Source organism: Pleuronectes platessa, chromosome 15 (assembly GCF_947347685.1).
Source record: "Pleuronectes platessa chromosome 15, fPlePla1.1, whole genome shotgun sequence".
NCBI lineage: Eukaryota > Metazoa > Chordata > Actinopteri > Pleuronectiformes > Pleuronectidae > Pleuronectes > Pleuronectes platessa.
This window is the reverse complement of record NC_070640.1, coordinates 19732355-19859914: the sequence shown is the minus strand read 5'-3', so window position 1 is coordinate 19859914 and position 127560 is coordinate 19732355. Positions and strand designations below refer to the sequence as shown.

Below are 127560 nucleotides of genomic sequence, written 5' to 3'. Positions count from 1 at the left end.
GAAAGACTTAACTTGTTCAAGAAAACCTTATCCATCACTACCCCTTGCCTTTACTGTCGGAATCTTTATCAGACAGTGTGTAAAAATCCCTCAGATAATAATAAGGTGCATCGGATCTCGGATGTAGTTGCTGAGTCTGCGTCTCTGCTTTCTGTGCTGTTGTTGTCACAAATTCACCTTCTTATTAATATTTTCAGTTTGTCTGTTAAGTTCTGTTTACTAATTCTATTCTCTTTCCAGGACTCTGCCACTCCCCTCCTGCTCTGCACCTTCCTCATTCCTCTGATCCCTTCACCGGCTCCACCCACAGACGCACCTGTCTTCACTTCCCTCATTAGTCTCCCCTCTATATCTGCATGCCTGTTCCCCTTGTCCTCTGCCAGATCATTTAGTGTGTTCGTGCCTAATCTTTCCAGCGTTACTTTCCTGATTCCCTTACTGCCGGACCTCCTTCGTGACCTGCCTGCCTTTGCCTTGGACTCCTCTTCTGCCTGCCCCTTGTCGGTTTTGTTTGCTTTGGACTGATTTCCTGGCTCCTGACCCCTGCTCTGTCTTCACTGGATTATCTCTGGCCTGCTCCCTCTTGGATTTGTGTTGCATCGAACTGACTGCCTGGTATCTGACCCCTGCTTCGTTCAATAAACCAAGAACTCTGCTAATTCCTTCTCTGCCTCATTGTCGTAGCTTTTGGGTTCACGCCTGCCATTCTGCGAGCCCTGACAGTTGTGTTGCAGGTATGGCCTGCACCTTTAAGGAAAGTTTCTAGTGTGTGACGTAGTGCACCAGGGTATTGTGGGAAAATACGCTAAACGTGTGTTTGTAAGGAGAAGTGACGGAGCTCCTAGAGGTGATGCGAGTGTTGCTCCTGCTGTATATCCGAGAGATAAAGTGGCCGCATTCCAAGAAACATCTCCTCCTCCTCCACGGAGCGGTCCAGACGGCTGGTTACCGGCCAGACAGCGAGCCAAGATAACCAGTGACAGGGGCGGCTCCTGGTACAGGCGACATAGGAGACTGATTTATCATGACGTGACACATCCAATCTTAAACAATACATTAACGTCACACCATCATCCTCTAACCCCGGGACGCACCGGAGGTAGAAGCGCTGTGAAAAGCGCTCCGCCTCCTTTCCTCGCCCATGTTAAATACTTTGGCTGTTCGCACCGGCAGCGTAGTGCCGGGAAGAACCAGGAAGCGCCGCAGCCACACACACAAGCACATAATCTCCTGTGGAGGGGTGGCGGCTACAGGCTTGCGTAGGTCAGTCACCTGTGAAGACCAGCATCATTTACCCCTGAACCAGCGCGGAGAAATTATGATGAAATGTAATATAACATTTTGTAAAAACATATTGCCAGCTTGAAAATAGGAATGAGTGGGAGTCAAACCCGGGTTGCTGTTGTTAGAGACCAAACGCTTTACCGACTAGTCCACTTCAGCTGATGGTTTCCACCCCGGAACTAAGACAAATTATCGTGTGTGTGTGTCGCTGTCATTTTATTCTGCTTTTGATAAACACTTATTTTTTGAGAGAAGATTCCAGATTCATTCACTATATGGCTCAACAGAGTGGTTTATCTCTGATCCATGAAGCTTCCTTCTACCAAGTTGTGTGGTACGGAGCCGAGACACTGGCCAGAGAAGAAAACACTTGGAATACGTTGCTTGTTTGGTCTGCATGTGTGTGCCATGGGTGATGGGTAACGTAGTGCGAAGTCTAGTTAGTTGGTTTTGGTTAGGCTAAATCGCGGACATTTTAAGGGCACTGAGCAACGACATGATGAAAGCATTCGATTTAGACAGCGTCTCTCCTGAGGAGAAAGTATTGAAATGTCCCGAGGGTCAGTGAACAGGTAGGGGTGGGGCACATGACAGTCTAGGCCAATGGCTGTAGGGTTTTGTGGGATGCCAGGCTCTCATTGGCTGATGAGTTGGCGTATCAAGGGTGAATGAGGAAGGGGAGTGAAGAATACAGTGGTGGATGATGATAGGAGTGTACGAACAAGTGTGTCGTGTTCGCTGGACTTTAATAAAGTTACACATAAAGAGAGAAGTTTCCTGTCGTCTATACGCGAGGACGCTACAATATGAACGTGTTCACCGTTCAAATTCATTATTTGTCATTGAGCTGCGTTCAGTTCATCGTTCTCATAAAAGTGAACGTGTTCTATGAGTGCGTTCTTTTGCGTTCGTTCATGCACAACACTGGAACTGCACACTCAAAACTAAGCTTGCAAAGTGCTGTGAAGACACAGGTCTCACATGGACAAAGGTCCTGCCTCTGGTGCTGATGTAAATGTGGGTGAGAAAATGAACTAGGTCTAATCTTTCACCTTATAAGATTCTCTTTGCATTGTTGTCCTCTCCACGTCCGTCCACAGATTTGTGTGATTTCCTCCTACACCTTCCATTTTTGTTTTTTATATGCTTGCTCAGTTACAGGAATTTACACTTTTCTTTGCATAAAAACAGCAGCAGTTACCTGTTGTGTCTTCATCGCTATGCATCGTTTGTTCTAGAACGTCTCTATGGTGGATGTGACCCTGTACGTACGCAGTGGGTGGGGTGAAGACTCGTCAATATGATCATATTTTTAAATGATAAAAAGGGAGGAATGTAATGGAAAATTTCACTGATCAATGTCTTACTGCTGTTTTGACTGTTTTCTGTGCACTTAGATCATTGGTTCCCAAACTGGGGTACATGTACCCCCAGGGGTACGCAAAGTGGTTCAGGGGGTACGCAGGGGAAATATTTGATTTAGGTTTTGCATAGCTCAACATCTTTTGTTTCCTATCGCACGTGCTGCGCGGGGTACGTAGCTGGAGATTGAATGTCTGAAGGGGTATGCGACTGTAAAAAGTTTGGGATCCACTGACTTAGATGATACAACATCAATGTCTTCCACCTCCTGTTGACCTTTATTTGTGCAACTGTGTGCTGGATTTGATTCCTCTTTTTGGAACAGTGATGCCAGTCAGCAGAATTATCCTGTCTGCTTTCTGTTTTGTTTCCTGTTTATCACATTGTATGAAAACCTTCCTTTTTAACTTCTCGTGGTTGCACTCTGAGCCATGTTGCTGGCTGTGTAACCTTCTTCAGAGCTAAAAATTAAAACTCTAAGGCAACTCCAGTCTGGGAAACTCATTATTTCGAATCTCATGATAAATGTCCACGACACTACATTAGCTACATTAGCTGCATAGCTACATTAGCTACATCATCTCCAAACTTTCACTGAATACACTGTACAGAGGGACGTGGACTGTTAAACGATCAATATCGATAATAAATGCAGATAAAAAGTTACTAATATTACGGATATGCCAGGATCTGTTTCTGATCCTGGGAAAAACATCAGTTGAAATTTGATTAGAATAGAAAAAAACTTTCGGAATTAACACAAGGTCTGTACAAAGCATTTAGACTGTTTTCTTACATTTAACGTTTGTCAAATAAAATAATTCAGTGATAAATGTATACTCCACTAAACAAATATGATATAATAAAGAGATTTTAAAACTCCTGTCACAAAACCGTGAAATCTCATTTCACGGTTTTGTGACCGCAATCGAACCGATTAAAAAAAGACATGATTGTCAAATGATATTGAAACATAAATGATCAAGATCTAATAAATCAAAAGGAAATAAAACTGTTACACAATACAACCTGAAATATTGATAAATCAGTTGACAGCTTATATACTCAATCTTTTTTTGAGGATTTTTTCGAAACAAATCAAATGAATTTAAAAGTGGACATTTATATTGTTTTAAATCAAATTTTACCCTTGTATAGTCCCCTATTCACAAATCAGTTTGTCTCATATACTTTAACAAGGTGAGACATCCTCTGTTCTAAACCCTCAACAAGAGCAAAACTACTAAAAAAAATATCAATCAAGTTCATCAACACAGGAAAAATTATTGAGAAATGAAAATAGAGATTACATTATCAGGTGTTAATAAAATATTTCTTCTTGAAAATGGATCAAATAAACTGATAAAATGAAAACTATTCAGCTAAAGACAAAAATATTGACGGCACGGCAGGGTATAATACTCTTTATTGATATTTATCTGCTCTATACCTTTCATCGGAGCAGATTTGAACAGAACTGTGTTAGGTCAGCGGTTGTTAACAGTCATGTTTTCATGTGTTGCTCTGGACAAGATAAATCAATCATTTATTTTCTAGTAAAAAAAAACACATTTATTCAAGTCCTCTTAAAACAGGAATCATGTTTGTCCTCCCGTTTATACTGACGATGACGTTTCCTCATGAAGAGACTTTGGTTGTTCTGTGTAAAACAAATATCATTTTCTACTGACAAATTATTTCTTTGTGTAACTGAAACTTAAAACAAAATGTGTTTTCCTGAAAATCTGAAAGATCCGAGTGTATTAATCTGCTCAGAGGCCACATGGTAAAATTCTTCTTTATCCAAGCATCAACACGAGGAACAATCAAAACATGTGTTGATACAAATTATGAGCTGATCCTATAAAACTGTGACAAAGTCAAAGATAAAAACCCATAAACAACAAATACAAAACAACGCAGATATAAAAATAACTGTGGACAGAAAAGTCAAACTCAAGTCGTCAGTGTGACATTACTCCACAGGAAAGCCACGGCACTCGGATCACGCCTGAAGGGGGCGGTCACCATCACTGTCGAGACTTTGATCAACAAAATCATCTTTAAATATAAGTGTGTGGATGCTCAGGCACAGGTAGCAGCGAATCATCACCGAGCAGCACAGCTTCAATTCAAAACCTCAGTTGGACTTTAAATATGTGAACGTCGTCCTCGACGTCACTGGGCGACCCGTGCACTCTGAAACGGTAAATGCAAATGTACTCCTGGTTGTCCAAGTTGGACAAAACCTCCACCTCGATGATCTGGAATAATGATATGAACGCAGTAAAGTCACAGATAAAGTTTGGTTTCATCAGCGTATTGACCCACCCTCATCACAATGATACTTTCAACAGCCGCAAAAAGTAAAAGATAAAAAAAGAAGTTAAACTCAGTAATCACACATAGCCAAGGTTGCGTTCACTCTATTGTGTTGTTTCAAGAGGTTCTCATTTCAAATCAGTTCACAACGTTTATCGCTGACTAAACTAAATCAAACATCAGTCGTCAATCAGAGTGAAAAACATCCACCGCTTGTTTCTGTAAAAACAAAAGCAGAACAGTGCGATGCACCTTCTATCCAACAGGGGGATAAAACAACGTTTTTGAAAACCGAGGCAGAAAATATGTCAGACACGTCAATGAAATAAATTCCTCACGTTCTTTACTTCATTTGTTATTTTCCTCTTTGATTTGACCTGATGTTTTATGATAAAAATGAATCTAGCGTTAAAAGAGGCAGCTTCTGATTTGTTTCTTGTGTTTGTCTGTTGAAATGTTTCTGGAGAGTTGTGCACGTGATGACGTGCGCTGACACCTGAGCTTTGAACACGCTGAAGCAGAGACAGTATTAAAGTGCTGAAGCACTTAGATCTTATTTTTGTACCAGGAAGAAGAAGAAAGATCCAGACACTTATTCTACCTTTGTTTTGATCAGTTATTCACTCATGAATTTGAATCAGTGAGAATCTGTGACGACAGTTTTCATATGAAATGAAACTTATTGATAAATTTCACGATTCAAAATCTTCCTCAAATAAAGATTCTGACGAAATAGAGTCTTGTCTGTTTAATTTCACAATTTTTACGTTTAGTACGATCAGTGATGGATACTGACGTCATTTACAGTCTGAAACTGTGCAGGAGGGATCGTAGAGTGTATGGAGACCCTGTGAGACACATGAGACACATGAAGACACATGAGACACATGAAGACACATGGAGACACATGAAGACACATGGAGACAGATGAAGAAGCATGGAGACACATGAAGACACATGGAGACAGATGAAGAAGCATGGAGACACATGATGACACATGGAGACTCTCACACCGTGGTGAGGTCTGTCTTGTCTTGGGTTTTTGTCTCGTAACTTCCTGTTTTATTTTGAAATCCTAACTCTCCTCTCGTTTCAGGTCACTTGCCCTTCCTCATGTGTCACTGATTCCGGATTGTTTCCACCTGTTCCCTTCACCCTCATGTGCTTATAGTCTGCGTCTCCCCTTTGTCTTGTGCCGAAGTGTTTCGTTCTTGTTCGTGCACCTAAGCCCTTGTCCACAGCCATAGTCGTGTTTTGCCTTGAGCTTTGCTACACCACGTAAGTTGTTTTCTGTATCCTCTTTGAGAGGGATTTTTCGTTTGTTAAAGTTTTTCTAGTTTAGCTTCGTTTTGTGTTCTTTGGTAATCTGTTCTTCTTCCTCCCTTTGGGAGCGATTTAAGTTTAGTGAGTTCTAGTTAGTTTGATTGGCCTCCTGTTTAGGTGAGCCTTTTCTTTTGTCCTTTTTTCATAGCTTGGTTTTTCCTCCCTCGGGAGCGCTTTTGTTTTATTACTCGAGCCTTTTGTTTATCATCCTTCGGGAGCGATTTATGTTTATAAACCTTCTTTTCCTAGTGCTTATTTTGAATCTTTTAGGGAGTTTTCTTCACCGGTTTATTTTTTGCCAGGTCCTAGAAATATTTACTAAGTGTTTCATAGCCAAGTAAGTTGTCACTCATCATAGAGGATCTGAACACAATAAAGTGTGTGCTGTACGTGAAATCCTCTGCATCTGAGTCCTCATTCTAGTCCAGGCCTGACAGAGACACATGGATACACATGAAGACACATGACTAAGACATATGACGACACATGAAAAGATACATGATACAAAGAAATCAGGTCACATCAGATTTTTTTGCGTCTAATTTATTGAGGACATACAGCAGGCGATGATTGACATCAGGGTTCAAACGTGTGATTTGACTTTGACTGATGAAAGCGACAGATGTTGAGACAGATCCACATCTGGTCTGCTGCTGCTCCTGGAAAGTTACTTAATGCACAGGACGGACCTTCATGACAATGGACTTCACAGAGTAGTCATGGGTGGTTTTCCAAGAGTACCAGATAACTCCAGTAGCAAAGGGAGTCTTCTCCTGCCCCCAGCGATAAACCCCATTAGGGTTTGCATGGTGACATGTGTTGTACCAGAAACCTCCCATGAAGTTTGAGGCACAGTTCTCAGGCCACATGTCCTGGTCTCTGTCAAAGGTGGAGAACTTCATGCCATTGTGTGAGATCATGGAGTCTCCTACAGAGACACAGAGAAGACACAGAGAAGACAGTGTTATAGACTGAAAATATCTGTAATCAACGAGGGATTTGTCTGAAGGAGACATGTCTCTGTCTGTTGGTTCGATGCCGTCTCTCAGGAGGAGTATCCATAGAAAACAATTTAAATAGTTCTCTTTTGACTCAACAAAAGAACAAAACTGAAAAACATTTTTATTTTCCAGAATGAAAGAAGATTAATGATAAATGTTTTTCTCACACACATTTACCTGCTCCTTTATCTGTGAAACCAGACACAGTCAAATTGTATCCGGTACACTCAGAGTCGACGGAGAACAGCCCGTAATGCGCGGACGCTTTATTTCCCTCAAAGTCCTCCATGTCCACCTGTAACTCAAACTTTGTGGGTCCTGAGGTAAGATAGTGGAGGTTGTCCAGACCTGTGGCCACACACACACACACACACACACATACACACACACACACAGTTCAAGGGGGTTGTGTAACAGTAAGGTTCTCAGCTGTTCCTGTGGTTCCGCTTCTCACCGAGCCAGTGTTCTCCCATCACCGAACCAAAGCCGACCTTGTACTGAATCCAGGGCCGGTAGAAGTTGACGGTTCCATCCATCCTGGTCTGAATCACCTGAGCAGGTAAACAATGGAATATGAGTCTGACTGACTTGACGCTTATTGAAAGTCAATAAAAATACTCACTGTCCAGGCTGGTTTGTCTGGACTCATCTGACAGTTGACCTGCAACACATCAATACATGTGATCAACTCAAAAGTTTCACTCAAGTCTTTTTCACTTTCAACACGTTCAGTGACACTGACCAATAGATGCCCAGAGGTTCATCTGATACTAGTGATCATGCCAAGAATCGAATCTACTTCATTTAAACGTTTCCTCCTGAAACCAGCAGCTTGATGAAAGTGAGTCTGATGTGTGAGTGTGAACGTGAGAAAGTTTCCTCCTTCACTCCCTGAACGTCTGTTCTCTGTAACTCTGGTGAGTGGGTTCCATCTCCTGTGAGAAGAACTTACTGAGAGTAACAGCTTCAACTGACACAATCAGCTCCAATTAAAGAGTGAAGCTGAACTGCGATCAGTTACAAAGACTCTGAGTTTATCTCTAATATTCAGCAGGAAACTTTGCAATATGAAGAATTCGAAACAGCATCAATTCCCTCATGTGGCTGCAGGGGGTGCTGTTGATCAGTATCCGTGACATGTTGCTTTAAGGATTCTACGTATGAAAGGAAAGGTAACATGTTTTACTCCAATAATAAAAACACAAGTGAACGTACTTCGACTCTGAGGTTCTCTCCTGCAGGGTAGATTGAGTAGGGGCCGCTCTGGTGGCTATATCCGTTTTCATTGATGTGGCTGCAGTCAGTCGGATATTGGGCGACATGGCAGCTGATCAACGCTGGAGCCAAGAGGAGGAGGAGGACGACTTGAAACAGCTGGAACAGAACAGATGTTTTCAATACTTTGACCGCTTGAGTCGTGGGGGCGTGGTCAGTCAACAGAGGTGGAGCTTATCGAGATAAAGATCCACATAGTTTGTCCCCAAAGCCAAAGCCACAGCTCATAAACCTCTCGACAACAACACAACAGAAGATTACATGTTCCCTGAGTAGAGTATGACAACATGTATGACACACGCTTATAAAACATGTATGAAACACGCATGAAACATGTATGAAGTAGAGAAAAGAACAACTGATGGTCGACCAAGGATTATGTCCAGACCGGTCCTGACCTCCCAACATCTGTTGCCACCGTAGAAACATTAGAATTGAGGAGAAATAATCTGTTCACTCACCTTCATCATCAGTGTTGAGGAATTTTTTACATCATCCCACATAACTGTATATGTCACTATATATTATGTTTAGTGTATATTCTATCTGTACAGGAGTCTAGTTCCATAGATCCTCCTTCTCTCCCTAAGCAGAACCCAGGTTAGGTTATAGATAAAGGACCAACAGAACATTGTAGTGTCTTCACTCAGGGACATTCATATCTAACTCAGAGGCTCTAGAGAGAGACACCAACTCTTTGTGTATTTCCCCAGACGTGAGGACACAATGTGATTCATGTACACACACTTTAAACTGAACTGTCCAATAGGATGCAAACACCTCCATGTACCAGAGAGAGGGACATTCATGGATGTGCTGTTGGAATGGGTGACGCAGGTTGAGGGAAATATTCTGGGAGGCTGTGGGAGACATCTTCAGACTTGATGGAGAATGTTGCTCATGTTGCTCTGTTAGTGTTTGTATATTGTTTCACCTTCTGGTCTCCTTGATGCATCAGCTGCTTCCGGCCCTCTCCTTTCACCACCTTCCAGGAAACTTCCATGACGAACAGATTTCTGCTGAAACTGGACTTATCTGAAAATAAAACAAAAACACAATCAACCAATGAGTGAACTCACCTGTCTCACCTCACCTGTCTGAGAAATTGCACTTTCTAGATTCTTGTTGTTCTGGGTTTGTTCCCTCGTGGTTGATGCACTTATTGTGAGTCGCTTTAGATAGAACGGTCAATTAAATGAAATGTTACGTAAAAAACTCATGGTAACATAATAACCCTGCCCACAACATTTGAGGTCGGGAAGTTCGATCTGGCATCGCTCCGTTGGGGAGAAACTATTCCGAACAGAAGCTGTTCGGACAAATCAAATTGTCAGGGCGGGCTTTGTACGATGATGGACAGATGATCAACAGTAATGTAATCAAAGAGCGCTTGGGCCCCCGGTCTCTTTTCTCTGATGCCTCAGATGAACACGCTTCTTCAGCCTGGTCTCCTTCGTCGTCTGTCCATTTTTTAAACACGGAAATGTCGCGTTCCAACCGTGTTATTAAGTTCTTACAGGAACGACAAATGCGATACGATTTGTTTGATGTGTTGTGGAGTTGTAATCCTAAAAGGAGAACTTGTTCATACCTGCATTCACCTCTACGCCGGGTTCACACCGGACGCTGAAGCGACGCCAAAGTGATGCGTAAGCGCAGCGCCAAGTCTTAAATAACAGCTGGCTCCCATCCACTCCCATGTTAAACCTTTGTGCGGGTCACACCGGAGGCTGAAGCGCTGCGCCAAGGTTGCCTAGCGCCGTGCAGCGATCGTTTCGGTGTTAATCTATTTTTTGTGCTTGACACGAGCGTATCACGCCAGGAAACACACTGAAAACACAAATGTTGGGATGCTGCTGCTTAAGGTTGGAGCAACAAGTAACTATATGCTTTTATACTACTGGATCAACGGGTGATATTATTAGTGCTGCCCGGCGCTTCAGCGTCGCTTCAGCGTCCGGTGTGAACCCGGCATTACTATTTCTCTCAAAAATGCTGATCGTGTTGGTAAGTTCTCCATGTAACCTTAAATTATTTTTACAACACCGGCAAAAATCGTTTTTACTGATGTTCTTCTTCTACTTCTTCCAGCGTGCGTGCAGTTGAGTTCTGTTGACAACAACTATGCGTCGCTTAACACACGTCACATACAGGTGCACCATAGAGAGCATCCTGACTGGCTTCATCACCGCCTGGTATGGCAACTGGACCAGCCTGAACCGTAAGCCTTTACAGAGGGTGGTGAAGTCTGCCCAGCACATCGTCAGGCCGGCGCTAACATCCATGGAGGACCTCTACACCCAGCGGTGCAGGAAGAAGAGCAACCAGATTATTAAAGACCCCTTTCACCCCAGCCATAAAAATGTTTGCCTGCTGCCGTCTGGCCGACGCTACCGCAGCATCAGGGCCTGCACCACCAGGCTCAGAGACAGTTTCAGCCCCCAGGCCATAAGACTTTTAAACTCCTCCTAACTGCAATAACTCCACTTAATAAGCACCGTGGCATATTTGCACTATTGCACAAAATTGCACTACTGTTTTTTCTTTCTTCAGCTGTATATATATATTTAGATATATATATTTTATTTCATATTTTTGATATTCTATTTTACACTATTTTATTCAAATGTTTTTTTTTTATTCTTGAGCATTGTTAGAAGAGAGCCTGTGACTCAAGCATTTCACTGCCAGCTACTGCTTAAACCTCTGTGCATTTGATAATAAAACTCTTGAATCTTGTATTGTGCTCTGATTGGTTGTAGGTCTATCCAATTGAGCGACGAGGCATTTTTTTTCCTGGTTCGGTTGAAACACGCCCCATAATCACAGCCCAATGGAGCAGTATCAGACTCATATTCTGACTAGAATTATGAGTATGACAACGTCAGGCTAGTAATGAGTGGTCACTTTATTTTCTCTCAAGGCTCAACAGCAACAGTAAAGCAAAATTTCACAAAACCTGTCCCATGCACTGTTAAATTTGACAAACATCCCATAAGGTTTGAACATTATTTTCTGTTGTCTCATTTATTAATCTCTGTTTTTGCCTTTTCCCAATGATTCTCTGAATGTCTCCAGCATTGTTCGGTTGTAGACGTAACAATTTTGTAAAACTGTGTTGCTGAACTTCAAGTCCAGTGTTCACCACGACCTGACATTTCTCACAAACCTCTTTCTAACTGGGACTTGACTCTGTATATAGATGGGTCCTCTTGACGTGACCTTGTCTCTGGTACTTACTGTGTTTGTTTTTCAGTTTGTTCAGATAACGACGTTCTCCTCTCGAGTTCTCTTCCTCATCACCTCTCAGCCCAGACAGCACGGAAGCATGCAATAGGCTACTGGTAAAACACTCACAGTCTACACTGACTCCAGATATGCATTTGGTGGAACTCATGATTTTTATACCCTTTGGCAAATTGAAACCTCCTCTTTCAAACAACAGGCTGTCACACTCACATCTGACATGTCACTTCCTTTTTTCATACACAGACAGTTTATATCACTTCTGACATGTCCTCCTCTCTCTCTGCAGTACAGTCCACTGTTACTCCTCCTGAGATCTCCCTATGGAAGACCTCTGGTGCGCTGTTCCGAACTGGTTAGTGGTATGGCCCTGACAACAAACCCTGTTTGCCAAAACATTTCTTTCTCCATTATGCTAAGTTAACTCACGGTAAAAATCATACATCTAAAATGGGGATGTTAACTATGATCACAGGACATAAATTTACGAAAGGTTTCTCCACCTTTGCTCAAAAATAATTTCAGGCATGAGTAATCTGCGGCACACACGATGTTGGACAGCCAGTGGCTACAACCAGCCAGGCAGCACACCCACTGCTGTATGACCTTTTGAACATCTAATGATGGACTTCATAGAGCTATCACCATCAGAAGACAAACCTCATTGCCTAGTGATGGTCGACATGTGGTCAAATTGGGTTGAAGCCTTTCCTGCCTCAAAACAACCTGCAAGTGTGGTCACCAAGCCAGTGGTGGAGCTGTGGAACGAGAGAATTGCACACTCAAAACTAAGCTTGCAAAGTGCTGTGAAGACACAGGTCTCACATGGACAAAGGTCCTGCCTCTGGTGCTGATGTAAATGTGGATGAGAAAATGAACTAGGTCTAATTTTTCACCTTATAAGATTCTCTTTGCATTGTTGTCCTCTCCACGTCCGACTTGTGTGATTTCCTCCTACACCTTCCATTTTATTTTTTATATGCTTGCTCAGTTACAGGAATTTACACTTTTCTTTGCACAAAAACAGCAGCAGTTACCTATTGTGTCCTCATCGCTATGCATCGTTTGTTCTGGAACGTCTCTATGGTGGATGTGACCCTGTACGTACGCAAAGTGCGTTGGGTGAAGAGGGGAATCAATGTCTTCCACCTCCTGTTGACCTTTATTTGTGCAACTGTGCGCTGGATTTGATTCCTCTTTTTGGAACAGTGATGCCAGTCAGCAGAATTTTCATATCTGCTTTCTGTTTTGTTTCCTGTTTATCACACTGTTTAAAAACCTTCCTTTTTAACTTCTCGTGGTTGCACTCTGAGCCATGTTGCTGGCTGTGTAACCTTCTGCAACTCCAGTCTGGGAAACTCATTATTTCGAATCTCATGATAAATGTCCACGACACTACATTAGCTACATTAGCTGCATAGCTAAATTAGCTACATCATCTCCAAACTTTCACTGAATACACTGTACAGAGGGACGTGGACTGTTAAACGATCAATATCGATAATAAATGCAGATAAAAAATTACTAATATTAAGGATATGCCAGGATCTATTTCTGATCCTGGAAAAAACATCAGTTTGATTAGTAAATTTGATTAGAATAGAAAAAAATTTTCGGAATTAACACAAGGTCTGTACAAAGCATTTAGACTGATTTCTTACATCTGAGGTTTGTCAAATAAAATAATTCACTGATAAATGTATAATCCACTAAACAAATATGATATAATAAAGAGATTTTAAAACTCCTGTCACAAAACAGTAAAATCTAATTAGCATATCTTTGCAATGGAACAGATAAAAAAAGACATGATTGTCAAATGTTATTGAAACTAAATGACCAAGCATAAGGATATAAAACTGTTGCACATTACAACCTGAAATATTGATAAATCCGTTGGCAGCTTATATACTCAATATGATTTTGAGGATTTTTAGAAACAAATCAAATTACTTTAAAAAGTGGGCAATGATCCCGTTTTCAGTAATCAATCAAATATTACCATGTTATATTCCCATATTCACAAATCAGTTTGTCTCATAGACTTTAATTGTTATTATTATGCCATTTGCCACCCCATGGCCATGACATTACGTACCTCCTCCATGTTTGATTTACGTGATGTGGAGGCTAATGTTGGTTTCATCCGTCCAAAGAATCTTAGGCTTTGTTTCAGATGTTTTCCTATCAAACTGTAAACTGGCCTCGTGTTGCTAGATCTTTGCACCTTAAAGCCTCTGTATTTAGGTGGCTCCTAATTGTAAACCCGATATGTCAACCCTCCTTCCAAGTGTTTGTGAACTGGGTGCATTTTGTAAAAAACGTCACAAAGGAAACAATTCTGTGATTATCCACTTTAATTGTCTTCAGTGGTCCCCCAGGCCTTGTTGAGTGTGTGGATGAGCTCACCTTCTTTTTAATGATGCAATAATACAAACTTTGTATTATAACTCAATCTTTTTTTCCCTTCGATTGTATTATCACTTCTTAGGATTGCAGATTGTTCCCATGACCACCTGCCAAAGTCAATTCTACACTTAGCATAGACTCTTCACTTTGTATCTGCTTAATTTGTAATCAATTAAAGAGAGCAGGTCAGCAAATCATCTAATTACAACACAACCTCTGCAAAATATTTGAATTACTGAATATATAAAAATGGCTGCATATCCTAAACGCTTCATGTAATATATTGGTTCACCCCCTTGAATTAGTAATGTGGATGTCCAAGGTACAATATAAAATCTAATTTAATTTGCTGAGGAAAGAAGCTGTGTCAGGCTCACTCAAATTATTAGCCTTTGCATATCAGGGTAACTTAAATCTACTGTATGAGGGGGAATAGCGAAAGCAAAGGCAAAGATTACCTGAGTAGCACCTTGGATAAATAATAGACCTCAAGGGTGTGAATTTGAGCATCATTTGCGAACAAAAACGGACGTAGTCAAGGCGCAGAAATGCACATGCAAAATAGAATTGATACGTTTGAAGAGCATGATAAACTATGGCCTTTATGTGCCTAAAAAGAGCATATCAATATTTTAACTTGGTTTGTTATGAGAGGCTTTAGGCAAACAAACACCTTAAGTGTCTGCTGACTTCTAACTGTTTAGACCCCTGACTTAAATGCTGTAGGATTCCACCTCCCTAGTCATTGAGAGGCTATTAGAGTAAACGCCACTCCATTTTCAAGGGCACATCGACGGCAATTGCTGAGGGATGGAGTTAAACAGAGCAGGACCTCTGTGTATTCAAAGGCTGCTGACTGCAAGAAGAAATGCAGAGAACTCTCAAATGAATGAATTGCCAGCTGCTACTACATGACTCCAGGGCAATTCTGCAGGCTCATTTCTATGCCTTTCCCCCAGTTTTCTAGCGTGGTAACAAGCTTGCAGAGCAACTGTATCACAGAAGCGGATAATTAATAAAAACCATGATTTCCAAAAAAGAAAACATGGCACCGGGCCTAAAATATATTTTCAGGGTTTCTATTAAAGATTGAATGTATCTATCTACACTAAAAAAAAAGAGACTATTTGCAGGTTGATGGTCAAATTTTCCAGGCCAACATATTTTGGTAAATATGCAAGGTACAGAGCAAGTCCAAAGGATTTCTATCAAAAGTACAGTTTCTCTTTGAACAAGAGAAATCAAGAAAGTAGAGTCTCTTCCTTTGAGCAAAAACACTGCTTATATAAAACAGGCACCAATCCACGGCTGGTTAAAGCTCATTTACACCACATATTAACTTTAAAGATTCAGAGTTTAGGGTCTAGGGACCTCTAGTGGTGAAGTTGCATGTTTCAGTGAATACCCCTCACCTCACCCTCACCTTCCAAACATGAAGGAGAACCTGTGAAAACCATTAGTTGTCAGAGAAAACTCAAAAGGTTTTTAGTTTGTCCAGTTTGGGTTTATGGAAAAAGCATGGCAGCTCCGTAGAGAGGATCCACTCCTGATAAATAAAAATACTCCTGATTTAAATATAAAGGGCCCATTCTAGGGTAAAGAAAACAACCATTCATACAATTTAAATGAAACACACTAGTGAAAACATCACTGGGCTTATTTTATATTCAACTTCTGCCTATAGATCCCTCTCTCCTAAATCTTACAAACTGGACCTTTAACAATGATGTAAAATGGGATCATCTAAATGCTCTGATAACCAAATCAGAAGTGGTGCTAAAAGAGCCTCAGCCAATCAGAGTAAGGAGAGGTACAGTAAACTAAAGGGATGAGCTGAAACATTCTTTTGCTCATTTATAATTAAAAACGATATCAAACCTGAGGTCAGCTACTTCCAAGAGATGCCAATAGTTCTTCCACTCCTCTATTGGTGTCCTTGTCCAATTGCACATCACAGTCCCCTCCCCCAAAGCAATACACACAAGCACAGACAAATAAGTTGACACACTTTATTCCTACAACAGAAGCCACACCACCAACTGCTGGCATGGCATTCATATATAATTATTTATATATATTGCCGTTTGGTTTTTGTGTCTAAATGTGTGGTATAAAATACTATATACAACAATGTACCTCTTTATTTGAACACAGTGAAGTGCATTGCTGTACAAGAACTCTGTAGCTACAGCTTTGCTGTAAGTCCTCCATGCTCAAGGCATGGAACATAATTTCCACTCTGAACTTCTGTACATTGTGAACATACAAATATTCTGTCTCCATTACAAAAAATAATACTCTAAAAGCAACCTACTGGGAATTCATTGAATTTTTATGGGTATTTTTTCCTGGTTGTTTTTTTTTATTAAGACGATTACATATATCTTAGACCAATTGATTTAAAGCCGGAAGGTGATATAAACCTTCACCATTTATATATAAAAAAGGTTAAGAAATAAGAAAAATTATACATTTAAAAACAATAAATAAAATGGATGCAGGCATTCATTTGGATACTATTTCATCCAAAGGAATATAAAGGAATTTCATGTCTTACAACCAAAGATCCATTCTTGAGTTTTTTTCCTTGATTAAAATATATCCCTTTTCTTCCAATAACTTTACAGATAGACTCATCTCTTCATACTGACTGGCCAGTGACTGTGCTGCCATGCTACATACCATAACAACCAATCTGTCATTCTCTCACGTTCATTAATTGCAATTCAACTTCTGGTTTCCCCTCTTCTTTTTCCCCTTGTCTCTATGTTCATGTCTTTAAATCACAGGGACAGGACTGTCCTGATAGCCGTGGGGGACAGGACCGTCTCAGCTTTTAACAGCTGTCTGATCCTATCTCAGTGCAGGATCCAGCTCCGTACTTGGGTCTGGTTCCTGCAGTTTTCTTCAGTCGTGACAAAGCTTTCTGACGAAAGTTGGCGCTTTTCCTCTTCTGTGAAATGTTTGGCATACATCCCTCCTGTAACAGGCGGTTGGTTACAACATGTTCATGATGAAGTTGTACATCTGGTTGAGCACCACAAAGTGAATGGGTAGACATGATCGTCGGTCCTGTGTGGCCGGGTCACACGTCAGCCAGGAGAGGGCGTTGTACTGCTCCAGAACATATCTGTCCAGGCATATAAAGAGGGAAGCAGTTATTTTTTTTTAATTTGGAGATGTTAATAGCTTGACACACTTGGCTTAGGAAAGTATTGACTAAATAAAAGGAAAACTATCCAATACATGATTATTGTTTACCAACACAAATAAGAAACTGTGTGTACAGGAACCACTTTCATCAACAACAAAAAAAAACATTCCAAATTTATGTTGAGCTTAAACCAGTAAATCAGTGTGAATAAGAGCTACAAATATCACCCAGGAAAAACAGTGGACATGGTGCCAGTAGTATTTTGTGCAGTTTTCCTGTGGTGGAGTGTGTGCTGCTGATGTTTACCTGAGAACATCTGAGGTCTGATTGGAGTCAAGGGGGTGGGAGTGTTTGCTGTGCAGCAGTTCATCTGATTGCACTGAAGACACGTGGAGGTGCAAAGAGGCCTGGGGGAGGGGAGGGCACAAGGAGAGGGTTTAGTGTCATAATGAAGTTATTAACCTTTTATTACATCTCCTCTAAATAATCACTGCTCTATTAGAAGCAGAGTGACAGTAGCGCAGAGTCTGTAGCTAAATCCTGAAGGTAGGGATATGGCTGCAAATCAAAGCTAGTGAAGCCATTTTCTTGTGTGTGCCATTTAATTACACCCAAGGGTTCAATTAACACAAGACCACTTGCTGATGGAGGGTCACATAAGCAACAAAAATGCTACAGAACAGATATGCAGTTGATTAATGACGATGTCTAAAAATTCTTCCGTCTCCCATTAGGGACTAGCACACGGTTTACGTCTAAACTGCATTTTAATGGAAAAGTAATAAAAGGAGAGTATCCCAAGACTAATTTGTTTACTGTAGTTGCCTTGTTAAAGTTTATTTCATTTGTATCTCCTTTTATCCCTAATGTGTCCTCACCCAGCATCTAATTGTTTCCCTACTTTGTCTTGCTCTTTCACCACAAATAAAAAAAAACAATTTCACTATGCTCTTGTGTTAAAATACAACTCTATAATAGCCAAATAAATAGTGATGAAGGAGGCAGTGCCTGGTACCTTGAGAAAGAGTGGACACTGGTTCTGAGCCTGGGGACAGGCTGACCAGAACCAGTCGGGTAGGGGGCCGGCTTTAGCCGTGGAGACAAAGTAGCCGAGGGCCAAAGGCTGCTGCAGGAGATTGGGGACCTCTTCATGAGACTCCATGCGGTCCGTACTCTGGCCCTTGAAACAGACAGGAACTCAACCTTAGCTCATTGTCCGTTATTTAACACATGGCACTTAAAGGTCTTTCTCCGTGTGCGTGCACGTGTCTCACCTTAATGCCGTCACCTCCGTGGTGGTAATGAGAGCCAGGGGAGTGTACTGGCGAGGTGTTGGGCGAGATGTTGATGATGTCTGGGTCCACCAGCTCGTTCTCCTGGTCCAGCAGGTCAATGATCCCCATAGCATCAGACCCATCTGAGGAGAACAGGAGAATAATTTAATTGTTCTAGAAGTGATAACATGTTTTAGCAATAAGTCTCTGAACAAATCAGAAAAAAATCCTCTGAGGGAAATGGTTTAATTTTTTCTTATCTGGATGCATTTAGACAATTTCTTTGTGGCAATAACTTGCATATTGTACAGAAAATATAACGTGGGTGCTGGTGTTAACTGTCAATTGCTGTATGTGGATAATTTATTTAGTGAGAGTGGAATGTGAGGGACCATGATTCATACTTCTGGCAACACATCCATTTGCACAGGGAAAACAAGTGAAGACACTTGAGGGAGCTGAAGTATGTAAGCATACACTGTTAAACCAGACTCTTTATTGACTGGAAAAGTAAACAGGAAGTGTTTGGAAACAAACAGTTCAGTTCAGAGGGGAAACCTCAGTAATTGCTGCATTTTGCTTAAACATCAGCGAGTTAGTTTAAGCCCCAGCAAACAGCCTGAGTCAGACTGGATTAGTAACTGAAGAGGACTACGAGATTGATGAAGAAGAGCTGCTGACCGGTGGTGGCGTTGAGAATGTCGATGTTGGTGTCGATGTTGGTGTAATTGGAGCTGGCCACTTGGACGAAGGCAGAGGTGGGGAAGACCAGGATGTGGGTGCAGGAGGTGTCTTGCGGGGTGCTCAGCTGCGACGTCTGCATGTTCAGGGTGGTGCTGCGGCCAAACACTGAGCCTGTCGACACAGAGTCTGATGGGACGCACAAAGGAAGGAGAGAGCGCTGGGTCAATAAACACTGCGGCTGAGCAGAATGAACCGAGACAGGGATCCTTGTCACAATCATTTTATCTTCTGTGGGAAAAATCCTTCAACTTGTGTCTGACTGAGAAAATTGTGTTTGAGCAAGAAAACATCACCTAAACTCTGACTAACAGAATCAAAGCACCACTGAAACAGAATTCATCAGAAATCTCAGACAAGTAACAGTACATCAACAGGGCTTCCAGCGAGGATATGATGGGGAAAGGTAGCCAGGAGAAAACACTTGGCCATAAAAGCCCAAGTTGGCGTCTGTGTTACATTCTAATGCAACTTTTATTTTTAAAAACACACTGATCTTAATAAGTGTTAATAAGAGTTATTGAAAGGAAAAATTAGGAAGCAGAAAATGAAGAATGATCATTCATTTTATGAAGAAGGAGACATTTCTCAGTGACAAGAAATCACAAGGACTAACTTTTTTTGGGGGGGGGGGGGGCTTGGTTGGTCTTATCGCATTAAATACAGGACAGAGAAAACAATTATTCATATCGTTTACCAGTTACATATTTATCAAATTTTTTTACTTATCCCCAATATAAAAACTAACAGCATTATGAGCATTATTGCATCACTAACTCCTTACTACTTGTCCACTTACATCTCCCTTTATTATGATCAGAGACACATGCTGACCAGAGCAGTTTAACATTTCTCATCTGTGTTGGGAATAAATCAGTATGAGAATTTTACACGGACCCACAGATATAGATCATGGATAATATGAATGATGTGGAGAAACAGATTGGCCATACAGTATATATGTTGATGTAAGAGGTTCCATTAAATGTTGTTTTGTAAAACATGATTTAGAGAATCTGACATTATAACAACATTTTTGTGAATAACAGATTCCAAAGCATGTGGTTTTCTCTCTTTATAACATTTGACACCATGACTAGTATTTGGCTTTACACTGTGTGAGCATAAAGGTTGCGGCATCAAGAACAGCAGTGCGATTAGTTTTTCACAGACTTTCAGAGCCAAACAAAAATAACTGCAACCTATTTTCAAGCAAATCCTGCACCTTCAGCTGTACACTGTCACAACTGTGATCAACACAGCAATCTTTCACTATAGTATAAATGCTAAAATCAGTGAAATCATTTTGTTGTTTTAGGATTATTTATACGTTTTAAAACTTGTTTGAAAATAAACTACATTTATAGCATATAAGCAGCAATGCAACATATCTCTGAGTTAAGGCCCTCAGACATAGTTAGACATGTTTGTACATCTGTGGCTAACGCAGCCTTTCTAATCTCTTCAGCTTGAAGAGCTTTTGACGAAGGAGAGGTCCTCGGCCAAGCATCGCTCAACACAATCCTGCTATGATGCACTGACAATCCCCCCACTCGTTTCCCAAAATAAACCCATTGATCAAGCTCTCCATCACACTGCATTGAGATCAATGGGAATCTGAGAGATAGTGCTTTATGAGCGAAAGGTACATGATCTTCCCTGCCATCAATCTGCTCTGGACAACGAGGGGACACGGTGGTGATATGCTGCTGCCATCCATCATGACACTGACACACACGCACACACACCCACAAACAAGCAATGGCGCTGCCTTACTCGGTAGAGTAATGCAACTGACACGAGAGCTGTACATTAAGAAGAGATAACAAGTACATTAAAAATTTTACCAGTGTACACATACTATACCTGGCATGATGATAAAGGATCCCTGGGGTTCCATGGCGACCAAGCACACGCTGAGGATGCTGGGAGTATCTGAGGCAGAGATGCCACACATTCGACACATTTCCTTCAGACGGCGACTTAGCGACTGGAGGTTTCTCCTGCTCAGCAGAATACTCCAGTCTGGAACATCAGACGGGGAGAGTGACGGGGATGAATCAAAGTGATAAACTGGTGTGGAGAACACTCAATGTCTTTTTTTAAGTCATGAAAAAGCCTTTTAGCATGACAGTCCTCACCTTTTAATTCTCCGTGCCCTATCCTGCCGAGTCGGCCAATCACTACCCTCCAGGGGACAGATGTCATCTGCACCAATCCTAAGCACCAGTCCCACAGCTTCTGTAGGCCGAGCCGCCGCACTGAGCCCTTTTTCCTCCGCGCCCTGTGTAACATGCACAGACACAAATGTCAAAACCTCCTTTCTTTGTCTAGTGTAAATACAGAGTGCCTAGCTACTAAACAGGGGTGGGTTAAAATGTTGTATATTATATATTATGAATGTATGATATATTATACAGTATATCATTATGAATACATGATGAGTCCAAGCTGTTCAGATTGGTGAAGGTGAACCTCCTCTCAGGAATGTGTGGGCCCATGCAGACAATGCCTGACTGACAGTTATGTGCCTTTCCTCTCGGGTGTAATTTATATTTTAGTGAGCTGAGTCTCATTTGACAGCTAGCATGACACAGTTTTAACATCGAGCTGACACATTGTGAATAGCAGTGAAAGCTCCTGTGCACCTTTTGTGAGGTCAAATACACTTGTTGCCCAGCTGTGACTGAATGTGTGATGTTCACAGAGAAATATGAACCAGTCAAGAGTGTAGAGAATGATGCCTGTTTGCCCTAAAACCCCTTAATGCAAAGCTAACGTAAAGAGTGTTTAGGTGAGGGGTGGTGCCACAGGCAGAGGCCAGATGTAATGTATTAATTCAGATGAGGAAATCTCTGTTTACAGTCCATTGAGAATAGCATTGGATCTTATCACTAAAGGATCTCAAGAACTTCGTTAATGTCTCCTACTGTATGTGTATGACACTGCTTTTTCATCCCGAAACATTTGTATTCCCTTTTCCTTCTTTTAGTTTTGCATCAGTTGCGTGTTAGAAACCGTCATCAACCCACACACTTGGTCACTGGGAATCCTTTGTATAATCTCCTGCTTTTCTCTCACATTGGGATCCTTCTGACTTTCTCCAATGTTTTTTCTAGGTGGCTCTTCTTTTTTTTATCCGGAGAAACTCTGGAGAAAGTCTGATGCCTCTCACTCTGGTATTTATGTTCTCAAATTCAGCTCAACCAAAGAATGTCTTAGATCTGACTTTGTTTTAAATCTGTTTAGTTCTTTTTATTTTTTATTATTAATACATGGAATTCCCGATATACCTCAACCTAAGAAAAAGCCAAAATTCATAACAACAGTTCGGAGGCCCAGAGGCTCTAAGTGTTTCCCTTGGATGTAAACAGCAAAAGATAAAAGTAGGTTTTAATATGGTACAGTCCTACCTGTTTGGTAGATCAATGTTGATGATGCAGGTCTCCAGCAGTTCCCCATACAGGTCAGTGCATGTGGCCAGGAGCCAGCGTTGGTCGTGGGAAAGACAGTATCCTACGAACAGCACGTTGTATTTTTGCGATGCCTCCCCGAATGTCTCCCCGAGCTCCGTCTGCTTGTCCTTCACCGGTGCCAAGATGAATGGAGGTGTATACAGACGCAGACACTCCGGCCTCTACAATTTGGGAGGTGAAGATGAAATGATTAATGTTCAGCACTTAAAGACAAATGGATCAAAAACTATTAAGGCTAGAGATTTGTTTATTTTGAGCAAACGTGATTGGCTACTGGACTTTCACAGCCACAGGAAATGATGTCTTTCAATCCTAATTCCTGCTTATTTCACATTCTAGGTATCTGAACAAAACCTGTGTGTCCCTGGTGTTGCACCCATTGTCCCATTCATGTCCCAGTTCCTCCAGCAGGGCTGGGTTTGCTGGCGTGTTAGAGGTAGCGCTGGCTGAAAGGAAGGAAGTCAACCGAATTAGGTCCTGATCTAAAGCGCCCCTTTGTCTAAACCTGGAGTCGAGATCCCATTATGGAGGTCTCTGGGAGCTAGCCAAGCAGATAATGGAAAAAAAACTCTTCAGTACTACAGGGTTACAAGTTCCCTTGGTTCTGTTCCAGAAGAAAAAATATGTGGATTTCCTAAAACCTCTATATCTCATTGGCTTCTTTCTTCTCACTGGCAGACTGAACACAGCCGGGGCAAATGGCTGTGTCGCTCCAGGTCAGCTTCATGTCTGGCTGAAGAGCAGAACGCTACTAAAATGCTGCTGCCCGGTCCGAGGTGTCAGCCTCCGTTTGCTTGCCTATCGATCAGAGGACAACACAGGCATGCTGATGCTGACACAAAATGCCAACAGGGTGCGGCTACAGGGCTGAACTGCAACAGCATGCTAGAATAATAACTGTTTCTCCTTTTACATATAGATTATGTCAATGTATGCATTTACCTCTGGGCTCTTCAGTGCTGTGTCAATGGCCAAGCCGGGGCCGAAGCCTGTTAAAGACTTGACGTTGGTTGAGATGGGCAGTGGCCGTCTGCACTGAGCGAACACGGAGAAGGATAGAGACTTGAGGTGCTGGGCGTAGATATGACGGTCTTCGCCTCGTACTGGCTGAAGCAGGTACTGGCAGGGGACAATCTGGGAAAACATGTGCATGTCAGCAACCTGGGGTTACAACAAATATCTACTAATTAATGGTTTTCCATAAGGGGTTTGAAAACCCACTAAAACCTGCTAACATTTGGCCTTTGTCGGCAAGTGAAATGATACAATCTGCATTCACTCCCAGGTCAAATAGCAGTTTTTCAGTGCATTTGTGACATAAACGTGATGCATCAGGAAAAAAACAAACAGAGAAACAAACTCCTTGACTGGCAATGGGAAAGGAGTCAATCGCCCTTTTTTAGCGCATTTACCTTTGTGTAAAAAACATGCACACAGCTTTAATGTAAATATTATTAAAGTTAAAATGTCAGATTCTTGTAGACACAGGGTGAGACAGGTGACTGTTGTCTTTGGGGTCATTTTCAAGGTTGGTGTGGTGGTATCTATTACCATCACCAGGGAGGTTAAGGTTTTTGCCCCCTTGTTTGTTGACTTGCTCGTTTGTCTGCAGGATTATTCAAAAAGTACTAGTCGGATTTCTACACAATTTGGAAGGATGGGACATGGGCCAAGAAAGAACCCATTAAAGTTTGGCATGGATCCAGACAGAGGGTGGGGGGGAAACCAGTTTTTTTTTGTGCATTATGAGATAGAGGCATTAGTTTGACAATTTCACAAATTTCCCTCACAAGAATAATTCATGAATCTTGATGAAAAATCTGACAAATTTAGGGAACTGATTTCTTTGAGTTTGTGGAATTTTGGACGGCTTTATAAATATAAGTTGCTTGTTTGGCCTTGGCAGATTTATGCGCTCTACTGAGTGCCATTCTAGTTGATATTGTACTGCACATTAAGCTGTTTCTATTTTTTGGTCCCTCACATTACACTGTGAGTGACTAATCATGATAGATGTGTCTGTAATGATGCTATTCAATATTTAATCCTTATGTCATGAAGAGTAACTGACTCACTGAAACTGGATACACAACGAATGCATTTTTCACTCATGGAGTTAATGTTGTGATAATGAAAAAAAATATGATCGGCAATAAAACATGTGGCAATGGAACTTAACTTGCCTGTACAGAGATAGAATTGCGGACGTGCGAGGGCAGGAACTGTAGCATCTCAAGGTAGCAGCGTAGCAAACCCAGCGTCCACACACTGGAGTGGACGGGCACCGGGCCCGGGCCACCGTCGGCCTCCTCGTAGCTGAAGGGGTCCACGATGTAAACAACGATGGCAGGTGGATACGTGATGGCGTGGGACTCGCCGTCCGTGGGCACTCCGATCTTCTCTCGTTCCAAAGTGCTGGAGAAAGCACAAGATCATATATCCGATGTTATAAAACTGATCTTGGGCTCTGCATAATTCTTAGTTTATGATAATTTGGGACACATCCAAGACTTCAAGCTTCATTTATTCACGTAACAAAGACCACAAATAAGCTCTCCCCTGGTTACCTGCTATGTGATGTATGCCACTTACGACTAAACTGTTCAAACCATTGTTCAGATTTTGACTTGGTGCTGTGCAGGCTTATGGTTCGTGCAGTACCTTTCAAGAGGCTCTGCGGTTCCCTGGGTCTGGCTGCTGGAGTTGTCCCCTGTGGTGCCTGTATTCTGGGTACCAGCCTGCTGTCCCAGCTGTCCACTCTGGGGGCCACCTCCCTGACCCTGACTGGCCACGGTCCCAAAAGGGGGAAATGAGTTGGGTTTGGCAGACGGTATTGCACTGCCAGACTGGCCTGAGGATGTCACCAGGCTGTTGGACGATGCAGAGCCATTTCCGGAACCAGTGTTGTTGTTGCTACTGCCGTTGTTGTTGGGAACCGAGGTGCCCACAGCGTTCACAGAGCCCTGCTGGCCCACTGAGCTGGAGGCGGAGCTGGACAATTGTGCGGAAGATGACTGGCTGGATGAGGGTGGGGGACTGGGCTGTGTGAGGAGGGAACTGTCCAATGGCTGTGATGCGAGGTATGGAGCTAAAGGGAGAAACACACCCAACATCGGCAACTTTATTATTAACATGAAACACTCCAGGAGAAGATAAAGATACTCAGCTTATTCCACTTCAACTTGACCTCCTCCTACACTGCTTTTGCATTTCAAAGATCTGCTCTCTTTCAAGCAGTCAAGTCTCTCTGGCTTGCCTTTTCATAATAACAAAACCAAGAGGTGGAAATTCAGCAACAACGAGCTGACTGAACCTAGCACTGAGCAACAGAAGAACCTGAGACATACAGGATCAAGACCGCTGCAGTTACCTTGCAGGCTGGAAATGATACGTACCGAGGTTGTGGCGACACACTTGTGCATAGAGTTTGAGCTTTGTGAAGGCGTCGCTGTTGTTGCTGGCAGCCTTGAGGAACCAGTCGCTCACTGGCTGATCCACGAGGCTCTTTGCTCCACTGCCCCCGACGAGGACAATGCCATCAGGGTAGCCTTTGGAAATGGGCCGGTGCTGGCCGAGTCGACACGACTGTAGACAAACAGAGATACAGGCTGAACGGTGAAGACAATCATTCTTAAGAAATGGTGGATACATTTTATTCAGTATGAAAATTTGCAAAAGAATGAAGGCTGGAGTGTAGCTGCATTTTCCTGTTTTACTCTTTTCCATCTTTTACAGAACAAAATGTTGAGATAGTTTTCCAGTAAAAATGTTATCCATCCGGAGACACTAAATAATTTAGTTGTGTAGTTAACCCTCTGATATCCACTTCCAATCTGGACTTTCGGTGCATTAATTCCTGCCTTTTAAATGTCCTTACCCCCCATGCATGGTACATTTTCTTCGGCAGAAACTGTACTTAAGTCTGACTTATCATTTACAGAGCTGCAAGGAAGCAACACATCTTGATTGATTTACATTACAAATCAACCTTAACTGTAATACAAATTTGCCAACCAGGAAAGGGGACGAATAAAGTACTGTTACATATTTATAGCACAATCAGTGACAGGTTTGCTCTCTGCTTCAAAGTCTCTACCTCATAGACAGCTGTGAGGTCTCGGAAGAAGCTCTTTGCGCCGCTCAGCAGGGCCTCGTTGTCAGGACAAACCACAAGGTACCCGACATCCCGCTGGGAGCCGAAGGGATCCAACAACAGCTTCTCCCAGTAGGGCAGACCAAACGGAGACAGTACCACAAAGTCATACTCATAACCCACCAGGAAGGTGGGGATGGGCAGGGGCTCTGGGGACTCGTCTGTGCCTGTGGGAGAAAGTTTGAAGAAGAAGAAGAAGAAGAGGAGGAGGAGGAGGAGGAGGAGGAGGAGGAGGAGGAGGAGGAGGAAACAAAGTGGAAAGAACAGGGAAGTTAGTGGTGTTAACAGGTGAGGCGTAAGACCCCCTCCGCCCTCCACTGTGCGTCAGAATGCGAGGTCACCAAACAATCTGACAGCTCCTCCCAACAGCACTGACATCTGGACCACAGCAGAGGGACCACGCTTCCTATTGATCTGACACAATCCAGTCTTTTTCTTCCTCAAGACACACACATCTGAAAATGTCACGTACACCAACACCAACCACCACTGATGATATCATGGATTTATCTGGTAATAGTCTTAGAAAACAGATTTCTGAGCTCAAGATGACAACATGTGCTTTTGTTAGACTCACTGATAACCGATTGAAATAGCTACACTGGACTGGCATAAGGCATCAGTAAGAGCTGTGCATTGAACAGATAATCTTTCCCAGCTTGTTCTCAGTTTTACCGTAAGATCCCCGTCCAGCCATCTTGTGGAACTGCTGCCAGGTAAGAGGACCCTGAACCCCCCACGACCGCAATGTCCTCTTCTTCTGGATTGCGTCCTGTAGAACAGGCTGGAGTGACATCAGCGCCCGCAACACGTCCTGAGAGCATAGAGTACTCACGTCCACTGCTGGAGAACGGACAAGAAAAGGGAAAAACAAGGATTATCACAACATGAGATCAAACATGCTGGCTGCAACAAAAAAAAGTCATCAACTGTCCTTTTGACAATATAACTGGTGTTTGAGTTTGAACAATATGACTGAACATGGCTAAAAACACAGGTCGCCTTTAAGCAAATCTTTGTCAGACTATTAGCACCACTTTTAATACTTTTAATAGTCTTTTGTTTCCTTTTTTCAGATGAAGGAAACTTGGTTAACTCAAAATTATCTCACCATTTTCTTTGCCCCACTGGTGCAAGCAGGTGCTCTTGACCAGCGCCTCATCCACTTTTCCACCTGACATGTTGTCCATGAACTGCCTTCCATGCTCCAGGGCCATGTAGCAGTCGCTATGGTAGTCCCGCTCCTCCACCCTCACACAGGGCGCTACAGGGGCCCCGCTTGGCCCTCGTGTCGTGATTTCATGCTCCAGAATCGAAATGGGTGAAAAGGGGTTGGTGCACTGGTCCTGCAGGAGGAGAATCAGATCGTCGGGGACACGGTCGCCCCTCCCAAATCCGGTTCTCTCCAGCGAGGAAAGCCGCAACTCCTCAAAGCGCTTCTCTGCCTCTCTGCTGACATCTGAACCGCGGCCGATGATATCCAGCTCATCCTCGAGGAAGAGACCTGAGCCGTTGCCGTAGCGTCGGTTAACCACAGCGCTGAAGCCGCAGCTACAGGGGTCCTGGGCCTCGCCGATGGGGTCGCTCAGATAAACGCCCACATCGGCTCCTTTTATGTTCATGTTGCACACACAGATGCAGCAGCTGTCAAAGTTGCAGTCCTTGAAGAGGTTCATGACTGACTCGGAGAGGATGAGGGTGACGTAGAGGCTGTGGGCCTCGGGGATGGAGGGTACTGTGGCCGGCTCTACTGAATTCAGCGGTCGGCAGGTGGAGGGGGTGGACGCTGGTGAGTAAAGGTCCGAGTTCTCATACTTGAGCGAGCCCTGGACGCTGGAGGGACCCCGAGGTGTGCGTGGAGTGCGTGGCGTACGTGGGGTGGGGGCAGAGAAACGCGGTGTGGCCGGTGAAGGCAGGATGCCAGCACCACTGTTACTTGGTGGAGCGCTGTTGGACATGAAGGGCGTGTGGGTCTGAGGAGTGTACGTCTGGGTGTAGTCCTGGTCCATTGTGCTGCCCACACTGAGGGCACAAAGATTGAAGGACCATAATTAGAAAAGACACAAGAAACATCAGCAACAGAAACACTTTCAGACATTACTCTGCACCACTGTCGCAGGATTATGACAGAAATCAACATCGGCCACTGGAGAATCCAATGATAAATTTTAAATGTTTATATTAAAATTTGTATTAATACTTGTAGGTAAAAAGCAGTTGGACGACCCTGTTTAAATGGAGACATATTCTTGTTAGCTGCATTTCGTACTGTGATACTCTGCTCTCATTACGTATTTACTGCCACAACTTACAGTTTTGTCTCATGCCTGAAATATCAGGAATGCACATTAAAATTTGTCCTTGAATATACCTGCAAATATAAATTGTATATCTTTTTTCTGACATGTTTGATAAGAACGAGGATGAGTACAATGGAAGAGAGGGAAGGCTGAGACATGCCCTCTCAGCTCTCCGCTATTTTTCTTCCAGTCAACACTCACAATGCACAATTGTAGATATTGCTCGGTTGTACACTACTTTTCACAATCTGATATAGGGTATAAAAAACTTCAATTAACTTTTGGACCTTATAAACAAATGTTGAATTCCCTATAAAGCGGACTATATAGTAATTAGGGAGTGATTGTTAACACAACTTTATATGGACATTTTTAGCGGTTTTGAATGGGGCCGGTGACAAATCTTATGATAGCCATAATTAGAAAATATCAAAATCACAGGTTCCAATGTCAACAACAGTAACTTCCCATGTTCAGCTGTACAAAAACACAAATTGGATAAACAATTATGTCTAATTGTGGCATAAAAATAAGGTAGTCATCCCCTACTAGAACATAATTGTCAACAACAACAACAATTGTCTACACATTGCTTAAAGTAACAATATATCGTTATCCAACCGTCTTTCTGCATATGCAACATAGTTTAAGGCAGAAGGCTACAACGACAATCAACTACAAAAAGAATTTAGAGTGGGCTGCAAACAAGAAGATTGAGGGGGAGAGAGAGAATGGTAAAGTGTAAAGAAGCAGAGCGAGAGAGATAGAAAGACATTCAATAAACATTTCAGCAAGCGTCCCTCTGAGGTATGGTTTATTTTTGGGGCTGGCAAGCAACTGTGAGGAAGCAGGGAGAGTGTGTTTGAGAGAGCTGGAGAGAGGGAGGGAGGGTGAGCACACGATGTCCCTAGCTGTATGTGGCGAACAACTCCTGGCACAGACCCATTAGGAGGAAGTCCCGGCACAATTCTCTCTCCTGCAGCCAGGGCACGTTTGAGATGGGAAGTGTTCGCAAGCACATTATAAGATCTTTACCAGTGACTCTTTGGAAAATGGCCAGACACCTCTCCTTCCCTGCAGTCCCTTCACCTGAGTTTGCACTTAAAAAAATAAATAATGAGCCCTATGATTATCGCAAGTTATGACATTTTTTAAACTATTGTTCTGCTCTACATAGAGTCATTTTAATAAAGTACTACTTTCCAAGATCAATGGAAAGGACATTTTTTGGTATTTGCTCCGAGCTAGTTTATTAGATTACAGGCTCGGTGGCGTCCGTTCAAAACGGTTTGCAGTTTTCATGCAACAAAATTCAGCTTAAGAGCCAAAGTGAGGTTGTGACATTGTTACAACCCTGCATAAGAAATGATTTACAGTGAAAGTTTCTGCTCGGAATTGCATGATCCGATCAGTGAACGCCTTAAGTCTAGTGCGCCTGCCAGATTTTATTTTCCTGCGTCAACAAAACATATAACGTAACACATGGGTATGATAAATATTAAAACCATACAAATGTTATAAGGGTCTACTGACCGCTTAGAACACCACAAAATCCAGAGAGAAAAGCCAGGTATTTTGATTTTGCTTATAAACTGAAATTCCCATGCGTGTGGTTAAGAAATCAGTGACAGGTATTTCTAGAGACTTCAAGCTGCTATGAGCAGCGAGGTGGCATGGAGCCGCTGTGGGGGCTCATCTCACCACTCCAGTGATAATCCTCATCCAAGAATGCCTTTTACACTAATTTCCCTGCACCGCCTGCGGCAGCCATGCATGGGTGGAGTTGAGCTGCATGCCAAGGGGGTGTCCTTGGAGAGACCAGAGGGTGGGAGTGTGGACAGAAAGAGAGCAGAGTATGAGTACATGCTTCTGTGCACACAAAAAAACGCAAACCAGCCCAGCACAGCCTTGGCATGTCTTCTGCAAATGTAAATTTAAATACCTCAGTAACCTTCTGCCTACGTCATCAGGATAAATAAGACCTTTTTGAGTTTCAGGGGCTGAAAAAAAGAGCTCAGAAAGATAATCAGCCGTACCTGTCCTTGTTGAGGAAGGTCATCTCCCTGCCCATGGTCCAGCTTGGTCGGTAGATGCAGTCCTCTGGTACTTTGACAGGTGGAAGACACTGGCTCGGCAATGTCTTCAGAGGAGCAAACATGGAGCAGCCAACAAACGCCTGACACAACTCTGGCTTGAACACGAATGAATAGTCCTAAACAGTGGACAGAAAATAAGGCATAGTAAGTTAGAAAAATGTCTAAAGTAATGAGAATATACTGATATCCTTGAACATTACACTGGATGTAAAAAAAATATGCGTACCACAGTTCATAACCTCTTCCCTGAAGTAAATAATGCAAGGCAGAGTTGAACAATTCCGTGACCTCAAATTATCTTCAGGTCTATTGTTGTTAAACTAAAACTGATAAAGACAGAGTGTGTTGCTCATGGGCACTTCTAGGGACCTGCTTGCACCGACAAAGCTCCATATTAGACGTGACCCTCAGCTTCCGATCGGGAGCCGTTAACATATGACCCGCCCAACCAATCACCTGAGAGTAAAAAACACATGCTTCATACAAAGTCACTCACATCAAATAGGTTACAGCCTTCTTTTCCTCCTGTTCTGGTGGAGCTGTGTTATTAGAGAAGTATCTGTCAATTGTCATAGCAGCTGTGCTCCTGCAGCTGTCAATGTTTTTTCCCCCAACAATGTGTCTAGCCAGTGGCTATCAAAAGCTAACACTTTTTGGCACTTTATACAAGCAGCAAATCCACTGAGAGCACATCTTCACATCTGATTATTTTTGTCATGATGTGATCCATTTTGATGTTCTAGCAAGTTCGCTGTCGGTAGAGACAGTTATTTGAGCAGAAGGGAATTGGTCATAGGTGGTGTCTTGGCTTTCACAATAAAACAAATCCTTGAAGCTGACTAGGCTGCATATAAACTGATTCAGATATGAGAAATCCTTGCACAATTGTTTTAGTTCCGATTTCCCGGAGAAATTGATATCCTTAAGTTCTATGTCGCATTTAGTTCTTTTGTATCTGTTCCCGTACCTGTGAATTATTTGCACGACTCTTTTATCGATTACCCTTTAGTTACACGCCGTGCAGGACTCTGGGCACTTCAGCTGAGGAGATGCTTGTTGACATGTGGAATAAACCCTGGATTACTGATCTGTAGCACAGTCTCTGCTCATGTGGCCTGTTTGAAAAAGGCCCGGCTTGTGACCTCTGCTGGTTCTGGCACTAAACTCCACCTGTTGGTTCAGTTGTAATAGATATGTGATATATATGATACCCGGAGGATTTAGTCCAGACCCACCTTGATCTCAGATGGCTTAGGGCTGCAAAAGCTTTCCTCCACCTCAATCTTAAAGTGGCCTCCCAGAGATGAAGTGCCATCCAATGAGGTCATGCCTTGGTTGGTATCCATGCTGCCGTAGTCCTTGCTGCACATGTTCATGGGTGAGTAGCTCATAATGTGCTGCTCCAACGAGGGAGGTGTGGGAAACATCTGGTGCAGGTCGCCTGAGCGGAGAGAGGAACAATATTAGAATATGTCGGATCAGGATTATAATATGATTGGTAAAGGAATGTAAGAGTCTAATTGAACACTTTTGCCAATATTTTACAGTTTATCTTGCCTTACATGCTAATAAGATACATTTAGATTTATTTTGTTCCCACAATTTTAATTTCCCTAAATCTGACACTTTGCAACCCAAGCCATTTCTTAATTATGGACATGTTCCTGGTGATTCTACCATGTGAGGAAAATAAGTTTATTATGACACCTACTGCCAACATGCTTTCTGATGAATGTCCCATTGTTCTGCAGCCAAATATGACAAGCAGTTGCTGTGACAGGCAGCTACCACGCACCACAGCTGAAAACTTTTTAGACACGCATAAAGTCAAACAGGCATCTCACCCACAACTGGTGAAATTATAACATGGTTTGTCACAACCTGTTTAACTAAAACTATAGATTCAAAAGCAGGAGAGCTTTCTTTTGAATCAGCTTTTGTTTACATAAAGACAGTGTTTCTGAAACTTTCTCAAACATACCCATTTATTTAATTAGTCATTAAGAGTAACCGGGGAAACAACAAACTAAAATAGAAAATGACGATCAACATTTGATAGAATCAGAAAATTCTCGTTTACTTTCCCTGAATGAACCTTATCACCACAACTGAGCCTCACTTCACCCATTTTCCTCTGGGCATCCTCATCATTCATCTCCCAGTGGGGGGGGGGGGATACACTTCAGTTTGTGAACCATTGGCATAAGATAGATCAACACCAGAATGAAAAGCCTCTTTACAAATATTCACTGAAAAAATTGAGGGAACTCTCCCTTTTATAAATATATCAAGGAAACAGTTCATGGTAAAACAGCAGAGTCAGGGAATTATTTGTTCATAAAAATAATGGAAAAACTGTTAATATGAGACCAATTTACTTTACAGCAAGATCTACTGAACAGTGTCATTAAATTGTCTCTACTTCTACATTAGTGTCCCTGAGCTCAAACCTAACAATATAAAACACCCAAAGGGCTGTTTAGTTGTGTTCAAATCAATTCAAGTTTAAGGCAACACTCTGGTGGTAGAACGGAGCCAGCAGTGGAGTGACAAGGAGACAATGAGACAGCAGCTACAGGACTCAAAGCTGAGCTGAGCACTGATGCACTGTCAAGTTACAGCCATATTCTTCACCACTAGGTGGAAAAGCCAAACGTGAGCAATAGTGATGCTTGTGTAGAAAAAGCCTTAATTTTATTGAGTGGATTAAAGGAGATGATGAAATTAGTGTAGAAAGGTGTAGAGATACATACTGATGCAGGATACAGGGTCCAACGAGGATGACTTTGGTTCCTTGTTGCCAAATTTGTCATCAGTTCCATTCACCGTTCGCCGAGAACCAGGCTGTGAACAAAAGAGTAAGTTTTATAGCACAAGACGATTTAGGTAACTCAAAATGTCAGTTAATAATACTGCTCTGAATTTACTCCTGTTATATTTCTAACACCCGTGGGGCCTGGAAGTCAGTATAACATACAACGTCTTGTTGGAGGAACTGCTCTAAGAGTTGTCAGCGAATGATGGGCAGAGTAGAGACAGCTCTGGCACATGAATGCCACACACACAAACAAACACACACAGTCACAAATACACACACACACACACACGCAGTGCCAAGCCACACCCTGCGTAATTAAATACTGGCTGCTGTGTGAGCCAAGGTCTCTGCTCACCGCCAAATCGTCTTCGTCCGAGTTGAAGAGGTTGTCCAGGTCATTGATGGACACCACCAGGTCTGTCTCATGGATGAGGCTGGTGGAAGCCATGCGGTTGGTAGCAGCTGCCTGCTGAGCTTCTGTACACACACATATGCATATATACAGTTAATGGGAATCAGACTTCAAATTCCTACTTTGAACAAGGATTGCTAATGCTAATGTACTTCAACAGACTTCAATTTACTGGATTCAATGAAGCCAAGACAAAAGATTTATTTAAATGGAATGTAGTTCCTTTAGACATAGTGTAAGTCACAAGTTATTTTAAATGTTCAGGGTCTTTGGACCTCAATGACCACAAAGTACTTTGACGTCACTGTCTAGATTCTTTAAGAGTGGGAGTAAAATAATGTCTGTTTGTGTAATAGCAGTGAAGACAAAGGAATAAAAGAGCGATGAGGAAGTGAAGAGACTCCTTACCGTCTAATGGACCTGATCCTCCATCTTCACCCTGTGGGAAAAAAGAAAGACGAGAAGGTCAGAAGAAGGAAGACACCATACATACTGAATGACTGAAAAAAGGCAACCAGAGTGATTTATCAACCAGTTCAATAACCACTGCTTAATCCAGACAAGTAAACTGTTTATTCAATCATAATCCCATGTTGATGAAGCATCTCAGGTTGTTAATAAGAGCCCCATAGCTGGATAGCCTGTGTTCAAATGTGTGTGGGGGGAAATCTTTTCAGAAATAAGTTAAATTAGCGAGACTCAATTTGGAAGAAGAATTAAAAAGAATATATAAGTACAATGGAGATAAAATTGGACAGAAGGCCCAATTAATGAGAGGTTTGCTTCTGCTGTGGCAAATGAGATTTCCAGTGTGGATGACTGTGAAAACATGATTCAAGGAATGGCCTCTTCACTCCCACCCAGACATCAATATCTGGATGGGCTGACCTTCTGTGTGTGTGTGTGTGTGTGTGTGTGTGTGTGTGTGTGTTCTTATGAAAAGTTGTGTGTACACTATGTTCTGAGCAGTTGTAGCTGGGGTACAGGAATGTTATGTTTTGGCCATTGATTTCATTGCGCTCCAGGGCTTTTCTCTGAGTAACGCAGGATTTAATCCGTCTCCCTTAAAGGACCAATCTAGAGTAGAGCACAACATCCGCACCAAGGCCACAATCTATAGGTGGTAATGACGCCTTAACTCCTTATCAATAACCTGGCTTTGGGTTGGGAAGTGTGGAAGGAGTCTTTACATATTTCAAGAGCTTCTTCGACTCCAAGGCTGCCCGCATGAAATCCTCGCATCATCTCTTTCTTCCATCTCATGTATTTAAAGCTTTTGCCATTCATGTACCATAAACTAAAATAAATATTGTTCACCACTTCTGAGCAATGGTATGGTGATCAGATATGTTCCTGATTAATATTTCACATCACTCAGGTCAAACTTTAAGTGTGCTGCAGCCACAAATAATGACGACCATTCTTGAGAAAAATCCACACGTCCATAGTGCGCACACACACCCACACACACTTATAGCAGACAGACAGTGGTAGGGCTCCATTGCACAGGCTGCTCTTTGGGGACTCTCAACTCTACTGAGAGTTGCCTTCATCCTTACATCCCGACTGAGACCGGAGGCGTGCAGCGAGGGCTTCACCAGACAGAAGGGAGGGAAAATATTTGAGTGCAGATTTTCAGCTTAATGGTTCAGTGAGTCAGGTTTGTTGCTGTCGTTTGGCTCCAGGCTCTGTGAAGCCCTCTGCAAACATTCAGACCAAGCCACGTACACACACAAACACATCGCACGCTAGGGGCAACCCACGGTTAACAGGTGGCCCCTGTCTGGATCCAGAGCCGACACCATGCTGAAGCCGAGCAATACAGTGAAAAGGGGAAAGAGGGAGAGGACAGATCGAATAGAAAAAACATAACAATTTAGGGAAATTGGACGAGCCAACTACTTGGTGTTCCTCTGGCTTCATCTAACAATGGGGATTCAGGGCTTCCTGCTCATTTAGTTCTGGGCAGTGAACGCGGATGTATGTGGAAAGCGGTCACACTGTTATTTTTAGTGCAGTATTGCTGCAGATGCTGATAGCCTATTTTCTAGCTTGCCTGTTCCCTGATCTTAGAGTCAGTCCTGGTGTCCTGATTTCACCCTGGGTCACTAGTCAAGAAGGTATGGATCAAGTGGTTAACCTCAATCTTTTTTGCATTATATGCAATGGGGTGTGGCAGCAAACCAGACTATGACCAGCCAACTTGGAAGAGACACTGGGGCGTGGCTCATTTTTTAAGCAGAGTGGAGTACTTTACAATGCTGGTAAAGGTTCAGCGTGGCATTTCGATCAGGTTAACTAACCCCAGTGAACTTCAGTCTGTATTTGTACTTAATTTCCATACAGTTGGAGGACTGTATGAGACAGATTTAAACAAAAGAATGGTCAAAATTGAATTTAGCCAACACAGGCTTAAACACCTCAACTTTTAGTGCTGGGTGTGGGTTCAGCAACAAAATGACATTTCCCATAATGACACTTTTGGTTGTTAGGAACTTCCTGTGTTTCAGTTTTCCGGTCTCAAGCACATTTTAAGATTATCCTGATGAACTCATTGGGCTGTTTTTTTTCTGTAACTTTAAAAACATCCCACTGTTTACAGCTGTTTTCCCAGGCCGAACAGTTTCCTTGTGATGATACATTTGGTAGAGTGAACATTTAAGTTTTACAAAACCGGCGTAACAAGTGGCAGCAGATACAGATACCCGTATACATGACGTAAGTGCAGGTAACTAAACATGTTTGCATATTCTTCATGATTAAAAATGTCACAGTGCTGCATAATGATGATTTGGTTTATTTGGAGCTGTTTTTAGCCTTTGTGGTTGAAGTGATTTTTCTTTTCTGACTCACTCTGCTTCACCTGCACTCTTCCTGCTGGCTCTGTGCCCCAAATCCAAGCGGTTCTGACAGATACAGCCGATGATGAGCGTGCGCGCTGCAGGGAGAGTGCAGGTGTAGGCAGGGGGGAAACCAACTGAGCCAGTGAAGAAGAAAGAGAACTGATTTGAGCTACAATAGCTGACACAGTGCCTTGCTTGTGGTACGAGGGAAATTCTATACTAGGTGAGCATTGTAGACAATGCGGCCTGACCCTCTATCGAGTGACCGATGCATGATCTGAAACACTGACCCCCTCTTCACCTTCAGCGGTGAGATGAGAGTAATCACTGAATAGAAAAGTGACCAAATCATGTGCTTATGTTCCCAACTGAGAAAGTTGATCAGTGTTACCAGTGGTGAAGTTAATCTGATGCCCTGAAGTGTTTTCTATTCACCTGTGTTCCATACCATTACTTAATAATGCAGAGAGGACAAAATATAATGTCTGTCGTATGCCATTCAATTTTTCTGTTGTGTGTATCTGATACACTTGTCCCGGGCAACAGAGCTAAACGTCAGGGTGTCCTGGAGTTCAAGTGAAAAAATTCCTCACTCCTCCACTTGGCTCGGCTTACCTTATGTTTCTTGCCTGGCTCATGCTCGCCGCCTGCCTTATCCTTCTTGTTGGAGAATGTGAACTTGACGTCACCTTCCTCGAAGGCATAGGGGTCAACCTCTGGCTCGTGATCTCCGTCAGTTATGGCAGCAGATAAGTACTGGTTTCTCCTCGCTCGATACATCTGAACGAGCTCCTCCGACACCTTCAGTGGCCAATTGGATGTGGACATGATCCTGGGAAGAGAGCAATGCAGAAATATCAGAAAGATTTACAATTAGGGACCACCTACTCATTCTTAGCGTGAATGTCAAGAGCTACATTCTACCAAACTGATAAAATTGGTAATAATTCGAAGTTGCACGTAAAAAAAAATAAAAATACATAAAGTGATTTTCTGTATTGAATTATGGCAACTGGCACATTTCTTCAACTGCTCGGACCTGATTCTGCCTGATATCATGTCAGTTTTGCTTGCATTGTTATCTGCACTAACAGAAATGGCAGCAATCATCAACAAATCTGACAGCTTTCGTGCAACACAACTGATGCATCACGTTCGTTGTCAGACAATCTCGTCTCTGGCAGACTGATGGAAACATGGTGACTGCCGCCCTGACTGCTCAAACTCTTACAGACACATTTATCCCCTGTTGCTGTCACACGGCTCATCAAAACCTCTTTACGTCGCTGCCACTGCGCCCCTGTTGTTTCACATAGGTGAAAGAACATGGCGGGAGGGAAAAGAAGAGGACTGCTGGCTGAGCGGGGAGGGAGGAGGGAATGACCCAGCTTATGTGTTATCTCCTCCCTTCGCTGCCTCCTACATTTCTCTGTACTTCTGTACTCTCGTCATGCCTGTCCGACTCTGATGTGAGGTGATGGTGTGCAGTGGCCTGGGCCGGAGATTAGCAGCCATTCAAGAGCTGTGGCCAGGAGGATTACAGCTCACTAGAACTGTCCATACAAGTGACTGGCCCATTGGGAATTGCATAACCTCGATGATAATTCCCACTACGGCCACCCTGTGGCCCGCTGGTTTGCCCTTTGTGTCTTCACATTGGACAGCTCCCATCCCCCCTATTCTGTCAATCTGTGACCCACTACCTTGCTTCCAGCTTCGTGTTGGTGCAGTTCTCTCTTCAGTACCTGCCAAACTGATCGCCAGCAGACAGCATGTCTCTATAGCAGAGGTTTATCTTTATCTAACTCTTCCATTACTCTCTCCATCTCCTAGCTCCCATGTTTGTGTGTGCTTCTGTGCTGGGATAAATGAGTAGTGCTGGCCCTGCACATTGGAAATGTCTGATGTCAAAAGGGCACATAGCAAGAGATTAAAATGCTGTGTGCGCTAAGCACTATACTGAATATTCTGCAGCTGAGGGATGAGAGGGGTGGAATGAGGTGGGGGAACTCAGAGAGAGAAGGATAGAATGAGAATGAGCAACACGGTGGGGTTTGAGTCATTACTCTCCCCAAACAATTTTTCTGGACTAGTGAAAATGCTGCAAAGGGGCCCCGGGGCCTTTCTGTAGTAGAGGGAAAGGGTGGAAGGGAATATTAGCTGGCAAATGTCACTCACTCTGTGACTGACACCAGGTTGTCCTGTGACGCCAATGCATCGTCCCTTAGTTTGTCCCCCGGCAGCAGTGGTGTGGGCACCTCGACTTCTTTCCTGCGGGGTAGGTTGAATAACCGCCATGGAGCGTTGGAGCTGTCCTCCTCCAGGTTGACCGCTGCTCCCACGTACACAGTGGGCTCAGGAGGGTCGGAGTATACTCCAGGATGGGCTTGATGCGAGTGGAAGTGCTGATTCAGACCCTCTGAACCTCCGTGCTCCTCGCCGCCACCCTTCACCCTGGCTAGACAAGGTTCTGGGGGTGGCTGATAAAAGTGTTGGCTGTTGGGGGTTGAAGGGTTCTTCATGCCCTCCCCCGACTCCTCGCTGCGTTCGCAGGGGTGGGGGCTAAGTGGTGGTGGTTGGGGTGAGTTGGCCTGTTCTGATGGTCCCGCGCTGACCCCCCCACTGTGAAGCTGGTGGTTTTTTTGGATGCCGGACACATCTGCAGAGCGAATACTAGGAAACCTTCCTCCATCCTGGCTCCTCATTGTCAACCTTTGCCCTGCAGTTGTCTCAGTCTCTAGTGAGGTCTCATCGCTGGCCATGCTGCGATGATGGAAGGGTGTTTGGGGTCTTTTCTGCTGCTTGTCACCTTTCTCAGGCTTCTCTCCTCCAGCTTTGTGCTTGGTCGGAGTCTGGGAGGGCTGACTTGCGGACTGAGCTTGGCCTGGGGTGCTGCCTGTTCGCTGCTTCACCGATTTATATCTGCAGGGAAATACAGTGAAACAATGATGTTAAAATGACCTTTGAAACCATAATACACACCAGGGCTTAAAAATTAATGGAAAGGTAACTGAAATTGGGAAAAAATGGCTAGTGCACTATCCAAACCCCATTAAATTCGTAAAATAAAAAAATATCAATATTGTCTGAAAATACAATCAGAAATTAAGCTGCTAAAAAGTGCCTCAGCTTACAAATCTTATTCTGCAGACCTAAGGGAACATGGATGTTTAGTACAGACGATGCGGAAGTTTCCCATCAGACGAGTTCACAACGACAAAGGAATCTCGATAGAGCAACATCTCTAGGTGGTGCTGCATTCACACACAGGAGGTACACACACCCACTCACAGATAATCTTTAGTTGTATTCTCACATGGGCTTACTCCGATGTTAAGAGTATTTAATATGGGACACGTGAATATCCACAGCTACTGACTCTGACCTTTGCACCCCTCCTGACAATGTCAGGAGATTATCCATAGTTCAGCGCATGTCTTAAAGCAGCTTTAATCAATCCTACATCATTAAACATAAGTTAAACTATAGTCTTGTATACTTGCAAGATGCTTACCTTTTTCCACATCGAAGTGTGAGTTCATCATTGTATTTTGCAAATTTGCAAGAATGGCAATTTTAGAACATTTTAACAAAAAGATACTGACAACCGGTTCTGTAACCATCCACGCTGCTGACAGCCAACCAAATCATTCGGGCTCACCTTCCCTCACTACACTGGGAGAATTAATCTACACCACTGTGCACGTGCATCAGAGTCTCTCAAGTCAGCCTCAGTGTTTCTTAAGCCTCTCTGTGTTGGGTCACCACTCAGCCTACTGTTGTGGATACAAATGAGGGAATTGTTGAAGAAGCTGTGCCTTTGTAATGGCTGGGTTACGCACATGTCCTGACTATTAGATGTCTAACTAAGCAGAGACATTGAATGCTTCCATCTACTAAACAAAGCTAATGGCCATTAACACTGGCAAAGAGAGGAGCTTCCCTGTTACTGTGTCACCAAAGTGCTGGTGGCTTCCAACAAATTAACATGCTCCAGCTGACTGGCCCATTCCACTTTGCTGTGGCCTGTGGCCCAAGTCTGCTCTCCCCTCCCTGGGCCAGTGTTTCAGGTATTCACATTTTGAGCAGTGGCCCACCACTGAAAGGCATACACACGGCTGCAATCAAATGACTTTGCACAGAGATCCAGGAGGTGGAGACAAGTGGTGACACACGGCCGAGGTGAGAAGGCGACACTAAGTCAAATAGATCTTTATTACCTATGGATATCCTTCTCAACTGGTGTACTAAGTGCAGGAATCACCCGGGTATAACAAAACTGAGTCCGACTATAGCTGCAGCACGCTCTCAGTAGATGATAGCCAAGCATCCCCCCAGTCAGTAGAGTACCTCTCAAGTTTCTACCATGAACTGTAGAGTGATGTCAACAATGTGGCTACAGAGTCACACATGACATCTTAATGTCCTGCATTCTGGACCGTTGTTGCAGTACATAAAGAGACATTTAAGCATTCACACACACTAATGAATTCAACATGTTCTGAGCTCATGGTTGTTAACATTAAGATCATGCAAAACATGCTCTTTTTACTTCCACAGTATCCTTTAAGTGCTCTATTAGAGGTTAATTTATTCTTTCGCCCTCGAATTATCCCTATCAGTATAGAAATAAAAACGTCTGACTTACAGAAACCATGAGTGCAGCAGAGGTTTCCGTCTTGGCACAGATGTCACTTTTACAAAAAAGTCATGAATAAAAAAAAATATGAAGAATAATATCTTACATATAATACATTTTGCTGACTGTGGCCCCGTGTGCCTGCATTAAGAGCTCCACACACTTAATATAACCTCGAAATGCCTCTGAGCTCACATACTACACGAGCAATACCTGCACACACTGTACCTCCACGCGGAAAGTGACTGACCTCGAGCAGCTGCAGTACGACCGCTGCGAAGGCTCCACGAAATCCCAGGCTCCCACTTTCTCCGTCAGCTCCTCCTCACAGGTACCGTTGGTTGCAGCTGAGAACTTACGCCTGGGGAGGAAAACAACACTTTGAAACACAAATTTTCTGAGGGCGAATTGTGACTGGAGTCCAACCACTTCCTCGGCTATTTTTCATCCGTTGTTACTCATGTGAAGAGACCAGTCCTTTTTTTTTTGTTCTGTAACATAAATCCTAAAAAGGGCACTGCTATTGCTCATGTTTCTTTGCTATTCAGTGGCGATTGGTAAAAGCTTTGTGCTGAGGCTTATTTCATAGCCTTGCTCGGAGCAATAATATTTTGGCTGACAAGCCAACAGCTAACTACAGCCGACATTCTGTGCTTGGTCAAGGGGCAACAGATCCCAGGGTGCTCCCAATGTGTCAGATTCACTGATGCAGAATAAAACAAAAGACCAAGGGACAATACTGCAAGCTCACTCTTACTTTAATTACTTGTGATCGTCATTTCCATCTCGTTGTATTCAAAGATTTTTGCACTGGTTTATGTGTGATAGAAATATAAGAGAAAATGGTTTGACAATTAAGTTCTGTTAACTGTATATGAAATATTTGGAGTTGAAAGGTGCTGGGAAACAAGAGATTGAACGGCAAAAGTGCTGTTTGGCACATCGGTCAGAGGGAAGGGCCTCTCAGTTTTGACCAGCTTATCTTTAAAAGAGAAACACAGAAGCCTGTGATCACACAATCATCAAGGTTTATTAAAAAATACTGAATCTGGCCAATGCAGAGCTGAAGTATAAGGCTTAGATTAGCAGTTTTAAAATGAAAATGATATTCTAAACTTTTGGAGTACTTAACTACTTGAACCCTGCCACACAAGCGAGCTCCTCTTTACTCTGCCTACGTCTCATAAAAGTGCTCAGAAAATAAAGGGAAAAAACAAAAGTGGAACATTAGCAGAGAAAACAGCTCACCCTGTCAGCCTCTCCTGAAAACGATGATAGAGCTGAGAAGTGGAGTGATCCGTTTTTTTGTAATGAAGTTTTTTTACGTGTGTATTTAATGAAAAAAACAGAAGCCTGAAAAAACACCAGTGTGTGGAAGATGTATAACAGTTTACCGCACAAAGCCTCACTCCATCCAATCAAATGCTTTTTAGGCACCCGATGAAAAAACTGCAATGTGAATGCTTTCATCACAATTTGTTGATGATTTTGTTGATGAACACAACTCATGCAGGAAGACAGATGAGGATACACATTTATCTGGGTTGGTTTGGCATCTTATTAGTTTGATTGAGTGCTTCAATTAAATAAACTACACCCCCGACATTATATCTCCAATTTACAACCATCCAAGGTGACAATTATTACTGATAGGCTGTTGGAGTTTGCCCAGGCCCATGGAGACCACACAGGGAACCCATGCCAGGACACAACCTGAGCAACAAATAATTATTCCGTCTAGCTTGCAAACATGAAACCTAGAACATTTGTGATTTTATTTCGTTACCAAATGTAACGCAAAAATAGAGGACGGATAGATTGCTGGTTATGGGTTTTGTCCTCTAATGTTTAAATCATATTTTTTAATCGACACTGATTTCAATGACCTTGTGCTGCCTTCTTGAAACAGGAACTTACTTGTTCTGGGCTCGGTTGATATTGCACTCTTGCCATACACGCTCCACCACCTGTGTGGCTTGTCGGCGTGGAACCTTTCCTCCATGGTGACTTGTTCGGTCCACGCTGAACACATCAGACGATGCGGCCATACTAACCCACTTCTTGGCCGAGTGAGAGTCCACTAGAGAGGGAGAGGACAAGGTCAATTGACCACTTGACCAATTCAATGGTATAGATCATTTTAACAGCAACCCATGACAATCAGTCTCTATTCTCTAGTGATATAAATCCACACAATGTGTATCACTACCTGTCTGCGTCTCCTCGGGCGATGTGGGAGGGGTGAGGGTCACCAATGAAATGGCTGGCTCTCGCTGGGAAGCAGGCACTTGGTGGCCACCCGAGTAGACGGCAGTGCATTGGGAGGACCCCACAGGGGCCACAACAGGGATGTCTGACTGGGGCACCAGAACCAGGCAGGATGGGTACACCATCCGCACACCACCTGTACACACAGAGAAAGAAAACAAACAGATTAAACCAAAGCATCCAATCTACATTCTAATGAGAGAAACACAAAGAGAAATAGCTCAGTTATGGATTTTTTTTTTTTTTAAATAACTGACCGACGAGGACCTCCACAGAGGCCAGAGACTCATCTTCCCAATCCATGTCCTCCACCTTGTCCTCCGACACTCCCCTCTTAGTGCTAGGGCCGATGGGATAGAACTGGTTCCACTCCTCAATCAGCTTCTGAGTGGGTGGGTCTGACATCTTGAAAGACTGTCCCGTCAGTGTCCCGTTCAGGCCGAAAGGACTGAGGATGACTAGAGAGAGGGGTAGGGTGGAGAGGAGAAGAAAACAGAACAATGTTAGTCATCATAAGTACGTCTTCTACTTTATACCGAGGAGCAGTGGCAAAATCAAGGGTGCGTCACTCTGACACGACTAATCCCCCACACATCTTCTTTCACCTCTGAATCCATTTCCTCCCTACATTCCCCTCTGCATAACCTTAAAACGTCCATGTTTTACTAACTCTCCTTTCTCACTTCTTTGTTTCTGTTTCCGGTTCAATTCATTTTCTACATCTTATATCTATCATCCTAAAATCCTTTGTTACTTCTTTTACCTTATCTCACTACTTAAACTATTCATTCTTTTTTCACTTTTTACTTTACCTCTCTCCTCCCCAGACTTCCATTCTCACATCGTACCTCTTTTCTTCCCTTTTTGAATTGAATCCTTACCCCACTCTTACATTATTTCTTCAGCTCCATCATTTATCCTTCCTCATGCTCTTATTCCAGCCTTCACTTCATAGTTTCCTTCATTCCCATCCTATGTCCTATATCCTCTTCCCATTTTCGCCCTCATAACTATCTATATTCTCTCTTTATACTGATCACCTTCCCTTTCTTACTTCTCCCTAATATGTCCCTTTCCCTGTGATTCCGTCATCTCCGGCAGAATCTTTCTGGAGCACCGCTGGACTCAGCTGGTCCAGGCAGACTCGCCAAATACTTACTGAGCAATCCAGACACCAATTATTGGCAAGCGCTGGCCTCCCAGAACCCATAAACTGAGGCTTATAAAAAAAGGGACACTCCTTTGCAAACACATTTGACTGCACAGACATATAGGAGTCACCCAGTGAGCCGATCAGTCTGCTTACAGAGCAGACCTACATCCATCAGAGAGTGAAAGCGCTACCATGGACTAACATGCATAATTCATACCTATGAGCACAGATACCATATGCACATCAACCTGACATGTATATATGAGCCCTTCAGCTTGTAATGCTTCCATTTTCCATCTATGCGTCTGCAATACATTTGAATGTGAGGAGGGGGTATAAATGGTTCTACCGACAGACTGGCTGGGTGGTTGGGTGTGTGAGGGAGCATTTGTTAATGTCCTGATCTGCTCTGCTCTGCTTTTCTAGTATGTCATTACTAGACTGGATGGCCTTTGTCTCCAGGTATTGATCCTGGGGCTGGACCATAGAAGAGCTTCCAGGATGGGAAAATGGAGGGAGACAGGGAAAATGGTAGGAAAAGGACGACATGATGCATGAGAAGTGTTTCAGTCGAGGGGGCATTTCGAACAAAACTCTTTTACGGCTACTGTTTCACATTAAAAGCCATTGATGAGCAACAGGCTTTTACCGTGAAGTAGACACAGGAAACAAACACATTTTACAGTTCTGACCAGTCACTCTTTAACAAAGAATTAATGTTATTTTTTATTTTGTGAGGGAATTATGTATAAAGAATAAACTCCACGCACACTCAGAACAGCTCAATCCTCTGTACACGACTGCAACAAAGGCTGGGCAATTAAACAATATCAATAACTATCGCAATATACTTTTCATCAATAGCAATATCATAAAGGTTCAATACATATCAATATATTGCCAATGCATTGTGCAAACACAGTAAGGGGTTTAATGACTACATGTAAAATGTTTCACTTCAGTGTTTGTCATTCCAAATTAAAGAAGACTTAAAAAGCACAACCTTCACTCATGAGAAAAAAATCTGTCTATAAACTTAAAAAGTCATAATGTAGGATCTATTGTGATCTCTCTGTGATCTTGATATAATGTGTAGCCACATCGTCCAGCCCTACTTGCTACTGCTTCAACACAACACCCCAAAAAACCCTCACTCGGGTTTTGAGACTGATTAAATGTCACAGTAATGGGATCGATAGGAGCAGCCACAGTGAAGTGTTAAATTAAGAGCTGCAGGTGACAGGCTGCACACGTCCACCTTTTCTGCAACTTTACTCTGCACTGCTATTGCAAAAGTCTGTGCTCGGGGAGTGTTTGCTTGCGCTTGCTGTTACCATGGGAACCACAGGTGTCACTATGAAGGTTTGAAAATGACTATTTTGAAGGAAAAATGTAATGTACAGACCCAACACTCCTGGATATTTTGAGGATGTGGTTGGCAGGTGCTGGTGACAGATAGGGTGGGGTATAAGCAGCTCTATTAAGCATTAGGCAAAGTTTGGCACCTATAGAAAATATTTTTACTGTGAAAGGAATCCGGGTGGCATTCATTACATCCCTTTTTTTAAAGCTCCAACATGAAGCACATCCTGAATGCCCCCTGAACGTAATGCTTTACCCACAGCACATACAGTCCTAACTCTGCAAAAACATCACAACAGAGAAAAACTAACTGTTATTTAAGTTGTGAAACACCACCAACATCCAGTACTGGCCAATCATAACAATGAAATAAAACTTGTTTCCCTTTCATTTCTGCATTTCTTGCTGCACGATCTTAAGACCTGAGGTCAGTTGTGGAAGAGATCAAATTCAGCACAATTATGAAATGGTTCACCATTTTTACCCCCATCACCACCTCCCCTCCCTCCACTCCTCCATTACTTCTGCCTCTCTCTCTCCCTCTCTGCCTGTGAGTCTATCTCTGGCTCCCCGAAGACATGTCAAATGTGTTCATATCAGTGTAATGGGCTGAGAGTTCATTACATTCACTCTGCGCCCTTTTATGAGGTCACATCCTGGAGAGGTCTGCCTGCCGGAGCGCTCTACCGCACAGTAAACCAAGCTTGGCAGAGGTGGGGGGGGAAGAGAGAGGATGGGTTGTTAGGAAGCTAAAGATATACTGCCGAGTTGAAAACACACCTGCGCACACACATACAACAGGGAGATCATAAAAGTCATACACATCAGGCTTCATAAAAAAATCTATGCTCTCAACATGGGGTTACTCAGAGGTATTTTTATTTGCCTCAAAATAAGAACTTAAAAGGCACTCAAAACACATACCCCCAACAAGGCACAACCGTCCCCTAATGAAACCGCATTTACAATTACAGGATCCATATTTTAGCACCAAATTACACACAGTCGTATATCAGCCCCCTAAACATGCCTGTTTTGTTTCATAAAGGCCAATGAATTATTCAATGTGAAATCAGTAAAAAATTTTAAAAAAAACAACTCTTTCAAATTGAAAAATATTCCTGGATCTTCCTTCTGACCCAGAGCAGTACCAACATTTGATGGGTTCATGCCAAACCCATCCACAACATGAAAGCAGTTAAGCAGTTTTTCTGTAATCCTGCTAATAAACAAGAACAAACGCAGATCCTCCTGGCTGGAAGTAATTAATTCAGTTTTGATAGTTTAGTTTCAACACAAATAGAAAGAATTCAGCACACTTCATTTAATTGAGACAATGTTGTCTCATAATAAAAGGGAGAGTGTGTGTCTGTGGGGAAACTCACATGACTTGTCTGGAACTACATGACTGGGAACATTGAAAGGAAGATAACCGAGTGCAGATAGTCTTTCTAAGAAGATTAAAATGAGTGAAAACTAAGTTACTGCTAGTAAGTGACTGGAATCCTCAAACTGAACAAGAAGATCTTATCAAAACCTCAAATTAGAATCATACGCCAAGTTCCAATAATTGTTTAATTTCAAAACCAAAAGGGAGGACCTCAACACCTCATTTCAGGAGAGCTGTAGAGACAGAGGGGATGAAAGGAGGAACACATTTCCTCGGGGTTCATGTGTCCATCACTGAAAGAATAACTTAAAGAAACTAAGGTTTTATGAAGTCATTGACAAACTAAAATAACTCTAGTCAGGCTTTGTCTATTTTCTATGAAGCACCTGTTTCATAATGTAAAGTGTGTGTCCTTTTATGTGACAATCTACCAGAGGGAAGGATCACGGGGCGTCAGCTAAGAATGCAGAAAAAAAGATTGTGTATAGCTCTCCATGCCTCACTTATGATACAAACATCAGGATATATGTATTAAATCACTTTAATGTAATCATGTTATTAAGAGGCAAACCATTTCCTTCCCCTGGCAAAATATGACAATATGTATATTACTGTCATTACATTAATGTTACTGTATGTGAGAGGAGACGCGAGCTTACAATGGTTTTGGGATTATAGTATTTGGCTCGGGGGGAAGAGTCAATTTAGAGCCAATGATGGAATATCATTAGGGCCACAGATTTTATAACTGCGCTACACTGTAATTCAAATGAGTTTAGAGGCTTTACTTTTAATGAAAGACAGCTTTACAGAAGGATTGCATATGTATCATCTTGACAACAGCTCCCAACACAGCACACATAAAGTTTAGCGATTAATTTCATTCAAAATATACTCTCCTAGGCTGAGAGTGAAGTTTTAGTTGTTAATGTTACAAGAAGATGTGAAAAAAATACCTTTGAGAGCAAGTTAAAATACTTTGAGCTAAATGGCATCTTTGATTCCTAATGAAAAACTATATTTTAGTACATGCATTAAGTGATAGGTTCATACAGTTACTAACACTTGATACAGTTAGTTACAATCGGATGTGTATCTTATATTAGTATTGAATCAGTGCTTCCACACAAAGCAGTGGGTTGTGAATAAAAATAAGGCCACATGAACTATGAAAAACCTTTTTTATAAATAGTGCTCTCAGCTCTCAGCCTCAGCAATACGACATCATTCTTCTAATTCAAAGACTAAAGTTATTGACTCATGGTTTTATGGCTCTGCCAACCAGTCATATTTCAGTTTATATTCACTTTTGCTCAGACCCATATAATATACTGTATGTAGTGAAGACTTTAAAAGGATTTTAATAAAAGTGATAATTAGGGATTGAAATTGAGTTATAGCCCCCACAGATTTTCCAATCAGTTCATCTTGAAGTATTTTAGTGATTTGTGCAAGATTTGAAATAAATGTTATCAAGGTGTGACTGAGATATGTTCAATAGAATGGGACAGACGGAAGGAACAAACGTCAAATAGACTGAATAAATGTCTCTGTCTATGGCAGTCACCTGTGCGGAGGCATAATACATCCAGAGAATGTGCAGTTTCTTTTGAATGAATTTTTTAAGTTTGAATTAAGGTGCCCTCAATAAAATAGTACCAACAATTTAGCTTTTCCGTTCAGGTTTTTATTATGAAAATTGACATTTATGACAAAATGTTACTAATGCAAGGCTCATTTTCATCTGAAGATTCTCATAAGCTAAATGTACATTTTTGAAGCATGCATGTGTTCACACATGAAAATATCAGAGGGCTTCTACTGGACTCTGTCAGCTTTTAACAGCCTTTCCTTTGAAATAAGGAATTCCCAGGCAGCCTTGAAGCCAAAAGTTCAAAGAGAAAACACTGAGCAAAACATTGGAGCAGTATTTATGTTTTCCCACTGAATAAGGCTTGGTCTAATGGGCCTTCTTTGTTCATCTGTCTAATGTATTATTTCAGACGCCGCTGATTTGAACAAAACTCCAGGGTAACGACGTGTCCTCATCAGAACTGTGTGTGGCACTCCACTCAAGGGTTATATCAAAGTGACTAAAGTGACTAAAAGTGCCCCATGTTTAGAGAACATGGGGCAGAATGTGACCCCACAGTGAACTCAACAGGATGAGGTTAAATATGCTTTGTGTTTCTAACTGGCCCTAGAATTCATTGGAGCGAGTTCAAAGAAGCCAAGTGTATTTGGACACCCACCTTGGAAGGGGCTGGACGCCTGCTGAGCCAGAGTAAGGTGCTCCTCCGTCAGGTGGTAGATGGGCTGGTGCTGGTTGATCTCCACACTGGTGCACACGTTGCTCTCGCCGTGCAGGAAGAAGGTAAAGGCGCAGGATAGGTGCTCACTGTATGGAAGGAGAGAGAGAGAAAGAGATGGGTATTTCGGGATCACACTACTTTAATGTGTACCTTTGAAAAGAGGTGCAGCTTGCAATGTATAACTCCAATGGAGAGTGAGTGACTGCGGTGGAAAAAAGGGAAGCATATCAGATGTACTAGTTCATGCTCCCGTTCACAGAGTGAGGGGGAAAAAAGAGTTGGCAGCGAGAGGAAGGGTAGAGAGAGAAAATATGATAATAAAAACCAGTCTTTTTTTGGTCAAAGGCTGCAATGGAATCTCTCTTCTCACTCATATTCTGCTTCAATGTGACAGACTCGATAGGTAGAATGAAGCCAGAGGTAGACGCAAGGAGGTACTAATCTGTGCACCCTTTGGTTATATTAAAGATTCCTTATTTGCTTATATCAAGTTGCTCAGACAGCTGGACAGCTCTTTATCGTAGATGATAATGAAGCATCTGCAGCATCTTTTATAGACTTCAGGATGGAAGAATGTAATCAAGTCAGTGCTCACAGGTGGGTTGTGTTAGTGTGTTTTGTACTTCATCTGTCTAATGTGGATAGAGCTGCGTGCAATACAAAGGATGAACACTAACCCTCTAGCTAACACACACAACAACAACAGTACCTTCACCCTCCCTCTCTCTCTCTCTCTCTCTCTCTCACACACACACGCAGCTCGATGCCTGCCTGTGCCAGGCTGACCTCAACACTACACACAACAAAATAGTCAACTTGAAGAAGAAATGCAAAGCAAGGACGAGGCAGATGGAAGAGGGACAGAGCAAAATGCAGACCATTGTCTGTGGACTTCCCTCTCTCTATTCTCATCCAACATACACGCCCACAGACACCCAAATGTTACACAATCACAGAGAGCGGGAGACAGCGCAAGTGACAGATGACCAAACGAAGAGGTTGACTTTGGAAGTGAATCAAAGGGGGTTGCGTCCTCAGAGGATTTGGTTAAGCAAATATCAGTCTTTTTGCCCCGTCTCTCTCTGGCACACCTACTCAGCAGAGGATTAAAGAAAAGGAGCAGAGGGAGAGAGGGAGAGAGAGAGAGAGAGAGAGAGAGAGAGAGAGAGAGAGAGAGAGAGAGAGAGAGAGAGAGAGAGAGAGAGAGAGAGAGAGCGCACTTCAATAAGATAATACTACCTACGTACTGAAGAGATGCTCTAAGCCCCCCAGAGCTTGGCATTAATCTTCGACTTTGGTTTTATTGGTTAAGATAAGGCGGTGCTTGTTAATGAATGGCTGTAAATGTATGATATTTACTGTTGATAACCGTCCTGACTGGAGGCTATGTAGGGCTAATGAAGGTGAGTCAAAGAGAGAGCAAAGACATCCTCAGCAGTTTTAGCTAAATACCAATGTTTTGGTGTTACGGTAGTGGACTGCTACTGCCATTAAAGGATGGCTCAAATATAATTCAAACATCAGCATATGTAAACTTATATATACTGACTTAATTATAGGTCTCTGTAAACTCTAAAGCAGCATAAGAAGAAGAAGAAGCCATCCCTCCATAACGTGTCTACACTGTAGGTGATGGTGGGACAAAAAAAAACAATACAATTCTTAAGTTCATCCAAGCTAATGTAAAGCTTCAGCCTTCTGAGTTACAAGGCATTCAGACAGAAAACAGGCGTGCTTTTTAAAGCTGCTGTAAGTCTTCAGGAATCTGGGCTTGACAAATCAAGTGGTCCATCTTCCAAATGTGGAAGATTCATTCAGATGAGGCCAGCACGTTTTGGGATACAAGCTCTTGAGAAAGAGGATACCATTGTTTACCCTTTTTGCGAAACCTTTGATAATAAAAAAAATAAGGGTCGTCATTCATTACAAAAATATTATTTTTGACTGGAGATAGTATCAGTGTTTTCCTGATACTATACTTATACTTTTGCAGATCATCATGCCTCATGGAATATCTCTACTATGTTTTGCAGGACTTTCCAAGTTTGTCAATAGCGAGTCTGTCAGACATGCTGTAACATGTTCGGCTTCTTAGCGTCTTGCATGCAGCCCGCTCTCATACATCCAGAATGACAGTTATATTTTCGGTTTAAATTACACGGAATTTGCTCATCAATAAACAATTCCGTAAATGAGTCAGTTTAGCCATCTTTGCTTTTTTTGACTGTAGTCCCTGGGCAGGTGTGGAAACAGAGTGGATGGGAATGGAGACAGACAAGCCCAGTAAAAACTGGGTTAAAAAACACTGCAGACATCTAACCAAACACAAATTTAGGTAATCAGTCAAACTCTGTTACATTATCAGATACGGGAGGATGAAAAGAAACTGCAGTTCAAATCAATTTAGGGTAATGTTATTTTGTATGATGCAAAGAACCACTGATACCTTCAGGACATCCCCCAAAACTAGGGCTGAACGATTAATTGCATTTGCGATAAAATCGCGATATGATAAAACGCGATTTTCTAATCGCAACGTGCGCGATTAAAACGTGCGAAAGAGAGTAGGGCTCTGGGATGCTCTCCTCACCCGCAGCAAGAATGCCGCGGGACCACAAAACTCCTCCGATCCAGAAGATAGCGAAGCAAGCCTGCATCCCCTACAGGGTCCCAAAGTCTTCGGCCAACGTGTCAGACACACAGAGCGAGCTCATCTCGCCGGTGGCCACGGTGCGGGCGGCGGACCTGAAAATCGCTCCCCGGAAAAGCAAGCCGAGCTCCGTGGCGGCGCGGCTCCAGAGCCCCCCGGTCACCTACATGCACATCTGCGAGACGGAAGTGTTCAGCATGGGGGTGTTCCTGCTGAGGCCCGGCGCCTCCATACCGCTGCACGACCACCCGGACATGAACGGGAATCTACGGAGCTGCTGATCCGCAAGCTGCCCTTCCAGCGCATCCAGCTGGCCCGCCGCATCCGCGGACACAGAGCTTAAACTGCTGCTGCTCCACTGACTATAACAACGCCGCATTCCTACACTTATAAAATGCAATTCAATGTGGAAGTAATCCAAGAATTCAGAATATGTTACTCAGATTAGTTAATGTAACGGAATACGTTACAGATTACATTTTAGGCATGTATTCTATATTCTGTAACGGAATACGTTTTGAAAGTATCCTTCCCAACACTGGCAATGTTACCTATAATTAAAAAAATGTTTTTCTCAAGATAGTAAATTTTGCACACAGGTTTTAAAAAGTGCATGGCTTGTGTTTATACTTACAATGACTTTGATTAAATTACTTAAATGCACACCGATTTGTTGTTCTTGTTTCTGTAATGAGAAGTTAAATAAAAATGTGGGAAAGAATATTGTACAGTATATGTATCTAATATTGTGTTGGTCATATTTAAATCATTCATTACGGGGGGGTTTTTTGGGGGAAAAGAGGATAAAATAAAAAAATCGCATATTAAATCGCAATCGCAATATTTTGGGGAAAAATCGCAATTAGATTATTTTCCCAAATCGTTCAGCCCTACCCAAAACCCTCCAAGTGTGTAAGCCCTGCAGAAAAACCCTTAATAAAAGAAAATATGCTTATGCAAGTAAAACAACAACAGTTACTACCAGCGGTCAACTGAGGAGAAGCAGGGGATGAATACAAACACAAGGAGAAAACACTGGTGAGCAGCCAGGTGAGGGAGTGAAAAGACAACTAGGGAATTGGGCCACATGCTGGCACAGAGAGCAGAGACGCTTTTGTTTGGGAGGTGTGTCACGACTGCTCCAGTGCAGGAGTAGTAATTTACACTTGGCTGCTTTGGCGTCTCTTACACAGCCTGTTCAAGGCAGAAATGTTGCGGCTTTATTCCACATCGCCATTCTGTAAATAAAAAAACTGAACATGAAAGTGAGGAGGGACAGAGGTAGTCCCAGAGCTGACTTGTGGGTAAAAGGGGGACGCATTATTGTGATCAAAGTCATGGCTGTTATTCCATCTTAAAAGACAACATAATGAGGGGGCTTCTTAATGGGAATAGAGTTTGTCACCAAAGCGCCTGGAGGGTGAGGGAAAAAAAAGCAAGAAAAAAAAATAGAGTGGAATGACAAGCTGACACGGACCGTTCTTATTTGCACAGCATGGAGAAAGAAAAGTGGAAGCAACAGTAACCATTGACTGCAGGCTAGCTCAGGGCCGGTGGGGCTATCTGAGGCTCGCTTAAAAGGAATAATCTAATATTTAGTATATGAATAAATTGTCATAACAAGAATGTGCAAGCTGCTAATACTGTGGAATACTTCTGTACGTGTAGGAAACGAGGGGAAATTGCCTTGAGAGCAAGAAGGGGGAGGTAATGAAAAGCGAGTGAGAGATCGACGACAACAGAGAGGAACTACAAACATGTGTTGTGTTCTGCAGACATCAACAGAACCGCAGTGTAGCGTTCTCCTCTCACATGCAAAGAAAGCCTGACGCTACACATCCACACACACACATCTGTGTTTGCAGGGGCACTTGTGCGCTCGAGGTAGAGGGCTGCCATCTGTGGCTCAGCAGGCAGAAGTACAACCCAACTTTCGCACACGCGCCGGCATTAAACCAGATTCAAATCAATTCTTCATAAATGTGACTGTACAGATTGCTCCGTCAGCGTCCGCCTATTGGTTAAGAAGATTATCTGACATGCCAGCTGTCTCGGGCTAAATGATCACATTAGAGATTAAAGTATGGCTCATTCAATTTGAAACTATCCCTTTATATAACTAAATATTAATAATTTTGTAAGCTCTACCTTAATATACAGCAACATTTGTTTAAATTTTTTACTAGTGCACTTGTAGTATTTCAGGTCAACAGATATGAGCCTTACTGAACTTAACAGGTGCTCGGTTAGCACTTGGCCAAGCGAGCAAAGAAACATCAACACATGAGCACATGACATGTTGCCTAACTGCTGCGTTTCTCACTGACACATACACAAAATGAACAAGGTTTGGTGACGCTTATAAACTGCAGTACAGGGCAGGGGGACTTTTGTTGCATTTCAAACCCCCCTCTCTCTCTCACTCTCTCTCTCTCTATCTATCTGTGCCCTTGCTTCCTGTCTCCTGGATCTGTGTGCGTTTGCAGGGGTGTTCACACGACCCATCCACACGTGACACACAAACACAGAATCAAATTCAGCCCTTCTGCAAACATCCACAGCCTACGAGTGCAGCAAACACTCACATGCCTCAGCATGTGAGGGTAAACACACACCTGCAAACCTCAGCTGTTTAACATGGTCGGGAGCAGTGCTGGGCAATTAAACGAAAATGTATAGAAACCGACATTTATAACCTATAACCTACAATCTTGCTCAGGTTGGATAATTCGGTAAATACTTTCCCAAATGCGTGCATTCACGAGCTGCCGAGTTTCAGCTACGTTTCGTGCCATATTACCCTGCAGCATGCCCTCCTACCTCACTACGCATCTGACCTGCCCTCACTTTACACGTTAATAATGAACACCAATATTGATCAGGGGGGGGGAACAGATTGCGATCCAGTGGTTAGGGGGTTTGAAATAATCGGGATATTGATTTGAAGTCATATCGCCAAGCACTAGTGGGGAGTGTGGAAGCTGAAAAGAGAGGGAGCAGGTCATGTGTAGGCATGAAGAGGCCATACAACTGATTTAGTATTTTCCCGTTTACAGTATATGTGATTACACACAGATACAGTTAGGAGACATCCAGTGACCTAATGGTTGACCACAGTTCAATTCCTGGCTGGTGGACCTTTGTCTTTTTCTGCCATTTTTCTCTATTGACTGTCCAACAAACGCTAAAGGGTAAAGACAAAAATTACTGCAGGCTTAAAGAAATACTTTAAAATTGTGGGAAATGTGTGTTCTCGTCAAACTTTATTAGGAGAAAACACCTTCATGGCGGTAAGGTATATAATGGATCTACAGCTGTCCGGGCATGGTCCAACAGTAACATAATCTGTGTATCAGCACCTCTGAAGATCCAATTTGTTTAGTTTGTAAAAAAAATAGACACATTGCAAGTTTTGGGAGAGATATGTGCTAGAACCCTTACTTGTCCAGGTACAGTGACTTTCTGAACATCTTTTTCAAATGAACAGTGAAATCCTTGAAACACCCCTTCTGCCTGACCTCTAAATTAAATCATAATGAAATTATAATTTAATTCGAAAACTATTTCTTACATTGCCTCAGGGTCCTCAGGAATCCCCTGTAAGACCCCTCAGGGGCCCTTCTCCATTACAAACTGTGTTGTTAAAGTATGTCAAACCTCTTTTTCAAGACTTGGGCTGTCAGGGATTTTAGAATGTCATCTCCCCTGCAGCGAGATACTGCATGCGCTTCAATAAAGAGAGCCAAACACCAAGGCCAGTGTGGGGAAGCAGAGAAAAACTGTGCACCCTGTGCGATGAAAACACCACCTGTCAGCAGCACAGTGGCAATGAGCTAATGACCACAGAGAGCCCCGTTTAAAACAGCTAAATATTTCTCATCTCGTTCATTTGCTCTTTCATTAGCAGAATTCAATACATATTTTAAATACAGACAGAAAATATTATATAGCAGGCTGCAGTGTTTCCAAAATACTGAGTTCAAAAGCCTTCAAAGAAGCAGATACTTGTCAGAATATTATGTTCATTAACCTGATTTGTTGGATCTCACTTCCCATGTTTTTATCTGCCTCTCTTTCTGTCAGTCATGTTGAGAGGGTATGAAGGAGGGAGGGCCGCCGTTGTAACCTGACAAAAAGCCACAAGATCTTTAATCATCTTTTCTCTCTTCATCGCCACCTTTCCTCCCACTCCCCTCTGCTCTTCATCTATTGACTGGCAAATAGATTGGGCCGCTCTCTGATCTGCTCTCTCCTTTTCCAATCCTCGCCATCACACGCGGCATACGCTCGCTCGCACGCCGCCTTGATTGCCCGCAGAGGAACTCCCTGCTCCACCTCTCAGACGCAAATGGCTGGTTGGCCTTTGGCTCTGTTAGGGGACAATAAGAGAATCCAGTGAGGAATTGGAGCGGGGGAATGTACAAAGGAGGGCAGGAGGGCATTTTTGACTTCAGCTGGCAAGCAATGGAAATGAGGTACCAAAGGCCAGCGTGGTGGCAAGGGGAGATCAGAGTGAGGGAGGGAGGCGTGTACGACTGGCAGCCTCTATCCCACTCACATGGGTGGTCTGCTGTGTGGCACACTGAGAGACGATCACCAACCTGATGTTTGGATAGGGCCTTTATTTACACAATGCATGTGCATTGTAGTCAGTTTTTTCAGCAGTGTAGAGAACACGCCTGACATGTTATGTGTGAAAAGGCATTGTCCTCCCATGGCCCACGTTTCAGATAGAGTTTTCAACTTCTTTATTATTTCTAAATTGCACTGTATTTCACACATTTTTCCAAATATCATACTCTCTACGGTTGTCACTTATTACTATTTCCAATAACTATTAATACACTGTATAAAATGTTAATAAGTTATCAAGAAAATGTCCATCATAGTTTTTCTCAAACTAAAATGATTCAAACTGATGTTTTTGGCTAATTCACAATTCAAATCCCGCAGATATTCAGTTTACAATCATGTTAACAGTGAATCATCACAAAAACGATGAATCCATTATAAAACCAGTTAAACTGTTAAATTATTAATTACTCAATCTACATAATAGGGCCAGTTCAATTTTATAGGATTTAAAGAATGATCGTATTTCTTCTCAAACTTTCGTTCTTACAATATTTTCTTATCCCTTGAAAACCAATTTGACAACAGTGCCGGAGAACATTGAAACCATGACACAAGATTGTTGTTTCGGCTAGGGATGGGCGTTCGATTAAATTGTCTTCGTCGATCATCGCGGAGAGTTAATGACGAATTTTCGATTAATCATTAATATTTTCGAGTTCAAAAATTCACTATTTACAAGCTACATTAAAATGCAGTGGAAAAAAAAGAGTGTTTCCTCATTGAGATCTTTATTACAAGATGAACAAAATATGCGCTGCCGTGATCTTAAGCAGCGGAGCCGACAGCTAGAAGCCGGTGCTACTAAACACAACTGACCCTCGGTTTTTTTTTCTCCAAAATAAAATAATAATAATATAAAAAAACATAATGTTAAACAACAACTACAAATATATAATACTTAGGTCTGACAGGTTTTGCCAAATGTAACTCAAAACTATCAAACAAGGTACTGAGTCGAGAAAGCTTCATAAAAATAACCAGTAACTCACATACAACTTCAGCACCAGCCTACGGATTTGTGTTGTAAAGATGAGCATGTTAAACTGCTCTGGGGTCAGACGCGAACGCCGCCTGGTGACCGTCAGTCCAGCCGCAGAGAAACTCGCTCTGAGGGGACTGACGTCGCCGTGATACACAGGTAGCTCCGTGCTAACTTGGCTAGCCCGGCCGCGGCTCCGGTGTTTGCGCTCCCCTCGTCCGTGTCAGACAACGCAGGCTCCTCGTCTCCCCCAGTCTCTGGGATAGCTTCGCAGTGTTGGCAGTGAACCAAGTCATTTTTTAACTCAAAATGGTCCCATGCAACACTTCGCCCTGTCCTCTTCATGTTTACTTTGGAAATGGAACTACACGGTAACTCGCAGCCAGTCGCAGGTAACTGGGTAGGACTGTGGCGTTTTTTTTTTTTCAAACACTGCCCCCCGTGGTCAAATGTGTAATTAGCGAATTTCTCGATGAAAAAATTATTTCCTCGACGAAATTCTTAATGATCAATTAATCGATCGTCGATTAATTATGCCCATCCCTAGTTTCGGCAACATCTCATTATCGAGTGTGTTGTCTGTGTCCAGGCTCGTCGGCAGATGAATTTGTGACGCGTTGTTTCAATTGGAAACAAAACCAGTAGGAAACCACGAAGACCTAAAAAAAGACAGAGCACCCAGATTCATTCACAGACAGCCTGAGCTGCTAAAAAGGTCTGTGCTTTTTTGTGTCATGGGATTGCTGCCAAATACGTGTGCTTTTCATTGAGACTAAATTTATTCAGTATTATTTGGTTCTGTTCTTGGTTTTTATCCAACAAAACTGTGCCGACAGTCTTCTGAGGGTTCAAGTGGTGGTATAAATTAGTGTTGTTTGATTGATATTGATTTAATCACTGATTGAGTTTTAAATTGTCTGTCACTCTTCATTAACTACTGAACATATTCCTTCTGAGTAGCAACATGCTTTTCTTTTAAGTTACGAAATATGAAACTTGATTTGAGGTGAAACAAAAGTCAATTGGAGGCCATGGAGCCTGACATCGGAACAGTTCATGGGAATATACGAGGAGGGAGAGGGGAGAAAAAGAAAAGAGGAGCTGAGCTGTGACATTCCAAAGATGTTTGTTGGGCTTGAATGGTTGCGCACTTTGAACTGAGCTTCCGTTTAGCTGACGTACATTTCCTCAGAACAACAACAACAACAGCAGCAGCAGCACCACCACCACCAGCAAATGAGACACCCTCTCTCCCATCTGTGGGCATACATGGTGTCATGGATATCTGCCATTTGTAGCAGCTTGTTATTCCAATTTGGGACATGTAAACTTGTTTTGACTGGTCATGTGCCGCTGCAGTGACAGGACGTGCTGGATTCGGCACAGTTCCTGACACAACATCAATAAACAATGCTTCTGGAATATAGGCTCACAATAACAATCAGCCACTACGTTAACACATATGGACAATTACGTAAGAGAGACCCATCAACACACAACAAAACATGGCTAGTAATTAGGGATGTCACATTACCGAAAATTTAGAACTCGATTCCGATACCACAACATTTCCAAGATTCTTGATACCCATTTCGATACCACCGCAAAAAAACAAAACATAACAATAGATTCCACTTACTTCAACACACAAAAAATATTTGCTCATACCAAAAAACAACAGCTATATACTCAAGTGCAAGGCTGTAAGCAGTAGGTTACTACAGTAATAGTGACAGATCATTAAAACATATGTCTAAAAGGATAACAGTATCAGTGTTTCTTCTGAAAAGAACACACAGAACAGTGTGTGTGTGTGTATGTGTGTGTGTGTGTGTGTGTGTGTGTGTGTGTGTGTGTGTGTGTGTGTGTGTGTGTGTGTGTGTGTGTGTGTGTGTGTTTGTGTGTGTGTGTGTGTGCTCGTCTAAGTGTCATATCCTTCAGAGCAAACCAAACTAATACAAAGCAACATCCAAGTAGTGCACGAGTCTCAACAACCTCTGACCAGTGACAGTATTCACCATCAACATGCAAAGTGAGCACAGGTCAGCAGGGGAGCGTGGAGGGAGGACACAAGGTGTGCGGTGCCGTGATCCTGATGCAACAGCAGCAACCATCCTGCAGCGGCGGTTTTGTATTGTTGGGTATGTGTGGAGTGGTACTGTAAAAAAAAAAGGAGCACTGAGAAGTTTTTTTGGTACAGGTATCGGCTCTGGTGATATTACTATTAGTAATTCAATCTTTTTTCTTGGGAGATGCAGGGGTACTAAAAGTTTGATTACACAATAACCACAATCATCTGTCAGAAGGATATTATAAAGATATGAATATTTCACTTTCATCTCAAAGCCACGTGAGAACAGGTAAAGGATAAAGCAATAAGGACCATAATCAGGTGGAGCCTCCATCAAGAGTAAAATGTGGGAAATGAAAATCAGCAATGAAAGAAAAAATAACAAAGGAGGTAGACAGCAGAGAATTTGAGGCCACATTTCCAGGGTGATATAATCTTCACTATTGTCTAGCCACCTGACCACTGGGAAAACAACAGCACTGTCTGCTGCCAGAGTAACACTACCACACGATAGAAACACCAGCGCTGGCTTTAGCACGCAGTTCACAGGGGAGACACGGTGCTGGAAAAAACACTGAACTAAAACTCTTAAGGCCAGCACATTCACTTACACGTATTCAGAGCTCTATTACTTTGAATTGATTTCCCTCTGCCGCAAATAGGAGGGGGGTGAGCCTCTTTATATATGTCAGATTAAACTTGGAGGAGGGAGAGAAAATGGAAAGAGATGGAACGACAAGTCCTGAAGTCCTTAAAAAGAGGAGAAATTCGATCCTCTCCAAGTGTGTCACAGACTCTGACGATCCAGCCAGAGCAGACTAAAGATAATACTGACATAACCCCGACATCACGCCAGGCTCCAGCTCCCTCCCGGTTTAGGCTCCACCACACACACAAACTCTGCTCCTCTGACACACCTGCTGTCAGCTAAAAAATCTACTCTCTCAATATGAGCAAGATAACTTAGATTTTCAGGGTGGAAAACGTTGTTTTATTAATTACACTAATTTCCATGTTCACATAATCACTTTGCAGCTGCATCCTGATTATAATGCGACATGTCTTCCTTCGTCAGAAAAAGGCAGTTGTGCATCATTGGAAACCGAGAGTACTGTATTCAAAGTACACTTGCAAACAAAACCTACGCCTTAACTGTGAAGCCGGCCCTGTCCTACACACCTGTGAACGACGTGTTATGGTGGTGTGTAGGGCTGCAACAACTAATCAAATTAATCGATTATACTAACTAATTTAGTCATCGATTAGCCGGGTCTATTATAATACACGGCACGGGCGAAAAGCAGTGAAACAAAGATACTAAATGTATTTTTCTGTTCTAAAGCACAAAAACGACCCACTGGAAGAGTTTTATGTCTATACAGACATGTATTCAGCTTTGAGTCACAGAGAAACTCCTCTGTATTAGGCAATTCATATGAATTTCAGACATCTTGAACTTGGATTAGGAAAACTCTGATATAAATAGCTGGTATCTGAAACTGGAATTGTTTCCATTAGTAATTTGCAGCTGATAACAATTTAATACATGTAAAACAGCATTGTACAAGAAGAGCTGCTGGAAAAGTTATCAGATTAATTGAAAAGAATTATCGACAGATTTATCAATTATCAAGTTAATCGTTAATTGCAGCTCTAATACTATGTATAAAAGGTGGTATTTTCTGCCTGTTTGAAGACATGCTCACATTGAGTCATTAGGTCATGCCATTAGTAAAATAAGTCGTGCAATTGTTATAATAAAGCTTAATTACCCCGAGTCATGGCCAATTAGTCAGTCTCATCCTGGATTAAAGCTGGGTGTCTGCAGTTAACTTCCAAAGGCGAGGGTCTACTTTTGCCCTTTTTCTTTCGATTTAGCAGAACATTTGTAGTAAATCATGTTAGGGTTGTGGTTTTAAAAGTTGTCAGCCAGCTTTGACACATTGTGTACAGAAATGTGACTAACTGCCGTGGCAAACATTTGTGGGCATTCCTCACTGTAATCCAAAGGAATGAGCACAGGTTAACAGGACATCATGCCTTTGTTGAACTAAATAAACAAGTGAACTTGCAGATGGTCTAAATTTATATCAGATGACTAGTGAATGTGTATAGTGAAATTTGACTCCACTAAAAGATTGACATCTCATGGAAAAGACAAACCTTTACTTTGATATTAAAAAAATTGGAAAATGACCGAGAATTAGAAGCATGTTTCTTAGTTTCTTTCTTATTAGCCAGCAATATAAACGATAGGGGATAAACAAATGTGCTCTTTTCTTAAGTAGATCTGATATATGTTGGACCCAGTGCAACACAGGAAGGTGACTGATCAGGCTAAGGGATATGTATTGACACACAGCATTAAAGAAGAAAGATTTCCTATTAACTGTATTTTTGCTCCATTAAAGTTGTGAAAAATTCCTCAGCTACTCAGTTTCTAATTAAGACATGTATTCATGATGCATTTCATTCTTCCCAATCCAGAGCCTGTGTGTTACGGGTGGGAGCAGCTCTCTCGATCACACACTGCAGTAGGGGGCAACCCACAAACATACAGACCCTGACAATCCCAGACAGAAGTTAGAATTCAGAAGGGTGGTTATACTTCAGCAGAGTCAATGATGACAATGCAGTGCAACAAGTCATTTGCACATAAGGGCCGGAAATACGAGCAATCTGTCAAAACATCTAATAAACATCCAGCACATACAGGTTTTAGATAACTCAGAGCATGGGGGCAGATTTTGTGACTTGGGGGCAGTAGGTGAACGACCACACATTACAAGTCAAACATAGTGATATTTTTCCAAAATGTGCTTTTTCTTATGGTTTAAAACATAGTTGTCTATATTTCAACACCCCATTATAGTGTATAAGTGATTTTCTAAAAACTTTAAAATGTTGTTACGGTTTCCTCATCAAGAATGTTTATTTATCCATAGTACATATGACGACAATACAACTGTTTCGAATTTGTTAGCTGTTTAGCTGTTCATGGTGGAGAAATGGGCTGTTTTTAATGCTCTGTTCACAGCAGTGGAAGTTTTCTTGTTAACTCTATGAAAACGCTACTAAAACATTGCTAGACATTGAGCAGGGTTGAATAGATTTAGAATCAAACAGTGTCTTCAGCATGACAAAAACAAGCAGAAAAATCTAAAATCCCCCAGTGTTGTATAGCTCTGGAACTAATGTGCTACAAAGTCATGTATTCCTGTGTTGTACTTCCAATGGGCTGGATGTAAAATAAAGATGCAGCCTCCGGTTAAACTTCCCGTCAGTTCAGAAATTTCCCAAAATGACTTCTGGAAATGGAATCAATCTCATTCCACTGTAAAAAAAAAAAAAAAAAAAAAATATTTAAACGAATCACGTGTCAAATGAATGGAGCTTTGAAGACTGAGCTGTTTTAGCTGATGGCTGCAGAGTGATGTCTATCCAGCAGAAAAGACACTTAATAACAGGCTCAGTTACAGGCCTTTAATCCTGCGCTCTATATGAAGATTACGCATTCTGTAACCCTCAATTGCATCAATAATTCTTTGGTTGCATTATTAGCCTACGCACTGAATTTTAACTGAAGCCCACGTCTGTCTAGAAGAGACATCTATTTGGAGTTACTAGGTTTGAGGCTCTCTCTGGCCACGGTCTCTGCCTGCGGTGAGATTCCTGTAAATCTGTTGAACATTTTAGGCCAGGTCAGGTTACAAAGGGACCGTGCTGTTACAGCGATGAGGTGAAATGTCCAACACCATATTTTAGGATTATCTTTAAATGTGACCATCTGTCTAAACCTCTGGATTAAAGACAGGACCACAGTTACTTGGAAAAAAGACAGAGGGGAGGGCCGGGAGACGGAAGGGGGAGTGACGGCTGACAGATTAACTATGAGGACTTCTTTAAATCTGCATCTGGCCCCGTAGGCTCTGATCACAAGGCGAGATGGGAGGAATGGGAGGAATGCAGGGTACAGTGGCTGATGAGGTGGGAGTTTGCAAAGAAAAAGGAGAACTGGGGGGGAGCAGAGGACATGTAAGGACGCAGGATTCCCTCCATGAATAGTATAAGAAAAAATTCTCTGGCACCAGTCTGGTTTTTTGTCATTGTTATATACATAAAATGACTATGGTGCATGTTACTTCAGTAATGAGAGAATTCTTTGTTCTCCCAGGGCCGCGAGTTGGTACTAGAAGAAATAAGGAAAGCATTCAGGAGCGAAAATTTGTAGAGTAATCTTACAACGAGGTGCGACAAGTTTGACGGTGTCTTGTTTCTTTACACTGTTTGAAACACTCCAGGCGTTTTGTTCCGTGAGCACACAGGGTCATGAGATATGGTGGTTAAAATGATATTCGCATCTACTGTCTCATTCCCTTGGACATGCTATAGTCAATCAATTACTTTAAATGGAGCGGTGCCAAGTCTTTTAAAGAAAGGCTTTACCTATTTCCATCAGGCATAACTGCATGTGCACACCAAGATAAATAATATGGTTTGCCTTCAGCGTGAAAGTTCAAATGAGGGGACGCAGTTAAAAATGTATATATTTGCAGATTGCTGTAAATTGTAGGGACTCTTTAAGGTCAGTGATGCAAAGAACTTTCCTTTAAGCGGTAACACAAAAGGGATGCAATGAGTAAATTAATAATGCATAATTATGCAGCAATTAAGTAAGCGAAGCATACCAAGGAAAAATACAGGCCTTTTCCTTGCAGATCCAGATTTATCTTCTGGAAAGTACATCTCCAGCAACATAATATCTCCAGAGCGCTGGGTCACATGGTCCCACAGCCCAGTCTCGCTGGACCTCTTGTTGCTAGAGAGACTGATGAAGCTCAGCGAAGAGCAAGGGGTGATGTTGAGGTGAGGTTGTGGTATCGAACAGAGTTGCTGAGTTGTCCTGAAAATCGATATCAGCGCTACTAGTCTGTACGTTTGCTACATGTGAAGTTGTCTGGCGGCGTATCTTGTGTCTTACACCAATAATACTAACGATGAGCCACTGTGCCAACTCTCCAACTGCCCTTGGTGTGGACTGGCTTGCATGCCGATTGTTGACGTGTGTTTATGTGTTCATGTCCCTGTGCGTTTGAGTTGTGCTGGGAGCAGGGAAGGGATAAATTTAGCGCTTTAGCCCCAGACTGGAGGCAGTGGCCCTTTATCCTGCACTGTCCTACTTAACAGAGTGCTGCTCTCTGCTTCTGCCTGCCACAGCGCACCAGGGCTCACATATTCACCTCCCAACGTCGGGGCCAAAACAATAGAGGAAGAATGTGCTCCGCCACATAACACAACACAGTAATGCAGAAAAGCACAGAGAGCCGCATTAGTTTACGCCGGCATTAGTGTCATTGTATATGTTTTGCATTCATTCATTATCAATCACTCTTTGGAACATAAGCTGCAGCACACTGGCCTCATTTCATAACAGCTTGATTTGTTAATGATGCTTTCAGTCAGACGAGAAGTAAACGCACAGCAGACGACACATATTTAAAGTGGAGTAGAGATCTAATGTTCTTTTTGCAGTGCAGCTGGAGAGTGCTTTGTAGACCTTGTGAATTCTGCCTTAAATACAGAGTGCATACCAAGCAGATGAGAAGGCATGATATCCCCTTTGTCCCGATCAAATTGACACATCAAAGATTTAATGTTGCTCTGTATTTCGGTAACGCAGCCAATTAGAAGCAAGTCAACCCGTTAGCTGACCAATAGAGCACAAGCATCCTGCTTCACCTTGGAAACACACGATCCCAGGGCGCATTTCCCTGCTGCCATGACAACCAAGAGGAGCTCTCCCTTGCTCGACCCCTCACTCCCACGAATCCCGCCCCCCCCCTCTCTCTTTCTCTGTGTTTCCTGAAGTCTACCTAGCAGCTAAAGGTTCCCAGGAACAACCAGGCTGCACAACTTGGAGCTGCCTGTCCTCCAGACAAAGAGAACTACTGTCAGCTGTACCAGCACCAACACATACTGCTGCCTTTGCAGATCACGTTGAAAACAAAAGGCTGTTACCGATCAATGTGCACAGATTTATCAACAAAAATATGTCCATAACAGCTCAAGTGTTTTCAACATTTTATTTAAATATTCATATTTTATATTCATATTTGCGTGTCTTATTTAATCACTAAAATGACGGCTCCTCAGAAAAGACACAGGTAATCCTCCATAATAGCTTGATATGAAAAGGAGACAATACGAGCAACTGATGGCACCAGAAGAGGTTATCATTATTAAAGAGTCCGAAAATTCAGTTTGCTGCCTACTGCTTACCACACACATCGGGCTAAAATGAGAAAGCTGGGAGGGGGAGAGATGATGTAAGCATTTCAACACAGGCAGAGGTCTGAGGTTATGAACACTGTGAGCTAGCAACAGCCTCCACCAACTGGAGACTATAGATGCTGCACAGAAGTCATCCCATGATCACAGACATAATCCAGTGTTTCCCATATATGCAGATGTGTTTATCTTTCAGTATTTACTATTTTTAGCTTTTGAAAAGTCTGTATGTATAAATGTATTTGTGTGGGAAAATATGATGAGTGTGCCACATGTAGAGCTGTAACATCTACAGAAAATGAATGAGCAATTACTTAACCAATTAATGGTAGCACAATTAATGTGGCCATCATTTATTTTGATCGATTTATTCTCAATTATGTTTTGATGCAATATCCTAGATCTACATCTTTGTCACAAGACTGAATGAAATAAGATAATTCTAACCCTAACCCTTTCTTTGCAGCGTTTCCAAATCACATAAAAGCCAAGAGTGGTAATAAATAAAGAGGGTAAAGACTGCACGAAATGTCAACCCTACAGACCAGTATCAAAGCCTCTGTGAATGAAACAGAGGCAATATATGTTAATTCAAAAGCTCTTATATACAGGAGCGACCATTTACTGTATTAATTCGATTTTTTTCAAAACCAGTTTTATAGATAAGATGATTAATTGATTAAATATGAATATATTAATAATAATTTAGAATGAATTTTTAGTTTTTCAACAGCCAATAAACTCTAACCTTCGAAAGATTTCAATATCTGTGCATCAGAGACCCAATAATGACAGTTAGCATCAGTGATCCTGTTGATACGATTAATCCTTAGTTCTCTGTAAACTGTGATATTCCCCAGTTCATGTTTTTAGTGCTACAACCATGCAGACTATGTTCCAAAACCTTTTATGAGAATTGTATGGTCACACTGGAAAGAAGATATGGTCATGCAGACAGTTTGCTTCTCACAAATCCACTTGTGATTAAGATGTAGAGACAATACTAAATAGTGCCTGACCTACTAACTCGATGAAAGGTGAATAAGGTGCTTAGAGGAGCCAGATGAGCTGAGGTGTTAGCAAACCTTGTTAACTAATCAGTCCAGTGTGTGTTTCTGTATTTAAGGAAGGAAGGAAGGAAGGAAGGAAGGAAGGAAAAGTATCCAGGGATGATGGGAATGAAACAATGCAAAAGTCACTGGACAATAAGAGTGGGAATTCCCTGCAAGGTTTCCATTCTACTCCCTGTGGAATCATGTAGTCACTGAGAATGAGGTAAGTTGTCAACATGGACATAAAGGCCATCGTGATGCCACCCAAGAGGATGTTGTGACCCTAGGGGTGAACACTCTCTGTTGACACTGCATCCTTTCTACAGTTTGCTATGGCAGTAATGATAGGACAAACCTGAGCAGTGCTAAAACACAAAGAAGGTTGAGGAGCTCCAGATCACAAACAAGCAAGAGTACCCAACATTACTTTCTCCTGCAGAGATGAGAACCAACATCGCTTTAGCCATTTAATAGATTACAAACACCACAGCCCTACATCAGTAATAAAGAACAAAAAATGTTTCACCCTCAGATCAACTGGTCTGGGAGCAGTAACATAAAAAACACAAAACGATTCCAAGTGAATTTCTGTCAAAGGTTTGTTGTGCTTTGTTTGTCTAAATCCCAGCGTGGCTGGGGCACAGCGGAACACAGTGAAGGGTGAGGAAAAACATCCTTGACGACAACGGAGATTCAGGGTGGTTGCACCACTATTTATAACCTGCCCAGTCTGCTCCGTGACAGCAGAGGGGGACTGAGGGAAAGCGTGAGAGAGAGAGAAACTGAGAGAAGAGGGAGGGGCGAGAGAGAAGCTGACACACAGACAGCAGGTGGCCTGTGAATTTCAGACTCAAGGAAAGGACCATGGTTTTTCCTTTACTGGGGCCCTCTGTGATTAGTGTACCTGGTAAAGCAATAGTGCTACAAACAAGACATGAAAATAGATAGCTTAAAAGAGAAATGAGTTCTTCCATATTATTGTGTCTATTGTCTACTAGTCTGCCTGTTAAGTGAAACTCTATTATACACGTCCTGAGAGATGTGAGTCACTGTCGACAGATACGAGGCCCTGAAAGAGTTCTGTATTAAAGCTGACAACTCTGATCTGCCACTCCACACAGTGGGAACACAAACACAACTAGCTTGCAAACAAACACAACACGGTCCCGGTGGTCATCTGACTGGGAAATCCGGCAACAATGCTGCAAAACAATGCAAAAGACATCACAGAGTGGGAAGTTTGATAGCTGCTAACTGAACAAAATAACAGTTTCAGATGAGACACTGTAAATCTTTAGAAAGCTCAAAGAATCCAGTAGAGTCTGTCTCATCTGAAACGTTCACGCATTTGTGTCACATACACACGCATCAACTATGTCACACCTCACATTACAAATGTAATCTTAAAACAACACCACATTTAAGAAGTAGGAAGAGTCAGGGAGATCGTTCGGGATTCAAGGCAACAACTGCTACGGTCATTTTCTCCTCCTCTCTACCCACGTCTACATCTCTTATCAATGAACCCAGACACCGACAGCCAGAAATCCAGCTCAGCAGATAGCAAAGAGGAGGTGGTGGATGTCACAGTCATACACAAATACACTCAGAGCAAGAGGAGCGATAGGAGACAGAGAGTGTCGGCACTTGTTGGCAACAGCACCTCTATCAGTCTTCTTTAAAACTCTCATATCACAGCTGTTATGTAGTCTACTGTGCAGGAATGTCCCGAGCTGATCCACAGGACATTTCTTGATACATCAATCATTCAGGGGCTGGCATGGTTATGAAGTCACCGTCTTTTCCTATTTGTCCCTTTGCTGCCTCTCAGGACTGACCAGTTTGCCCCAGGACATAATTAGAGAAATTTTATATTTGTATCCAGTCTACAGTCATACCCATCTCAGCAAATCTATACATTGTGCTGCAGTAAAAGATTCAAAATTGTACCAATTGATCACATGATTCACCTGCTATAAACAGGTACTAGCTGTTTCCTTAGTGGTTAACTTAAATTACTGTTGTTGTCTATTATCCTGTAAACAAAGAGATATGCATTTAAATGCAAATCATTCCATTTTGATCAGATGTGGTCATGTTTATAGGGATCTATGAGCATTTTATTATAAGTTTAACTTTTAAACATCTGCTTACTTTCAATGGAGTTTAAGATTTAGTTAAAGGCCACTATTTGACATCTACTGCTCTCAAGTAAGCTTGCTTAACATAGAGGAAAAATATATAGTTAAAAAAAAATTAGATCCAGTATAAACTCCTTGACCTGGAAATTTGCAACAAAAAGGGGTGGGACATCTCTGATACAATAGATGCTATTTAATATCTACCTCTGTCTAAAACAGACATATGAATGTGAACTAGTGTCAAGTGTTTCCCAGAGAGAATTAGAAACCTATGGAAGTGTTGGTTCAATAGCCTACAAACTTAATTGCACATAAAACTGTAGGCCTGTGTCTGTGGGAGCAGTGATCAGCCCACTGGGCTGCAAAAGATCACAACACAGCCAGCAACAACAACAAAAAACTAAAAGGCAAGAGTAAGGTAAAAATCCCCTTTTCCACAGTGCAGGTACATGCACAGAGCACCGCCATAAAAGAGAAACATTCTGAACAAGAAGTTGACGTAAAAAGTGAGCGTCAACGTACCTCTTGTTGATGGGCTTCTCATCCTTCTCGTAGGGTTTGACGAACCACTTGCCGATGCGAACGAAGCTGCGATTCATGAGGCAGCGCTCCAGCAGGTTGTGAATGGCTTTGAACAGCAGCGTGCGACACTCGTAAGAAAGGCCGTTCTCCCACAACCCATCATCCTCGGCTGGAAAAAGAGAGGAGAGAGACAGAGAAATCTGAGTGGTGTGGAAAGCTGTGTGCGTTTTCTTACCATATTATTTTCAAACCAGGGCAGAACTCTCCAGGGCAGGCAGTGTCAATCGTGACAGAACAAAAACTCTATTTACAATTAGAGCGAGAGATGTGCATGTTACTGCTGCGGCTGGTAAAGGAAAACCACACCAACAGCCATGCACTTGATCAGATGGTACAGTCACTAATAGGGATATTCAAGTGCAGGAACAACTACTGTCAAAACAAATATATTGTATCACCAAAATATAAAGCTTTGATTTTTGAAAGTTTTTCTATGTTTTATTCAACACCATTTAACCCAAGTTGAAAAAGTGACTCATATAAGATTTTGCAATTCAAGCTGAGAAATGTATAACTGTGTGGATGACAAGTCGAAGTACAGTTGAACAGTGATACATTTAACTGAATATAGACACGATACAATGAAAGAATGAATGACCTTGCAGACCCTGTCTGACGAACTCTCTCATAAGCATGTAAACAGCTGTGAGCAACTATATCAACTAATCAAACATACTGGAAACTCAGAAAAGGATCTTGCACATTCACTGTGCACACGATCATATCTGGCGCATAATCATTGAAAGAAAAAATTACAACAAGGTTGCGCTCTGACAATCCATCGAGCATGACAAGCGATTTTCACACCCTGATGCAGAAAACTCACATTTCCTGGAATGCAAAACAGAAAGTCATATCTAGAGTGACATCTGAGAATCATATTGCATAAAGATGGCAAAAAAACATGTAAATGCAAACAAGATTGCACTTGCTGTTACCGAGAGGTGAAAAAGAAACCAGCTGCTGCCTGCTTTTAAGCTATGGCGGTTTTAGGTGCTTTTGGCAACTACACATGTTGAGTTTTAATACCGGTGTTTAAGAAAGCTATGGCTCACAAACTCCCAGCCCCGGTTTTGTTTTTCGGTGCAGTGGGGAAAACCAAGATTTTATCACGAGTCGTTTTGTTGTAAAAAGAAAAGGCAAATCACTATAACACATGGTATAAAACAAAACTATGCACATGTAGAAATTGTGCAGAGAATATTCTACTCATATTTTAAATGCTTACGGAGCATAGTCTGATAATGAATCATGCCAATACATCAACTCCATCATTACGTCCAATGTTATTCTGTCAGTTTAAAACCCCAACCTGAAATCTACGATATACTACAAGTTACAACTCCATCTTGTTTACACCCAAGGCATATGTCATCAAGCAGTTGGTAACTGCCATATGTCTATGTTGTAAAATGATGTGAACACTTTATAAAGCAATTAATACATATACATAATGCAACAAAGAAAACACTCCTCATGTCTTGATTCAGTTATTGGTTATTAAGGTCACTATTTATGTTACCAGAAAATGCTGCTTATTCAGATTATTACGTTAATTGGGTTAATATCCTAATTAGGGATGGGCATAATTAATCGACGATCGATTAATTGATCATTAAGAATTTCCTCGATGAAATAATTTTTTCATCGAGGAATTCGCTAATTACACATTTGACCACGGGGGGCAGTGTTTGAAAAAAACGCCACAGTCGTACTCAGTTACCTGCGACTGGCTGCGAGTTACCGTGTAGTTCCATTTCCAAAGTAAACATGAAGAGGACACGGCGAAGTGTTGCATGGGACCATTTTGAGTTAAAAAATGACTTGGTTCACTGCCAACACTGCGAAGCTATCCCAGAGGCTGGGGGAGACGAGGAGCCTGCGTTGTCTGACACGGACGAGGGGAGCGCAAACACCGGAGCCGCGGCCGGGCTAGCCAAGTTAGCACGGAGCTACCTGTGTATCACGGCGACGTCAGTCCCCTCAGAGCGAGTTTTTCTGCGGCTGGACTGACGGTCACCAGGCTGCGTTCGCATCTGACCCCAGAGCAGTTTAACATGCTCATCTTTCTCAACACAAATCCGTAGGCTGGTGCTGAAGTTGTATGTGAGTTACTGGTTATTTTTATGAAGCTTTCTCGACTCAGTACCTTGTTTGATAGTTTTGAGTTACATTTGGCAAAACCTGTCAGACCTAAGTATTATATATTTGTAGTTGTTGTTTAACATTATGTTTTTTTATATTATTATTATTTTATTTTGGAGGGGAAAAAATTGAGGGTCAGTTGTGTTTAGTAGCACCGGCTTCTAGCTGTCGGCTCCGCTGCTTAAGATCACGGCAGCGCATATTTTGTTCATCTTGTAATAAAGATCTCAATGAGGAAACACGCTTTTTTTCCCCACTGCATTTTAATGTAACTTATAAATAGTGAATTTTTGAACTCGAAAATATTAATGATTAATCGAAAATTCGTCATTAACTCTCCCGACGATCGACGAAGACAATTTAATCGAACGCCCATCCCTAATTGTTACACCCATATCAGAGTTGCTCTCTGAATCCCATTCTGCGCTGGCCTGAATGCTGGTTTAATCTCATTAACAGCCACTGCTCACATCTTACAGGACTTAAGCTCCTTTCAGTCAAGTCACCAGCAAACATCTCCCCAAGTGTGCTGCCTCTGCCTGAAAACAGACCAAATAAATACCAGTTGTGACGCACACCTTCTTGTCAGCTTGACATGCGCCAGCTCAGCACAATCCAGCCCAGAGGCAAGTTAATCACATTTTATTGAATTATTAAGTGAACCCATGGCTTGCTCTTGGAATGGAAAGGTAGGTAAAGATATTTTAAATTTAGATGGTTCTCAGGCTATCAAAAAAAGGAAATTACATCGATTTCCTCCCGTGAACAAGAGAGACACCAATGGCCCTGTTCCAGCCTGCTGGGTTTAAAAGGTTATTTAAGGTGATGCTGAGGGCTATAATGTTTTGTTTTGAGTTCAGGCAAACAGCCAACTATGTGTTGCAAGGGGGAAATTATAAACATCTGCTGGAAAAATAAAAAAGTGTCAACTGCAATTTCAAAAAGGAAAAAAGGTATCCTTACCACATCACATCCACTTTCAAATGCCACAGCTCTAATAGACACTCAAGAGTTCAGCGTGCCTTAAAAACATTACATCAACTCAAGAAAAACAACCTCAGGCTAGCTGCCAAGTAAAGTGGGGTTATGTGCTCGATGATTTGAGAGCAACCGGCTAATACGTCATGTGCACGCACATCTTGAGGGATTAAATCAGGAACAGTGAAAAACAGGGCAAAAGCAGGAAAAGGGAAGGAAAACAGCAATTTCCCATTAAAAATTAGCAGCAACTGCAGAATAAACTCAACTTATTAGAAGGAAAACATTTAACATTTTAGAAAACAGGGCGAGTAGCCATGGGATCAAGTTTTCCATCACAGAGAGTGGGGAAGTTTTGATCAGTGCACACCGTCTGAACAATGGCGAATCAATGGTGCAAACACCCAGGGAGTGAGGGCACAGACCCAGGGACCATAAGAGTGCGCACAGCCCGGCCACAGCTCCACCAAGGCAGACAGGGAGCCATGCACAGCTCATTTGGGTCTATACACAAAATGATTTGTACAGTTTTACAGTTTCTACAAGCTTGGTCAGTAATTGACTGCTCCTCTCTTTGTCGCTGTCATTTGTGTGAGCAGTGAGCAGCAGAGTCAGTGTGTGTGTGTGGCGCCGTTACCTTTTCTTCAAGTACATTGAAAGGTATCATCCAGAAGCTACACAATTCATACAGAAGCTACACAATTCCTTCATAGTTATTAATATAAGTGGTTTCCACTGATCTGGCAGACTTGCAATTCTCTTTTCAGGAAAAACCCTGTTCAGACATTTCTTGTTGTAAATTTAGAGTAAAGTACAGAAAAAAGGACAGATGTGTACTGGTAGTGAATTCCAGGCAGTGGGACCAGTTCAAAAGTGAACGGTACCCAATCCTAGCAACTGAGGTGCACAGACAACAAACTCTTTGGTGAAACAGATTCCAATTGACAGGTGCACAGACTAAAGAATGAGAGACAAGTTCTCTCAAGGAAGAGAACGATGAACCTACAGCTGAAACTACGACGCATGACTGTGTGTGGACGGTAACAACTTTATGGATGACAGCACGAGCATGCACACAGCTGTACAATGCAGCAAAACACCAAGTTAGAGATCTCTGATGTTGCTATGAGAAATGTGAAACTCTTTTGGCTCATTATGAATATGAAAATTAGAATATGGGCAGACTGCCACAGTAAAGATAATTTATGGAAAACACTGGTATACCGTAGCTGATAACATGTGAAAGAGAGTAGGAGGAAAACAACAAAGTTCAAAGCCATCATAAGAGAGACTTCAAAACACCGCGAATTTGGCTGTTAAACCTCGAGTCCTACTTCAGCCATCTGTTGATGATGGGAAGATTGGCAGAAACCTCCCTCCACCTACTTTTACATCAAATACCACAGCAATCGCATCTGTTCCCCACTGCAAAGACCACAACTGCCCTCCTACTCTCTGTCGCCTGTTCCTCTTCAGTCTTTCCCTCTAGCGACAGGCAACTCTTAAACGTGCGTCTGTTTTAAATCAAGTGTTCTGAACGACCTCATGTTCATCATGCCATGACTGCTGCAACACACTTCAAACACAGCCACACAAACACAGCAGTTCAAGTTGAAATCTAGCGTGCCACCTGATGTAAACAGTTTGACACTGACTAGAAATAATAAGGCAACATTCTACAAACAAATTTTCACAAACACACCAACAGGGCTCTAGACCAGATGAGACTTTTAGTGCAGATATCTCTTTGATGCTAGGATATGGAGTTAACCTTCTGCAGGGGTCGGGTAACAACGCAAGACTACTTATTAAAAAAAAAAACATTGTCTTTCCACGTACTTAAGAAAAGGGATGAGACCCATCTAACCTCACTCCTCATCAAAAAACAAAGCCAGCATCTTAGGTTTCTTTTGTTGTGAGTGTTGCTAGAGTTCAAGATATTCTGCATATACAGTCTACTGCAAAGAAGTGGTTGCTAATTCAAGATGCATCACACAATGGTCAGGGGTCGTGGTCAAGTTGCATTACGTGAATAATACTAAATAGCACTTTTCAACAACACAAACAGAGTCCTGAAGTTTTTCCAGCTCCTTAAATTGAGAACTTGGAGAGAAACGAGAGATAGTCAGCAAACAACCACAGTGAGACCCCTTTATAGAGGATGATTTCAGTCTGGTGAACACGAACTCTGGGGGGATTTGTTGAGGTGAGAATGGGATCTATTCTTGACCCAACTCAAGCAGCAGGTGTATTCTACAAGACAGAGCTTTCAGGCTCCTGTAGCCGGATGTGCTTTACTTTCTGCGACGCAGCAGAGCACGCAGACTGCCGCAGCTGTCATGTTAGAAGTGGCAGCTTCAAGTTTATTTACATATCAGTGTCTCTTTTACAGAAACGTACACTTATCCAAAATACAGGACCTTCCTTCTTTCGGGGCTCCACAGCGCGACCAAACATCTGTCAAGTGTGACTAAAGGTTTTCCTTGGTCGCACATACGATTTAGCTGGTCAGTGTCTGTATTTAAGGGAGTCGTGTCGCTTCCTCATCTCATCTCCTCTGCAGAGTTTACACTTATATAAAGACAAGGCTTGGGCTGGCCCCGCCCCCACTCACTCACTCACTCAAACACGGACGGTAAAGCAGAGATCAGAGAGGAGAGGCGGTAAAAGCCAGAACAGTGGCGACAAAAAGTGTGAACACACAGTGTTCACTACGGACCAACGCTGTGAAACGATTGTGAAACTGCTTCAGAATAAGACAAGAAGCAGGGGTTGGTCTGATTGTCCTCCCTCCACACTCCTGCTGACCTGCGCTCACTTTACACTTTAACAAACACTAATCTGGCGTTATTAGGACCTGAACCATGTTTTTAGCCTAAACGTCCAATGCCATCCTCCTCCGGGACTCTGTTCACGCTCTGTTCAGGCAGAGCTTGTGCGGTGTGCGCCTGAACTTAAACGCGGCTCCTGGCTAAGGCGAATTATCTTACCTCCGGCGAAGTGTAGACTTTTAATGTTTAACTGTGCATATAACAAGGCAACCGCCTGTTTCAATTTGAACTTGCTGGACTTACTATGATCGTGCATAGTACCGTTTAACGTGTAGTAAAACAACTGTACCAAAGGTTTTTTTTCCAGTCAATATTTGAGCACGAGTGTTCATAAAGTATGTGTTCGGATGGTGGGCTATGGTGTGCTGCGGTCAGTGCATGGGCAGAAAGTTCAGAGGCCTCATTTAGAAAAAGATTTATGAGCTCAACTGATGGTAGGGACACTTCCATGTCATTGTCTCTGTGTGTCAGGCCCAGATGAGCTGACCTTTAAACAAGCTCTTAAGTGGGTGCACAGCAGCTCTGTTAAGAACACTCACGTCTACCTCACACTTTTAGACATGAATGCTCACATAAGTGCACAAATGGTATAACATCAAGAGGATATATCATCAGTCGCTAATCCCAAAAACACTCAAACCCAAATCTCACAAAATGGTACGGGGGCGTTTCAACGTCTACATAAAACTTGGGGAAAGCACCACCCACCCACCCCTCTGTGTGCAAGCAATTAGAGCAGCAGTCGGTCATTAAACAGCAGGATTAATGCTTTGTGATCGACTGTGCTCAAGGGGATTGTACCAAGCCTGGCCAGAAGGTTTTCTCCTCTCTCCCACTCCTCTCCCCTTATCTGCAAGGAAGGAGGGAGAGAACCAGCAGTGCTCTGTAAAGTCTCCATTACTAATTAATGAATATTTCTTGAGTAGAGAGGAAAAGCGAGATAGATGGAGAAGAGAGGGAGACTGCACCCATGGGCCAGAGCTGCATGCATGGCCGAGTTCCTACACTGTGCCAGCCATAGGAGATCCATCAGGGAGAGCGCGAGAGAGAGATGGAGCAGGGGGAAAGGGGAAAGCGGAGGGTGGTTCATAGGCAGGAGATTAGCCCTGGAAAATTGATCCCAAAGTACAAAGCCATTGGCCTCTCTGCTTTTCTCCCCTTAGAGCTGGTCTGGATTTATCTCTTCATCATTCTCTGTGTTGCACACTGAAGTTTAGAAGCATTTTTGAAGGAAAAGTGCTTAAAAAAGTGTGTCACAAACTAATTATCTTTGATGCACGTCCACAGCCTTGTGAATCCAGTGCAGACTCCCAACAAAACTTCACTAAAAGTGGCACTTTCCAATTTTTTATTTTTTTTGTGGCGATCAAACAGTATTAAAGTGAGAACATACCACGAGATCGATTAAGAGAAAGCACAGTTTCCATTTAGCCATTGCATGGCTTATAGTCAATAACATTTGGAAATTCTAAAGAGTGAGTGGGATTTCTTTTTTCTGAATCCTTGCCTGGGGGATTTACTGGCTACAGTACCTTACAATAGGCCTTACATCATTGTGCGGCTAAATATATAAATAAAAACTAAATAGAAACTCTCCATCGAAATCTAATAATAGAACTGGGTCCTTATAGAATGGCGTCTGGGTCCGGTCTACAGTCTGTCTATTGCTGATTGTGCTAGAGCCGACTTCAGGTGAATCCATGCTTTAATTAGGCGCAATTGCAACTTGCAATGAAAACATGTCTACGTGTCCCAAAATGACAATAAGCTGGTTTTCCCTCTGCACTTTTTTCATCATCTAGCTATCGAAAAAAATCTTTCTTTTCTGGTCGGTGGATATTTGTTGTCACCAAACGAATTAGAGCCTGTTTTTTGCAGGTGCTTCAAACAGGGCTGCTCTCACAGACATATGGGCAGTTACTTTTGAAGGAGAGAATCCCCCCCCCCCCCCCCCCCCACGAATGACAAGAAAAAAAGGTGGACCTGTAAGAGAACACAATAGACTAATGAAAAAATAAAATAGATATTCTGCCCTGAGGTGCGAGGGGGGGTATTTCAACTTTGATTCGAGGCATGGTGGAGAGTGGTCAAAAAAATCTTATGAACTTGTCAAAGGCAGACAAATTAAAATAATTACTGCATTCCAGCAAAAACAAAAGACGACGGTCATAAGATCACTGTCAAAGCAAGAATGATATTAAATTGAGCCTTTGTTCGAATGGATTCAAAACATCATTAAGTAGTCGAGGAGATGGACATTTTGTGATACGAATTTTTCCTGTATCGCCGAGCCCTAACACTAATTTCAAATGCTGTTTGACAACAATGCCCATTGAGTCAAGCTTTTTAACTCCGTCAAGAATAATCTATCCATACCAACATGCCTGAAATTGAACATCACATGAACAGCCAACTGTGCATGCACGCACCCCACAGAAATTGTTACAGGTATTATCATAAAATGTAGCAACAAGCAAAGACAAGGGAAAGATGCCATTGTGACTGACAAGACTCAATCAGGAAACAAACATGGCTACTCATGTTATTCTTTCCCAATGTCTGTGTCTGCCCATCCAGACCAAAACGCAACTCTGGTCGATGCAAACTAAAACAGGGCCAGCAGCATTTTCGAAACTCTGTTTTATGGGCTCAATAAGCACAGGTGTAGAAAGCTAAAATTATGTGAACATAACCTAGGAGCTTAGGTAAGTACTATGTAGCAATAACCTTCACATAAAGACATCATTCCTAATTTCTTTGCCAAAAAGAGTCAGCGGGCCAGAGGAGGAGAAAGAAGCAATTTCCTGTATCTTTCACTTGACCAGGGTGCCCCTGGTCAGGTGACCTCACCAGCTTAAAGGGAAAGGACAATGAAGAGAGTATAGGATTTGCATAAGAATACATGCCCACAGTCAACTGCGAGGTGGGAGGAAGCAAGCCATTAAATTCAGCAATGGCATTCTCTTGTTGGAAATAATTTCTGTGCATGGTCAGGAGAAGATTAGAATTGGTTTTCTCCTTGTGTAACGAGCACGGCGGGTTTCCAACAGAACAGAAAAGGCGCTTGGTGGTTTGTTACCCTTACATTTCTTCAATGGTGATTAAGTGTCAGAAGTTAAAAGATCCCTCAAGTTTTCCGCCCTTCACGACTCTCATCTCTCAAGCTCACTCCTTCTCCCCTCATCTCCCTGGAGTGAAGGGATTACTGGCACACTGGTATACAGAAATGGCACTTGCTCAAAATTAGAAGACTTTCACAGGCCGCTAATCTAATGAGGATGGCAGAGGGTGTTTGTGTGTGTGTGTATGTGTGTGCGCGTGAGAAAGCATAATTTTCGTCACTGAAATGAAAGGAAAAGAGCGGATTTTCATGTTTACCACCAACATTGCACTAGAGTTAAGCTGTAACCACAATAAGAAATAGTAAGCTTTTTAGAATTCTCAAGACAGGCTGGGACCAAAGGCAAAACATGACACCAATGTAATGGTAAGAAGAGAGCGGTGGTGAAAAGACTGTTGGGCTGGTCCTGGCCCAGTCTGCTCTGCCATTGCTACTGGTAGTGTGTTGGCCGGCTGTCAATCATCCTACTTCTCGGGACAGACAAACACTACCAAAGATCTTCAATCAAGGTGCCCAGGACACAGAAAACTAAATATTTTCTTTCCTATAAGCATTCACATGGCCTCTGGTTCCCAATCAGATCCTCACTCAGAGTGAAAACCAGCGGAAATCTATGAATTCGGGAGGACGATAAATTCATGTCACTAAATGTCTCTATGAAAGGATAGACACAGGTCTAAAGACACAGGTCAGAGATTCTTACATTCTTTCATCCCCGCTTGTTCTATCAGGTCTCAGGACACACAATCCTGAAGAGACTGATCAACAGCTGCAGATGCAGGTAGGGGGGGAAAGGAGGACAGAAGGGGGCCCTCCTTTGGATCCATCTAGAGAGGCTGCCCTGCTCACTTCAATGCCAGAGTCCCAGAGCAGTTACAAAAAGGAGGGGAAGCTAAAGAAGAAGGTAGCAGCAGCTTCCAAAATAGGAAAAATGGAGCACCGTCCATCTGGGAACGTTCATTCTGAGACACAGCTGAGTCAGGGTGCAAAACACTTGAGGAACATGGGGAGTGTGAAACGTCTCATCAGGTGTTCAGGATATACATCTGTGCTGTCCATGAGGAAGAGACGAACCGCACCATGGTTTTTATTACACATACAACATCTGAAACAGGACCTTCCAAGAGTCTTGCAAAAAAAAAAAAAATCATCCATTGTTTTCCATATAATGATATATTTCTGATCGCTCGCCACGAGCCAAAAAACTACAGTCAAAAAACTACCAACATTGAATGATAGAAAAGTATACAAATTCAGGTCTCAGAGCGGAACAGAAAAATGGGATTGAATGCCCAGAGGAGCGCCAGCAAGGAGAGAAGTAACAGGTGAGATTGACAGAAAACACAGACATGGAGCTGTTTGCATATATGAATATTGTTTAGTTATTAATTTGTGGCAATGTTCTATAAATAATACAATCCATACAGTATTTTTTGACAAGTAATTTACGAAAGCCCCCCGTCAACTACCACCACAAAGCCTGCGTAAGAACACAGCAGAGACTGTAAGAATTTCCAAACATAGATTCTCCATGCCACCCTGTTCTACTTGAAATGTAGCTCACTCCATTAGAGGGCCTGAGCCAGACGCTTCAGGTTATTACCAGGACCCGTTAGGCCTGAATGAGCTGCCCATTGTAGCCTTCAGCTCCCATTTTGAGTCCACTTCAGGCACAATATCCCCATAATGAAGGGGGGTCACAGACAGGCTGTGCTTGGCTCAGACTCCAAAGTTCAATCTACATGGCAGAGAGCATGAATAAAGATGGCCTTTTCCCATCTTCCATCACTTATATCACTGTTACTGAAGAGGGAAAACAAGAAAGTGGGGGATGGATGCATTGGCCTTATTTCTGCTTGGTTGCTCAGGCATGCTGTGTTTCTCGCTCAAGTTATGACCGCACTGAATTCAGTTTCCATTACCCTTTTCCTTTCTGTTTCAACAGACATGTGGCTGTGGACTACTTATTCTACCTGGAAAAAAATAAAATGCCAGGTGCTGATTTGGTGTAGGGTAACAGTCACTTAGATATCACTTACAAGGGGGTAGGGTATCAGATAACACAGATTTTAAGATTTCCTTGAGTTTCTCAGATGAAACTTTAATCCGTGTCATTTCTCATTCTACAACCAACAACTTATCTTGACAAAGCAATCTATGCACCGTCCACATTACCCACTATCTTTAACTGCCATCATTGTTTTAGCTATATGACCTTGAGTGAATCAAACAAAAGGTACATCGGTGGGGGAAGTAAAAATCACATTCTCAGAGTGGTGACACAGAGAAATAGAATCTCTTTCTCTCGCTCTCTCATCATTTCATTTTTCAAAAACACAAGAACAACCAACTTGCCTGCAGAGTAAATGAACTGCTCCTGAAGTGGTACACCCAGCTCTGTGTCTGAGACCATTGGTTCTTATCCTGTGCACTCAATCACTGAATCTCTGAAAGCACTCTGAATGTTGTTCCGAGGCTGACCCTGACCTCTGACCTTTATGTGCTGAGGAAGTAGCATTCAGACAATGTACCTGCACAGCTTGTAAAATAAAATATTTTTAAAACTAGATGCCCCTTATGTGCATGTCAAAGGTCGCTCACCTGCAAGCTCATGGTGGATGAGATCTGCAAAGTTAGGGTCGTCCCCCCACCAGAAAAGCCAAATCTCCCTCCGACCCGGCCGTTGACTCCGCCGCCATACACTTAACACGTCGGCCTTCAGGCAGCGGCTGAAGCTGTATAGGATGGGATCCTCCTCTGTCACCGGGAAGAGGATGGGCGCAGAGGTGGGACCCTGCCACACAAACCTCTTCCATTTGATCCCCGTCAAGTCCGCCTGGAAGACAAGGGAAAGGGGAGAGAGTGTTAAGTGTGCAGAGCTGCTGCTTAAGGACTCACTCAGCATCTCGACGTAAACATCCTGAGCAGAGTGTGGAGTAGGTATTAAAACAACATTCTCTACGCTCTGCAACAAAATATTGAAATAACTGTTTGTTTCTGGAAAGTACTGTGTACTTATTCTCCGGGTTGTTCCGATATCACTCTGAACAACATGTTCGATAAACAATATGAAAAAGGTAATGCCCGTAGTAGTTTCACCACCTTAATCCTCATCGTTGGCAAGTGCTCTGGGGATGTGTGTACTTTGCCTTTCTGTAAACACTGTGTGGCTTTTATAGAGAGAACAAATCACATAGGAAAAAGCCTCACAGGCAGTAAATCACTGGCGGGGTTATTAAGTGTTAAAGCATTACACTGCACTCCTAGCTACCACAAGTGCTTATCCGCTGCACACCAACAAACTGCCCATGTGTAGCTAAACAAATGCATGAATGCGAATACAAACTAGAACAAAAAAGACAAACAGAGAATTCCCAAACACGTAAACCCCAGTTTCCACTGGCAACCTGGATCCCTGTTGATAGTGGCATCCAAAAGTCTGAGCCTACATTGAATATCTAATATTTTTAAGTAGACCCAGAAATGCATAAATTATACATAGACAAGATTCTGCACTATGTGTAGTAGGGCTTGGCAATATTGCCAAAAATAAGTCAATATCAATAATCGTCAAAACAATTATTTTTTTTAAGTTGAAGAAGCGATTTTTCCTCCTTTGTGAAGGTTGTGGTTTTAAACTATAAAAATAACAAACAAGAGATACACAGCAAAGGCTTTGAAAATCTGAGGTAGATCATTGGTTTGTTATATGTTCTCACTGTGCTTGCACAAAACATAAGCATTAACATATTGACTTGCTATTGATGCAAATTATAATGCAATGATTGTTTAAATTCTTCATCAGTATTCAAATTTAAGCAAATTTTGGCCACTGGCCCAACTTCTTTGTACAAAAGGTAGGATTTCCTCGAACTGTATCCCTTCCATTGAATCACAAGTTCAGATGACATTCAAGTGGATTTGATCTATTCATCGGCGGCTTGTTCAAGCAACTCAACTTGCAGCCAGTGTTCACCAATTATAAATAAAGCTGTGCCTCAAGATTCCAGCAGATCATTGCTCAACAAGCAGCAGTGATGCTGGGAAATGGCATCTGAACTAAGTGAAAGTGTCTGGAGGCAAATTGTTTTTCAAAGCGTTAAATAATGGTGCGACTAAAGGTTTCTCAGGAGGAAGTGCATTGAACGCTAAAAAAACACTTTGCAGATCAGTCGCATCCGAGGCACAATCAGATTCAGAAGAATAAAGGTGATCACACCATCAAAAGATCAATACATCAAGCATTATTCCCGGCTAGATAGAAAAGTAACAGATAGATAATTGATAGAATGAAAGAACACAACGCTTTAGAAGAACGACATGAAGACCAAGAAGTCCTGATTGTCATGGATATCCCTCATTAGTCACATGACCTCAGGCCCTTTAAAGATTCAAAGACTGAGAGAGCCAAGCACTCTGACATCCCAGGAATCTCTAGAGCATTGTCATATTCAAGTCCTAGAGGAGTAAACGATGGACACACCTCTCCGTATCCCACTGTTATAGTGCCCCTGAGCAAGGCACCTTCCTCCCCTCTAACACCTGCTCCCCGGGCACTTTCCATTAGCTGCCCACTGCTCCGTGGGGTCCCTGCCCTTGTCTGTGTTATGTTCCGTGTTATCCTACGGATGGGTTAAAAGCAGAGGGTGAATTTCTCATTGCATGTACCATGATTGTGTGTGCAAGACTGATGCAGGAAAATAAAGGAATCTTAATCTTAATTTTAAAATAATGCTGGAATAAGACGGGCACTCAGCAAACTTGTTGACATTGTGCCATGAGTGCGAGTGCATGTTGTCAAAAAAGAACACAATAATATCAAGTTAGTATTTTGAATGATAATTGCAGAAAATTTTAAATAATATTATTTTGTTATTTTTAAATTCAAAACATATGCAAAATAAAACTTTTCCTCAGGATATTTCCAGTAATCTGTGTGATCTGCTATTTTTCCTGTGGTTTGGATCAATTTCATTCAGGCTGAGATGCCAAGTTGTACAGGTCTTTGTATATTCAATCAATTAATCCATTACAAATCAGGGGATGTCTTAACTCAAGTGCAGATGCGCTGAGCCTGAACAAGTGACTACTGATAGTTGTGGAAAAGCAGTGGTCTTTCGCCTGGCTAGGGATAAGCTGGGAGATTTGTAGAGTTATTTGTGGTGGTGGTGGTGAGGGTTGGGGCTAGGCTGGGGATTGTCAAAACAGAGCATTGTGTGGCGTCAGCAGCAGCAGAGCTAGATCACAACAACAAGTTAGCAAGCCATAAGACACTGTGGCCTCATACTGATCAACAAATCATTAAAAACCTGAGGTTAAAAAATAGTTTTGACTACATTTATGGCTCCTGTGCATGTCCAGGCAATACATCAGCAGAACACAGGCTCACCGGTTAGGTTAAAAGTGTATATCATATGCCTCATCAATAAACAGAAAGCACACGTTTAATTTGTTTTCGAACAGGCACTTCAGTTAAAAAGTGCCTGGCAAGCACACAAAAAGCCCAAGGTTGGTTTATAATGTCAGCATAAATGAACACAGAAGCTTGTCAGGACGCATGATCAAAACATCATGGTATCTGATGAACAATCTGGCTCCTTATTCAAAAGCTGCTACACATGCTGTGTACAAATTCTGAGGTGAAACCAACAGAGCTGGCCCGGCCTGTGTGTAATGACAGAGTGTGTAATGCAGCAGTGAGGCTTCTCCTTCCTGCTGGAGTGTGAGAAGCGGCACATTACACCTACATCTCACTCGGAAACATCTGTGCACACAATGCAAAGGGAGGGCTGGGACAACGGTTAACTGTGAAACCAGATCATAAGCCGTGTAGATAGGCAATTAGCAAAGGAACACCCCCCATCATCTCACTGACCATTCATGGTCAAGTCCCCAGCGGTACTGTGTGATTCACTGTATAAAAGGTTTAGTTCATAAGTGCCCTACTGACTTTATATCAGCCCCTGCTCCTCCTAGATATCAGTTTAACACTTTTAGACAGGATTATGTGCTGCACACAGACAGCCGGGCATCCAGCTGCTGTCAGGGGACTGATACTTCAGTTTGAATTCAAATAAGAGTTTCAGTAAGTCATTTCTTTTTATTTACCCAAGATTATCCAAATGTGTGTGCATTGTCGGAAAATCCCTTATGAGTTCATGTTATAGGTCAACTTTTAAAAACACTAAATACAAAAGTAGATATGTACATAGCCATTGCTCTGACAGGCCTGCTCTAATACAATAGCTAACAAAAAAGGAAAACAGTGGCAACATAATCCCTTGACCTTTTCAATGCTGAGGTACAGTGCATTAACTTTATCTGCATTAACACAAAGGTACGATAAGTTCAAATATGTGAAAAGGTTTTTAGAATAACAAATATAAACAAATACAAAGGGTTTTTATTCCTCAATATTTCCTACAGTATTTTCATCTATTTCAAAGTTACAGGGAATAAAAGAATACAAGTGTAAAGCAAACTGCTCTACAACCAAATAACATTTGAGTACAGCAATTTACAATTAATGAAAAACTATGCCGTTAATTGAAAAGACAACTATTATCAACCAACTGTGAATTATTTAATATTAAAAAAGATCTGCTTGTTACAGACTCTCACCAGACATTTGTGGTTTCGGGTGATATATTAAAAGGCACAGATCATCAAACAACCGTCACATGTGGTGTAAACGCAGTTAAATATTCTAATTCACAGTCAGCATGGAATCAGCTGACTTTTAAATGGGATGCAGAGAAAACACAGACTGATCTACGGTTGCTGCAGTGCAACTGAACACGCAGGAAAAAGTGAACCGACGGCATCCTGTGACCACTAAAGCTTTGTTTTGAAGTTGAGCTTCAGTAGCACGTGCAACATAAATATGAACTGATGCAGCTGCTGTGCTGTTAATGCACGAATTAAATAGAACACCCTGCAAAACAAGCAATAGCAGAAGTCTTCATCTTAGATTACAGTTCTTTCCTTTTTAACGGTTACAAACAAGATGTTTCCGTCTATGGTGCAGTTTTACTGCAACCAGGCAAGTGAAAATATGAATCTATTTTAGAACATGTCATTTAAAAAAAACATTCACTACAGAAACTGTGGGTTAAAGTCTAACCAAATGCTGTGAGTTATTATCCCCTGTAATAAACGCCTGATTAACGGGACATTTTTATTACTCTGTCTATATCTGACCTCTTCGTCCTTAATATCAAACTTTATCATGTAGAAAAATATATATATATATGCACAATAATTACAATTTAATCTTAAATTCCATCCTGGCAAAAGTAGTTAAATAGCATCTAAAACCAGATGCAAGGAGGCACCCTTTCCCCACACACACACACACAGACACACACACGCTGGGAACATGGATTAACACCTAACCACAGCTCAATGGGAAGATATTGTGAAATACATAAAATAACAGTCTCAAACTCTGTGATGTACAGTATAAAAATCATCCAACCATGTAAAATCATGTGGGTTTGAAAAAAATGTATAAGACAAGTTCAGACATGCGGATCACTGGCAAAGGTTTGTTCACTTCAGCTCATTTCATAGTTTAGTCAGGCTGAAGAGAGGTTTTAGGTTGGGTATATTTTTATATTTGCATTTATGCCAGAGAAACAGATAATCTACCTAAATTCTGTCCTTCCCTCTTCCTGACAGCCATTCAACCGATCAACTTTAAACGCGGCTGGTGGATGGCCGAGGGCCCAGGGAAGTGCAGCGTTGGCTGTGACGTTTTTTTTTCTTTTTCGGATGAGCAGTTCTTAAGAGACTCAAAAATAGAAACATTAAATTACAGTCGGTGACTAGGTCAGTGCTTGAGTGAGCATCCGCATAACCTACGTCATCGATTACGAAAGGACTCGGGCTGTAGTTTCAAAACCTAGCAAAGGATCATCTAAAATGTGGGAGTATTTGAGAAAGACCCAGGTTCTGCAAGCTGGCAGTGGCTTATCACAGCAGTAGAACAGCTAAGCACGGTCACTTGGAGCAAAAGCATCATGGAGCACTTCAGTTATGACACAGCGACAGGCCGACAGCACTGGTTTGTTTACTTTGTATATTCGACAAAGCAAGATATATTATTATTCTTAACAGGCAGAAAAAGGGATGTATTCACCTCTGCTGTTATGGTAATGTAGCATAACACAATGCGCTGTCTAACTTATTCAATTGCTGTATATTTTCTGTTTGCTGGAATGTTTGAGTGAGAAACTGGCTTTAAGTTATTCAAATCAGTAAATCTCTTCAAACCTCATTTCCTTGCCGAAACAAAAATACATTTGCAGGTGATTTTCTTAAGTGCTTTTCACTCCAGTGATTAAATAAATCTGTGTCGCACCTATTTTAGGTTTTAAGACATGTTCTTAAATCAAACTGATTCTGCAGTTCAGTGAAACAGCTGACACAGTGAATATATTAATCTTCACTCACTTGAACAGTTTATTATGAACACTGGGATGATGTTGTTCATATTCTTTTTATTGACTCTGTTAAAGAGCATGTTAATTTATTTGAATGGCCATTTCCGAGTCTTTAATTTCTGGTGCTGTTGAATTGTGGTGGGTTATACTGAGGGGTCTTCCTTAAATGTTATCCACCATAATTCATATAAATGGGATTGGAAAGATATTAGGAACACCTCTTACTATAACCCAGTAGCCCATATTAAAGCCACGTCTCTCAAACAGATTCGATGAGGATCTAAATGAAGATGGTGTTGAATTTGTGGTCCATAATTTTTAGATCTGATATCTGAACTATGTATTATAACACTTAATATCATAGCACAACACGAGCTGCAGTAATGGACATGAGGATATAAAATGTTTTCATAGAAAGCTGTTAAAGTATAAATCATAATTTATGCAATACTTTATATTGACAATCTACAGAGTGGAGAAGGATGTTGAGAGTATTTCAACTAAATCACTTCCAGTGAGAAACTCTGCTTCATACCGTGAGGAAGTAGAGGTAAGGCTGACATAAACTGGACCCACATTGAAACTTGATAAAGTTTAGGTGACTGTAACCTGACTTTTGATGGAGTTGGTCTTACACTGAATAGATTTCGACCACGTTGCTGGTGGGAAAGGTTTTTAAACTGAGGGTCTGCAGCAGCTCTGGAGCTTAATGAGTTTGTTTAAAACCTGCTGAGCTTATTTTGGAGAAACAGAAGAAAATGTGTGAGGCCACTTTGAAAGAAACCTGTCTGTTCCCACAAGACTTCAGTCAGAATCTGTGTTGTTTACACTGAAAGTGGGCCAAGTATATGTTCTGCTGATTCACAAAGATAAATAGAATTGAATGCTACTTTTGAAATAATAAACTGCTGTGGTCAAGAATTATTTAGCACTGTTGAGTGGCAACATTCTGGGTTTGAAAAGAAAAAGAAATATTGTAAATAGTAAATGGTTTTGTATTTATATAACGCTTTTCTAGTCTTGATGACCACTTAAAGCGCTTTACAGTACAGTTCTACATTCACCCATACATTCATACAGTGCATCTACTAACAGCACTTTGTGGTTCTATGAGGGACAACTCTGGGTTCAGCATCTTGCCCAAGGACACTTCGGCATGGAGATGGGGAAGACTGGGGATCGAACTGCCGAACTTCAGGTTAGAGGACGACCGTTCTACCCCTCAGCCACAGCCGCTCATTGTATACATTTTTAGACACATTAGATTTACAGTTGACCAACCATACAGTGCATTTTGTAACATATGAAAATATAACATACCATTACAAAACTACACTTGCTACTGTGGAGTTAAATGTTACTTTTTGACATGTTTTTGAAGGCTTTTAAAGGGACAACTTCTTCAACATGCAATGTATATCATTGCATTGAAGAGCAGTGGGTTATATAATTTAGCATTCAAAAGTGTTCTACAAGTTACAAAGTACAAAAATAAAAAACAGACTTGTTGTTATATTTGTCTAAAATGATATTTTGTGAAAAAATGCATTGACTGTATTTATGACCACAACTTTGAGCTGAATCTTATCCAAGCTTCACACAAGAATGTTTACATCTCTAGGTACAAACTCAAAGCCTGAGGAGGTAGAACTTAAAACTCCCACTATCAAAGATTAGAAACATCAGTACTTCACTCCCCATCCACTCCAAATGCTCCTTCTGCAGTGTGTCTGTCCTTTCAAAATAAAGAGTCTGTTTGCAAAAACAGGGTGGATTTCCTTTCAACTTAAGTGTTACACATGCACATGCCTTAAACACTGCTGTAAATCTGCACAGCCTTTCCTCCTTTCTGTGTAGCGACTGCTCAGGTATCCGGGCAACTGCTTATAAAATGTCCTGGCAGAACAAGCGATGTGGGTCATGAGGAGTTTTATCTTTCATACACCAAAGCCTAAACTCACAGTGCTGCTGCTGTGGGAGGGAATCTAAGGCCAAAGACACTAGATATGGCAAAGAAGCTGTCCTAGGGTGATGCGTACTTGGGAGGTTACGACCCCTGATTTTGCCAGCTGCTCACCTTCCCTTGGGCCACTTTAGGCTCTGGGTCTCAGTAGGGAACACGGTGTTCGAACAGCTGCCATCCTGCTTTTCAAGATATGAGACAAGCAACAGGTGATGCTGCTCAAATCATGTCGCAGATGCTTCCACTCGAAAGAGTCCCTGTCACTTTTCCTATTTGTCACCGATCAATTTCATTTGACCTGGTTTATACATAGTCCTGTTAATTTACTGCATGCCCCATTCAATGCTACCACCAAACAGGAGGGCTTTTTATAAAGGTTTGAACCGACTCCAACACTGAAATGCATGCCAGGCTAAACTACAATTTTCATAACAAGCCAGCTCCACAAGTGCATAATAATATAGGAATACATAAACTAAACTTACATGCCAAGTAGATTCCAAAAGGCTCGCTTTAGAATACAAAAAAAAAAAGCATGCAACAAGTAGTATCGTTCTCCAGAGAAAACCATCCGCTGAAAATCGAAGCAGGGAAAAAGTGCCACAATGTGTTCACATTCTTTCGCCATAAAACCACAAAGTGGAGTCTGTTCAGAGAGTGAGTCATAACAGCAGTGGTGTTATGCTTAGTCTCACTGTGCAGGAAAATGTCAGCCAGACAGGCACAGCACCACAACGACCAGCCTCCACCTCGCCTGTCCACTGTAGCCAGCGCGTCGTAAACATTGTAATTACCAGTGCAGCACACACAATCGACCCAAAAGTGTAGTGCTGAAAGAGTGGGGGATTTTCTGCAATGAGATGTTGCCTTTAGGGGGCGGACAGCTAGGAAGCTGTGTCAATTTGTGATGAAGGCAGTGTAGTATTTCGGTATATTGTTATTATACAGGCATCTATGTCAATATCGCAATTGATGAATTTCCTCTCCCGACTCCTCATTTAACTTTTTCACATAGATGCAACATCAAATCTATCTAGAGCCTATAAACTTTGAGATATTTTACTTCCACTGCACCACAAATCTAGTCAGTGTCACTCACTTTAATAATAATAGAACAAATCTACTTTGCCAAAATATTTACCTCTCAGCACATAATAAATCATATTAACAACTTCCCACTGGAGGAGGCAAGATGTTAAAGGGAGCACATTAACGGAGTATTACACTCCTCGGCTAAACCTTCAAGTGAAACTGTAGTTAAGCCTGCTGACAAGCCAATTAACTGTGACAACAAACACATTCAGACCATGTTCTTGATTATCCAGCCAGAGGAGGGACTGCACCCCCCTTACATCTGCTGCAGTGGCAAAGACAAACTGGGGATGATGATCGCCGTGACATTTATCTCAAATTGGATTTTGAAAAAAGTACCTGTGAACTTCCATATGGTTGGATGCACCACCCCAACTATTACGGGTGATGACAACCACCCACAACTGACAGCAGGCTTTGATGAAAAGGATATTTACAGTCTGGCAGTCGAACAAGGAAATGGAGGGAGACGCTTCCACCCGATGCACACTGCGGCTCGATGGTAAACAGAAAGTGAAGTTGAGATTTGTAGCTACCTCGACGGTGGGAGTGCACAGGAATGCGTGCATACCACAGATTTTTAGAACTCAACCCGGGGCCCGTGCCTCAGGTCCGGGGAGATCAACAAGACAATGGCATGTAAACAAATACGGTTCCCTCAAGCGATCTCTGTCCATGCCTGGTGCTAGACAATAGCTGTCAGAGGGGAAACACAAGCGGGGGACTAGTGCAAGTTAGCACTAGTCCGTGCAACACTGACATCAGTCCACGCTGGAGTTTAAGTTGTCAGTGTTCCACAAAATAAGACCTAATAGCAAATGCACTATGGTTTCCTTCTGTCAGTGGTAAAACGTGCGTGTTCGATTTAAAGCAAAGCACTTGATGAAACACAGCTGGAATGCAGTGAGGAGGAGATGGGAAGTTAATAACAAACACTGTGTGGAAGAGCCAGAAAGTGACACAACAACAACTAACTCCCGGGGACAGCACGAGTCCAGGCTTCGGGACGTGTGATGCACAACACGTATTCCAGCGTGTTAACAGGAGATATTGTTGCTGTAACGTGAGAGACAAGTGGAGCTTTAACGAGCGAGCGGCGCGAGCCTCGAGTGTTTGTGTCCGGGGAAAAGTGTCAGAAGCGAGATTTTTTTAAATGACAACTCGGCGACAAAGTGCTTCCGAGGAGGGCTCGTGTTCCCGCTGTGGGAAACCTTGTCCTGAGAAGATGTCAGCTCGACAGGGCCGTAAAGCCTAGCTAAGCCGCTATCAACTGATGCCCGTGCGGCTAACGTTAGCTTAGCCCCTGTTCAGCTAGTTAAAAATGGCTGCTTTGCTTTAGTTTTAAATCTCTTACCAGACAGAATAGATTGGAATGGCAATCCTCCAAGCTGGCCCCGTTCGGTACAAAACAAGAACTCATCCTTCTTCACTGCGAGGTCCAACTCTCCATTGTGTCGCGTCCCGGGAAATGAAGAACAATCGGGCGGATTCTGGTGTGTGTTTTTTTTTTCGGAGGTGTGCAGGCTCAAATCAGCGACAGATATTTTTTGTGGAACATTTGGCTGGAGGAGAGTTAATTCAACAACCTCCCCGACTGCAGTTCCCCCCGCGCCGCCGGAGCCCAGAGCGGATAAAAGACTCCGTGTGGCCCTCACGTCAACATCTCCAGCAGCACACAGTGGGAACTCGTGCAGGGAAGCGACAAATGTCCATAAAACAAAAAGAAAAGGAGAGCAAAGAAGCAACTCCCCCCCTCCCACCCTCCCCCTTAGCCCTGGAACGGTCTCTGCTTAAAAAAAAAAGCCGTCCTGTCTCACTCGTCCATCGCCAAATCCTCCATGAACACGAAACGCATCCCGTGGAAACCCCTCGAAATCCGGCATCGGCCTAGATCAGAACGATCGATCCGATCATTTTTCTCAGCCTCGGTTCCTGTTGGTTTCCATTTGAATTCATGGATTCCTTTCTTTAATGGCGGCCACAGGGACAACTCTGCCTTCCACAGCCTATTGGCTCGTTCATGGTCAAAGCTTCGTCAAGCTGGCCGAAGACAGACAGGCACACGTCAGACTGCGGGCGGCGTTTCCGGCGAGGTAAAAGTGCTGCAATGTCTCCTTCATCATTACAATTAACACAGTGGCTGTGGAGTCAGGAAAAACAAGTATGACATTCGAATTCGATAACACAAAGATATATTTGCCCTTTTTCTTCAAGTAACACGCATCTTAATTAGGCGCTGCAACGTTTTAATTGTGGCACGCGTTTTATTTTGACAGTCCCGCTAACAACCATCGTCTCTGACCCCTGCCAACTTGCCGGTGTCGTGGTCATGAGGGCTGTAATAACACAGGACTGATAGGTATTGCCGCTAGGACGAGCGCAAGTGGCGCTACTGAGCAACAGATTTTGTTACTAATGATCAGCCCCTCTGAAGTTGCTCACTTTCACAGTGCACCACCTAGCGCACGAGACGTTGCACTTGCACAGATGAAAACGTGCGGCCCGAGATGCACCGGTGCGCCCTGTGTTTTGTTTTTTATTTCAATAGAATACATTCATCTCAACCCGCTCACCCCTCTCCAGCAGAGCGGGGCTTCACATAGAGAAGGAAACTAAAATCAAATATTTATCAAGAGCACAAGTGCAAGAATAAATCATGTATATCACTGAATAGAGCAGAGGACAGACTGAGAGCACGAATGGATGAATAAATAAAATCAAAACAACTTAAATGATGACTAAACAAAGGTCGAACAGCACAACCAAGGACATGTAAGTAAGGATCTCAGATCATCACACTGACCTGTTGACCTGTCACTTGTCCGTGGGACTTGAGATTACATACATATGTGCAGCAGTGTAAATAATATCAAACTATGATGTAACTGTTGGCTCCTATATTTAATTAAAAAGTTAGGTTTTGTTTATAGAGGCAGGTGATATTAAAAAAAAAATTCAGTATAACCTGTTGCATAAAAGTTATCCATATTCAAACAGAACTCATACCACTTTATGTCACAGTGCTTCTCCTTCTAACACTGAGCATCCAGGTCGTGCAGTGGAAAGTTCCTCTTGTGGCGTGAAACGGACCAACGGCAGGCGGGTCATTTTATGTATAATCAAATTATTAAATTGTTTTTAATTGTCAATTGTTCTTAATGAAGGCAACGGGTACTTTGGACTCTGAGTGTCAAAGGGGCAGGTGCTTGAGCAGCACCGACTCCCTCTGCTCATGCCAGTTGTGCAGCTCTAACGGACCCGTAACTGTTTGACTTCACTTTGCAGGATTCGTGTTATTCATTTACTGTAAAAGTATTTAACATTAAAAAGACGTATTTTTTCAAGTGTAGTCATCCTCTTTGAACCAGCCTGTATTTCATTCCAAGTCATTCCGGTCTCAAACCAGACAGTTGTAAATTATTAAACTCCACAATGTTAGCAATATAGTGTATATGATTTTTACCAAAAATATCATAAAGCACTGCATAACCGAGAGCTGCCGCACCACTGATCTTAAGGGAGCTTCACAAAAAGGGATTCGATTAAAGCTGCACAATATGACAGAAATAAGCCAAACAAAATAATCTTTTCTGATTCCATTCCTTTGGCTGGTATGTAAATAGGCATCAGTGTCCAGCAGAGTCTACATTACCACTGAACATTCTAGTTCATCCTCTGTACGCTGCGCATGTGAATACTGCAGTTGTTACTGTCAGTTCGACTGGAGCCGATGTTTGAGGATAATTTCAACAGTATATCAAATCCTCTCACTGTGAAGAAATTATAACAAATCGTACACAAAATATCAACACCAACAAATTCTCTCTCTGATCAATTTATCTGTTTTGTACACTTAGTTTTTCAGGTAATTTCCGAGTTGGAGAACCATAGATTTATAAAATATTAATGATGAGTTGTTTTTTGTTGTTGTTATTGCATTGCCTGGTAATTATAATATTATAAAGACCATGTAAGCTGTCCTTAGTGGTTTGGTTTTTTCTTTTTAGAACTGATTGGCACCTAGTCATGCAGCGAGCCTGTCATTTCCTCGATTATCCTAATGAGTAATTAATAATTAAAACTCTAAAAACTGCTTTTGCTACTGTATATAATCCTGGCTCTACAAGATTTCTCTGTTATTTTAACCCGGTCAATTTTATGAAGTCATTGTTGCCTTGTGTTTAAAAATAAATAAATATATACTGTAACTATGTAGCGGCGTGCTCATTAATCAGAATAATTCAACAGTCAGTGTCAGTTCTTTTCTCCCTTGCCAGGGATAAGTATAATTTCCCATTTGCAATATTTAAAGAGCTTTAGAAAAGCCGTCCATAAGGGTGGTGATGACAGGAGGACCCCAGGGCCAGACAACAGCTGGCTGCTCCTGAAACGCTGATGGAGTCATGAAGGTGTGGTAGCCTGAAGAGTAACAACACTGTACCAAACAGCAACATGTGAGGTGATCACTTTGCTCCAGTGATTGCCTGGGAAGAGTTTTCACCTACCTGAACTTTCAGAAGATGAAAACTGTGAACAGTAAAGAGACAGTGTGTGTTCATACATCATCTAAGACAAACAACATGACACTAGACATACAACGCTTTCTAACATGTCTCAGCATTGTTCCTGTTTGTGCGCGGCTTGAACAAACAGTTTCACTTGATATCTAGACTGCTCCCAAGCTAAAGTAGCGTCTGTCCCTCACATCAAACAACAGAAATATTGTAGATCTACGCGATATGATCTGGCGTAGATACAACAATTGTGCAAGCACGTAAAACCCAATATTAACACAATGTACAACGAGTGTTGTGTGCTTGTTTTGTGCAGCCTCTGAGGAGCCTGCACAATCAGCTTAGTGTCTTCCATCCCATCCTCAAGGACCGAGTAGCTTTCTCAACCTTAAATCTCCCCATAGGAATGAATAATAATCTCACTTTCAGCACTTCCCCTGCTTTATCATCACTCCCCTTGATACGGAATACAACTGTGGCATGATACCATCTGTATAAGATTGATAACAGAAGAAAAACATCTAATAGTGCAGCCGATGAGTGCAGTTGTCACAGCAGAGGAACTAACGTGGATACCAGATTGTTATCATTATCTGGTGATGCTTTTCTCTCACTTATCTCAAGCTCCCTCTTATCTAATCCCACTGAGACGTCCCGACATATATATTCTTACTCAGCAGCACTCGGAAATATTAGGGAGGGGTAGTGAAAGTGTAAAATACGGGTCTGCCATATATGACCTTAGACACGGGACAAGGCACAGGATGCACAGTGCTGTTACTGAAAGATCACAAGAGTCACGTGGCATATTTGAAAAGCTTTCTGCAAATCAATAAAATCGAACGCACCGGCTGAAAAAGGGTTTTCTTTCATTGGCGGACAAAGCTGCGGCATCCAGCGGTTAAGAGCACGACTCCGAGGTCCATAGTTCAACAGCGTAACTTGTGTTTACAAAGGCTAAGTGGTGATACCCCCCCCGCCCCCCCCTTGGCCTCTGCAGAGAAGGAATAGCTATGAAGAGGTCAACGAGCGTGCCATGTTCAAATAAAGAAGCTATCCTCCCAGCCCCCACGTTAAGCACACGAGATGTGCTCTTTGCTTTCCCTCCCTCCTTCCTCGTCTCTCTTGTACACACACACACACACACACGCAAACAAACATGCTCACTGAGGACCCACAAGCCTCGTCTGCAAAGACAGATTGAGCGGATCTTCTGAAGATAATGAGAACAAGCACTTATTCCATTAATTTACTCACATAGTAGCACTTGGCCCTGACTGCAAAGTTATTAAAATGCAGCATAAAAAAATCTTGAGCCCAGATTTTTGCCTAATAAGATAATAATTAGGAGCCGTGGGGCCGATCTGGAATATAAAAACACACAAGATTCAAATAGTTACAATATTTGGCTCATGTGGTAATTATCTGAACTGTAATCAACATTGAGCAAAAGCTTTGATTAAACTGAGCTGTGTTTTTGTCCAATGTAGTAACCACTGTGATTCAGTGAATTTGGTCGGAAAGGGGGAAATAAAACATGAAAATTAAAGCGCATCAGTACTAAAAGCTGCTGATAAAGTGGCAGCTTGGAAAGAGCAGAGTAACTCTACTCCAACTTGTGCTGCAACATAAAACATAATTACGCAGTTGGCTGGTGAGAGAGGCAATGAAAATAAAAGTTAATCAGGAGGAAACAGAATGCAGAACATTTAATTGGCTCTTGTTTGGGTCCAGTTCAGACATGGTCAAATTTGTATTCTTTGTATTTCGACTGTTCAAGATCAAGATCCAATTTATTATCATTTAAACCACAAGGCAAGTGCACAGTAGAATGACATTACATTGTGTCGAGCTCGTAAATGTAGTTTTTGTATCAAAGCAATAAATAAATGTGCTCCTTTTGAACCGTCTCTTGGAGGATCACATCAAGGAAGTTGATTGGAAATTAATGAAAGATCCCTTAGGTGTTTCTATGATTGTCTGATTTCAGTCAGATAAAGTGTGTGGGCTTATTGGCAGGTGTTCAAAGAAAACAGGCATTGTGAGCTCGTCATGTTTAGAAGGAGATGTCTATCTAAAGTGTTTTGAGATCTACTTCTCTCCAGCTGCCTATTCTCCTGGCTGTGTTCCCAACCCAATGTCTTTAGGACATTCGGATTTGCAGAAAAAATTTAAGCAAAAGCTGTCTCCTGTGCCCTGTCTCCACAAGGAATTCATAAACCTTTTATATTTTCATCTGACACCAGAACACATCTAACTCTACAACCTGCTTTGGTACAGGGCCAGTGCGCTACAACACTCTCCGTCTCAGTCTCTTCAGAACAATGTCAAACAGTGTTATTCAGAGGCAGTTAGGCAGAGAGCGGCTCTTTGTTGAATCACATCTGTCGTTAAATAGTGTGAAGTGCTTGTCAGCCCCGTTGTTACAACACGGCTTTGCTTCTCTATCTGGGGTCGAGGTCTGGCCGAGGTTAACCCTGCGCTCTCTCCCTTGATGGAGACGAGGGTTCCTCATTCGGGTGCTGGCCCCGTGCACACAGGAACATTCCAGGCGCTCGAATAGAGCCATAGCTGCGCCTTTGTTGCAGTGCTGACTAGACAAGAGCCTTTCTGCAGGGCTGCTGCCTTTAAAAAGACGAAGTCGTGCATCCCCGCTGGTAAATGATCTGACACACTTTTTCCTGCTGCAGTCTTTTCACAAGCCCTTGTTGTTAGGCTGTCATTGTTATTCTCCCCTCTCCCCTCTCCCCTTCCCCTCTTTCATACACTTTTGCACACACACTGTAAGCAGATGGAGGAAAAGGTGTCTATATCGAAGATATTTCCCCGCTTCTTTGGCAGCCTTCCACCCTGCAGAAGCAGCATGGGATTAATGAATTCAATATGAATTGAAAGCTAATGAAATGTGCTCCCCCACCTCCCCCGCTGGGAGGAAAGCTGAGCGCAGAGCTCCTCGAGTCAGAGAGAGAGAGAGAGAGAGAGAGAGAGAGAGAGAGAGAGAGAGAGAGAGAGAGAGAGAGAGATCATTGTCACAATAACACTTATCAAAAGCAGCTGTCAGCAAAACCATAAAACTGGCCTGTGGTCAGGAGTCTGACCTGGGTACAACATGCTCGGCATTCCTCCTATGGTGCTTTGTCACTTTTCTTCTCAGTGACACTGTAGGCTGGGCCACATCCAAGGAAGCAGCATTCACGGAGTCTCAGGGTTGTGTAATTGGTCAGATTCCCAATGTGGAGTTATCTTCCCAGATCATGCATCAATATTGGCAAGACAGTTGTTATCTTTCAAATTTCCAAGGACAGGTGTAGGAGGCTATACACCCAGGGTCCAGCAGAGTGTACATGGGCACATAAAGAGAATGGGACGATGCAATCCTCCATCTTACTCTTGGATTACGGCAGTTTGTGCCATAATAAAGGAAACAGCAGCCACAGGATATACATCCATTTTTGCAGACACTGCGGTTTTCTCAGCATCCATATGTGCTGCTGCAATTAGATCAGAGAGAGAGAGACAGAGAGAGAGAGTAAGAAAGAGAGAGAGGGGGAGGGGGGTTTATCAGAGAGCAATGGGGATGTTAGAGTTCAACTCAAGGGCATGTAACATGGTGGCTGAAGGGCTGTTGATGTAGCGGAGGCCCTCGTGCAGCAGGATCAGAGCAGCCTCTGCCCCTAATTGTTTAATTGGGGGCTGTGTGTGGGCTGGAGGGGGCTCCAGAGCCCACGTGTTCCCCTCCCCTCCTCAAGCAATTGATATAGAGCCTATTTACCACCCAGTAAGCCTCCCCTCCTCATGATACCACTTGATTGCCCCATCAGCACTGTCACCAGCCCACATCTCCACCCTCCGCCCCCATTCAGCCTCGCCCCTCAGCTTCCTACACTGCGCTCATTACATTAGTTGATCCCGCTGTAAAAAAAAATTGCAACACTTGCACAAATGTGTAAATTGAAGTAGCGCTGTGATTGATGGTTTTCGCCGACCTCTGTTTTAAACAAATAACAGCTGTGAGACACAATGATCCTTGTCTGAATTTTCAGCTCATTATTATTAAGGTCTGAGTTCGAGTCAGTTGAATTGAGAAGTGACTTCAAGCATTTGGACCTTACTCTCTACCACTTGTGTGTGGGTGTGTGTGTGTGTGTGTGTTTGTGTGTGTACGTGTGTTTGTGTGTATGTGTGTGTGTGTCCTCAGATAAACCATACCAGTGGCCAACAACTTGTGGCCCCGGGGTCTAAACTGGCCCACCAGCAATAATATGTTCTACCACGTTAGTTTCACAATTTGGTTTTTCTATATCAGCATATCTGACTTTCATGGGAATCACGGGTGCTGATCTTAGTCATAGCAGCAACATTCTTAGAATAACTTTCTCTTCAGCAATTGTTTGCAAAGTAAACGTTTTGCGCTCTAAAGATTGTGTCAGTTGCCTAACAGAGCTTTGAAATAGGAAATACAACATTATATGTACGATGAACCATGACAGTGAATTAGATCTTCTAGCTTAACAGTAATAAAGCAAATTCAGTTTCATGAAAATATTGACAAAAAATTGGTGCAAACACTGAATCCAGTTAATTATAGGTGAGAGGGGGCGGGGCACTCAAAACAGTTTAGTCTGAGGAGGGCTGTTTTAGACAGGGTAAAAAGGTGCTGTTTTAAATTATCCTTGTGGTATTTTGACAAAAGCATGTTACAGACATTTCATTAAGACCCCAAGGAACCATATCAACTGGTGGTAAAATGGGCATACGATGAGTCCTTTAATGAAATGCAACAGAAACTTTAAGACACACTTCAGGACTCATTTCATCTGTAAATGAAGATTTGATTTTGAATAAACAAGGTATTGAACCATGAAATGATGAACACAGTGGGAAAAGAAAAGAAATTTCCCTGCAAGTTTTATGAGCTCTTACCTCAGACTGTAACGTCTCCAGGTTCTCATTATACTCATTACCATGACTTACCAGATTAAATTATGATTCTGTTTTTAGGCAAATAAGGACCTTTATACTTTTTGGCTATTTACAGCTGAGTGTAACACTCATGTGAATACATTTCGAAAGAATGCGATCCTTGCCTGCATCTGCAGGGAAACAAACAGCAACACACAACCAAGGATCTAGCACAGCACACTTGTCAATATTTTATGGGGTGCCGGTCAATATTCATGAGCAGGGGTTTATTTGAACAAGCCAGTTACTGGTCAATAAGTTTACCAAGTGCAGCATCCAAGGTCTTTGCAAACAGGCTCTTCCCTACAGAGAACACTGACGGATACAGTATCCTCCCCTGCTCTGTGATCAATAGATGCATTACATTAAATCTGTTGTAACACTGAATATAAAAAAGAGCACAGGAATGACTTCTCAATATCAACGCTGAATAATATTGACACAATCTCGGGAGGACAGTAGTTTTCATTTCTATTAATGTATCCAATAATACCTTGTGCATGTCATTAGCTGCTCTGTGCGAGCCGAGCAGGTCGTGAGATACAGGTTATGAGCTGCCAAGAAGACATCTGTCTGTGCCGCCAGCAGAGACTACTAGACTGTTCAGTGTGTGTCTGCAGGCGTGTGTGCATCACTGTACGTCCAATATGTGTGTGCACGTGTGTGTGTGTGTGTACATATGTGTGTTTGGTTTCATTATTCACCGTACAATATGCCATAAATACTCTCAACATAGCCCACTTGCATTGCAACGTGAACACTTGCTCAACCCTCATGCATTATGCATGTCTGCATCTGTGTCTTACATTTACTGTGTGGAGTGTCTAGTTCTGAGGGGCAATATGGTTGGATTTAGAAAAAATTGAAGATAGAAAATGCAGCATGTTTACTGCAGCAACTTCCATCTTTTTAAAGCATCTGTCCACCTCATCCAAAGACGACTGCAGACTGAAAATTAAAAAACGTGGGACTAATCATTCTGTCGGTTTATCTACAGTCTTAGTGGCAGATGGTAAAAACCTGTGTAGACACACTGTGGGTGATATCATTTAGTGTCAGGTACTTCTTTACTATGCTCCACTTGTTTTGGGGGCATTTGGTTTGCAAATCAGATGTGCCCTCACATGTTTAAGCGCTTCTATGATATCACTTTATAAAGCTGGGAATGGCACACCCGGCTGAGCTGGTGTCATTATCATCACCACAGCTTTGACTGGACCTTTGCCACCGAACCTCCAAGCTGCCGAGTCAGACGACTGGAGCACTGGAGGTTTTACTCCCCGCCAAAGGTAGAGTGTAGAGCAGACAACAACAGTAACTTTACTGGAGCCACACTGTATTACATGAAGGATGATAATACTTTGCTATAATCTCTTTGTGCTCATATTGATTAGAGATAAACATCTGCCCAGTAGTATCAGCCACAGGCGCTCGGTGTTGATGTCGTTTTTGAGGACATATTAAATCCTTTTATTGTTCCCCTGGCACCGCCACCCACTGCACACTCAATCACACACACACACACACACAAACACACACACACACACATGTGTGACCTGATGAGTCAGAGTTAGCCCCAGCAGAGCATGAATGGGGGGCGGTAGTTGGTAGTTCTCTGTCACTCTGTGGCCTTTTGACTCTGACAACAACAACAACATGGCACCTCAGCCTCACTTCATGTTACTCACTGTCGGATGGAGGATAATGCAAATAATAGGCTCTAACGGTTACATTTTGGTCACAATTTTCCTCTGAATATGTATTTCTAAAAAGTTATTACAAGTTAGTGAGCCAACTGAGTTATGAAATGTACAATGTAGCTGCAGCGCCACCTATAGGCAAAACCTTAATTTCATCACTCAGAGTACAAACGTGCTATCCAAAACGGGATTTCATACTTGCACAGCATGTAGAGGAGTAATGAGAGTAGATATGTGAAAAGGCCTCGTCAACTTTAATTTAGTCAATAAGTTTGGTAGAAACATGTCAAAAAAGGGAATAAAGAGCTTTTAAGCCTCATTAAGATAATTTGTACCACATTTTATGAGGGATGAAAGCAACCAAAACAGCTTCGAACCATTCACTGATAATACACTGTTGGACTAGGGGTTTTATTGCAGATCTTGTGGGATCAACCCGACGGGGAGGAGGAAAGCAGCTCTCAGAAAGTGTGCAAATGCAATTTCCATCTTTCTCTAACCACCAGACACAGCAGGGAGCGTGCTGGACGCCCACTACCTGTGTTCATCAGGGGGAGCTCCTGCTGAGTGTCAGAGAGGTCTGCCTGCACTGAGCTCAGATTAACCCTTCTCTGAGCAGGAACTGACCTTGTGAGAATGAATACAAAAAACACCCCTTACTGGTCTTTTCACCCTTTCTGACAAGACGGGCATTGAAAAGTGCTGCACTGGTGTTAAATCAGACAGTACAGAGGGAAACAGTGGTGCTGTCTCTCCCAGTCACTTTTACTGCTGCATGGAGATTCTGAAATATGACACATACTTTCCAGCACTGTCTTTTTAGTTATTTTCAAAGTAAGAGCAGGTAAAAATCCACAGCAGAAAATATAAGGATGCTGGAAGAATGCAATGGCAGCAATGCTGTCATGATGCCAATAATCAAAAAACATGCCTCTTTCTACAATGACATTTTCTACATTCATGGTGCCTAGAGGATGAAGCAGTAAGATGTCGGTGATCCCCTGACTTTAGCTGTAGATGAACATTTTCACTTATCAAGATGTATCTCATCAATTTGCCTACCTTTTTTTTAAGTTATCGAAAATTCCCTTATATGAACCCAAACGTCTTTGCTAATGCCCTCATTTTTCTTCAGCTTAAAGCCTGATGTTGACATTGAAATGTCTCAACAGCCATTGGATGGATTGCCTTGCAATTTGTTTCAAACATTTATGTTTGCCTCAGGATGAATTCCTTGATTACCATTGCCTGGGAGATTATGTTTTCAAATCTGTTCATTGAGCAAGATTACGCAAAAATATGAGAAAGATTACCACAGACCTATGTAGAAGAAGTAAATGTACATGGAAGGAATTTGTATGCGTCAAAGAGGATCCCATTAAATTTAGGTGTGTATCCAGATCAGGAGGCAGATCAAGGAAGTTTTAACTACTTTGAAAATGCTAAATAGGTTTTTTTTTTAATATATTTTCACTGATTTCCCAGGAAATAGTTCAATGATCTTGAATTTAAAAATCTTTCAAATTAAGGGGACTGATTCTATAAATCTGCTTTCAGACGTGTACTGAACTTCGGAGATCCTCCTCGGGACATGTCTGAAAACTTCTTAACGTCTTGGCATGTATCTCCATGACCATAGACTGTATAAAAAGCGTGCATCACATTTAGTTTTTTTAATGAGCTTCCTCATCATGTCAAACTTTCAGTTTGTCCCTTAATTAGATTTTTGACCAAAACACCTGCTACCATAATCACACTAATTCGTAAGGGACTCAGCAGTGCTTTTTGCTAATTAGCTAATGTTAGCGTGCTAATATGTTAAGCTATGATTGTGAACATGGAAAACATTGCACTAAACCTCATTTGAACCCTAACAAATAACATTTGTTGCTCAAAGTATCACTGTCCCTCAATGAGCTTTTAGCATTGCTGCAGACAAGAGTTGGATTTGGCCTCTTCGATTCACCTTTCTGACCTATGGTAGAAATCTCAGACCAAGCCTCAACCTGTTGCCTTCTGTCTTTGTTGTCCCCATTGTACAGAGCAATAGCACAATGTGAGGGGACAGTATTTTTTGGAGAAAGAAAAATTAAGAATTGATTGTTTGAATTGATTGAACCAGAGAAATCTGGTTGAAGCTTTTCTACCTTGTGTGCGACTGAGGCCACTGCTGGAGCAGAATCTAATGTCTTGATGAATGTTGCAAAATGGTCAATCTGGAAGGAGTGGTTAGAAATAATTTATCTTTGCTGACGTCTTTAAAAGCCACTTCAAGTTGTGCCCACATATAAGTCTGGCACTATCGGCGTAGCACCTCTGTGCTGTGTGAACAGGTAAATGAATAAAGACTGCAAGGCCCTCTTGAAATAGACTCGCTATTAAGCTTCCAAGTTCAATCCAGAGTGCTATAATTAGGCTCAGATATTAATGAGTGTTAGCTGTGTAGCTATGTGTAATCTTAGCTGTCAAACATGCTCCAGTTATTTCACTTCTGGAACAGTAGCTTCAATTTCACTGTCAGTGGAAGAAAAAAACTGAAGATCTGAGGCTGCATTTGGTTAAGAATGCTCCAAGTCATATTTCAAGTTCTTCGTCACTGTTTACATACAGAATACTTAACACTTGCACGTTTGATTAAAGCTCCATTAACTGGTTTGTCGGCTCAGTCTTTCCATGCATGCAGCGTCTCCTGCTTTTTCTACTTTTTATTCCTGTCAAACAGTCTCTCTTACACTCCCTCTCTGCCTGTATGTGCCTCACCCTTTGTGTGTCAACCCTTTGTTCTGTACAGCTCGGAGGACACCACCAGAATGTCAGTGCAGAAGTGTGTTTAAGGGGATTTCTGCTGAAGGAGATGCACATTTAATGATTCTAAAAATAGAATATAAATCTGAATTTAAATCTGAAGCTGCCTTCTTTCAGCCTCACCCATTCGTGTCACCCTGACACCCTCTATTGAGCTGTTGTCCCAACCCATCCCTCTCCATCACTCTACACTGAAAAAAGAATTCCTGCACTTGCTTGAGTTTTAAGGCCTCTGCAGACGTTAGATTCACAAAATGCACGGGCATATGTCAAGGCTAAATTAGATTTGTAGTGTGACTTTATTTATTTATTTGCCTCTCAACATCTGATTAGTCTCTCATGGCCTCGGAGTTTCATGCTAGACTTAGCATTACAATTCAGCACACATCTAGCTTTATCCTGGAGCCAAATAAGTGTCTGTCTCCAATGGGAGTTTCAGCCCACAAGAGCGCAACCACCTCAGCGATGGTGGGGGGGTGTGCGTGAGGAAGGGGGTGGGGAGGGGAAGAAAGGCACTGCACGCTCACTCACAAATATGAGAAATGACAATGAGTGATCGGCGTGAGGGGGAACGAGGTCTTCTTGTTACAGACGGCAACGCAATTACGACAGACAAAGTGGACAACACATTAACACCCTTTCCCTCTGCGTGAGCTGCACACATCTGGAGTGGCTCTTCTCTTCTTCTCCCTCCACTGATCTCCACAGTAGTGGCCCAGAAGTAGCAGGAGCAGCAGCACAACGACTGAGGCGGCTATTTGTAACAGGAAAACACCTTACCAGTACATCTTAATGACAGGTGACAAATGAGCCTCAAGTTCAACTAGGTTATTCCCTCTTCATAAATCAAGGCAAACTGCAGACTGGGGTGTATGTAAGAAGATTGGTTTACTCACTGCTCCAGAACAAACCTAAATGACACCAATGAAGCAAGCAATCTAGATCACAGATGTAGGCAAGGGGAGCTAGAAATTCTGCCTGTAAGCACTTTGTCACGTCAACAGTAGCTCACCTTTTACAGCCTACAGAGTGCAGGCCCAAGTAAAACACACTATATTACCAGTGAAATGTTCTAATCACTGGATCGCTGCTGTTCAAACTTCCAAAGTGTGACCATGGGATTTTGAGGGGGAAATAATTGTGTTTTCAAGTGACTCAACGGGAATCCCTTCTGAATCACACAGGAATGTGTCCTTTTAATCACTGTGCGTAAGTCGAGGGCTGTAGTTCTGAACATCTGGAGCACATACCTCTCTAACACACCAAGACTAAACAGCCTAAAAAATCCTAACTGGTGATTTAAGGCTTGTTCATTTGGCCATCTATTCTCTCCACATTTTTACTCTTTCCTTGTCCTCTTACTCCAGGCTGTGTTGGATGAGACGGATGCTTTTTGCTGGACTTTTCATTTGCCAGTGAGCTTGGCACAGGAATAATTACCTGTCTCTATGATCAAGTACCTGATTACTCACCAGAGACGCACAAGATGTCTGAAGAGCAAAACCCAGGCCTTGTGCTGTGGTGGAGGATGGGGCTGCTGCAGTGCCTGCACACATGAAACAGACACGTAAACACACACACAAACACGCGCAAGAGATTAACATGTGTAAAATGCATGCATTCAAACTCCATATAGATGGATAGATAGCTTGTTGTCTTGAAAATACATTACACACGCACAAGCATGCATGAGAGGATCTTATTCCCCCTATGTTCTCATGGCAGCTAAGCAGCTGACAGAGTCAAGGACATTTTGACTGGTGGGCCATTGAAAACACAAGGAAATCATTAAGAACAATCCTGACGCGTTTAATGGCAAGAAAGCATCCCAGTGTGGGGCAAAATAATCCCCTTAAACTGCCTCGTTAGGATGAGAGATGTTTGGAAAAGAGAAATACATGAGTGGAGAATAAGCAGTAAAACTGAGGCGCTGGACGTTGCTATGTGATATTTAGATATTATAATAAATAAACACTCAAGTCAGATTATCATTGTGTTGTGCAAGGCCCCTCCTGTACTCCTCATGGTATACAGCTTGACCTCTAAATAGCACTTAGATATAAGCAAAGCGGCCTCCTGATCTACTGAGCGATCATCCCACAGACACACAAACAATGCAGGAGCATGACCTCCCCTCCATCCACCGCCGTGTCACATCTGATCCCACACGTGGCACACAGAAGTAGCTCTCCTAATGGTTTTGTCCAGCAAAAATTAAGTTTTTGCTGGACACACCAGTGCTTAAAAATACCACATCTCTTCATATCTTCTGACATTAACCCAACATCATACAGATTCACTTCTGTTCACACAAACACACACTCACACACACACACACACACACACACACACACACACACACACACACACACACACACAGAAATTGCATCTTGCGGTAAGTCAGCCACACAAAGTGTGGGTCTTTCAAAGCTGAATTAGTATTACTACAAATTCTATTTGAAAAAGCAGAAATTAACTATAAAAAACTGTCCTTTTCACATGCACACACACAAACACACTCACTCACACACACGCACACACACACACACACACACACACACACACACACACACACACATCATTCAGACATATTGCATCTTGCACAATTTAATAAGTCACTCACACAGACAAACCTCTGCTCAGGGGCAATCAAAGCTATGAATAGCTGTGGTTAGTACACACAGAGAGTGAAACCTTGAAGCCGACTGCTTTCATGAGCTGCAAACTCTGAGTGGCAGGAAAACACAAATACTACTCCACAGTCCTTTCTTCTCTGCTCGCAGACGCCACATTAACATAATGTAGTCTGCTTGGATTCCTTCGTCCCCTCACAATTATTACTCCCCATTTAGTCTTGTACGCTAGTCAATAAATCCACGGCAGCGAGTTACAACTAGTCTCCGGGGCTCGTAGATATGCAGATGTTATGATACATATGTCTTGTTTCTCTTTATGGCAGAAGCCATTGACCTTTTCCTGTCCCTGCATGTGTCACAGCAAATAACAACAACGCAGTGTGGCACTGTGGTCTACATCATCATTCATGTTACAACACAGGACTACATCATAGAGAAACTCATTGCCCACAGAACGTGGCAGCAGCCTGGATATACTATGAGAAACTATACCATACTATGAAAAAAGGGGAGTCAAGGGCCTTATAAAAATCACATCAAAGATCATCAAGATGTCAGGAGTGAAGCCCTGAACCAAACCCTGTAGCCTCTGGGTGAGAGAGGCAGGTTCAGCGCCTCCAGGTTGCTGCTTCATTTCTGAGGCCCAGCTGGGAACAGATGTTCAGAAAAGTGAATGAATAATGTTATTCAGTCTCTCACTCAATATGTCCGAGGTGTATGGAAGGAGGGATCTAAACACCAGGACCAAATAGTGTGCTGAAGCCATGTTACAGACATTTAATGAGCTTGGTGAGCATATATTTCACAATCTTCTATCGTAAAGCAAATCAAATGCACACTTCACTGTGAATTATCTTTTTCTGCAGCCTAAAAGACACAAGGCTATTTATTCTACTTAAATCATTTAGTCATGCTTCACAAGTGTTGCATATAAGTGTAACAGACAGCTTTCCTAATTGGTAATAATGGCAAGAATTGATGACTTAACACACTGCAGACTTAATTTGGAAGCAGAGCTGTTAACAAGAAGACCTGGTTTGACGTATAGTGCTGAAGACGCATATTAATTAAATATTAGAATATGTAAAACTGTGCAATATGCCCTTCAACTCTGAATCAAATTATGAAGGAATTTCTTCACAGACTGCAGAGCCAGGAAAGATGAATACAGCAACCAATAACTTGTTCAATGTGCATAATACAGCTAGTAAATGTTGCTTTAAGACAGACTGACTCTGAAAATTCAAACCCCCTCTCAGTGGTGGGATGTATTAAAGTACATTTACTTAGTTGCTCTACTTAATTACAGGTTTCATTTGATCTGTGTTTTACTTAGGTACATTTATTTTGGTTGCTTTTCATTTTCACTTCAGTACACATAGCAACAATTATGTGGACTTTTCGTTAATGTTTGTATTGTTTTTTCTATATTTAAAAGTTTTTCTATATTTATATATATTATATATTTTAAAGTGATTGATACTGAGAAGGGAATTAGTCCATTGATCCAACCCTGCCTAACACCTGAAATGGATTTAGTCGCCACTAATGAGGCCATAATGATGTGGAAGACCCCTGGTTGAAAAGTTAATGTGGTACCTTTACTTGAGTACATTTTATTTGTACTTTTACTTAAATAAAATGTTTGAGTACTTCCTACACCACTTCCCTTTTCTTTGATAATTCATCCACAACTGTCAATCAAACAGTGAAGGAGTTTTGGTGTGGGGGCTGTTCATTTGAGGGGGCTGAAATAAACCCATTATAAGGATAACCCCCAACCAAACAGAGTGTTCTGTTTTTATTATGACTCATTACTAATCAATACCATATTATATTACGTAATTATGTAAAATACCTTCTTAGAAAGTGGTACCAAAACTCAATCACATGTGTGATGCCTGACAGGACTTATACCAGGAGTGATATGAGGTGGATATCTCATATACCGAGATAAACTGTCCTACCCAGTTTATCTCGGCTCCTATAGGACATGAATTGAAGAGCCCTCTTACATAAAGAAATCCGTGCTCCCCAGAGAGCAGTATGGCTGTCAAAAGCCTGCAGAGTGGGAGGTTACATTACTGTTCACCACCACAGTAATTACAGATCTTTCATTACTAAGCCTCCCTGTACTCTACCTTTCTTTAGAAAGTGTACATTTGCCGACAGCTCTTTTGATCACACAGCACAGAGTCACACCCAGAGCAATTTCTGCATGTAGGATACTGCAATCATCCCAAATCTGACAGTGCTGATTACTTCCTGGACTTTTGAAGGTTTTTCTTTTATATCATGCTAAACTGCACTGCATCTGAACTAACTTTCTTTTTTTCTCTCCCTTACATATCAGAAGCCTCACTGGGAAAGCGGAGCGTGTGTCTAATAATCATCAGGGCCAGTAGTGGCGTCATTGTAATGAATGCTGTTTCTGCAAACAGTGTGAGTTATTGCAGTTCCACTGTGAAGGTGGTGATGCTTAATTATACTGAGAGCCCCATACCCCTTGGTGAGGGTGAGAGCTCGGCCTGCCGCATGGCTTCCTGGGAGCTGTCCACCTTCTTTGATTCCTGACGGTGAGTTGCCAGTGAGAACCTGCCGCCTGCGAGAGAGGCAGAGAGGTGGGGTCAGGAGAATAGAGGGGTGGTGGGATGAAGGAAACTGCAACTGAGAGAATGAGAGAGGTGCAGGTAGAGAGGGTGCACACAGGCAGGGATAATAAAGAGAAACTAATAACACCTTCTTGTAACTTGTACCTCCCGAACCCGGATGCTAATGGTGATCTAATTATCACTGATTTCTGCAGAGAACAGGATATGAAGAAGCAAGGTTTCCCCTTATTCACAGAAATATCTCACCAAGACCAGCAGGTGGTCCTATTTTGGTTTAGGTATTAAATAACTCTGTTGCCATGAAATGGGGCACATACATTTAAGGTTCCCAGAGGGCAGATTTGTAAGACCTCAGATCCCCTGATCTTTTCATCTAGCCCTACCCTCATCTGTTTACTTACTTTTCCCAATACAGTCTCATCAGCCGCATGCAGTGTTTTTAGAGCTAATTAGCAAATATTAAACTCAGAGGGGTGTGTGTGTGTGTGAGTGCGTGTGGTGGGTGGGTGGATGAGGTCTGGAGGAGAAAACGGTTGAGGAGTGATTGCACAAGCCAGTGATACAGGCAGCTGCACAGGCAGATTCCCCCCCGGCACTGTTGGTTCTGCCTGATTATTTAACAGGAGCAACTGGAAGTGGTTGACATGGTTTCATGGGCTTTGTGCAGTGCACACTCCTCAATTATGGATGGGAAAAGTGACACTGTGACAGCTGTAGCTCTCGGGGGGTCGGAGAGAGAGAGAGAAGGAGGCAGGCAAAGTGAGAGACGGGAAGAGAGAGAGAGACAGAGAATATGCAAGGAGTAATTCTTTCCTCCTCGAGCGGGAAGATAGGAGACAGTTTTCAGCACAGACGTGACATACACAAAGACACGTGCACAAATACACACACACACACACACACACACACACACACACACACACACACACACACACACACACACACAAACACACACACACACACACACACACACACAGACTCCCTCTTCTTAAATTAAATATGCCCTGAAAATGACGGGAGGGTGGGGGTAATGAGGAAATTATTCACAATCCTTGACATGCTTTAAATCAGATTATACTCTCCGCCTGCCTCACCGGGCCCAGTCTAAAGACAGTCCAATCCATTCCTAGCTTAAGGCACACCACCTCCTACACACACTCTCACACACACGCACACACACACACACACACAGAACGGTACAGAGAAGCTCATCTGCATCCATCTCAGCCGGAGACAGGGGAGTGAGGAGAGGTGAATTATCCGCAGCTTTCTTTGTGGTTGGATGCAAAGTGGAAAGTGGGCTTGGACCTGCTGCCATCTCGGAGAATCATTACATCCGATCCTGGGGCGTGAGTCACTGTTAAAGAGAGAGGAGGGGACGTGCCAAAAGAACATGGTTCTCCCAGCAGCAGACTGTCTAATGAAATGCATATTAAGCAGCTGAGAGGAAGGGAGGCAGGGACAAGGAAGAGGGGGGGGGGGGGGGGGGGGGGGGGGGGGGGGGATAAGGGAGATATCACTTGCTGCAGCCCACTCCCCTTTTCAGCAGCTCACATGCCATTACATACCTCCACAGAGGAAACAGAGGGCCCATTGTGGAGCGTTTAGGGCTCTTATGCTTAGAGAGACATCTCTGCTGGTGCCCCCTGCAATTATGTGCTGACGAGGTCCCCGCATTTCACACGTCCTCTTGAGGGGATTGTGCAGGTAGCAGCGAACATGCAGGGATGGTAGCGTGAAGCATTACAGAGTGTAAGAAAATCTCCGCCTCTACCTTCTGAAATAAATCAAGGCTGCACTATCGCAGCCATCATGTTATCCTCCCATTGAAATAAGAGCAAGCAGCCTCAACATGTATGATCTATGGTGATGTATGTAAATTGAGACCAGTGATTGCATAAATTAGAGCTAAAGATGTGTGTTGAGAGATGTAAGCATTTGTGTGCGTGTGTTTGTGTGCACTTGTGTGTGTGCGTGTATGTATGTGTTTGATGTGCTGGGAGCCCACAGCATCCTGGGTTAAAGCACACAGCTGGAGGCGCTGGATGGGCCAGGTCTCAGAGGCAACAACAATCATCTTACACAAACACAGCCAAGCAAGAGAAGTCTCACTCACTCACACACACACACACACACACACACACACAGGTGCAAAGACAAACGCAAGAGCAAGTTCAAAGAAACACACGCACACTAATTTGCTCATTTTTGCTGTGTGGGCTCATTTGCGAACACACACAACCTCTGCCTATCTCCACTGCGCCCTGCTGCTGCACAGTGTACAGCTGCATTATTTTACAAGACCAGTTAGGCCACATGGAAGCGCTATCCTCTCTCTCCAATTACTTGGATGTGCTCCAAATCTGTTTTAGTTAGCGGGATTCCTCTTACAATGTAAATACACTAAGCAGCATCTTTAACAGAGGTAAGCTTGACTAACAGGAACACTTACAATCCGGTTATCCAGTGTTTTTCCAGGGCCAGGAGCATCAGGCTGGGTTTATCCCTGAGGAGTGACAGAGAGGAGATAGGGTAAGCTGTTATCTCGGAGATATCTACTAAAACAGCTGAGGCCAAAAGCTTTAACAACAATTGTGATAGGGAAAAAAATGATATAGACAGAGAGGGATTGAAGCCCAGGGATGAATGGATGAAATACAATCGGTGTAGAAAAGAAAGTGATACAGAGATATGTTGGAAATGTGTTTTTAGTGTGCACAGTTAAGACTTCCCCTATGATGAATGGCTGCCAGTGGATGTCCTGAAATAACCCAAGAAATTCAAGGAGGACTGCAGGGAAAAAAAAGATGCTGATGACTGAGTGTTTTTACACCTTGAAAAAAAAAGGAGAGGTTCAAAAACCGTGTCGACACAGGCTACTCACTCTGGAAGGTCTTTGGGAAATTGCACAGATGTTACCCAGTACATACAGCCTGTGTTTTCTATTTGTTGGCTAAGATATTCAGAAATCCGACTCCGGCAAATTATATATTTCTCATGCGCAGGACAACCAAGCACATGGTCCAGTGATACATGATTTAACTGACAAACACAAGAAAGCAGACTTTCGAGTCACTCCACTGAACCTGCAATTTCTTAAAGTCTGACACTTATAATTACATAATTAAAGTTTTGACATCATATTTCAAACATATGTATCCAACCTCTAAACAGCTCACTGATCCATTTGTGGGCCGGCCATTACAGATCCTGTGCAGCCAAACCCACAGACCTTAGTGTTGAAGTTTCCAAAGTGTCAGAGACAAGGGAAAACAGTAGGTTTGGTTCTTTTGTCAGATAGACAAAGTAATGACTCTGCAGAAAGGTTTTAAAATCAAGCAAATATGTATTGTATATGTATAATGTATATAATTTGCATGAAACATCTATCCCGATTTTATTCCGATTGTTCTTTTAAACTAATTTTCTATATCTTAATTTCATTAACGGTGCCACTATGGCGGCTGTGGCTGAGGGGTAGAGTGGTCGTCCTCTACATGCAACCTGAAGGTCGGCAGTTCGATCCCCAGTCTGACCCATCTGCATGCCAAAGTGTCCTGGGGCAAGACGCTGAACCCCGAATGGCCCCCCCATAGAATAACTAAGTGCTGCGAATAGATGCACTGTGTGTTTGTGAATGGGTGAATGTAGAACTGAACTGTAAAGCGCTTTGAGTGGTCATCGAGACTAGAAAAGCACTATATAAATACAAAACCATTTACTATATCGGAGGTGAGGAATTTTCTTTTGCTGTTCTTCATTTTGTTCATTTGGGAAACACAACTCGAGAGTTTGATGACACAGCAACGCTCCAACTGATCTTTAAACTACAAATGAAAACGTATTCTTGCATTATTTACTTTCAGCTCCTGGACTTTCACAAAGATATCAGAGCTCATCTCAGAGCCTGCAGCTGTCTGCGTGTGACTCTGTTGCGGCTGCAGACAGGATTTTCAGAATAAAATACCTTGAATCAGTTTTGCAAAATATTTAGGTTATTAATATGGTCATGTTTTAAAGACCTATATGCAGTAAGAACTCTTGATGCACGCATAGAACAGGGGAAGCGAGATTGATATACTATACTATAGTTCTTATCCATTGAGGGTCGTTAGGCAAGAGGCAGGGTACACTCTGGACAGGAGGCCAGTCACAGGGCCAACATACAGAGAGTAACTACCATTCACACTCACATTCACACCTTCAGGCAATTTAAAGTCACTTTTTGTCTTTGGATTGTGGGAGGAAGCTGGTGTACCTTGAGAAAACCCACGCAAACTCGCAGAGAACATGCAAACTCAGAACCTACTTGCTGTGAGGTGACAGTGCTAACCACTGCACTGCTTTGGAGGGGGGGGGGGGGGGTGAATAGTAAATCTTTCTCCAATTCTCATCTGTCAGGCTGAAGTTTGTGGGAAAATAGTAAATAAAAGATGCAGAATCTTTATGATGGGAGGTGGCATCCATAAAAAAATCTTCTCGGGTTTGAATATTTCAGTCAGTGCAAACATCCTGAAGCTTCAATGAGGAGCTGTGACAATACAGAAGTATACTGTACATGCATGTGTGTGACAGTGGAGAATAGAGTGGAACAATATTTTCCTATACTTCACTCCTTTGGGTCAGAAACTGCATGTGAAGGAGGTTTAACAGTGGTGGTATAATGGGTTGGAAATGGTTTTCTTATCAAACTTAATACCAATCAATCATGGTTTGAACCCTAACCCCATCACGGTTTGAAGGCCACAGTCTATCTGAGGCGTAACCCTGAACTCTATCAATGTATTCTGTATGTGAATATTCAGAATGTGGAGGTGAGGGACCGGAAGCCCTCTGGTTTCCGTTTAGAGTTTGATGGATCACATTTCAGCAGGTGCACGTAAACAGTCCATGTGAAGAGTAAAAGAGAAGGAACACATCGACTGAAATACATCAGCTTTTCAATTTATCTGCATTCGTATGCTGACAGCTGTGAATAGATATTTGCCAAAATGTCGCCCAGACCTAAAACACTTACTTAAAGTTTCAATGATTTTGTTTTGAATGGAGAAATGGTGAACTCAAATATCCACAAAAAACAATAATAATCCTGCTGTAAACAGTAAAGTAACACAACACGGTGTATAGCCCCAAATATTGTCTGTTGACCCCACAGGCTCCTGCATTGTCAGACGAAAGCTGATGCGGATCCAAGATTGGGGCTAACCCTGGGTAAGGAGCTGACCATGTGTTTCCTGGAGCATGATTGTGCTGCATGTCATAAAGCCACAAAGTCTCCAACCAGTGTCATGAACAGTCACCAGATGTGAATCCGGTTGAACCCATTTAGGATGTGATGGAACAGGAGATTGGCATCTTGAATGTACAACTGACATTTCCTTACGTTTTGTTCAGTGCTTTTCAGTCGACCTACAATCACTGGTTTTATGTCACTGACTTCACAACCTGACTTCATGCTCAAAGCCTGATAATTTGGCCTCTTTGGTTTCTTTTGCTGTGGAGATGTTTCTTTCTGAACTGTTCCAGGTACAGTTGGATGTCCTTACCTCATTTTGGGAACCTGTGCGAGTGGTGTGCGGTGATGTGCTCTGTACAAGGTCAGGATCGTCAGAGCTGACACAACTTCCTGAAGCATAAAGAGTTTTATGTCTCAAATGGAGGCTGGAAATCACAAGGCTTTAGGAATAAAAAGCTTTAAAGTGAAGCAGAAGAAAATGTCCTCTTTAAATCTCAACATTCCTAAAACTCTAGAGTAATATTTTTCTTTTTTCATTTACTCTGATGTATGTTTAACTTTAATATAACAAAAGCAGCCAACCTATAAAACATAATGGTGCAGTGTTTTATCAGCAATATGCTTCCACTGTGTCATGTTGCATTACATTATCTGTACAGCCATTAATAGTGAGTCCTATTTTCTCCTCCCGAAGCTGAAAGGTCCTGTAGGTTCAGCTGAAATACTAAATTCTCTCTTTCTTTCTCTTTCTTTCTTTCTTTCTTTCTTTCTTTCTTTCTTTCTTTCTTTCTTTCTTTTTCTTTCTTTCTTTCATCTGTTCACGTCTGCAGTATTGTTAAGCAGCAGAGAATAAAAAATGCTAAAGTAATATTTATGGTGATTAAGAAGAAAATATGGGGATGGGAACAGCAGGGGCGCTCCACTAAAAGCTCTTCAGCTCGTTCTATAATGACAGTTTTTTTCTGTACTGCACAGAAAAGTCCTGCGGTGGCTACTGTAATTAGCTTTTGGCAATCAGCACAGGATTATCTGTTTAATGACTGAGAAAAACAAATGGAATCAGTCGTACTGGTAGAGGAGCTTCAGAGCGATCAGACTCACAACATCATTAAAGAAAGCTGCTTTACACTTCAAATTAGCATGGAACACCTCCAGGATAATTAAGCTAAGGAGGAGGTTATAGGCCTACTGGAGATCTGTGAACAAATAATGGTACTTGCTTATTAATGAGACATTTACAATCATCCAAACTTTCATATGGCTTCTGCATAACGAGATGACCTTATCACCGTTGACAAGTCCACTTGCTCTCAGCTTATATGAGCATTCATATTCAATGTAGGACTGAACTGAAGGTTAAAGAGGCGTGATCCCGAGGTAGCAGTCCTGTCTTTCAGTCCTTGAACTTGATGAAATAGGATATGGGACCAAGTTAAACTGGGTTAAACTCTGGAATCGCTTATTATATATTGGGAGCCTGGTTTTGCGAATACCTGCAAACTGGAGCAGCATTGTGTGGGGCACTTTTCCCACCGAGGCAGTTCCAGTAGCAGATCTGAGCCAGTGCCTAATCTTGATCCAGTTCTTAGTGTTTTGACAGCCAGAAAACTGGCCCCATTGTGGCACAACTCTTTGCTGGTCTGGAAGAAAGAACTGCCTACGTTAGACGCTATCGTGACCTTTTGTTGTGACCACCATTTTTTTTTTTATCCGACCATGCGAACAGGATAGTCTGCAGCAAAGTGATGAATGTGGAAACATAGCAGCAGTGGTCTGGGGAGGAGACAAAGTGTCAACTTGCCATGCGGTATTTGGCTGAGATCCAAGGCAAATTAGACGGAGCTTCGGAGACAAATCCTGTACTTAAGCAAATACAGTGAACAACTAAACCACACTTGAAAACTGATGCTGTAGTCCTCCATTGTTTATGTTGTGCTTAGACGGCACACGTGTTGCCGGGAAATCAGAGATGTCAGTGACGTGGCTCTCAGGCGTCTCTAGCCCATGGAAAAGCAAACTGGTTCTTAAAAGGTTCCCAAGGTGAACCAGCTCCGAACCAGCACTTACACCTGGTTCATTGTGGTGGAAAAGGGGTATGCGTCGAAAAATATGATCTTCATGATCACACCTTGGTAGTAAACTGCTCGCCTATAGTGTAATAAAGCCACCATTTTAACTGCTTTAGACAGGTGAGCACTAAGCGCGCCAAGGTACGATGATTTAAACAAAGGTGGAGGATGCTGCGCGTACCCTCAGGACCTTGAGATAGATGGGACAAGACACAGAGGGTGATAGTGAGAGACAGAGTTAGTGCCTGGTTATATACAGAGAGTATATCAGAGAGGGAGCGAGCAGAGCCTCATTTGCATTCACTACAGACTGACAGCGGCGGCACACAGCGAGCCAGGCCCACCACCACCACCACGCCCCAAGGGAGATCCTGCTGCTCGTGTACCAGAGAGAGGAGAAGCCCCGGCCTCCTCTGCATGATGTGCGAGCACGATTTTATTAAACAAAAACTGAGATAGGGAGACAAATGAGAGGTTGGGGGAGAGTGTGTCCGGGGGTGTATTTTGTTTTTCATTATGCCGAGGACATGAACTCCTTCGGTCGTGTACCATCTGGATGTCGGTACACAGTTTTCACACTTGTGTTATTGTTGGTGGCGCTAATTTCATCCCCCGGTTGTCGTATGCACTCAGACATGAGCGCTTTACATAGTGCAGCAGCAGGTGCATTCTCCTTATAATATCAATACGACTGAGGATTGAATGATAGATTTAATAACAACTGCTTTCCTACACAATGATAAATAAAATGTTTTTTTTCAAACGGTTTTATCTTACCCTTACAGGATAAGCAATATTGATAATAGATGAATGAATGGTTTTATCAATGGTTAAAGAAAGAGTGGAAGTAAAAGCTGTAAAGATGGATAAGGTGCTGACACATAAAAATAATGCAGATCTTTGTTTCAATGAAGATAACCAGTATAGCAATGTAAACAAGAATCCCATTAAAGTATAAATCATGCATTTGAATGAAACAAGTATTATTAACTAATTGAGTTCAAATAAAGATCGAGTGCATTGATGCAACAGCTTTATTTTACAAATTGAGTTGGAACCAGAAAGACATATGCTCAGCATCACAGATTTGTTTTCATTTATTTCCACTGTGCTTTTTACTGAAATATTGAAGAGTTAATTTCTAATAACTCACAGACAATTGACAGTTTGTGTAAAGTCTTAACCTGACCTCTAGCTGTCATGTAAAGTGAATATTTTCTCTGAAATGTACCAGAGTATAAATTGGCATCAAATGAAAAGTACACAAGTAAAGCAACTGAAAACTGTACTGAGGCAATGTTCTATCATTTGTTCCACCACTGCCATGGTGGATTTGTATCCACGACACTTTGCCTCAGCAAACTGAACCATCACAACACACCCACTACTTCTCCCTCAGACACAGACATGTTCCAGATCTTTGGCTCGCAGGTCAAATTCCTAGATTCAATAAGTTATGTGGAATTTTTATAAACATGCACACACACACACTGTTATACTCAAACACTTCAGATCCCTGTGTATCTGAGCTCAGTTCACTAAGTCAAACACTTGGATTTGTGGCATTGGGGGTGGGGGGGATCTGGCTACTTCACTTGGAAAGGAAGGGATTAAACCAGGTCCTGGCTCTGATTCACTGAGGGTAGAGGTGTCAGTGGATGCCAAGCACAGTCGTGGATCCTCCCATTCCTGCAGCCTCCTGCTGGGCCACTCAGCATCCATCCACTGCAGTAATTAAACACAGCCCACCAGTATACACGTTCACACACACGTTCACACACGTTCACACACACACACACACACACACACACACACACACACACGTGCACTAATTGCAGGCAGGAGGCATCCTAATCATTACAGGCCAAATTAAAGCAATCAATTGAAACTAGAGACCAGCAGAGAGGAATTAATTCATGGGGGCTTGATCTGCTCTACAAAGACCGCACAGGCTGCGTCAGCTACGGCCCAGAACCAGACACAACCGGGCTCACCGGCCACAATCACAGCAGGAGGACGCCCTTATAAAGGGATGCAAATACATTTCACATACCTCGTGTTATGGGAGACCTATTTACGATGTAGAATTATGTTCTTATGCGCCAACAAAAAAAAATCTCTTGGCTGAGACAAGTGGCTACATTGCTGCACACATCTGCAAGGCATTTACTAGTCCAGTGCCTCCCTGACTCTCTTCCTCTCTGTTCTAGCTTTGGCTTTCTGCAACATCAACACACACACACGCACACACACACACACACACACACACACACACTGACACACTGACACACACACACACTGGAGTTGATCAAAGGGCCAAACATCATGAAAAAAAAAAAGCCGAGTGTGGCAGGTAGGGTAATGCTCTCTGTAAGTCTCTCTGTTTAGCGCAGGTCACCGGAGAAAATGAACACATCTGCTAAAATCAGGCCCTACATCTCTGCACGAGCCCGCTTAAGTGAGAGAGAGAGTGTGAGCGTATCCAATTCCAACATTCCCTGTGTTTTTACAAACACATCATGCTTGTGTCACTAGGGAGTCGTCGTCCGTCCGTCCCCCCCCCCGCTCCTCCCTCCACCTCTCTCCTCCCCACCAGCCAGGCCAACTGTTGCTCCATCTCCAGGGCAGATTAGGGGAAGTTCTGGCTCCTGAAGAATGCGGGCCTGCTGCTGCCGCCGCCACTCTCATTGGAGGATTTTATTAGGACTGGCGTGGCGGCCGGGGCTTTTGGCCTCCGGCTAGCAGGGGGAGAGAGAGGCAGAAAGAGCAGTGTGAGAGGAGGACCTCTGCCTAGATGTAGCACGCCTTCAATTGAGAACATCATGGGGCCTCTTAAAAGACGGCAGCTTTTTAAGCCTGTGCTTGAGTTCACTACGCTGCATCAACTTAGAGCAGCTATTTCCTGTTATTGCAAAGGGGACAATAAACAAACATTTCTCAAGTGCAGTGGAGACAGACAGACACCACACAGGTTGTATCTGCACGTTCAAGTAATTATATTATACAAGTAATTCCTTATAAGTCCACTAGTCTATATATGCACAATAGTAGAGAAGCTACAACCATTAACCGCACTATAGATAAAATCCCTAAATACAATTAGTTGCATTGAGGAACCAGATCTCCTAAATTTTGCTTAGTTTAGAAAATAATGAAGGACCAACCCACTGTGAGGCACATGAGTGGGGAGGGGTCAATCTTTCAAAACTTAGAATCACATCACGCTGCATCTATAATTGGCACAAGTATATTCAATGGGTAATACACTAAAATCATAGAGCTACCTTTTCAATGAAACGAGGGGGACACATCTGTTATGTCCACTAGTGGCAGAAACTTGGACTATGGGCAGAAAAGGTCTCTGGTTCGTCTCTGGTTCGACTCCACGGAGAAACAACAAAAAGACGAACCTGGATTGATCTTTCCAAAAATCCAAGAGCATTCTCCCTACCCTGTCTAGTGCCCCTGAGCAAGGCACCTTACACCCCCAACATCTTCTCCCCGTGCGCCGTACATGGTCGCTCACTGCTCTGTGTGTCCTGCACCAGATGGGTTAAAAGCAGAGGTTAAATTTCCCTCCCTGCATGAGTGTGCATGTCTGGGCATGTGTTTGGGATGAATAAATGTATCCCTTATTCCCAGGATATGGGGATCTGGAGCTCGATGCCCCCCCCCCCACGGAATCCGTCCCTGGTTACTGACCTTCAGCTTAGGATAATCACAGCAGTACAACACAAATATACATGTTTTATGCACAAAAAACACCTAAAACCAACATTAACAGACACAGTTTTAAACGTAACATGTTTGTGTGTGAATCCTCGGCTGCGCCTCTGGTCATTGGAGGACATTGAGCAAATGTACTTGACAGGAGCTTTGACAACATTTAAATGGACACCGTGTTACACCCAGTCTGAGCTGCAACAACAACACAGTTGTGCCACAAACACAAACAAGATGTGAGCAGCGATGTGGATCCACGGTGAATAACCAGGAGCCTCCTCGACTAATGCAGTGGCCCAGATCTGGGCCGCACACATCCATCAGATTGACAATCGAGAGGCCGTGGTGTGGCTGAAAAGGACGCTCCTCTTCCTTTGGTCGCCGGGAAGAGTCTCATCTATTAAGGTGAAGGGGAGGAAGGGAACGACAACAGTGTAGTCGAGGCCGGCAGCTTGGGGCAAACTGATGCTTGAGGCTTGCAGGGATGTGTGGTGTGGGGGTGGGGGCATGTTTTGAATAAGCAGAGGCACACAGAGGTCACCGTGAGCCGATTCCTCTCACCTTGGTCACCACCGGTTTGCTGAAGGGATGCGCAAAGAGAACAACACAACAGTTATCTTCCCTTCCCTCTAATATTATTGATTCATGCTCTTCCACTTCTCAACTAGTAAATGTGAATGATTTGTATTGGCTGAGGCTAATAACAGCCAATCATACAAAGAAACATCTGTATTTGCCGCCCACATGAACAATACATCAGTGTAAGCCCACGTTACTCGCTGGCCGTTGTTGGCTTTCAAATTAGCATTCCTAAAAAGACATCGATTAATCCCATTCATCATTTTGTAGCAGCAGTGATGTAGTATTACTATGCTCTACAAATCAGAGTAAAGCCTTTCATCACTTATCATACACCGCCACCTGCTGGATGTTGTGAGAACAGTGGGTAACAAGAAGCTGAGGGGGAAATCTGTCCTTCAGTGTCTTCGATGCTCTGCAGTTCAGTCTTTATGATGCATATAATATTAAGTGGGAGGTCTGAGGTAATATTTGATGCTGCTGCACACAGTACACTGTCTTTTATGTCTGTATGCCATTCTATAAAGTCCCCTTAACAGTTCTGTCGCTTAAGGCCTTAACATTACTGCAGAGCACCTGCAGCTGTAATACTGGGGACATTTTCACAGAAATGAAGGAACTATGGTGTGTTTAGAAATGGTCAAATAAAGAGTTTTAAATGAGTTTAAAGGTGAACCCCTTAGAGGAGCAACATAAACTACTTGCAGTGGATGACAGTAGAAGGACAGGATGTCAGTAAAGAATCATCTATGGACTATAGGAAGATTTGCTTCGATACCCCCCCCCCCCCCCCCCCCCCCGATTGAGTCAAGAAACACATCCGGTTCCACCTCATTTTCTTTAAGAAGTTTGTGGACAAAAAGGACAAATGAAATGAATGAAGTATCCTAGTATCTCCAACTGAGGCCCATCAGTCCCCAAAACTAAATCCAGCTGCACTGAATTTCACACCCTGACAGATATCAGTTCCCCACTTAGGCCAAACTTTTTTAAATCAAGATTCAAAAATTGTTCTCTGGGAAATTTATCACACTGTTAAAGAAAGTGAAAATAAATCCCTGGATCCGTCCCCTGATCTGGATCTGCACAAAAATGTATTGGGTTCTCTCCGGACTCATATTGCATCCTTCACCAAGTTTTGTGGAAATCCATCCGGTTGTTTTGGGAAGAAAACGACACTCATAACTCTATGTCAATTTGATTTAGTCACTGGCGGAGCCATGTCTGCCTGACAGGTCAGTAAACTCATCTACTCAGTGACATTTGGTCTGAAACGAGATAAGGATCTTTTACACCAAATCCAAACAGAAAATCAGTGCTCTCTTCATATTTAATCTCTGAGACCGTGTTACCAGACATTCAAAGTTTAACGCCTGGATGACTGCAGACTTCTCTCAGAGGATACAAATCATGACTCCCTCACATTTATTGAGTTCTTCCCCATTGACACATGGTGGACAAGCCTGTGGGGGTGTGATATGTGTGTTGTTACGGCTGAAGGTTTACAGACAAATCATGAGAAAGCATGTGTGGAACTTTACTCTTATTTTGTTCTCTTATTTTTGTGAGATGTGATTCATCATTCACCAGATTTAAACATATCAGATTTATTTACTCTATCTATTATTTAATTTCCATTGATTTATTTATCAGTTAATTGATTTACTATGAAACTATAAATTAGTTCCTTTCCCTGCAGTAGACCGTAATAGCCAAAGCACCTCCTCATAATCTGTGTCAGCAAACTGAAGGGTCTCAAATGTGATTTAAACGGCCACCCTCCTCTTCCCTCTTCAACACTGACCTACTGGATGCCATGCAAATAAATGATCCGTGTTATTAGAAATCTAATGACATGATAGATAACACCAACAAGTTCACAGAGATATAATGAAAATGATGGTCTTTAACATATTGTGGAAACTGGACAGAAATCAATTCAACACACAAATGAAGAATTACTATTTGTTGCCAATATCCTAAATAAAAAGTGAAGAGGCCCTTAAAAACAATGAATAACTCACATGTTATCACACACACAGACACACACAGACACACACATACACAATTGAGAGGGCTACAGTTGAGTCTTTGGCAGTTCTAGTAAGACGTCAGAGGAAGCAGCAGCTGGCACCCTGTGCAGAGAAAGGAAGGGGGAGAGATGACAGGGGATATACGGAGTCTGTCAGAAGCGATGTCAGGTCACCGCTCTCCTCATCTGCTCACTGGCGAACTCCATTCATCTTGGCAGATAGCAATTTATGTGTCAAGTTAACCTCCCTCCGCAGACTTTGCTCCGGTGTCCTGACTGGGGCATTACAACTCTAGCGACAATTCTACAGAGCAATAACACAATTACAGGGAACATGCTGGAGCTGGGGAACAGCTCTGACAGCAGTAGTACATTAACCTCCTTTCACCACAATCACTGACTTCATTCCCATACAATGTCGAGGCAACGCCAACTGACACTGGAGGAAACAAGCCTCTTTAACAGAAACAGGTCAAACTGCTGTTAGAAACCTTCGAAAACAACTGTGAACTTGTTTCTGTAAAAATTATGATTTAGAGGTGGCCTTTCTCTTTGGAATTGAATTTCTGAAGTGCAGGGTTTGCTCTGATATAAAATCTAAATAAACATTTTGTTCGATGTGAAAATTCCCATATTATATTTTTAAGGTCAATTAGTAGAGAACGACACAAACACAGTAGATTAAGACTGAGATTTGTATTAAATATACTGTCCCAGTTACAGTGATAGACAGTAACCAGGTATATTAACTCAAAAGCACTATTTTGAAGTACTGGTTCTTTACTAAGTTATATCCATTTGTTACTTTTTACTTATTTTGCAATTCAAAAGGAAACCATTATAATTACTTATTTGACATTAAGATTTTAAGCACAATAACTTACAATAATCTTAGTCAATACAAGGTGTAGCTCTAACCTTTGTGGTTTGGGATCCCTAAAAAGCAGTGTCTGGTTGGGCAACCATTTCACATTTCACATGTTTGAGTTGTTCACTGTCCCAAAGATTGATTTCACCTCTTAACTTCTCCAATGATGTCACATAATCAACATTAATACTCTTTGGGCATTTTTCTTTAATACCCAAAGAAAGTGTGAGTGGTTCTCAATATTTTTTTCTGGCATGCCCCCCTTCAGAAGCCGCAAAAAAACAACCCCCACGCAATTAATAAAAGATCCATATTTAGTTATAGTGAGATAACTGTCAGAACAACAGTATCACTTTTTTTTTTCCCTACATATATCATAATAATCAACTTGGAGTGCCTCCCATGACATGACCCTGATCGACCACTGCCCAATAAGAGAAATGCTTCATTGAACAGTTTGGAGACATTAGTAGCACAGCAGAGTACTCTACAGTTCAGACCTGCAAAATGATCCTGAATATATGGAACCATTTTATTCTTGAGGATTTAAGGAAAACTTGTTCCTATGCCATCTTAACTTTTATAGTTGCCTTTGTTGCCTCTGGTTAAACCTCGGTGAATGAAATGAAGGGACTATAATTCATCAGAAACAGTCTCACAGAGGAGTTGATGAGAAGTTCAATCACATTTTCCCCCTCTGCTGCTTTCATTCTCTCCGTTTATTAGCTGTGGGAGAGGATATCAGATGCCTGTAGCTGCAGATGAGTAGGCACGGCTGCTGGATGGAAAAACAGATGGCCGGTCAGAACGGCAGCACGAGGCCCCAGAGGAAGACTGACAACATGTTCATTGGCTCACACTGACTGACTGGAGGAAGAGAACCAAAAGGCCTCATCATTTCATATTCCCCCAACTCTAGCCTATCGATGGAATCAGACCGACTAATCACACAGTCTTAAAGTTGAGTTAATTCAGAGAACTCAGTGGAAGATACAGTGAATATTAGCTTTGGTTAACTGTCTTCATTATGTTAACACTCACTACTGTTTGATCAGTTGGAATATTTCAAAGTATCTAAATGATCTGTCTTTATATGCCCCCACCACACACACACACACACACCACTTTCTCTCATACATCACTCAAACACACACACTGCCGGCGCAGCCATCAGAGGCCATTTAGGGTTTGGAAAGGACACTTCAGCACATGGAATGTGGCCTCAAATCGCTTACTGTCTGGTTATATTTTATGCAAAGTTCAAAATGATCATGCACTGCACGACCTAAAGTATATGAAAATTACATCACTGTGATCGCTGTAGTCTCTTTCATTAACCATGGGCATTAAAGGGGCACTCCACTAATTTAAGACAATGATCAGATTACTCACAATCTCACACATATGCATAGGTGACACAAAAAACGTGTCACTCTTGAGAATGTCTTTGTACAGTCGTCATTACAAAGAACCAATACAAAATGCAGAAACATTTATGATGGGCTATTTCCACGAGAACTGGGAAACCTTAAGTCAAAGTTAACTATTTTGTGCCATTTTTTAGAAGATAGCTCTATAGCCAACTGCAGCTGACCACACTGTGCTGGATGTGTACAACACATGTATTTTGCCAGGTCTTGTTTCATTTGGTTAAAGGTTCATGTTGTGAGGCAAACACAAGAGGTGACACTTGACAGTGATGATGATCCACTGCGTGTGGAGGCAGTAACACTCTCTGATAAGGACGACAACCAGGAGGAATGTGTAGCACACTTGAGCATCAACTATTTAACAGTCATAATGGAAATGCACACTGAGCCACAGGCCAATGAAATACTAAAAGAAACTGAGACCTATGAAAATGAATTGTTCCAACTTCGGTTAAGTCATGTTCTTTGAAGTCGGAATGTTGAAAATCCTGGAGCCTTTATGTGTTTAGAGCATTAAATCACCTTAACACCTCTTTTAAATATTTGCATAGTAATGAAGAGCAGAGAAAAGGGATCCGGTGTGACAGGAATTTAATCGCCGCTTTCTACTAATATTCAGATTTACATGCCACATTAAATACAAAAGACTGAGGTGCAGGTTATAAATAATCTGAACTGTATAACATATAAGGCGTTTATTCATTTATTTTCTAGAAAAAAATATAAATTACTTAAGAAATCTAACAAAAGGCTCATCACAACATCTGGTTGCTGCATGGTTTCCAACACAGAGCAGATCTATTTGTGGA

General features: G+C 42.4%; 2 protein-coding genes across 3 annotated transcripts; both read right to left on the bottom strand.

Moving 5' to 3' along the window:
- Positions 1-4055: 4055 nt before the first annotated feature.
- On the bottom strand, positions 4056-11979 carry LOC128457247 (microfibril-associated glycoprotein 4). Its single transcript, XM_053441871.1, has 7 exons — positions 11808-11979; positions 9502-9602; positions 8508-8666; positions 7915-7953; positions 7747-7843; positions 7470-7640; positions 4056-7219 (listed from the first exon to the last, which is right to left on the bottom strand). The coding sequence occupies exons 1-7, from the start codon at positions 11962-11964 to the stop codon at positions 6963-6965; spliced, it is 981 nt and encodes a 326-aa protein (XP_053297846.1). The 5' UTR covers positions 11965-11979; the 3' UTR covers positions 4056-6962.
- A 4238-nt stretch (positions 11980-16217) lies between these two features.
- Positions 16218-93333, bottom strand: med13a (mediator complex subunit 13a). 2 transcript variants are annotated; one of them, XM_053441265.1, is made up of 30 exons: positions 92940-93333; positions 82688-82922; positions 70952-71120; positions 50554-50699; positions 44654-44854; positions 44338-44532; positions 44046-44208; positions 42379-42489; positions 39668-40411; positions 38105-38321; positions 35055-35085; positions 34590-34711; positions 34170-34260; positions 32652-32857; positions 31357-31532; positions 28132-29042; positions 27696-27863; positions 26964-27187; positions 26263-26452; positions 25529-25955; positions 25051-25282; positions 23810-24001; positions 22805-23028; positions 21533-21675; positions 21258-21416; positions 19332-19520; positions 18651-18793; positions 18392-18556; positions 17683-17783; positions 16218-17352 (listed from the first exon to the last, which is right to left on the bottom strand). In XM_053441265.1, the coding sequence occupies exons 1-30, from the start codon at positions 93003-93005 to the stop codon at positions 17220-17222; spliced, it is 6474 nt and encodes a 2157-aa protein (XP_053297240.1). In that variant the 5' UTR covers positions 93006-93333; the 3' UTR covers positions 16218-17219. The 2 variants fall into 2 exon arrangements, with proteins under 2 accessions (XP_053297240.1, XP_053297241.1); XM_053441266.1 differs by lacking the exons at positions 70952-71120; positions 82688-82922; positions 92940-93333 and adding an exon at positions 57294-57577.
- Positions 93334-127560: the final 34227 nt, after the last annotated feature.

Excerpts from the sequence above, each read along its gene's own strand:
- med13a (XM_053441265.1), bottom strand. The coding sequence starts at position 93,005 with ATGAGTTCTTGTTTTGTACCGAACGGGGCCAGCTTGGAGGATTGCCAT. Across the intron at positions 71,121-82,687 it reads CATCCACCATGAGCTTGCAG|CCGAGGATGATGGGTTGTGG; the intron begins GTGAGCGACCTT and ends CTCTTTTTCCAG. Across the intron at positions 34,261-34,589 it reads CGGACGAAGACGATTTGGCG|CCTGGTTCTCGGCGAACGGT; the intron begins GTGAGCAGAGAC and ends TTTTGTTCACAG.
- LOC128457247 (XM_053441871.1), bottom strand. The coding sequence starts at position 11,964 with ATGAGTTCCACCAAATGCATATCTGGAGTCAGTGTAGACTGTGAGTGT. Across the intron at positions 7,954-8,507 it reads GAGAGAACCTCAGAGTCGAA|GTCAACTGTCAGATGAGTCC; the intron begins GTACGTTCACTT and ends GATGTGTTGCAG. Across the intron at positions 7,641-7,746 it reads GATGGGAGAACACTGGCTCG|GTCTGGACAACCTCCACTAT; the intron begins GTGAGAAGCGGA and ends GTGTGGCCACAG.